Consider the following 144,179-nt stretch of genomic DNA (forward strand, 5'->3'; position numbering starts at 1 on the left):
GCAGCTCTGCTCAGAGAGATTCATCACTTCATTTAAACTAAAGCACAGTGGGTTCGACATCTTCCCCTCAGGTACCAGCACGGCCCCAGGCCTTATGGGAGCCACAGTGAAATCAGAACCAGTGTTGGTAGATTCTGTCTCACGGGCCAATTTGCTCAACTTCAAATTTGGTCCTCAAGACAGTTTTTGTTTTGACGTTTAAAAAATTGCCTTGCCTGTCTGTGGGCCCTGATTTTTGTGATGCTTCTGAATGTATTCTGACAAATTAGGGTGTCTTTCTGGATCTTGATAGAGATGTAGGAAGATCAATTGCATCTGTCTTCTATGAGAGTTACAAATTCAGCAGGATGCCAGCCTGGGAAGGCAGAAAGGGAAGCGTTCCTGACAGCAGCTCCACGGAACAGACAGCGCATGTGAAAGACCCCAGGGCTCTATGAGAAGGTGGACAGAACACAGCTGAAAGGTATAAATGAACCTCGCACTCCGGAGGCCTGGGAAACAACTAGTGACACCTGGGAAGGACTAGCCATCATCTTGGCTAAAAGACATCTCATTTATCTGGCAGTCATTTAGACGGCCATCTCAAGTATCTGTGGCGCCACCAAGATCTAGGAAGGAAGTTAGAGCGTCTCTGAAAAGTTAAAAGAGATGTCACACAACTTGTGACAAAAATCCATGAATTTTTAGATAGAATTCCAACGGACTTGGTCATCTGGTGTTCAACTCGCAGCCAGTGAGAAGCACCCTTAAGAAGAACGCAGAAGGCTTCTAGAGGCAATAACATGAAAAATGGAAGGAAATCACAGCCTGACAGAGGAGGAGGAGAAAAAGACAAAACCAAACCAAACCCTAAAAGCAGATGAAAGTCTCAACAGGCACAGCATCCTGGGACCAGCTGAGGGAAAGGCAGAGAGCCCGGTATTCTCAAGTCTGTGAGAGCCTGGCCGTGCTCCATTCCAACCTGATATAAAACAAAGGTGGGCAGGGCCTGATGGAATCAACAAGGGGATAAAGTACACTCATTATACTGCATTTATACATACAGCTTAGAAACATATTCCGCCAAAATGACTAGACATTTTGAAAGTTTTGATGCTTAACGGAATAGATACCTAAAAAAATGTACTCACGAAGCCTATTAGTCTTGTAGGACCGTCATAGCTGACTGACTTCAACCTGACATCTTAGCATAATTCATACAAGTTGCACACATGTTGCTGCGTGTAGCAGGAGTGGCTTCTTTTTACTGCGGAAGAGTATTCTGTTTCACAGATGCCCTACGCTTTGTTTATCCATTCCCCAGTTAAGAGACATTTGGGTTGTTTCAGGTTCTTGGAATCATGACTGAGCCCACTCTAAACATTTTTATACAGGTGTTTGTGTGAATGTAGGTTTTAATGTTTCTGGGGTAACTATCTAGGTGTGGGGATTGCTGGCTCATATGGTAAGTGTATGTTTAGTTTGTAAGAAACTCCCAAACTGTCTTCCCAAAGTGGCTCGCCATCCTGCTTTCCTGCCAGCCATGTATGAGAGTTCCAGTGGCTCTAGGTCCTCACCAGCGCTTGACATCCTTGGTTTGGTTGCCTGCCTTTTAAACCATGCTGGAGGGTTTGGACTGAATCCTGGAAGTAAACGGGAGCACGGCTGAAGGGATGTGAGCAGAAGGGTGGCAAGGTGGGGTGGGTGTTTCAGGGAAATCACGTCCTCGTCAGGGAGACTGGTGAGGGTGCTGTTACTCAGGGAAGAAATGATGAAGGTCTGAGTGAAAGCGTCGGCAGAAGGGGGGGATGTTCCAAAGATGCTTAAGGAGGACCATAAGCCAGACTTGATCTCCTGGATGTGTGTGTACGAGGGGGTGGGGAAGAGCAGGAGCCGGATGAAGGCAATGGTTTTCTCAACATGTCAGCAGCTTCAGAGTAACTAGAAAAGAGGATTTCCTGGTAGTTCTACTAATTTTTTTTTTTTGAGGCTGAGTGAGTTGTGTTGATGCACAATGCAGCACAAATACAGGAATAAAGTTTTATTAGTGTTATAGGCTGAATTGTGTCCCCCAAATTCATACGTTGAAGTCCTAACTCCCGGGACCTCAGAATGTGACTGTGTTTGGAGAGAGAGGTGATTAAAATGAGGCCATCGGGTGGGCCTTAATCCGTTATGACTGGTGTCCTTATAAGAAGAGGAAGGGACACCAGACACACACGTGCACAGAGAAAAGGCCACGTGAGGACACAGGGAGGAGGTGGCTGTCTACACCCCAATGAGAGAGGCCTCAGGAGAAAGAACCCCCTACCGTCTATCGGTTTGTATCTCGGAGTTTGAGAAACACTGGTATTCTCACCTCCCCCCCCGCCCTCACTGGATCACGGGCTCCCTGGATGTAGTGTGGTCTCGTTAGTGTTCACTCCCCATCACCCAGTGCCGCGCTTGACTTCAATATTTGTAGAATGAATGAAGGAACAGCAAAGTCTTTATTTCATTTGGCCTCCTGAGAAACTGTAGCTGCCGGTGCCACTGGAGGCTCAAATGAGAGACACAAATTTTATGAAAAATATATTCAGGAACGCAGCTTCCTTCCATAAGATGTGTACAGTGCAGGGGACACAGAGCCAGCAGAGGGAAGCGATGGCTTCCCATTAGCTACAGATGGCTTCTGTCTGTATTCCAGATGTAAGTCCTATTACTCGTTGCATGGATCATCATGCTGTAACAGGGATAAACATTTCGCTGCTCCTTCTACCTGCCTCTGCCCCCAGGCGCCCCTGCCCATCACACACACACACAGCACGCTGCTCTCCTGGCCTGGCATGCCTCTCCCCACTTCACCCTGATAGCTCTTATTCATCTCATAAGACTTTGCCCAGATCTCAGCTCCTCTAGGAATTCTCCCATGACTGATTCAAACGAGATCCAATACTTCTTCTATATGCTGGCTTTACACGCTGTGAGTACAACCAACATATCATTCGCTACAGGACCTCACAGTTACCCATTCCCGAGGTGTCTTCCTGATATGCCATACATGCCTTGAAAGCAAGGGCCTGTCTCTTCCATTAAAAAAAAAAACTTTACCCTTGGTGCCTGACACATGCCTGGTATACAAGTCATGCCATGCAGGATAGCTGTTATCATTTTAAATCAAACAGTAGTAAATCATGGGAAGGAAGTTTAGGTATTATACAAGTTAGTATGAGTTACTTATAAACTAAATAATTTTTCTTTTCCATTTCACTTCTTTTTCTTCTGCTGATTTCTTCCTAACATAACTTGTTTTCAAACTGCTGAGCTCTAAGATTGGCGACAAAATAAATGGGTAAAAGAGAAAAGAAATAAAGTTAGAGCGAGGGAGGGCATACTTAGACACGCACACACACACACACACACACACACTGAGGATAAGGATTTTAAACGCTGAGATAAGCACATTCCATCACTAATTCCCTTAGCGCTTTGTGGTGAAGTGTACGGAGTCCTGAGCCTCTAAAAATAGGGCTACAAAGCACATCTCTTTCAACAAGGGGCTGAATGTATCAATTAATGCTTACAGAGTACTTTGAGGATGAAACTTTACACACAAATCCTTATTGGTATTAGCTACGCTCTGTACAATAAGCCTGAGATGTGAAATTTACACAACAAATCAAGTAACATGGTTCAAAAATAGAAAAGCATGTACAAAGTACATATTCATCATTCACATTAATCATATAAAATCAAAAACTCCCAAACGCTCACTCCAGACTGGACTGCCAATTATCTGAATTTTAATCCTTTGTGTGCATTCCAATATGATTGTTGGCCCAGGGTAGGGCTTTGTGATGTATATTTTAATGTACTTCTAGAAGATTTTCCTTTTTTTGTTAGATACATTAGAAAGACCCCATTCTGATGTTTTTTTCCAGTGAAGGAAAAAGTTGACAGCGCTAAAAAAAAATTCATATATTTCATTTTATGAGATTTGAAATGCTGGGTTTTGCCATATGCGTCCATTGTAGACATGACAACTATTATAACGTAGAGGTGACTTCTTCCGTCACTTTTCTTCAGTTTGGATGAGAGTCCTGTATAAGAAAGAGCTATTGGGTTGGCCAAAAAGTTCATTTGGGTTTTTCCATACAATGGTATAGAAAAATCCAAACGAACTTCTCGGCCAAACCCAATATTTTCACTTCTTTGAAACAGGGAGACACTTACAGGTGATAACACTGCTGCTTTATGGTAACAGCCTATTGAATGTTGGTCTTCTGCCTCGGATGGTTGCTTCATGAAGCCAGGAGCTCTGCCTGCCTTCTCACTTGGTACTTGGCACACAGCGGGTGCTCAGCAAACACCCCACTCAAAGGATATGGATGGAGGAGGTGGGTGCAGACAAAGTGAGGACGGATATTAATGGTGTTAGTGCCGTGTAAGCAAGCAGGAGAAACTGACGGGGAGCACACGGTACCGAAGGCGATAGCACAGGTTTTCGAGATTCAACAGAAGGTCCCAGTTTGCTAAGGCTGATAAATCCGGCTGCAAACTACTCAGTTATGTACATATGTTTTTGTTATTACTTAAACCTATGACCTGAGGAAAAAAGAGGAAGTGTGGTCTTCTTTGAAACTCTTTGCCTTAAAGGACAAGCATACGACTTAGGATAAGTCAGGTAGAAATCTGGGCTCTCTGGAATCCAGTCTTACTCATTTTGGGGTGCCAACCGCACCTTGGATGGCATCTTGCACTTCTTCGTTTCTCAGTGTGGTATGTGGGTTGTGTTGATTTTATCCCTGGCTATTGTTTATGGAGCCCTTACTTTTTGTCACGTTGAGCTCAGCATGTTACAGGCGTCACCTCTGATTCTCACTACACTGCACGGAAGGCATCCTTACACCCATTTTACAGAATGAAGAAACTGAAGCCCAAATTCCACAGAATGTGGATTTAAACCCACTTCCCTAAATTATGCTATGTCGGGGGAGAGACTGCATTTTGGATTTAAACATGTGACTTGAACACGTCATTTAACTTTTATGAGCATCCGTTTTGGCATCTGTACAGTGAGGTGTGAAAATAGTTAACCTTTCAGGTCTATTTTCCTCTAAAATTCTACCAGGAGAAGGAGGCAGTGATGAGGCTCCCTGCTGTGATGGAGCTGTCCATGGTCCTGACGAGACTGGCACCAATAATGCAATAATCAGCTATTAAAGGAAGGAGCACAAGAAGTCAAAAACGCCTCCATTAATAAAGATTTGCTGTTATTCTCTGGGTCTTTTAAGTAATTAAGCATGCCATCTCCTACTGCTGGGTGTCTGGATTATGCCGGGAACCAAGCTTCTGCAAATCAAAGATGCAGGTAGATGTGCACACACACTCCTTTCCCCCCCAAACCTGAAATGGCTGTGTGTTCCAGCCAAATGAGCTGTAGAACATTTTGTCTCCTTTTTGTATTCTTTTGCCTTGATTTACAGATTCTTTTTCTATGAAGCAGATGTTCTTGGATCTGATTTTCCAAGCTTAGCCATCCTAAGAACAAAGTGAGATTAATTTAATGAGTTCTCTAAGAAATCAAATAAGTTCCTTTATTTTAGAATATTTTCATTGCTTCTCTCATTTATGCACATAGATATGTTTCTATAAAGGGATATATATTTACTGTATAAGCAGTAATATCCATGTCATTAAAAAAAAAAGAGGTAGTGGATACAGGAATGTTGGAAACATGAGATGAGCACCCACCCATACTTTTCTCTGTAAATCATGGCTAGTTACTGAATTTTGTACCATCATTTCTTTTCTTTTTTCTTTTTTTTTTTTTTTTGCGGTACGTGGGCCTCTCACTGTCGTGGCCTCTCCTGTTGCAGAGCACAGGCTCCGGACGCGCAGGCTCAGCGGCCATGGCTCACGGGCCCAGCCGCTCCGCGGCATGTGGGATCTTCCCGGACCGGGGCACGAACCCGTGTCCCCTGCATCGGCAGGCGGACTCTCAACCACTGCACCACCAGGGAAGCCCGGTTGTTTGTTTTTCTGATATTGAGCTGCATGAGCTGTTTGTATATTTTGGAGATTAATCCTTTGTCTGTTGTTTCATTTGCAAATATTTTCTCCCATTCTAAGGGTTGTCTTTGTGTCTTGTTTATGGTTTCCTTTGCTGTGCAAAAGCTTTTAAGCTTAATTAAGTCCCATTTGTCTGTTTTTGTTTTTATTTCCATTACTCTAAGATGTGGGTCCAAAAAGATCTTGCTGTGGTTTATGTCAAAGAGTATTTTTCCTATGTTTTCCTCTAAGAATCTTGAGAAAGAAACAAGAAGTTGGAGGAATCAGGTTTCCCGACCTCAAGCTACACCACAAAGCTACAGTAATCAAGACAGTATGCTACTGGCACAAAAACAGAAATATAGATCAGTGGTACAGGATAGAAAGCCCAGAGATAAACCCACGCACATATGGGCACCTAATTTACGACAAAGGAGGCAAGGATATACAATGGAGAAAAGACAGCCTCTCCAATAAGTGGTGCTGGGAAAACTGGACAGCTACATGTAAAAGAATGAAGTTAGAACACTTCCTAACACCATACACAAAAATAAACTCCAAATGGATTAAAGACCTAAATGTAACACATTATTGTTTATATTTACTTAAATTTTAATTTGTAACTATGTTGGTAGTGCATGAGTATATACTTCTTTAGAAAGCATTCAACAGTTAGAAAAAGAGTAGAATCCCATTTGTTATCACCCCTAAACCTGGTTCCCTTTTCCTTTCTCCAGAAATAACCACAAGTTATTCCTGCCATATTATGGAACATTTTTCCAGAAGAAAAATTACTGACTGAAACTCAGTGAGAATACAAGTTTTAATATTGTCTTTTTTTTTTAAAGAAACACCTGAAATATCTAGAGTTTAGACAATACAAAATGGCAAAAAAGAAAAAGAAAAAGAGGGGCTTCCCTGGTGGTGCAGTGGTTGAGAGTCTGCCTGCCGATGCAGGGGACACGGGTTCGTGCCCCGGTCCGGGAAGATCCCACATGCCGCAGAGCGGCTGGGCCCGTGAGCCATGGTCGCTGAGCCTGCGCGTCCAGAGCCTGTGCTCCGCAACGGGAGAAGCCGCAGCAGTGAGAGGCCCGCGTACCGCAAAAAAAAAAAAAAAAGAGCTTCCCATGAGATGTTGGAAACATTTACTCTGTAAGCCCAGCCTCATAAATTCAACATGTCTCAATGGAAGGAAAATGGCGTGAAAGCTTTGGGCTTAAATGATTAATTGATGTGCCCTCCGTAGTGTTTCCTGGAAGAAAGAAAGAAAGTGAGGGAGGGAGAGAGAGAGAGAGGAAGGAAGGAAGAAAGAAAGAAGAAGGAAGGAAAGAAAGAAAGAAAAAGAAAGAATGAATCTCAGTCCTGATGTTGTATCTACATAAGGAGGCTTCTGCCAACGTCTAAGCACTTTTTCCCAAAGGCTGTTTAGTGTTCCACACCGATGACTCAAGTTAGGCGAGAGGTAGACAGGTGGCACCTACCACGGGTGACCTGTAAACAGTGTATCAGGAGACTGGATTTTCATGAAATATGATAAAATCCCCTGGTTTGCAGTGTTTCGCAAAGCAGACATGATTCCCCAGGCACAGAATAAACAGCCAAGGCTTCTGTGTGCTGGTTAATTCGTTTCTCACATGTTTTAGTGGAACCACTGACTACCGGGATGTAATTCCACAACTCAGGTGCTCTGAACGTTCTCTAATCTGGTAAATGGTACTTTCATGGCCCAAAAGAGTTCACGCAGCTTCCGTCTGGCTACCATCCAGGGCAGAATCCTTGGCACCGGGCATCTCGTTCCTTTGACCAGATGGACAAGATGGGTGACCTGGCCGCTCTCCGGAGGTCAGGAGAGGAGACTGGATCCCTTCACGGACCTGGGAGTGAGTCAACAGTGAATGGGCGGGTGCCCGTGGCGGATAAACCTGCTCTTACAGCCGGCACCTTGAGCGCCCTGGCAGGACTCGAGGCCAAGCCAGTCACCACGTGTCCTGTGCTTTCCTGGCGCCGATGGCCTCCGGAGGAGAGAGCACCTGGCTGTCTCTCCTTGTCACCCATGCTCAGGCAATCGGTTCATGGCAAGTTCAAGCAGAATATTTCTTAGAAGTCGTCTAGCAGCCAGATTGTTTTGGGACTGATATAATTTTGAAAGGATCTATTAAAGGAAATGATTAGTTGGGGATTATGATGACCACACACCTTGGGGGCGGGGGAAATGGGTCCATGACCTGCTGCCCTGAGCCTAATCCTGAACAGCCCTGTTGTGTGTGTGTGTGGGGGGGGGCGGGGTCCCGAAGGATTTGGAGAGAAGAAGAACCCCCCTGAGTAAACTTACAAAGCTGGTTTACTCCATGAGTAAAATACTCTTAGCCACTGGCCTCCAGGCTGACAATCAGGTCGATCTATTCAACAACCGGGGAACTGTGCAAAATGAGGGCAAGCAACAAAACACAGCCCAGGCCCTGCCCCCGAGGGACTGACACTTACGTACGGCTGTCCCGCACACCACGCAGGCCCTGGCCCATGGCAGGCGCTCAGTACACAGGCGTTAACCAGGAAGGCAGGAAGGATCCGTCACAGAATGCGCCTGCAGGCGGGGCGGGCAGGGATTCAAGGAGGGTTTGGAGAAGGATTTGTAGCATTTTGAGAAGCACACTTGGCCGTGTAGACAGATTGTGTTTGAGAGCACTGGCTTTGGAGTCAGGCAGGCCTGTTTCAAATTCTTTTTTTAAAAAAATATTTATTTATTTATGTATTTTGGCTGCACCGGGTCTTAGTTGTGGGATCCTTGTTGAGGCATGCAAACTCTTAGTTGCAGCATTCATGTGAGAAGCTAGTTCCCCGACCAGGGATAGAACCCAGGCCCCCTGCATTGGGAGCACAGAGTCTTACCCACTGGACCACCAGGGAAGTCCCCTGTTTCAAGTTCTTACTGCCGCTTACAAACTCTGTGATCATGGGCAAACTCCTGAATATTTCTGAGCCCCAGTTTCCTCATCTGTAAAACGGGGTCAATAATACTGACCTTGCAGCATTTCTCTACAAATGAAAGGAGATAACATATGTGAAGGCTTTAACACACTCGATAAGTAGAGACAATTATTACCATGTAAAAGATATGACAAAGTGATGTGTTCAGGGAACTACAAGCAACTTAACAAGCGTGGATCTGGCCACGTGTGCGTCAGCCAAGAGCAAGAAGGCTGGAAGGGGGCGGGGCCCCCTCGAAAGAGCCTCGTAGGGCAGCGTTTGGGCTCTGACCTAAGTCCAGAGAGAACCAGTGAAAGGTCTGGCTGGGATAGGAGTGAAAGCAGGATGGAGGGGAGGGGGGGAGAGGGGAGGAGCCATCTCTACCCGCGGGTGTTGAAGTGTAAACACAAGGAAACACGGCTGTTTGCTGAAGGCTCTTCACGAGATTGGAAGAGGGAAGACCACCAGCTCAGAAGTCCTTGGCTCCCAGCCTGCAGGCTATGTCACAAGATCTCAAGGATGTTTGCTAACTTTGCAGGTACGCGTCTCCACATTGAGGGGCGTTTGCCTGTTCTGCGCTTTGACTGGATGCACGGTGTGGCCGTGCAGCCATAGGATGCAGGCTGGGAGGTGTGCTCACAGTGGGCTGTCACTGAACTGCACTCCTCCGCTCACGCTGCGTCTCCCACTTGTTTTCAAGGAGATCTATGAAGGCTCTTATTTTCCCCTTCCAGGTTTTCTGTAATCTTCAGAGGTGAATAAAGAAGATGTGGGGAATACAAACACTGATTAGGGCCAAGAAAACAAAGACAAAAACCTCTCCAAAATGAGTTCTGCACACCAGCTCTTGGATTCTGGAGGATTAGGGACCTCAGTTTCTCCAGCTGTACAGTAGTGGTCCCTACCTTCTTAGGACTGTCGTGAGGACTCACAAGAGAGAAGCTGCCTGGGGCACGGACGCTGTAGGAGGTATCCAGTCTGTAGGAACTGAACTTGACAACGATGGTGAAACAGACCCTAACACCTGCCAACAAGGCTTCCGAGGTGGGAGCTCCAGGCAGAAAAGCAGTAAGGAGGACAATGCATCTCTCCCTTCTGTTGCTTAAAAAAAGAACAAACCCAAAAATAAACCCAAATAAAACCAAGAAATTTCCATTCAGGGCCTGCTCTGTGCAGAATTTCAAAATAGGCAAAATTTATTTTTGTCTTTCACTACCCTGAATTTAAAAAAAAACAAAACCATAACATAAAATTTCCCTTCTTAGCCATTTAAAAGTGAATAGTTCCGTAGTGTTAAGCATATTCACGTTGGTGTGAAACCAATTTCCAGAACTTTTTCCATCTTGCAAAACTGAAACTCCATATCCATGGAACACTGGCCTCCCCCTCCCCCCTCCCCCAGCCCCTGGCAACCACCATCCTACTTTCTGTCTCTATGAATTTGATTGCTCTTGGTATCTCATATAAGTGGCATCACGCAGTATGTGTCTTTCTGTGACTGGCTTATTTCACTTAGCATGATGTCTTCAGGGTTTATCCATGATGTAGCGTGTGTGTCGGGATATCCTTCCTTTTCAAGGCTGCCTAATATTCCACGGTATGGAGACACCACATTTTGTTTATCTATCATCATCCCCCAAAGGAAATGTGGGTTCCTTCCACCTTTTGGCTGCTGTGAAACATGCTGCTCTGAACATCTATACAAAGAACTCTCTCTCCTCTCCCTCCCTCCCTCTCCTGCTTTCTGATTTGTATTCCAAGTTTCTGGTGATTTCACCCTTTACTCAACATCCTGTCCTCAGGAAAGGAGATCTGAGAACTCATTAACACCTGGGTGCAAATGTGATGAACGTGTTTTCTCTAAATGAGAGTGAATTTTAAAAAGAGAACCCAAGGGGGAGGCACATAAGGAAATGAATATCAAACTGTTGGGTTTCAGGCTGAGGTCTGTGGACGGGGGCCGTGTGGGCCTGTGGACTCCCTGGAACACCTCAGAGCGGACTAGGGGTTCTCCACCCATGGGTGCCCAGCTCTGTTCCCATCAGACCAGAACTTCCTTGTCTGATGTGCCAATTCCAAACTGAGCCCATCTGAAGCATCAAGCTCACAGAGGAAATCTAAACATTAAGGCTCCACTCCTCTTAATCATTTCATTTTATACCAGGAGGGAACATCCTCATCAGATACTCATTCTACTCAAATCATGGCTCGAGTCAGAGCCCGGACCCTCCTTCCCGCCGCCGAGCCTTGGCCTTGCTCTGGCTTCTCGGGAGCCGGACCTCCTGCGTGTTTCTAATCCACCCACCGTGGGTTTACTAATCTCTTACCTTCCCTTCTGATGGGCTCCTGCTGTGCTCTCCACACCTGTCAATTCACCCCCCTCCCATCGTTAACCACCAGCACCGTGTCGTTGCCAGAAACGCAAACCCTCCTACAGCCCAGGACGCGCAAGCGAGGAGACATTTTCCTTCCTACACACTTCGCACTCTGTGTTCTCAGGAAATGCTAATAAGCTGCCGGAATTCATGGCTGTTCAATGAAACCTCGCTCTTCTTTCTTCAGTGGTAGCCTGTCAGCGTCAGTCAGCTGCGAGACCTGTGTGCTTCAAGCCTCTCACATCCCTCCCCCGCCATCCGCTCCACACAGGCTGCGGGTGTGGGCTTGCCGGGAACACAACGGCAGACGTCAAATCAACTCTGGAGGCAAAGGCAGAGTCTGGAAGCGTAGCCAGGGCTAATTACCGAGCGGTGGGGTGACCGACCGGGAGTCAGGTGAGCGGGGACTGTCGAGGAGGGGTGAAGGTGGCAGAGGACGAGGGTGGGTGCCAGGCTCAGGAACAAACGCAGAAAAGAGGGCAGGAACCAGAAACCCAAGGAGGAACTTGATCCTGGAAACAGCTTTCTGCTGACGGCTTTTTAAAACAAATGAGTAGACCGCTCAGCTGTGTTTTGGGGATATGGCCTTTCTCGAAGACTCCCCACTCCCAGTGAAAACCCTCATGGTATTTAAAAAATATCTTTCTAGGCCACAGCAGTGAGAGGCCCGCGTACCGCCAAAAAAAAAAAAAAAAAATCTTTCTTAGACCAGTTACACTAGAGTCTCTGAAGATGGGCAAACCAGGAACTTCCCAGGGGACATCAGAGAAGCCAGAATTAAGCGCTACTTGATCCTCTGGCCCTACATCCGTCCTCCATACTGCTTCCAGATGCACCTTTGTAGTGACGCTTTAGAACCTCCTATGGCTCCCCATTGGCTTCTGAGTTGGCCGGGTTCCTCGTCCTGTCCTTTGAGACCCTGGACGTCCTGGCTGAGCCCACCTCCACCCTGGCGCCAGTGGCCTGCCTGCCTTCCTCTCACTGCCCGTCTTGCTGTTTTTCCCGCAGTGTCCTTGGACGCGATGGGGGGAGCCTGCTTGACTCCTGCCGTGCGGAGGCCCTGGGTGGGACAGGCCCAGGTAAGGTACAGGTGTGGGGAGGACAGCCCATCTGGCAGGCAGAACACGGTGTCTGAAGCCATGTGAGCAAACACACTGAAACCCAGAGCAAGGTTCGGAGGGGTCCCGTGATGGGGAATGTGTGGAAATGTTCAGGTTCCAATAGACAGGAAGTCCACAGGTCAGAGCCGGCTCCCAGCCAGGGATCTGTGGTCCTGCAGCCCTAGAGGGACTGCTTGTCAAGCCTCGCTGGGTAATGAGAACAAGGTGGAATGTCGTGCCGTTCTGCGCCTTGCTTTTCTGATAAGAAAAATGGGATAATATTATTTTATGGATAACCTCAGAGGGATATTTTGAGGATTAAATGGATCATATTATGTAATAAATACTTCAAATGGTGTCTGGTATACAATAAGTATGCAATCAATGTTAGCTCCTAGGGAGAGAAGGCAGGCAGGGCTGGGTCGAGGACCCACCTGGCCCTCTAACACCCTTCAGGTTCCTCCTTTTTATATCTCCGAAGTCCCACCTAGCCTTTCTTTTCTTTTCTTTTTTTTTTTAAAGCAATTTATTTTATTTCATTTTTGGCCGCTCCACGCAGCATGCAGGATCTTAGTTCCCTGACCAGGGACTGAACCCTCGCCCCCTGCAGTGGAAGCGCGGAGTCCTAACCACTGGACCACCAGGGAAGTCCCCCATCTAGCCTTTCAACTCCATCTCAAACGCCACATCCTTTACTCAAGATTTCCTCTTCCGAGCCTCTGACCAGGAGTGGCCGAACCTTTCCCTGCATCCGTCTGTCACGCTACACCAGGTACTCTGAATGTGCCTGCCTTCTGCCAGTCATTTGGGCACTTGTTTTATTCCTTTTTGGAACCATATGCCGGGAAACTGTGCATGCCTGCCAGGCTGTAGTACACATGAATTGTCTGAGTTGAATCTCACGTTTTGAAGACAACCAGTTGGCCCTACAAAAATGCTACCTGAATCTCCCAGCTGGGCACCTGTGAAACGCTGACGTTTGCTGCTTTGAGGCAACTGTCCTTCCCTTGTTGCTGCACACCTGTAAGGAAGATTAATTGCACGTTCAAAATATGATCGTTGGTCACATGTAAAGCCTAGCCGTTTCAAAGAGTTCCACCCTTAAGATCTTTGCTATCTGCGAGGCCGGTTGCAGATAAGATTGCAGGTTGTCTGAGTAAACCAGTATCTGGCCACAAACTTGCAAATGTTTGGGATGGCATGTCGGTGCTGAGCAGTGGTGGCCTGTCATTCTCGGCCCATGTTAGCGCGAGGAAGTGGGCTGTTTAGGTGGGGCTGCGCAGTCAGCTGCATTATATCTGGAGAAGAAAAACGCTAGACTTGCTAAGAGTTGTGTTTGACACTTAACCTCCTGCACTTCTCGGCAAATAAACTATAAGTCGTTTGTTGTTCTCCATCTATACCATACTTCCTTCTCAAATGTTTTTGTGTCCCATCTGCCGGGGAGCCGCAGGATCTTAATTGTAGGACGGCATCAAAACCTGCCAGTGAGTTGGTGGGAATGTAAATGGGTGCAGCCACTATGGAGAATAGTATGGAGGTTCCTCAAAAAATTAGAGCTACCCTATGACCCAGCAAGCCCACTCCTGGGCATATACCCAGACAAAACTATAATTTGAAAAGATACATGCACCCCTATGTTCATAGCAGCACTATTCACAATAGCCAAGACATGGAAGCAACCTAAATGTCCATCAGCAGATGAGTGGATAAAGATGTGGTAAATATATACAAAGGAATACTACTCAGCCATAAAAAGAATGAAATCATGCCATTTGCATGATCTAGAGATCATGGGTGGATCATAGGGTGGATCTAGAGATTATCATACTAAGTGAAGTCAGAGAAAGACAAATATATGATATCACTTATATGTGGAATCTAAAATATGACACAAATGAACTTATCTAAGAAACAGAAACAGGCTCACAGACATAGAGAACAGAACTGTGGTTGCCATGGGGGAGGGTGGGGAGGGGAGGGATGGAGTAGGAGGTTGGGATTAGCAGATGCAGACTATTATATAGAGAATGGATAAACAACAAGGTCCTACTGTAGAGCACAGGGAACTACATTCAATATCCTGTGATAAACCATGTTGGAAAAGAATATGAAAAAGAATGTATGACTGAATCACTTTGCTGCACAGCGAAAACTAACACAACATTGTAAATCAACTGTACCTTAATAAAATAAACTTCAAAAAAAACCAAAAGCAAAACCTGCCAGTGAGAAGTGGTCGGCAAGGTGGGCACCTCTTTGCCCAAGGCTGTGTGTTAACCACACACTGACGTGAGCATGAGGGTTCGAGGCCACACAATGAGCACGTTTCGTCTGGGTTAATTGGCCCTCGGCACCACCTCCTGCCCAAAGCCCACTGAAAACTGACCAGCAAGGGCTGTTGTTGCCCTGGGCATAGAATAGGTGCTCAACAAATGCTAATAGATTGGTTGCCTTGCGACATGTATTGAATGTCTGGAGGGTACAGAAACGGTGTCTATGCATGAGGAGCGTATGGGTTTAACAGGACAAATAATTTCTGAGTTGGGCTAGAAGGTGTGAGCCTGTAAAGCAGGTAAAGAAAATGAAGACGTGAAGGAAGGTAGCACAGGGCTTTGGGGCGTCATGGCCCATGGATTCCTGTGTTGAAGCCTGAGCCCCACCTCTCTGAGTCACGTCTGGGCAGCAGGATGCTGGGGTGATGTGGAGGTGATGGGAAGGTGTCTGTCCTGGCTTTGACCCAGGGTCTTTGTTTTTCTGGAAGCATTCCTGCCTTTCCCCTGGGCTCTTGGGGCTCCTCTGCATGTGTGGGAGGGGTTAAATCATGGATGGATGGATGGATGGGTGGGTGGATGGATGGCTGTCTGCTTAGTTTGAAAACAAACATGGGAAACTGGGAAACTATGTAGGTCAAATGGACAAAGTTATTGGGAATGAAGATGGATCACTTACTGATTCAGAAAGCCTTTAGCGGGCTTCCCTGATGGCGCAGTGGTTGAACGTCTGCCTGCCGATGCAGGGGACACGGGTTCGTGCCCCGGTCCGGGAGGATCCCACATGCCGCGGAGCGGCTGGGCCCGTGAGTCATGGCCACTGAGCATGCGCGTCCGGAGCCTGTGTTCCGCAACGGGAGAGGCCCCAACAGTGAGAGGCCCGCATACCGCAAAAAAAAAAAAAAAAAAAAAAAAGAAAGCCTTTAGCTTTCAGTTATAGTTGAAGAAATACAATAGGGATCATTCAAAGAGATGATGACTTCATTCTGAATCATATGAAGAGAAGTATCACTATTGCATGGGGGCGCTGAGATGGGGAGAGGAATAGATTCATGCTGTTTTAAATTTCAGCTCTAAAGACCCAACCCTAGGGCAAGGAAGAGAGGCAGTGTGTGGACTCGAGGTAAGAAGCCAGGGCAGCACTAAACAAACAGAGCTGCCAGGTCCCAGAGGCTTGATGGTTTCAAGTCCTCAGTCCTGGTGTCTGGAGCCATGTTTTATGGCACCTGCCTGAAGCTTCTCTCTCTTTCAAATAAAAAAAAATGGAATTTCAGAAAGATCATAGGGCACTGTTGGTTTCCCCAGCCTGGCTGAGCCTGACCTCTTCTCCTGGTTTCCACTGGCAAGCGAGTGGGAAGTGTTTTTTTTTTTTTTTTTTTTTTTTTTTTTTTTTGCGGTACGCAGGCCTCTCACTGCTGTGGCCTCTCCCGTTGCGGAGCACAGGCTCCGGACGCGCAGGCTCAGCGGCCATGGCTCACGGGCCCAGCCGCTCCGTGGCATGTGGGATCTTTCCGGACCGGGGCACGAACCCGTGTCCCCTGCATCGGCAGGCGGACTCTCAACCACTGCGCCACCAGGGAAGCCCGGTACAACCACTTTTATGCTCATTTTATCTGAGGCAACTGGGGGCTCAGAGACACTAAGTTACTGTCCTAAGTGAACAGGGGTGTGGAGTGCAGATCCTGAGGGGTCCATTCAAGAGCTCACGCTGTCTGCAGCCCATCCCCCTGCCTCCCAAAGTTCTGGGGCCCAGAGTGAGCAGACAATAAATGGCATCTAATTATGGCCCGTGCTTGCTGTAACGCATTTGGCAGCCAGATAACTTCAGATCCAGATGCTTTCCCCACAGCAAGGTCAGACTGTGAGGCTATTGGATGAGGGTCAGGAGAAGCTGACCAGTGTCGCGGGCTGGGGCAGTGTGGAGGAGGCAGGACACACAGGCCCACGCTGCCAGGCTGCCCACCACCCAGACACCTTCCCTCTTCCTGTTGCTGCTGTGATCAGCTTCATGGCCTTTGCGGGGGATGGAAGCCTGTTTCCCACGCGCTCACCATGGAAATTTGTAAGACTGATGCCTTGGAGCCCTCTGTCTTTAAGTGCTATTTGGATGGCTCGGACATTAGTTATTCCTCTGCTATCAGGAAATCCATTCAACAAATATTAGTTATGTGCCTAGCATGCCGTAGGGGCTGGGAATTCAAGATGGATAAGAAATAGCCTCTGCCCTATAGGGACTCCCTGTTTGGTGGGGGACAGTGAAATAATTGTGGGAGGAAAGGCAGGTGGAGAGGTACAATGTGAGCGCAGAGGCAGACGTGAATAAATGCAAGAAGGCTCCGGAGCGGGTGACATTTGAGCTGCCTTGTGAAAGGTGAGCTTCCCGGGTGCTGAAGGGAAGGGCACCACAGGTGTTCAGACAGCCCAGGCACCTGGGGAGAATGCTAGTAGTTCAGGATGCTTTAGGGAAACTGGTTGGAGCTGGAAAATGATTTGACTTATCTTGTAGACAGTAGGAGCCTCTGAAGGTTTTTGAGCAGCAGAGAGGCGCAATCAGATCTATATGAATTTTAAAAATCACCCATAAAATAGTGTGGAGACAGGCTGAAGAGGAATAAAGCCAGGGTACACGTGTTAGAAATATTCTACAGCACAGAAGGCAGTGGCAGTGACCTCAGCTTGGGTAGTGGCACTAGGAAAGGGGGGCAGGGAACAAACAAGGGACATACCAGCTGTGGTCGCAGAAGAGTGTGTACACGTGGCCGTTTTCACAGATGTCCTGGTTCATTGGAAAAATAGCTTTCCCTCGAAAATGTCACCGACTCGAGTGACCCTGGTTAAATAATGTAATTCCTCTGTGCCCTATCTGTAAAATGGGCGCAATTCCATGTACTGAACAGATGTTATGAATGTTAAGTATAGCAAGTACATCATACTGCAAATTATGAATTGTCAATATGTGTGAATTATTTTCACCTTCCCATAATCTTCCTCACTTGAAACCAAGGTTAATATCAATATACTGCCCTGCTCTCATGAGATAATTGGGCTAATATTCCGATTGAAGATAAAGCTCCTCATTTTTCTGGGGTAGATTTTATTCTTGTGAGATGTGGGTCTGTAGATATGTGTATTTATCTCGCTCTAGTGTCAAGATAAAAATAGATACTATCCTTCAAAAGAAAGCTAAATAAGTGAAGTGTGTTTATAAAGATTTATGTACGGGGCTAAATTAACTCTTGAGAACTGAGGTATTTATAGTCATTATTTCACTTCATTCTAAGAACAAGTACAGATGAACATGTCAAAAATGCCGACAATTATTGTGCTCTTATAATTTGATTTCTTACATATTCTAATTATGTTCTTTTAATTAGTAACCACTCTTGTTCTTTTGCTTCCCCTGAAGTGAGACTGAACTCACTTCCTAATGCAAAACAGTTTGTAATTTTTATGTAAGATGACATGCTATTAAGTAAAAAGAATGACAATTGTTTTTCCACTGAAGACTTTTCCACTAAAGAGAACTTAAGTAAATCACTGAGTATGTATCTCATTTTATAAAGCATCTTGAAAAAGTCACAGTGTCATCACTCCCAGATTCATCTGATTCGAAGTAAAGATGACACTAAAGCTGCCTACATTTTAACTTTGGGAATTTATCCAAGATTTTGACCAGGCAAGGGTGAAGTGGAACAAAGATGGCACATTTCAAAAGGTTTTAAAAAATATAGCTGTGAGGATCTCATTAGGAATGTGCTTGAGAGCTTGTTCAGTTGTTATAATAACACCAGACAGCATGCATTCAGCTCACTGGCGTGTCAGGAGCAGCTGCACCACGTGCTTCACACACATCATTTCACGGAACACGAAATGACTGATCGCTTCACATCACCAGAATTCTCTTTAGCGCGATGCTTTATCATCACCTCCCATGCTCCCAAATTTAATTTTCCTGCTTCAACATGATATCAGTTCCTGGGGATAAAGGCACTATATATCAGGTTGGACAAATATTTAGAGGGGGAAAAAAAGGGAGTAATGAAGTCTTGAGAAGTTAGAGATACCTAGTCTCTGTGATCCCATTTCGTAGGCTCTGCTTGTCTCTTATTATAGAATAAGACATTTTTGTTCTTGCAGATACATGCTGAAATATTTAGGGTACAGTGTCTGGGTGTCTGCAATTCACCTTCAGTGGTTGAGTAACAAAAAAATTCTTGTGTGCAGAGAGGTAGAGAGACAGGGATAGATAAAGTAGCAGCGGGAGATGGGGGGAGATAGAGACTGAAAAAGATTGAGGAAAAAAAAAGTGGCAATGTGCAGACAATTGGTGAATCTTTTACCCAGAGCTAAAACTGAAAAAAAAGTATATGTGAAGAATTTTTTAAGATTTAGCAATAGTGGAAGGGCAATAGAATTTGTCTGTGAATGCATTCAAGGTCCATAAATAAAACAAAGGTGACTCCTCCAAAGCAAATTTTTTCTCTTTATTATGGTAACCTCAGTATGTTGACATCATTACGGTAACTATGATTCCCATTTTTAAAACAATGATTAACAGACTTTATTTTTTAGTACAGTTTTGGATTTACAGAATCATTGGGCAGATGGAACATAGAGTTCCTACCCACCCCCTACCCCTCTAGCCCCGCACACAGTTTCTACTGTCATTAACATCTTCCTTTGGTGTGGTTACAATGAATGAACCAATACTGATGCATTTTTATTAATTAAAGTCCATAGTTTACATGAAGGTCCCATTTTGTGTTATACATTGGGTTGTACAGTCTGTGGATTTTGACATATGTATAATGACGAGTCCACCACTATAACAGCATACAGAGCAGTCTCACTGCCCTAAAAATCCTCTGTGTTCTGGGCTTCTCTGGTGGCGCAGTGGTTGAGAGTCCGCCTGCCGATGCAGGGGACACGGGTTCGTGCCTTGGTCCAGGAAGATCCCACATGCCGCCGAGCGGCTGGGCCTATGAGCCATGGCCACTGAGCCTGCGCGTCCAGAGCCTGTGCTCCGCAACGGGAGAGGCCACAACAGTGAGAGGCCCGCGTACCGCAAAAAAAACCAAAAAACAAAAAAACTCTGTGTTCTGCCTGTACATTCCTCCCTCCTCCTAACCCCTGGCAACCACTGATCTTTTTCTTACTGTCTCCGTAGTTTTGCCTTTTCCAGAATGTCATATAGTTGGAGTCACATAGTATGTAGCCTGGCTTCTCTCATTTAGTAATATATAGTTCAGATTCCTCTATGTCTTTTCATGCCTTGATAGCTCATTTCTTTTTATCATTGAATAACATCCCATTGTCTGGATGTACCAGTTTGTTTATCCATTAACCTATTGGAGGACATCTTGGTTGCTTCCAGTATTTGGCAATTATAAACAAACATTTGTATGCAGGTTTTCATGTGGACCTACGTTTTCAACTCTTTTGGGTAAATACCAAGGAGCTCGATTACTAGATTGTATGGTAAGACTACGCTTAGCTTTGTGGAAAACTGCCATGCTGTCTTCCAAAGCAGCTGTACCATTCTGCATTCCCACCAGCCATGAATGAGCATTCCAGTTGCTCCCCACCCTTGTCAGCATTTGGTATTATCAGCTTTTTGGATTTTAGCCATTCTAGAAGATATGTTGTGGCATTTCATTTTTTTAACTTGCAGTTCTCTGACATATAATGCTTATTTGACATCTGAATATTGCCATCTCTATTTTGATGAGGCATCTCTTCAGATCTCTTGCTCATTTTTATACTGGGTTGTTTTCTTACTGCGATTTGAATGGCTTAAAAAAAAAGTGGGTCATTTCATGAATAAATAAACAGGAGAGAGTAGGGAATGTCATTTATTCAGCAACTGTGGCAGAAACTGCATTCCCCCTTTCCCTTACTAATGGAACCCTCACATTGGTGCAGACAAGGTGTCTGGCTTATATTACTTAGTATTTCAGACTCTTTGGCACTCAGGGGTATGTCACAGTGTGACACAGGTCTGGCCAATAAGAAGCAAACAGAAGGTGCTGGTTAGGGCCTCCCAGAAAGGTTGTTAAGGGGAAGATTCAGTTGGCGGGCATCTCTTTGATCTTACGTCCTTTACCCATCCCCCTACCATTTTCCAGAATATGATACAATGTCCAGAAGGGGAGCAGCCATCTTGTGAGAGGAAGACAAAGTCACATGTCAAGGACAGCAGAGCCAACGGGGAGAAGGAGCCTGAGATATACTGACACCCTGGAGATATTGCAGACCCTCCAGGCTGTCTCCAGACTTCCTGTCACGTGGTAAGAAGCAACCCCTGTTGGTATGCACTTTACTCAAGTTTCTGTTACAGGCAACCAATTTACTCCCTGATTTGGCAACATTTTTCCAGCTAAGTATGTGGCATTAGCCCCTCAATGCAACTGCTCTGAGCAATTTTATTTAAAGGGCTGGTTCACAGAAGTACTATATTTGAAGAAAATTCTCTACATTATGGACACAATACTAAGGGTAGGGTTATATTTACTACATATTCAGCACTGCACCAGACAGCACAGGGGAAGGAAACAGTAGTATAAAATAAGGACCTTACCCTTATGGAACTTACCATCTAATTAGAGATAAAACCGACTTATATGAAACAATCCTGAACACTTCAGGACAGTACAATTAAGGGCTAATAGTGGGTGTGAATTAAGTGTTGCAGCAGTTCATATAAAGTTGGGGGAGGGGGTCACTGAAGACAGGAAAAGCAAGGGAAATGTGATCAGCAACCCCGAAAACAGACTCTGGGTATCTTACACCTTCACATTTTTGAATTCTAAATCAATGACCTAAATATAGACCTGGAAGCTATTCCCCTGGGTAAATGAAGATTAAAAAGAAGGAAAGCCGTTTCAACTTGAATAACAAGTCAGCTTTGCATGCAACAGAAATTTATCACCCTAGTATCAATACTACAAATACAGAGTACTGTAATATTTCACTAAAATCCTGTTTACCTTATTAATGACCAGAATATTTCATGTTGACATGATATGGAAACTAAATATGTCACCTTAAAATAGAGCTTTAAAGACGCTTCCTTTGGAAGTAATGTAGGTTAATAGATTACACATGAAGAGTGATGCATGAGTTTTCTTCTGCATTTCTGGTGCTGCAAACTTTGCTAAAATTGTTATCAGCTGCTATGCATTTTTCCTAGCATTTAGTTGCTGTTACGAGCCGGATCAGATGTGGGTAGTTATCACATGTCTATAAAGACAACCTGAGTTAGTTTTTCTAGGACTCTTTATTGGGATTTGAACTTATTTCCTAAAAGCTTTTCAATTTAGTGACCTTATTGGTAAACCAAAAAGCATAAAGGCAAGTAAAATAAAGTGAAATAAAGATAACACTTCTGTTTGATGTTTTTAAACCCCTTTCCTTCAGGACCTAGGAGAACATAATTGGCTTCTCCTTTTTTTCTTGTCTTCCTTTCCTTCCTTTTCCTCCTCCCTTTTCTTTCCTTAAGCTTACCCCCGAGTCATCAATCAAGTCCCACTGCCAGGGGGCTTGGCTGGGTAGTTTAAGGGATACCCTGTATTTAATAGGTATTGTGGATTCTCTCACATCTGGGCGGAGGGAGACTGAAGTCGGAGGCGGGGGGAAAAGAAGAGAGGAAATCTGCAGAGGGAATGAGAAGATTCTGCAGGCAGAATGCTGACGGATTTGAGAAGGGCATAAGACCAACCGAGGGCATGGCTGTAATCCTCTCTCAGGGTTGTGAACCCTCAACTCTGCAGCACACAGGTAGATGGACCTCTGTCTCCCAAGAGCCCTCAAACCCAGGGAAGGTTAGGGTATGGGTGGAAACCCAAAGGGACTGCAGTGGTACATCGTAAGCGGAGGTGTGGCACGGCCCCCAGGCTAAACTCTGCCCAAAGAGTCCCTACCTGTCTACTCCGGGAGGGACTCCGGCCAAAGCCTCAGCCCGACCCGGGGCGGAGGACGAAGGGCTAGAGCCGCCTCCTCCGCAATACCCCGCCCCCCGGCGCCGACGCGCCGCGCTCCTGCTACGCCTCCATTGGCCGAGGCGCTCGCCAATCCGGGAGCAGCGGCCGGCTCTCCGGCCCTGGTTGGTGGAGCCGACGCTGGGCCCCCCTCTCGCTCCGGCCTGGCCCCCCGCCGGGAGGGGGCGTGGCCGCGGCCGTGGCCGGGCTGGAGGCGGCGTCGCTGGCGCCGCTGCGTGCGGGGCGGTGCGGGGTGGGGGCGCCGGGCAGCCGCGGGGCGGCGGGACCATGGAGCTGGGAGCGCGGCGCCGGCGCCGGCGGCGGAACCGCGGACCGGTAAGTCCGGGCTGCGGCCGGCCGGCTCCCTGTGTCCGGCCTTGACCACTGCGCTGCTCGGCTTCGGGTCGGGCGGCTGCCCCGCGGGCAGAGGCGGGCGCGGGCCCCGCAGCCCCGCGGCCAAGTGAACTTGCTGCATCGCCCGGGCGCTCGGGCGGGCGGTGGGGCCCACTGCGGCCGCGCCGCCGCCCGCGCCCGCCCTGCAGCCTGGCGCATCCTCCCCGCCGGCTCCCGCGCCGGCCCGGGCTTCCCGCCGTCGCTGCGCGGCCCGGCGCCGTTCTCGCCCGCGCCGCCCCCCGACCCTCGGCCCCGGTGTGCGCCGCCCGGCTGCGGGGCAGGCGCCCGCCCTCCCGGCCGCAGGTGGCGCCGGGCCTCGGCCCGCGCCGCACGCATGGGCCTGGGGCTGCCCCGCGTCCGGGAGCCTCGCGTCCCTCCGGGCTGCGCGCGACCTCGCCGCACCTGGCCCAGTCCCCGCGTGCCCGCCGCCCGGGTCCGGCCCTCTCCCCTCGGCTAAGCCGTCCCCGCGGCCGGTGCCCCCTCCCCCGGGGCTGCGGGCGCCCGGGGTCCCGGTCCCGGCCTCGGTAGCCGGGCTGGGCTCCGGGTGCCGGGAAGGGGTCGGCAGCCTGCGAGCGGCCCGCTGCGGGGCGCTCCGGGGCCCGCGGGCCGGGATGCGTCCTCCCGGGAGGCTCTCCCGGCGGGGCCCGGCTCTCGCGCCTCTTCCGCGCCGGGGCTTCGGCGAGGGGAAAGCCTTTGCCTCTCCGTGTGTGCTGCTTAACCGGCAATGGCGATTTCTTCTTGGTTCAGCTTCTGTGCAAGGGAGAGTTCCCCACTGGAGAGCAGAGTTCTTAATTATTAAGAAACTCAGCTGTGGGTTTAAGGATGAATGGAGCATCTCGTTTCTTAGCTGCTATTGGGCGGAATAGGAATTCTTTCTCATTTGGGGATGACTTTTAAATTCTCAGTTATTACCAGCAGTAATTATTAAGTTTTTAACAACTGACAATTAAAAAGACCTGTTTTTGCTTTGAGGCTCTTCAAATCAAATGCATCGTGAGGCATGAAAGATTAAGAATCGGAATCCACATTTTTTAAGGGCAGGAGCCAGCCATTAGAAATGTTTTGCATCTTAAAAAAAATTAGGTTTGTCTAAAACTTAAAATGTCTGCTTCTCTATCAAAACTAGGTTCAAAGTGTTATAATTGACTTACTTCTCTATTGCCTCTAGGGCAAATTCTATTGAACGCTGGTTGCTTCTTTTTGTACGTGCCTTACCCAACTTTCCTTTTCTAGCAGTGAAACAATGCAGAGATTCTTTAAAGCTAGTTCTTTTATCTACTTGAGAGGTTAAACGAAAGAAAGCCGGGTTTGGCCTTTCCCATAGGCAGTTCTCATTGTGTGTCTGGTCTCCTTCCTAAGAGCGTAGTCCACGTCATACTCATTTTTCTTCATTTTTTAAAAACCTCCTTAATTGATATTCATGAGAGTTGCGTCTTTTCAGATGTTTCAAGCTCACTAGGTTGGAAAGTTTGGTTGGCTTTATATAGTTACCGTCTGACCTGTAGTCTCTGTTTTCTTAACACAGTGAAAAGAAGCTCGTTCTGGAACTATCTCCTTATAAAAATTGTTCTTGCATTTCTGGTTGCTGTTTTCTGTTTGCCTCAGATTTATGACCTAATAGGCAATGATGTGCTACACCATTTTTACAAAATTCTGAAAATAAAGGTGAAAAAACACACTTTGCCGAGCGGTCCTGCCAACATATTATAGCACCCATCTCTTCTCAGTGTGTCCTTGTAGACGCGCCTTACCCTTCCCATGGAAGGCTTCATGTGGCAAGGAACCTTCTGGTTATTGGAACGTTGTGATTGAAATAGTTGCCTGTTATAAGTATTCAACATATAGCTCATGGGCCACTGCTTATGGTCGTTTAGAGTTCCCAGGCCTTTCTCTGAAGAATATTCGAGATTGTGTTTTCCACTCACAGGCTGCTATAACTCCTTATGTTTTCTTGGGAGCGCCTCCATATGGCTGGACAGACTGCAGATGTTCGACTTCTCTTTTCAGTCCTTTTTTTTTTCTCAGGGCCTGTTTTTCCTTTTGAGGTCAGATGTTCTCAGGAGCTGCTCTTGGCGTTGAGACCCATGCATGCCTCTTCCCAGCTGGTTCTCTACCCCTGACTTCCTTTTAGGCTGGTAATGCAGGAGTATCGTAGACCAGCAATGCGTAAATAACGCATGTTGTAACATACATTTACTATCACTGTAGAGATAAGTGGAGCAGGAAGTCTGAGTTCCTCTTCCTCCTGGTCCTGTCGCCCCCCGTCTGGTCCTGTTTCTTTCTCCAGGGGTGACCGCACTTAATGCCATGGGGTAGTCACCTTTTTTATTCAAAAGCCCTTCAGTGGATGCCAGCTAAGTGCCGGGCGCTGCTATTTCAGTACTGGGATTGCAGAAATAAGAGACGACAGCTCTGAGGATGCTCATGGTGCGCCGCGTTCCCGTGCAACGCGGCGGCTGCTGAAGCAGAGCCCGCGGTGAGGGCCGTGCAGCATCCCGTGACTGGCCGGACCCACTCATGGGCCCGCCTTATTCAGCGAACTCCAGGGTTCACGGGGTGTTCGGGGACACAGGGGAACAAGGCAGGTGCCTCTGTGGGCCCCGGATGAGCTCCCGGTTCGCCGGCGTCTGCGACCGTGGGAGCCGCTGGTCACGGCGCAGTGTGCTCTGAACGGGCCCTCGCGGAGCTCCCGGGATGACCAGAAACCCGAGCCTGGGGACGGTTCGGAGAGACGAGGAAAGCGCCCCCAGAAGTGCCAGGGGGCAAGGAGAGAGTACAGAGGCCTGTCGGGGGCACCAGGCTTTGGAGCAGCTAGAGCCGAGGTTAGGGCGGCGTGGGGGGAGGGGGCCAGGGCGCCGCGTGGGAGGAGGAGGGGTGGGCCGGGCCTCCGGGGCCCTGCGAGGCCCGTTAGGAGGGGCCTGGCCTCCCCGCTGGGTGACCCAAACGGACGCAGTCAGACGTGCCCTTGGAAAACGGATAGCGGGGCAAGGCTGGAGGGAGGGGCGCCTGAGGGGGTAGGACGGCGTTGTCGGCGCGCGTGTGTGCACGTGTGTGTGCGCGCGCGTGTGCTGGGAGAGCGAGGGGACAGGGCAGTGCCGAGTTGTGGCCGGGCGGCTGGTGGGTGGTGAGGCTGTCCTTAGGCACCAGGACAGCGAGCAGCCGCCGTTTGGGGGAAAGATGCTGCCCTTGTCAAGTTCAAGGTGCCTGCGGGACGCAGCGGTCAGTGGCTGCACTGGGATCCGGATATTGGGAGGTGTCTGGACTGGAGGCACGCGTGTGAGAGTTCTCAGCACCGGTTCCCAAACTGCTTGCCACAGTGAACTCGCAGGGAGTATGAGTTCGATGAAGGACGCTCAGCAGTGCAAACAGCTGTCAGCCCTGCGGGACCTGCCTGCTCAGTTTCTCCAGGAGTTTATGTCGCGTTCCTTCTGATGACGTCATCTTCGCAAAGCTGGGGTTTCACTGGTTGCTGTTGTGTGGACCAGGGGAGGGGGGAGGTGCTATCCAGTCTGACTCCAAGGTGTGAGAAATTATGCTGTTTGTGTTTTATTGAAGAGAGAAGTGAAATACCCACTTTCTCTCAGTTGAAGTGTGCTGTTTTCAAATGGGTACTAAGTTGCTAGGACATAGATACTTGTTATTTGCAGTATCTAATGGTTCCATTACTCAGTAGGCATCTGTCCTTGCAATCAGGGCTGAGTGAACGGGTGCAGTGAGAAGAGAAAGTTCTAGAACCTCTGCCTTTGTTAATGGAGTAGGTTCAAGAAGCTTGTGCAGAGCATGCGTGAAGAAAAGGAGTGGGGAGGATGGGATCTGAAGGACTCTTGTGTTTAAAAGATAGGCTCCCACACTGAGGCTGAAAGGATGGGTGTCTGGGAAGCCACGGTCCAGGAAAACCTCAGCAAAGAGGGATGGTAACAGCCAGGTCATTGTAACATAGCTGACCACAGTGATGGGGACAGGAGTGAGACGGCTGGTTTGTAAGAGGGTTTCCTAGTGAGCAGGGCCACAGAGTGTGCTGGTGCTGAAGGGTGACGGAGGAGGGTGGGTGAAGGGGGCCCTTTTCTTCTTTTTTAAGGGAGGGATTTGTGCATATTAAAGTACCAAGAGAGAGAGGTTGCTAGACAGAGGTGGCTAGATGGTGCTTTCAAAATTTCCACTGGTTTTAGCCCTAGGATGTAATTACTGATTTTGGCAAGAGGCATCACAGTGGAGCCTTATTGCCGTGGATTAAGGGGTGACAGTGCTAAGGGGGTGAAGCCAGTCAAGGGAGGCTGGATTTTGAAGAGGAGAGAGGGGCATTCACTAGAGAGGAACGTCTGGCGCAGGGTGGAATTTTTTTAACAGTGACTTTATTTTCTCTTATTAAAAACAACCTTTTTAGGATGCTGTTTTCCTTTTAAGGCATGCTTTTCCTAGGACGGGTGGTCCTTCTAAGGGTGGGTTTGTGTGCGCACAGCCTTGTCTTTTTCCAGGACCTGGTGTCCTCTGCGGTCACGTTATCTGTGACGTCCTCTCCGTTGCTGCCCTGTCCTGGCAGTGCTTTCTCAGCCACTTACCTCAAGGCCAGTCTTGTTTGTTTTGTGTCAGAGCCTATCCTCCTAACTTAGTAGATGTCCCTAGATTAGAATATTTTCCCATACTCGGGTTTCAATCCTGATCTGTAGAGCCACCCTGTTCTGTCTCCTGTCCCCCGACCTGGGCCTGTTCTCTTTGACGTTAGCTCTTTGCTTCTGTTGGCTTTTTTTTTTTTTTTTTTTTTTTTAATTTTAAACATCCCAAACATCCCAGGGTATTCTTCCACCTTTCAGGTCTACTAGAGCCTCTGGGCCTTGACCCTGAGCACAGCATCTGGGATCATCTCTAAACTTTGTACGGGTGACATTGTCCCTTGCTCCTCTTGTTGGGATGCCCTTTGACCTTCTGGAGCAGTGGTCTTGAAACTAATGTAAAGATGTCTTCAGCTATATTATATATTCTTGAACTTTTTCAATGTTTTATTTATTTTAACTTTTTTCTTTCAGTTTTTGCTTTCTGGTTCTTTTCAGGAGGTCCACACGTGTTTGAGTGCCTACTATGTATCGTGCTAGTTACTGCTGATAACAGTGTTGATACAGCCAAGCTCCTGTCGTCAAAAGCTAGAGAGGTGAGGCAAAGGGTCCATTGTCCTGCTCACTTAACTATAAACTCCCTCCTGGTCAACACCCAGACAGCGTGGTGCCTGTTTGGTAGGTGTGTCTGCCTTTGTCAGATAACCTCAGGTAAAGACCTCGTTAGGTCATGGCCTTAGCTCGCAGTGATAACACACATTGTCTTCCCCCAGCTGATGTGGCCTTTGGTCTCTGAGTACTTCTGATTTCTGAAAACCGTACTGGACTGTAAAAGTTGTGCTGCAGCGCAATCCAGAGATTGCGTCGCCTACTGCAAACGTTGCATTTTAGTTCATCTCATAGCATCCTGTCATTGAGTGCTGGTACTTGTTTTTGTGCACATGAACAGTTCAGTGAAATTCTGTTGTGATATAAAAGTATGGATGTGATTGTAAGCCACAACCCATGTAACCATATTTTATCAGCTAAGTGGATGAAATAGTGTATTCTTTGCCATAGAAGAGCTTCAACAGGTACTCTTTCATTGACTGAATATGTCATAAGTTTTGATTCATGACCTAAGCAGAACACTACCCCTACTATGTAATTTAAAAAACTTGATCTGAGTCATTTTGCCCTCAAAATATGTGTATGACACAGGGGGTGTTGGTTTTTGCCTATTACCTTATGTAGTCTTGTGTTAGGGAATTACCTAGGCTGATATCAGCTTTCAGTTGACTTTGTAACTCTTTGCTGGGTGGTGTTCTTTCCTCAGGTTAGAGGAATGCTTAAGGAGAGACCATGGATTTGAATTACTCCCTGTGGTGCATGGAAGGAATAGTGTCTAAACAGGAGGGAGCAAAATATCCAATCCAAAAGGAGGATGACATGAACCAGAAGGTTGCAGGGAGATAGAGCCTGTGCTCATGTTGGTCTCATCCTGTGCGAGGCTGTCCACAGCCTAGAAAGGGGAGGGATAGATTCACTTTCCATGTCTGCAAAGTAAGACCTTACTTTTGGGAGCATGATTGTACTTTTTCAGAATAGGACATTCTTCTGTTTCAGTAGAAATAGAAAAACATTTGTTTTATAACCAACCCTGTAGATTTAAAACATATCTTGGTTCTTAGTTTTCCATAAGATTTGTCTCCCGTTTTTGTACACCTTTAGAGTTAACTACCTTGATTATTGGTTTAAAAACCAGCAGTCTCAGAAACCCCCAAATTCCCCAGTCACCGGCCTTCAGATTTTAATTACACACTGCAAACAACTTTGTTTCCAAAGGCTTGACTGAAGTGGGAATTGCTCTTTGAGATATCCCAGGGAGGAAGATTATTAAAACGTTACTTCTTTTTAAAAATTGGCATTGTAATTTTGAACGGTTACAAGGCTTATCAGCGATGATGAAGTCCCTACCTGAGCTGTAATTAAAAATGCACAGCTTCTGTGCTGTTTGTCCATTGCATCGCATAGGCTAATGAAAGACTTCTTCCATTTCCAATATGCCCAGTTTCTTTCATTCTATCCCTCCAAAAAAAAAATTATGGCCATGACAAAACTTAGGGTATCATTTGAAAGAATTGTGTTAGGGCTTAGGCATTAAAGGGTTTAGGACAATTTTTCTTTTAAACTACATTTATGGCTACTTTTTCTGCTATGCAGTTTAGAAGTTTGTGGCTTTATTTCTTAGGCTATTTGGTTGCTACTGATAGTCAAATTTCATTTGAGACAATATTGCCCTGCATTTTAATATTTACTCAGCATTTTTTCTCTTTTTGGACACTGATATAACTTAGATCAACTGTGTATAAGTAAAAGTTCCATGTACAGTTTTTTTAAATGGAATGTATATTTTATCCAATTTTTTACTGTTTGAGATGCTTATGATTTTATTGGACGTAAGTGGTGGGAGCTTGTCTGTCTTGTCCCCCATTAAATAAAGATTTGAATGAACTTATAGGAAATACTCATCATAATAAAGCTGTATATAAATAATGATAATTAAAACTACATGAGGATCAGGAATGAAAACAACAAAACCTGTACTTTCAGTGATGGTTGAGCCTTCCAAGTTGGTGTTTTAGATGTGGTGGGCTTACTTGAATAATGCAACGTGTCAGTGACTCAGCACGAGAAGCATCTCTAGGCTTGCAGTGGTGTGTGTTGGAAGCTCTGTTGGAATTCAGTTAGTTTATTCCTCCACTTACAGATGATTTGAAGGCTGTTGTATTCTGCCTCCTATATTAATGCTGGAAGGCATGGATCATATGTGGTCACTCTCCTTGTGTATGTTTTGGAGGGAGAATGTATGAGGAGCTTTGGAATCAGGTGGACAAAATCCTCTGAGCCTGAAAATCCTGCCAGGCCAGCATCATCTTTTTTTTTTTTTTTTTTTTTTTTTTGCGGTACGCAGGCCTCTCACTGCTGTGGCCTCTCCCGTTGCGGAGCACAGGCTCCGGACGCGCAGGCTCAGCGGCCATGGCCCACGGGCCCAGCCCCTCCACGGCATGTGTGATCTTCCCGGACCGGGGCATGAACCCGTGTCCGCTGCATCGGCAGGCGGCCTCTCAACCACTGCGCCACCAGGGAAGCCCTAGCATAATCTTAATATCTAATATTGTCAAGGATGTTACAAGAAAAAAACCTTAGGACAGTCTCATTCATGAAATGCTTGCAAAAATCCTAAAAAATAACAATTAGCTCTATCAACATAAAATGATAATATATCATGAACAATTTGTGTTTATTCTAGAATGCAGTGTCGGTTTAGCATTCAACAAATCCAACGCATCTCACCATATCGATGGAGAAAAAACTATACAGTTATCATTAGATGCAGGAAACACTAAAATTTAATATCTATTCATGATGAAAAACTTTTAAGCAAACTAGGAAGAGTATCGGTAAGAAAACTTAGAGCAAATATCATATTAGTGTTGAAATAATGAAAAGTTATCTTCTAAAATTGGAAATGAGATAAGGATGCTTGTAATTACCACATTTATTCAGCATTATATTGTAGGTTCTTGCCCGTGCAGTAAGATAAGAAAAAGAAATAAAAGATACTAGAGTTGGAAAAGAAGAAAAAAATTCAGTATATGCAGGTGAAACTATTGTGTATGCAGAAATATCCAAAAGAATCCGTGTAAGTTATTAGACTTAAGGTGTGTCTTTAGCATGGTTGCTAGATTCTCTATAGCCGTAAACAATTAGAAAATGAAGTTAATAAAGGTACTACTTATAATAGCATTAAAAATCCAAATATATAGGAATAGAACTTGCAAGAAATTTATAATACCTTTACATAGGAAACCATAAAATATTTAGAGAATTTAAGGAACAGGTAAGAAAAGAGGGAATATACCATGTTCATGGTATGAAAGACTAAATATAGACGTTCACCCTAAATTGATATAGATACTGTTCAACCCTAGTCCATAGCATGAAAAAATCTTAGGAGGTGGAACTTGACTATCTGTTTCTAGAATTTATATAAATGTAGAGGGCAAAGAATTTCAAGACACCCTTGAAGAACAACAGGTGGCAGGACTTACCAGATATCAAGAGTTTATAAAGTTGTAATATTCTAGACCATGTGGTATTGTCACAAGTGTGGGCAAACAGATGAATGAAACTGAACAGAAAGCCCTGAAACAGAACCAAACGTGTAGACATTTGATTATGTTAAGTGCAAAATAGTTTGGAAAGGATGGTCTTTTCGGTCATTGGTGTGTGATCCTTGAGATGGATGTCCATAAATGACATTTGACCCCTACTTTATAACATACACAAAAATCAATGCCAGACAGACTGTAGATCTAAAGATGAAAGGTAAAAAATAATATAGGGTAGCTTCATGGCCTAGAGTAGGGAAAAATGTCTTAAATAGAAAGCCCTGACCGTGAATGAATAGATGCTAAATTCTTTGTTGGGAGTTTTTAACCACAGATGGGTGTTGGATTTTTTGAAAGAAAAATCTGTATCTATTGAGACACCCATGTAGTATTGTCGTTTATTAATATGACATATAGTACTAATGGATTTTTGGAGGTTAAACCAACTTTGCATTCTTCGGATAAATCCCATTTGTTCATGGTATGTAATTCTTTTTCTGTGTTTCTAGATTTGATTTGTTAATATTTTGTTGAGTATTTTTGCATCTAATTCATGAGGGATATTGATCTGTAGTTTTCTTGTGTTATTTTTGTCTGGCGTTGGTGTCAGCATAAAACTGGTTTCATAGAATGAGTTAGGAAGTGTTTCCTCTTCTAGAAAAATTTGTGAAAGATTGGTATTTCTTTTTTAGGTATTCACCTGTGAAGTCATTTGGGCCTGAGGTTTTCTCTGTGGGAAGATTTTTAATTACTAATTCAATTTCTTAACTTGCTATACATTTATTCAGCTTATCTCTTTCTTTTTAAGTCAGTTTTGTTAATTTGTATGTTTCCAGGAATTTTCCTTTTCACCTACGTTGTCTAGTTTGGTGGCATAAACTTCTTCAGAGTATTCCCTCGTAATCCTTGTGAAGTTTTTCTGGTTGGTAGTGATCAATGTCTATTCTTCATTCTTGATTTTACCAGCCTGTGATTTCTCTCGGGTTTTTTTTTGTGGGCATTCTAAAGGTTTGTCAGTTCTGTTAATCTCCTACCATCTAGGTAGACCTTAACCTCAAAATTGTCGAAAAATGATCTGTGACTGTGTTTTACTTTTTATTTTTTTAAAGAGAGGTGAAAAGCATTTGTTTTAAAATTAACATTCATCTTTTCAAAGAAACATTTGAGAGCTTATCTGAGGCTAAGATGTTATTCAGTAATAATTTGGTTTGGTAGGTTAAAAGTGAGAGGAAAAACGGAAATGAGTTTAAAGGAAATGATGGAAATCATCTATGTACCTATTTATGTTGACTGTGTTTTAGACTATAGAATTTTAGAATGGTAATTGTGTGGAACTGTCTTTCTATTGTGGAACTGTGAAACAACAAGAAGAGAGAAACTAGATTAAAATACAAAAGTCAATAAAATATCCAAGCTAGGGAGGGGGAAGGCTGGTGATGATTCATTATAAGCAAATTATTTAATTATTGTTTTTTTTGCTTTCCTTTTATTGAGTAATTTGAGATGATAGACAAAATTCAAATATTTTAATGTTCCATGCATTACATAGGTGAGTAGCCTGATTCCAGACAAACATTAAACTGAAGTGCCAAGAATAGGAAATAAGGTTGAACATAACAGTTCTCTTTTGCTGAGGAGACATTGATATTTTGGGTTGTTTTGCAGATATAACTAAATCTCACGTCCATTATCACCGTGCCTGTTTTACCATTATTTTTTTGTCTCTTTGAACTTTTGGGGGAAAAAGAATGAAAGACAAGAAAAACATTATTCTCTTTGTATCTTGCTCCCTCTTTGTCCTCACCTTACGGTGATCTTTAGACATGATACACACCCTTGTGATGACCCTTTTCCACCAGGAGACAGCATTCCTAACGGTTAGCGTGCCCACTGATTGTGCGTGGTCATCAGAAAAGAATGAATGAGCCCAGAAAAAATGAAACTGAATCATGCCGAAAAACACGTGATTTCTAGATTGACTGCATTTCTGGCACCTTAGATGTTGAAAATTAGAGATGCCTGTATTTCCAGTCATTTCTTACTGTGTATTTTTGGCTTTCCAATATGTAAATTTGCATATAAAAATAACCTCTTAAGTTTTTCCATTTAGAAGGGTATTAGGATAGGTTTTTATTAATATGAATATGTTCAAAAGTTGGCTTTCGTGTTGTTTTTCCCTCAGAAGTGCTGTAGCGTAAAGTAGCTTAAAGATTTGTGCAGTTTCTGTTTCTGTCAGGAACATCTCAAAGAACCTCAGTGAATGAAATCCCACTTTCAGTGGGCTTTGTATAAAAGTGGCCAAGCATTAGATGCATATGCGTTTATAGGTCCAGTTAGCATTCAAGTATTATTTCTGAAGTGTTGGATTTCATATAATACATTTTGGTGCTTGTTGACTTTTTTTCCCCCTTTAATTCTACTGTCAGCCTCAAATTATTGCTGGTAATTTTGGAATTTCTTTCTTTCTTTCTTTTTTTTTAAAGATGATGTTTGTTTTGCAGACATTGGTCATTGGTGAAATGAGGAATCCTTCCTTATCTGGATGAATGGAATGTGATTTCTTTTCCTAAATTGAGTGAAATTTGATACATCCTGGTCTTCTCATGAAAGTACTAAAATAAATCATAAGATTCAGCAAATTTCATTTAAATTTAAGTTCCCAGAATTTCTGAAGTGTTAGGGATATGAACAGTAGTTAGTTAAATCACATTTTAGGAAAGCTGAATAAATAGAAACCCAGAGAGGTTTGAGTTGACCAGAGCTTTTTGATGTTTTCCTTCCCTCTCCCCCAGATGTATAAACGGTAAATGCTGTATCCTAATATTATATTTTAATACTCTCACTGTTAAATCTAGCATAGTTTTATAACTTTTTTAGTCACTAATATTTCCTTGCTGCCATATGTAAGTTGTTGCATATTGCTTCAGTTTTCTTAATTTGCTGAGATATCCTGTATGTATGTTTAAGAATGTATGTATTTAATAGACTTACTACCCTGAGTTTTACTTTTGCTGCTAATTGCTCCTTTTGGAAGGAAAACAAGCGATAAACTTTGAAGGAAGCAGTAGGAGATGGGTTAGCTGTGTCTGTGAGGACAGGGGTCAGTCTTGAGTGACTTGCCAAGTTTCAGAGAAGTTATGATGAAGATATCAGTTGGAAGCTTTCACTCTGGTTCCAACCAGAGTTACTCCCTTCTGGCTGCTTGGCATTCTGATGAAAATTTTGTTAAAAAAAAAAAGTTACAAAACCACTGCTCTGTGGGCAAGGGGTCCCAAGTTATATTATCAATGGAAGACAATCAGAGTTTCTTGGCTTTTTTTTTTATTTATTATTATTATTTTTTTTTTTTTTTTCTTTGTGGTACGTGGGCCTCTCACTGTTGTGGCCTCTCCCGTTGCGGAGCACAGGCTCCGGACGCGCAGGCTCAGCGGCCATGGCTCACGGGCCCAGCCGCTCCGCGGCATGTGGGATCTTCCCAGACTGGGGCACGAACCCGTGTCCCCTGCATCGGCAGGAGGACTCTCAACCACTGCGCCACCAGGAAGCCCTTGGCTTTTTATTTTTAATGACCATTTACTAGAGATTCTTTCCTTGACAGTCATTTGCTATGATGCTATGCCAGCTAGGCTCTGGAATCAGAACAGAGGGGCCATCTGGAACATTGAAGAAAGAGGAATATGCCTTGGTGATTATTCAGCCCCTGCTTTGGGATAGGATGTCAGTAGGTGTGGACTCTATGTTTGCTGGAATTGCTTCCAGGTCTTAGAATCAGGAGTAAAGTCACTTTCGTTTAGTAGCTGGTAGATGTGTGGCTTGTGGACACTATTCTGTAAAACCTTAGATTCCCCTTTACGGGTTCTTGAACCAAATTTGTGGTTCACCTGAAGCAGATGTACAGGATCTAGGGGATGCCTTCTGTATGTGTCTCATTTGTAGCTCATTTAATGCTTCTATTCTTATTTTTCTTTTCTCTTTTTCACCTACTTCCAATAAATGCTGTCTTGTTTCTGGAACACAGTGGGATGTGCACAGGGCTGGATGATTGAGTGCCTCTCAGACCCGATGAGAGACAGAATTGCAACCCAGTCAAGAGCAGGTGTTTGGGGCCAGACTGATTTGGGGTCACATCTTGGCTTTGCCGTTTATTAGCTGTGTGGTTTGGGGGCCATTTCTTTTCTTTTTTTTTTTTTAAGAATTAGTTCCTCAAAGTTGTTTATTAATTAATTTATTTATTTTTGGCTGTGTTGGGTCTTCGTTTCTGTGCGAGGGCTTTCTCTCGTTGCGGCGAGCGGAGGCCACTCTTCATTGCGGTGCGCGGGCCTCTCACTATCGCGGCCTCTCTTGTTGCGGAGCACAGGCTCCAGACACGCAGGCTCAGTAGTTGTGGCTCACGGGCCTAGTTGCTCTGCGGCATGTGGGATCCTCCTAGACCAGGGCTCGAACCCATGTCCCCTGCATTAGCAGGCAGATTCTCAACCACTGCGCCACCAGGGAAGCCCCCTGGGGGCCATTTCTTAACATCCGTGAGCCTTGACTTCCTTGTCTAAGAAAACAATGTCTGCGCCGCAGAGCTGATGTAAGGAGTAAAGGAAGCCATGTGAGTACTGAACGCAGGGTTGATTTCTGTACTGAGAGTAAAAAATCACCCAGGAATCGGCAGAATAAAGAGCAATAGCAACAGCAAGAAAATTCCTAAGAAGCCTCAGGCCTGTGCGCGTGTCCTGGGACCACACCTTGGAAGCGAGATGTCCTTCTCAGCTGTCAACAGATCTCCTAAGAGGGTCCGTACCTTGAGGGCATATTAGTCACTAAGAAAGATGTCGAAGGGCACCTCTATGGACGTTTAAAAACGGGGCAGAAAGAAGTGAATGCTAAGTGATAATCTGCAGCCTGGGGTCTTAGTGAGAAGAGGGTGACAGCTAAGGTGCTGTGGCTTGGACAGAGTTCGGGTGGGCACCGTATGTCAGCTCTCCTAAGGGTGCACGTCTGATGACTTACGTGTCAGGTGTCTTCATTATGTGATCAAGTTCGATGTCTACAGCAGTCCTCTGTGGCAGCCCTCAGGTGGTCCCGGTTCATGTGAGGGCAAGTTCCAGAGGCAACAGAGACCAGCAAGGATGGGGAAAAGTAGGGTGACTTTCCTTAATGGATGAGACACAGAAAAGCACTCCCGGGCCTCAGGCAGCGGGTGAATGGGTAACGCCGGCTGAGGGCCTGATGCAGCGGGGGCCCTTTCTCCTGTACACCTGTTGTTATTGTGTCTGTGCCCAAAACGGTCACACAGAAGATGCGGAGAGGGTCATGGTCATAGTCAGAGTCGGCACAGGTGAGGGGGAAGCAGGGCCCAGGGGTCCTCAAACCCAGGCACAGTTCTTTTATGTTCTTTTATGTTAGGTGGTGTTTTCATTAAAAAAGCCTTATTCTGTTAAAAAGCATTTATTTTTTAAATTATGAATTTGATGCTGTTTCCTGTTTTTGTTGCTTCTTTGAGCAGTTTTTCAGACAAGTGGCCCTAAACACACTGTGCTGGGGCTTGGGAGCTGTCTGTAAATCACCCTTCTGTACTCTGTCGAGTGTCCCTTCTTCTTAAAGCTGTGACACTCTTGTGAAGCCACTCCGGCTTTCTTGAAGTTGGCCTTTGCGGTCGCGAGGCTGTGTCAGGCCCGTGTCCTTCCCCTCAGATGGTAGGAGCGGGTGGTAACGGGCCTCAGGAGAGTGGTGCCACCTCAGCAGCCCGAAGAGGCTTGGGGGGCAGAAGCCACGGCTCACCAGGAGGTGATCCGCTCGGAAACATCCTGAGAGCTCAGTTCAGTGAAGTTCATTGTGGGCTCAGGGCAGTGAATCTCTGACCTCCTGGAAGATGCTGCATTTTTGCCTAATGTTGACTTAAATCTCTAACTTTTAAGTGGCACCTCTGGTGCTCTCCTACCATCCCCCTCCCTTGCAGAAAAAAGAAAAAAAAGACACCCTTGGTTTTGCAGGATTATGGAGATCTAGCAAGCATTATAACAAAGGCACTTCATCATGGCTTAGTCACAGGGGACCAGTAAATTAACCGAATGGGGAGCCTTTCTATTGCTTTTTCTTGCGGGCTGATGGTTTCTGCTGGAATACAAATGAAACATCTCAGGATTTTAAAGATCTTACTATGAAAATCCTTGACTGTGGCAAATGAGGGTGTCTTATTATAATTCAAGGGAAATACTTGCTAAGAGTGCTTCTCTAGAGCGCTTATTTTTAGAGTAAAAGTGTGACTTTAATTTCCAGTACTAGGCAGTGAACATAATTTTTATGAAACAGTATTCATAGGATCTAGAATTAAGACTGTATGGCCTCTGTTAACCTAACCTATATTTGATATATTCACTGTGGAATACTGAGAGTCTGGTTGTTAACCAAAGAATTATTTATTACAGAAATTATTAAGGACGGCTTATTGGGATTGACTTATAATTTCATTCATTTCTTTATAATTACCAGATAAAAGGATGATTTGTCTTGAGTTCAGTCATTCCTCAAATTAAAATAAGGAACTTATAAAATATTTTTCAGTTTTATGTTATCTGGGAAGCATTCATGGGCGGCAAAGAAACACGTGAGATAATTATTCAGGAACTTTACTTGCTAGTGTCTGTGTGTTGAAGGTACATATAGGACAAGAGGTTTTGGAATCTCTTGCAAAGTCAGAATTGCCCTGTAGATGATCCTACCGAGAGTCAGAACTGTTTCAAAGTCTTTGTAAATGGAACGAAATGAAAACAGTTCCTCCTTTGATAGTCCTGGTGGCTGGTGCCGTTTGGCCAAGGTTATGGAGGAGAAGTAGCACCCAGCCTCTGGGAAGGACGGGGGGCTGGGCAGGTCCCTTCTGAATCAGAGCTTTCATCATGAAATACATAACGTCCTCCCAAGTGACAGTGTGGCAAGCAAAAGAGGAAGAAAAACTCTGAAAAAATTGACAGAAGTGAGTGAGTACATAATTGTAACAGGTAATATTTTCATGTCAAAGAGAAAGAATGAATGGATGAGAACTTGGCGAAATACCAGATAGGGATAAAGGGGAAAAGTCCACAAGAAGTAAAAATTGCCTGGTTTCTGGACCAGTATGATACTGAATAATGATTGAGTTTAAATAGCAGCTGTTTACATTACCCTCCAAATAGAGCGCCCACTCAGCTGATGGGCTGTTACGTGGTGCCTTCTGGTTTGGGGCCGAGTCACTTAGGTATACCCATGAACTAAGTTTTTAAAAATCCCATGGTTAGAAGGGATTTGCTTATAAGTAATACATTAGATAACTGTAATTTTGCTTTATTCAGTCATGTGGGGAAATACGAAGATTGAAACATAGGTTGCTGCTGTTGATAAGGACATCCGTTCCTCACGGTTTGTTTCACTGATAAATTAGATGGTAAGCTTCTGGAAGGCAGAAGGCTGGTTCTTCTTCAGCTTAGAGTTTGGCTGACATGCGGCAGGCGCCCAGTAGTGTCTGTTGACGTTGTAAACTAGGTGAGCATTCACTGCTGAGTCTGCATGCTGACTGTCAGACCATACATCCCAGAGCAGACTTATTCTGAAAAAATGCCTGTTGCTTTGCCATGTGTATGTTTTGCTAAAGTTAAACTGTGGCCCCCAACGCCTAATGAAAGACTTACTGCGTTGCTGATGGTTTCTGGTGTGAGTAGAGGTCACAGCTGAGGGTGGTGCTGTAGAAATCTCACTCCACAGGCCTAGGCGAGAAAGAAAGGTTTGAGGTCGTTTCCATGGATTCTGTGAGGTTTAATTTTTTATTGTTTTAAAACTGTCTTCTGAGTAATCTGGGATTGTATGGCAAACAGAAGGAGTACTGTGCTTGGGTGGCAGAGAATCTGGGTTTGTCTGATGGTCAGAATTGTAACGCTCTGAAGGGGCTTCATTCGGTGAGTGATTTTGGCTTTGTTTTGTAGAATTTTCAGTAATGAAGTAATATTTGATTTTTTTCAAGTAGTTTAACATTTGGCTTCTGTTGTACAATCATGTTTCACAAGACCTTCTCCACTGCAAGATTATTAAAAAAAAATCTGTGTTTCTTCTGGTCCTTTGTTGGTTCCATTTGGAACTTCTTTTGGCATGGGTGGTAAGTAAGGACTGCGTTTGATTGCGCCCCCCCATGGATTGTTACAGTAGCATTTAATGAATAATCTTTACTCCAGTGATATGAAATGCCACATCCATTTTATACTGAGTTCCTAGGTATTGTGAGTCATTTCTGCATGTCAGCAGCACACTGATTAATCCCTGTAGCTTTACAGCGCCTCCGTATCCGATAGGGATGCTCTCTACTCTTTAGTCTTCTTTTTCAGAATTCTGTATCTTTGCTTGTTTTTCCGTAAGAACTTTAAGATCGCTGTGTCTAGTTCCTAAGAGGATTGTTGGGGCTACTTAGAGAAAACCTTCCTCTGTGCTGAATGACGCTCTGGAATCTTAGAACCCCATCTGTGTCATAAGTCTGGAGACTTGTTTTTAGACTTAGTTCTGACGTTAACTGGCCCTGTAATAAGAAAAAAAAATTAGATTCATGTTTTACTATTTTACAGGTGTTTGCAGGTGGCTTTTAAAGAATTACTGTGTACTCATGGTTTTTTTCTTTACTTTCTCAATCACTAGACACAACTATTGTAAGAATCCTTAACATTTTTTAGCATCACAGAGGGGTCCTCGCCCTTGCAAAAGTTGGAAACAACTGAATTAGAGTACTCTAAGCTCTTTTTTGTTCTAAAATTCAATTCTAAGTAAATGAAAGGTGGTATATCATCAATCCAATCAAGGATTGAATTTAAATCATTGTAGCCACTGAAAGGGCTACTCTACCAAGAGAAACTGCAGAAATGGTTCTTGGCAAGATCATTTGTCTGTTTCTTTCTTTTTCTCTGGAAGCAGTTGGTGTTTTGAAAGGAAGCATATTGTCTAGATTTTCAAAGTTCTCTAAAAACAGGATGGGGGAGTGCGTTATTTTCAAAGCATGTAACATGATTGCATCTTCACAGAATTAAGTGCTTTGAGAGCTTGAATTCTTTGTGTTGTCATACTTGACTATTATGATTGAAATAAGTATGTATATATCTTCTTCCCTTTCTGAGTGTTCATTGTTAGGTCGGGGGAGAGCCTTGGACAGAAGGATTATGGGAGAAGACAATCAAGGCTGTGTTAATTTTCTAAAGTCAGACTTTACATTTTGAAGGGCACATCACATCTATAGTCTGTAGAATTCTGTAACAGACTGGAAAATAATGGAACAAATGATGAGAGAAAATTGGCCTTCATCTGTTGGCAAATAGCAGTTACCATTAAATTAAAGTGAGTTTTAAAAATGAGGAGACGATAATTCTTTTTTTGCCCCCTTTGGAAAATTACTTTCAGGATTCGTTGATTTTAAAATTGTTATAGGACTTAAAAAAAAAAAACCTAAAAAAATTTACCAGAAATCCTATAATCCTATCAGAATAATATTCTGAAGTGGAGGGCGAGTTTTGGGATTTGTTGAATCTAGCTACACCGGACTCAGTCTATTTAAGAAACGTAGATCATCGTGCTCTTAAACAGGAAGTCAATATGGTCGTCAAACTGGTTGAAATCAGCACTATGAAATTAGAAAGATTAGAGAAGGGAGTTTAGGAAAAACAAGAACATAAGCAGAAAATAATCCTAGAGTATAAATGTGAAAAATTCAAAGTGAAAGTCAGTTCACTGAATCCAGATGCCGTTTGCGTGCTAAGCAGGAAGAGAATATGCCAGGAACTCGAGACTTCTTTAGATGAAGCTCTTGATGTGAGTTTAGTTTCCTTCGTTCGAGCTCACGTGATGGGAGTCCACCAGAATCAGGCTCTCAGATCCCTGTTCCTGGGAGGGAAGCCGACCGGCCCATTTTGGGTTGTGTCCGTCCTGGTCACCGTGTGGCCAGGAAGTGTGGGGAGTTGGGGGGTGTCACACTAACCCTTCCGGTTTCCGCCAGTGTTAAACAGCATCCCAAACTGACTTCTGTGTCAGCTGTCAATCACAGACTACCTTTTGGGAAATACATATTTTTTTCCTTAGATTCTAATTTGATCTTGGGCACCCTTTGCAGTCTAAAAACAAAGCTTCATTTATAGCTTCTGCTGGTGCCAGTGAAGTGTCAGAGTGCCTGAGGAACCCCATCCTGGCCAACACGGGGGTTTTCATGTTTCAGTCCTTGCTGATATGGTAAGTGAAGAGTATATGGCATTGCGGCTTTCATTCGCATATATGGATGTCACACGAGGTCGGGCGTTTCTTCACGCCTGCTTTTCTGTTAATCGCTGGATGGAGTGTGACTTGGTTCTCTTCTGTTTCTGTTCAGCTGAATCGCTGGGCTGCAGGGAGTCTTCTGTTTTGTTACAGGAATCGTTTGGGAAAAGTTTCAGCTTTTTCCATCAGGCATCAAATATAGCACTAGGAATGGTTCATCTCGAGACTGCGTTGGGCAGAGGGAGTGGGCAGGTGCCAGCAAAGCACAGAAGGAAGTGATCGGGGAGCAGGCTGTCTGGTGGGAACCGCTGTGAGGGGTGGATCGGTAGACCACACACTGAGCCCAGTGGGCCTCAGGAACTGTATGGTCTAGACCAGGGGCCCCCAACGCCCGGGCCACGGACCCGTAGTGGTGTGTGGCCTGTTAGGAGCCAGGCCGCACAGCAGGAGATGAGCAGCGGGCGAGTGAGCAAAGCTTCGTCTGTATCCACAGCCGCTCCCCGTCGCTCACATCACCGCCTGAGCTCCGCCTCCTGTCAGCATTACGGTGACTTGTATAATTATTTCATTGTATATTACAATGTAATAATAATAGAAATAAAGTGCACAATAAATGTAATGTGCTTGAATGGTCCAGAAACCATACCCCAGCCCCTGTCCGTGGAAAAATTGTCTTCCACGAAACCGGTCCCTGGTGCCAGAAAGGTTGGGGACCGCTGGTCTAGATAGACACTTGCTGATGTCTCAAGTGACAACATTCCGTGAAGGTCAGAGATTCCAGCCTGGTGCAGCGTTGTCAGTAGACGGATGTGTGGGAGGGGTGTGGCTGCTTCAGCGTTAATGGAATTCTACGAGGCAGCGCGGTACCATGATCATGCTTTGGGAATGACTTTGCTGTATCTGGTATTTAAATCTTCCCTTTTGTTATTTCTCCAGAGCACCACAGAGCTGGGCAAATTTATGTGTGTACTTCTCTTGAAATTAAATTAAAAACAGCCCCGTTGGTGGAGGTCGGGTTGGAGTGGACCTTCTCCCTCCGAGAGAATGTTAGCCCTCGTGCTTTGGATGGTCTTGAACACAGAATCTCATGGCCAGACGTTTCTTTAGATTTTTGCATCAGCGAGCACTGTTGTCGTGCCTCTTATACTGAATTAGAGCAAAGCAGTGTCCTGTCCCGTTTCTGCATTAGTTCCTTGACGGCCCCCGCCTACCCCCAGTGCAAGCGAATGCGACCGTATCAGCTCGGGTTACAGGAGTGACTGGAAAACGTAAGCATGTCTTTGCTCTTGTGTGTGTAACTTTCCCTCCCCCTGTGAATGAAACCAGTTCCTTTGGGGAGACTGATGCTGAAGGCCCATATCTGAGTAGCGTAACAACAGGATTTCTCATTAATATGCTTTGTCTGTCCACAGCTTGCAAGACGCTGTCAGGGTATTCTTGGCTGGAGGCCGGAATGCTTGGGTTTCCATCCTGTTCCTTTCTTATCTGTGATCCTCTGCTGAGAAGGTCTCCCCTCCCCATTTAATCATATTCAGAAAAAAAAGGGTAAACCATCTGATACCTGTTTTTAATTGTTTCTGTACTGATAAGATTGCCATCTCTCACTCTGTGTATAAAGATGTAATGTGGTATTTACTTTTGCTTCGGTAATTTTTTTTGAATGTTGACCTTTTTCATTTGAGGAAAAAACTAAAAGGAGGCATAAGGTGGAGAATTGATGATTCTTTTAAAATGTCCTTCTCCTTAAAATGTCCTTTAAAATGTTCTTCCTACAGATCTCATCTTTAAATGTAGATCTTAAACCAGAAATATCCCCTAAAAATCTACTCGTGGAAGGTAATCTGGCTGAGATTTAAGTACAGGCAGATATAGATGAGATTACTAGATGAGATCACCAAAGAAAAGTTCCAAATAAGTGTATCTGAAGTCTGATAATCTCACAATTCCCTAGTTTCTTCTGTATAAAAAGTAGGAATGAAATGCCACACAAACTTCCAGCCGCTAGCTACTGACTCCCTGTTACGTGCCGTGTACTAGCTGAGTGAGGTGACCAGCCCTTAGAGAGTTTCAAATCCAGGAGACACAGGATCCGACTTCCCTGTTGACAGAATTGCTCTGGCTTCCGAGTGGAGAACAGGCTATTGGGAGCCAAGGGTGTAGAGGTGGGAGGTCGGGTCGGGGCCAGCAGAGTTAAGGTGAGAGTGGAGACCAGGTTGGGGGGCTTGGCGGAGCTATAGGTGAGAGCAGAGTGAGTGTACTGCTTTGAAATTCAGGGCAGTGGTCTGGTCTGGTGATGGGAGCTTGGGCGTTGTCTGGACTGGATGCGATCTGGGAGGAGGGGCTGTGATGGAGGGGAGCAAAGGTCCCGGGACCGAGCTGTGGGCCCTTCTGCTCTGCGTGAACCCCAGTGTGCTCAGCTGCGTCTTCAGGGGGGGTGGCTGCCTGGCTGATGGAAGGAAATATTTACCAGGGAGTAGCTTAGAAGGACCTAGAAGGGAAGAGGAAGTTGTTTTTCTCTTTTGCTTCCTACATCAGAGTGATTCTAGGTTGCTCCGGGCTTTGCCTGACCTCCATAGGATAAGCTTTGCTGTATTATGGTTTCAATGAAGTTGATGATGTCACCTACCTCTGCAGAATGCTTTATTTAACCAATCTCCATAATATAATACCTCATTCTGAAACTTGACTTTCTAAAAACATAAGTAATTAGTATGCATTTAAATCTTACTTTTCAGGAAATATTCCAGAATACGGGGAATATTTTTGTGGCTTTTTGCAGAGTGAATCCCAGTAGTTTTCCTCATGGAATTATATAGTATTCTTACTTTACAAGGTTTTCTCAATTTCTCCGTATCTAATATGAGGACATTCTTACCAGTTATCTGCTGAAGGGTAATTCTTTGGAGGGTAAATGTCATTCGATTTGTGCATGTGTTTTAAGTATAGACGCATTATTTTTCAAAGAAGTGTCTGTGTAATATGTTGTACAACTCGTGTCAGTATTCTCAGTGCTTTCCTTCAGTTTAGGCTTTTCACAAATGCTTAAGGAATGTAACATTTTCATTTGGGGAACTGGTCCTTAGGTTTCTATGGGGGATGTTGTCATTTTGAGGGAGTCCCTGCCCTATAATATGGGTTCAATGAATGAATGAACAAACTTAGGTGAGTGAGAGAGAGAGAGAGAGAGAGAGAGAGAGTGAGTGTGTGTGTGTGTGTGTGTGTGTGTGTGTGTGTGTGGGTGGGTGGGTGGGTGGGAGGGGGGCGTTGATCTGTCATGAAAATGGAAAGGTGCCAAATACCATCTTAGCTTGTGTTTGGAAGGATCACTTCTCTTGTGAAATTACGGAGGAGATCGTTTTGGTCCAGAGCAGCCCAGCAGGAGCACAGGCCTCCACAGGCGGGTTGCTTTCGTGCACTTCCTGAGTTTTATGTTTGAGGTTGAGAAAGGTGAGAGCTTGTAAGTAAGTTCTGCCTCCTGGGGATGCTGAAGGGTAAACCATAAAGGGCCCAGACACTTTCCGGTTGTAATAACACCACCTTTGTTTTTCTAGACCATTTATTAAGCCACCTGAAATTTGCTTTTGGTTTTCAGTTTACATTATTTTTTACTATTAATCTTGCAGTTTATTTATTTTAAGTCAATTTCAGGTACTTTTTATAGTTGATAGTATTCTTTTTACATCACCTGTTATGTTTGCCTTGTTAGCATTTATTTCCTATGAGGTTCTCTTGCAGATTTATTTATTTACCTTTTCTGGGACACTTAGCAGTAGAATCCATGCTCCACAAAAACAAGGACTTATTTCTTTTATTGCATTTTCTTCCCAGTACCTAGGTACTAGTGCATAGAAGGTATTCAATAAATAACTGTTTCATAAGTAAATACTGTATATACTATTTTATATGCTTTCGCATGTAATCTCATGTCATAAGACTTTTATCACATAATTTAAAAGTCTTCTAAAATGCAATGTAGGTATTGCATAATAATTTATTTTATAGATCTAGCATAATTTACTTTAAATTAATTCTTTTGTTTGGCATACTTAGTTTCTCTTGTGTTTTCTTATTACAAGTAACACTAAGGGGAACATCTTTATGTATAAATCTTTGCCCATATTTGTGTTTATTCCTTTAGGATATATTGCTAAAGAATTAGTAGTTTAAATAATTTAAATAATTTAAGGCTCTTAACATATACTGACAACAAAAGTGTCACAATGTATGCCCCACTGACATTTCAGGAGAGCCCCTTTTCCCTGGAATTTGGTCTCTGATGCCATTTTCTTCCCATCTCGTGTTCATTCCCCTTGGCCTTGCCATCTGTCGTGTCTCTGTTCCATTCCCTCAATTACAGCAGTGCTGGAGGCTTGTGACTTCTTACTCCAGCCTCAGCTCTGTGTTCACTGGTAATCTGGAGGCCCCTGCACGTCAGGTCTCCACCTCCAAGCGTGTAATTATTGTCTTTCCATTCGGACCTGTTCTCCCCTTCTCTGTTTCCTTTGGAGACAGATGAAGGTTGGAGGTGGGGGAGTGATTCTCAGTCCTTCCCTTTTCCTGTTTATTCAGTGGTGATGAGTTACTCTCCAGGCACTGAAATCTTGCCTTCCTTTCTGGACGGTAATCATTCCCCCTTGTTCTATCTCCTCTCGTGGGCTGTGTTCTTCCTTGTCACCGTGTGCGCTGAGCCATTCAGCTCCCACACCCCAGACGCAGCTATGGCAAGGTGTGACTGGGGGCTCGGGAGCCTTGAATGTGACAGCTGCGTGTGTCAGTCTTGTTTGAACGCACAGGTCCCCTGCGGGGGGAAGTTGATGGACCCATTTGTTACAGCGGCTGCTACTATACTTTCCTCAGGGAGAAAAATAACTGAGGTTACTTGTTGAATTGCTTGTGTAATCTTTATGTCAGGTTTAATATTACACAGAAAGCTTTGAAATAGATTTTGATTCTGGAATATGTAAAAATTGTCATGGTGATCGAAAAAAAACCCAACCGTCTGCTAGGCAGCATCTACATCTGCTATTTCCATCTGATAATGTGCAGATTTCCTGAGTATTTTTGTATATTTATGTAATAATTTTTTGGTCCAAATTTAAGATTCAGCATATTTAATGAAACTAAGCAGTAATCCTGATTTGGTTATGATCTATTTGGTATCTGACAGCATGTTGATTGCTGACTGTATGGTATTTTAGGAGGCTGTTATATTGTTTAGTCTGAGGTTGAGGAGAGAAGGATAGTGTGTCACCGGGGGGGGTCAGAATGACTGCTCTGGCACCTGTGTTACGTCTGTCCTTCTCTTGAAGGAGATGTGGACATGCAGAACTCCAGGTATAAGCTGAAGATAAAAAAGAAGGCCGGACCCCTCTCTTGGTCAGTTGTAGAAGCTCCGCAGGTCCCTGTAGGGGCCGACTGTGGTTGATGTGAGGGTGGGCTGGGAAGTCAGGGTCGAGAGAACCAAGTGGGGCCTGGAAGTTCAAGCTGTGGGTCCTGGCAGGAACAGAAGCCAGGTGAATATGGGAGTCAAGGCAGGGCACATCAAGGGGATAGACACCATGGAGACACCCAGTGGGTCCAGTTCCCGGGGGCTCAGGAACCAACACACAGTCAGAATCCAGGGACCGTTTATGGATGTGGGGAATCAGCAAAGACTCAAACCAGTTGAAGATGTAAAGCAACTTTAGTCATTGCTAAGGAAACCTCTTTTATATTTATTTACGATGGCCTGGGACAGACTTCCAGGATTTTCTAACCTAGTTGCAGCGAGCAAGGTGGGCCAAAGCCAAGAGTCATGCCATAGTTGGGGTGCTGAAGTTAGACCTTGGTCTCCTTGATGACTCTTTGATCGGTGGCATCATGACAGTGATTCAGTGTATCCCCGTGATGCGTGTGGTATCATTCTAGACAGTACGAAATGTAAGATTCCGTTTTTACCCTCCAGGGCTTCTAGTTGAGTGGAGAAGACAGAGCCTGTGCATTGAAGGTAAACCTCAGTGGAAAGGAGAGGTGTTGGGTGTCACCTGGGTTCTGCTCATCCTGAGTTCCTTTGGAGCTGGAGGATGGGAATTGTGTGAGTCTTAGAAGGGGCTGAGTTTGGAACACAAGGTGGGACTTAGCGTGAGGAGGATGTAGGTGAGGGCTTCTCCCCCCCTTTACAAGCTGTTTCACTCTCGGAGGCTGCTTCCTCGGTTGTAAGCTGGTTAAAGTAATTTCTGCCTTGCTTGTTTGTGGCAGGGCTGTTGTAGAGATTAAACGAGATGATTTACGTGAAAACCCTTTGTAAACGGCACCATGGATTCAGATGTAAGGTGTTATTAATAATTTGCCATTTGCAGTGGGAGCCTGTTGGATCACAGCTCTGTTCATTCATCATATGTGAATGAGACTGTATTTTTGCAATCAAAGGTGTTTAATGAAGGTCATGATCAGATGTTGAGGAAAAGAGTCAAAGAGACTGTTCTTAAGTAAGGTTGTTGTATGTCTGAGATTTTACTTATAAACTTATAAATACATAATTAGTGTTGAAAATTAATGTTTAATGTGCATCTGAAGTGCTTTACGTTTTTGGTTAATAAAAAGAGGAAATATATTTGAAGAGTAAGTTACTGAGCTGTGAAAAAAAACAGGAGTCCATTTAGTAGCAAAATTACACGATGCTTCTCATTCCTCATTCTAGAACAGACTATTTTTAGCATCTCTTTGAATCAGTGATGAATTCCAGTTACAGGATTCAGTAATTAAAGCAGAGAAAAATATAACATGGTTTAGGCAAGAAAATCTTTTTACTTGAGTTGGATCTGTTTCAGGGTTTAGACTATTATCCTCAGCCACCCCCCGCCCCCTCCGGAATCATTGGTTTGTCATCCCTGTGGGGTCACAAGCAACAGGAAGGGTGCCAGAACCTCGGCCAAGGACACAGTGTCCCATTTCTAAGAAGGGAATTCTAAAAACTCTGGGCTGTCTTAACGGGTAAGCTTGTTGTACCTGTCGTCTGCAGGACTCTGGAGCAGTGTTCAGGGATCCCTAGGCCTCCCCCGTTTTCCTGCCCCCCATCCCTTCCCGATGGTCGGTTCTGGCCCTCCCTCTCCTGCATCTGTCCTGCCGCTCCTTTGTTCTTTCCGTTCTCCGGCTGCCTGTGAATCTTGCGAAAGCAAACGGCGTGCTGCTGCCGGTTGGTCCCACTCCACATTTGTGTTCAGTGGCTGTGGATTGTTCCATAATGTGGCTAAACAGCTTTCTGAAAACTTGCTCCCAGTCAGCAATCTTTCTTCAAGCTGGAAGCCTTATTTTATCCTGTGCAAGTTATTATTATTTTATCTTTTTATGCCCATTCCGCAAAAGCTCATTAACTGTTTGGTTGCACTGCAAGTGGTGTTCTGTTGACCCCAATTCTCCTGCTGTTCCCCTGGGCGGAGCCCAGCCCTTGAAATGGTGACCACAGGGCCAGCACCAGGTCACAGGACACTACTGGTTGAAGTAGGTCATGAAGATGCATGATGATTTTTTTTTTTTTTTTTTTTTTTTTTTTTGCGGTACGCGGGCCTCTCACTGCTGTGGCCTCTCCCGTTGCGGAGCACAGGCCCCGGACGCGCAGGCTCAGCGGCCATGGCTCACGGGCCCAGCCGCTCCGCGGCACGTGGGATCCTCCCAGACTGGGGCACGAACCCGTGTCCCCTGCATCCGCAGGCGGACTCTCAACCACTGCGCCACCAGGGAAGCCCACATGATGATTTTTTTAACCGAGTCATTTGAGAAAGTTCACTTATTTGACAGATGTTTTTTGAGTTGTTGCTTGTGTACCGAGCATTGAGCCAGGAATTAAAAAAAAGAAAATGAGAAAGGTCTCTGATAGTGAAGAGTGCAGTTTTTTAGGACTCAGGTGGTGGCCCAGGGCCAGACCTCTCTGCAACGAGTGTTAAAATATATATATATTTTTATAAAAGCTTAACAGTCATAGGGAGGCAGAAGCAACACATAACTAGAAAATGCACTTTTGCTTTGAAAACTGATTGTTTACCATGAATTTCCGAACTTTTTCAGCCTCTGAGTTCTTTGATCTCTCAGCAGCTCGGTACTTTGTGTTGCAGTAATGAATAACCAGGCAAACGGGTAAGACCAGAACTAAATCTGGGCTTCTGCAGGCATCTTGGTTTTAGGCTTTTGTGTGCTCGTTTATTGATTCACTGTTTGTTTTGTTCTGGACTCAACACTGTGCAGGAGGCTTCAGAGCTCCTTTCTGTGTGAAGCCCTGCGGGTATAAGGACGTGGGTGACCCTCTTCCCACGCTGGGGGCTGTCACAGTGCCCGGGCAACAGGCAGGAGTGGTGCCGGGTCAGTGATGGATGTTCTCAGGGGCTTGTTATCACGTGTGAGGCCAGCCTTGTCCCAGGGATCACTCCTTTGATTCTCGCTCTCATTGTTGTATTTCGGGGAATTTAAGCTTAAATAACCTGCCTTAGAGGGTGTAAGTGGGAGGCCAGTTTGAGCTGAATCCTGGCTTGAGAGCCCACTGCACCATGGCATCCTGTGTCGCTTGGCTGATTTGGCGGGCACAGAGGAGGGGGTGGACTCTGCCGGCAGCTGAGCAGAGCTTTGCGGTAGAAGTGACCCCTCGCTGGTCAGAAGGTAGAGGGCAGGAGGGCAGGTGTGGGGAGGGGAGGTGCACGTGTGGGGAGATGCAGGTGTGGGGAGATGCAGGTGTGGAGGGTGTGTGCATGAGGGCAGTGTGGGGAGGAGTGATGGGAGGGAAGCCTGCAGACCCTGCCCAGGAATTGGCCTGTCCCTGTGGGGCAGGGTGGCGGTGTCAGGGACCCCAAGGTGAAGCCGATGGAACAGGCCGACTGGCCGTGTTAACGGAGGGCGTGCTGCTTCCCTCGGCTCCCCTGCTGTCCCTGTGTCTGTGAAGGGCGGACTGGGGCACCTGGGAAAGGCCCGAGGGACTGGGACGCCTCGCCCGCCTTCAGAGCCTTGGAAGCTTGCAGAGTTGAAGGCTTTGGTAGATTCTCTGGTTTCAGAGGGCAGAACAGAGGGCATTGGTTTGAAGTGTTAAGGACGCAGGCTTTAACCGAATACAGAGCCAGGGTTCTAACGAGAGGTTACACATGCCTCTCCCTGACAGCGTTCACGAGAAACATCCAGGGACGGGGCAGACGGGAGTCCGCGCTGAATGGCGGGTGGGTCTCTGGGCCCTTCCGACTCTGGCCTGTGCACGTCCTGTCGCTGCCCAGGCCCAGGCAGGCAGTCCACACTCTTTATTTTATGAGCAAGCTCTGGACCTGGGAGCTTTTGGACCCCCTCGAGAGGTCTTCATGTTTAGGTGGTGAGGTAGCACGTGTCTTTATATTAACCTCGCATCCTCTGTGCATTTCAGAGGACAGGATTCAGTCTCTCGGTGTCGCTTTGCTCCGCACGCACGTTTTAAGTCTTGTTTATTGAAGCCGGCACTGGTCCTTTCCTCCCACGACACTGTGCACGGATCTCTCTTGCCACTTGGCACTTTCGGACCTCGGTGTGCTGTCTTTCTATACGTAGTGTCCCTCCTGCCTGATTCATGGCTGTGTTGCTCCTGTATTGTAGAAAGGTACTGAGTGTCTGAATGGATCATGAGCGGTTGATGTGGCCCAGATCTTGATCTGCGTCATTCGATTCTCTGGCCGGGGACTGTTAGCCCAGAGGTATGGGCCAGCTGCGGCTCTCTGCACAGCCACATTATATCAAGAATTGATCATTTTGTCTTCCTATTTTACTAGGTAGTTATTGTTCATCAAGTTAAGGGGAAGAAACTATTGTTTTATGATGCTAGTATTTAGGTCTGTGGTACATACTTTTTAAATGAACAAATTACTTAAAACTGGGAGAATTTGGGCTTCCCTGGTGGCGCAGTGGTTGAGAGTCCGCCTGCCGATGCAGGGGACACGGGTTCCTGCCCCGGTCCGGGAAGATCCCACATGCCGCGGAGCGGCTGGGCCCGTGAGCCATGGCCGCTGAGCCTGCGCGTCCGGAGCCTGTGCTCCGCAATGGGAGAGGCCACAGCAGTGAGAGGCCTGCGTACCGCAAAAAAAAACAAACTGGGAGAATTTTTCATTTGCACCCTCATAGAATAATTAATGTGGTTTTATTAATTGTTAACTGAATGTGTCCCTGGCTGGGATGGGCTTATATGTAGGTATTGAGTCACTGTCAGCTGACACTGTTTCTGTGTTGTGTACAGCAGTATTCCTCCTGCTGCTTGTTTTATGGACACACACACACACACACACACACACACACGCACACACACACACACCCTTCCTCACCAGGTGAAGCTCTCTGGGCACCAAGACCGTGTCGTATTCCTCATCCCTCCTACGTAAGAGCTCACTTACGCGCTGAGGTGAACTGCGGGGCCAGCTAAGTGTGTTCCTTGTGGCTCTGATCTAAGTGCTGCAGGGCAATTCTAGCCGCGGGAATTGAAGCTCAGGTAACCGACCTGAGAGGCCAAGCAAGGCAGCACAGAAGCTGCTGTTTTGTCGTGTTGTTAGACACGCTTCTAGCTATAAACATTCCTGTTAGATGTGCTGATGAGATGTTTCTCTGAAGATGATGGAGTCTGCGTGTTGCAGAGTGTCCAACAGTCTTGTAAGTAGAGCTTGCTGTGTGCATAGTGAAGGCATTGATGACACGACCTCCTGGATGGAGAGGAACTTAGGATCTGAGCCTGGTGAAGCAGGTGGCCCTGGAACGCAGGGCAGAAACTGCTGTCCTGGACCACGTGTGTGTGTTGTATGTACGTGGCTTCCCGTTTCTGGAAAACTGGAATTCAGAAGCTTAGGTGAGATGGCAAGGACCAAAATAGTAAACAAATCCTAATACAATCAGATTAGGATAATATTGGCAGATTACCAGTGAGTTACTTAGACACAACCTGTTCTCAGGTTAAATGTTTTCACGTGTTTTCACGTCACAGAGTTCTTTCTTTCATGTTGACTTTGGAGGTTGTAGGTAACTAAGAGGAAAGGGCATATTCCTGGGAAACACTTTACCATCATTGACCTTTTAAAATGCTCTCTAGGACAAAATAAGGTATTTCATGAGTGAATTCAGTCTCTTCTCTCATCAGAGTACAGGAGAGTGTAGACCAGATGTCAGCTGAACTGCTTAGGAGCTGAAGGGGCTGTAATGTATCTGAAATTACCTGACCTCGTGGTAAAGCTGCCGCTCCTCTCCCCTCCCTGCTTTCTTTCATTTTTTTTTAGAAAATAACATATTTTACTAGACAGCAATTTATCCTGGCTTCATTGATTATCTTTAATCTATGATGATTTTCTAAACTATGGTTTCAAAAATATAGTTTTTCCTTTTTCCCCCTTTTCTCTCTCTCTCTTTTGTTTTCTTCAGAGTACAAGGAATTCATAGTATAGGGAATTTTAAGTTAGTAGTAGTATTTTAAGGATTAGGCTGCGATCTGGAGCCAGCGTGAGTACATTTGGATGCCACCATGTTGAGGGCATTACTCAAGACCCGAATGGCGAGGACAGGCACCTCTTGATGGGGTTTTAAAGGGAGGAATCCTTAAGATCACCCAGTGTGTCACTCTGTCCGTTGGCCTGTTCGTCCATCTATTCAACAGGTACTTGTGTGTCCGCGTGCCTTCCTCTTGGTGATCCTTTCCCAGGTCTGATGACAGCCCCTCAGCTCAGAATCTTGAGTCTGCAATGTTAAGAGCTGCACTGTTCAGTCCCGTAGCCACTAGCCACGTATTGCTCTTCAAGTCAATATTAATTAAAAAGAAATAAAATGGAAAACTCAGTTCCTCAGTCACACTTGGCACAGGTAAAGTGGTCAGTCGAGTGCTGTCTGTGACTGGGCCCACGACGTGGGCCGGCGTCCATGTGTGGAACACGCCCATCCCTGCGGGGGGCTGAGCCTGGCATTCCTGCCTCTGCTCCTGGGCTCCACCCCCGAGACCCCTCGGTGCCCATCCGCTCTAGCACTCAGTGCCTACCGCTCTCAAGTTCATTCCCATTAAAAAATTCTCCCATCTTATTGTAGGTCTGGGTCATCTGTCATCTGAATTAAGGCCACAGTGTTACCAGGACTGTGAAGCCTCCCTGCCCTGCCCCCCGGCTGCCCCCCACCCCCCCACCCCCTCTCGATACCAGGCACACACAGTTGTCACATTGAATACCAATTCCTTGTTGATACAGCCTTTCTTCTGGGGGATCAAGAGGTTCTTGGGGGTGCAGGATTGGGTTTTGGCTTTCCAGGGCCAGGGCACACGAAGCCTGACACATCACCACAGCAGGCAAGTGTTTATTGAACCGACAGAGGGAGGAACGGTGGGTGGAGGAGGCTTCACAGGTTGCGCTGTAAAGACTGGAGCCAGTTTGGATGCACAGAAGCCACACGACGAGAGGCGTTCGTGGCATGGGAGCATCACAGATGCAAGCCAGTCGGCAGGAAGTTAAGGGTGGCTGTGCTCCCAGGTGCAGCCCGAGTGGCATGTTCAGCACCATGGCCAGAGCTTAACCAGTGACAGAAACCATGTAAATCCTGGTGCTTCATATAAACGTGTTTCCCTGTGCTAATGCAACACCTCTTAGTAGAGGTGCTGCGTTTCACACTTAACAACCTTAACCTGTACCTTCAAAGGAGTTCAACAGACGCTTTTCCCCTGTAAAGTGAAGCAGCACGTTCACAGAGTCTAGTTAACTCTTCAAGACCTTGGTGGTTCCTGACTTAGGTTAGACGGGTTATCAGCTCAGCAGGAAAGAAACACACGCGCGCGCGTATGCACGTCCAGAGGAGGCCATCTGATAACAGTCACTGAGAGCAGTGACGGTGGCCGGACAGCCCTGTCCTGGCTCCGCCTCTTCCAAGCTGTGTCGGCCTGGGCAAGTCACCTTCCCATCCTCGATTGCCTCATTTTTAAAATTTATTTATTTATTTTTGCTGTGTTGGGTCTTTGTTTCTGTGCGAGGGCTTTCTCCAGTTGTGGCAAGCGGGGGCCACTCTTCATCGCGGCCTCTTGTTGCGGAGCACAGGCTTCAGACGCGCAGGCTCAGTAGTTGTGGCTCACGGGCTTAGTTGCTCCGCGGCATGTGGGATCCTCCCAGACCACGGCTCGAACCCGTGTCCCCTGCATTAGCAGGCAGATTCTCAACCACTGCACCACCAGGGAAGCCCAATTTCCTCATTTTTTTTTTTTTTTTTTTCTTTTTGCGGTATGCGGGCCTCTCACTGTTGTGGCCTCTCCCGTTGCGGAGCACAGGCTCCGGATGCGCAGGCCCAGCGGCCATGGCTCACGGGCCCAGCCGCTCCGCGGCATATGGGATCCTCCCAGACCGGGGCACGAACCCGTATCCCGTGCATCGGCAGGCGGACTCTCAACCACTGCGCCACCAGGGAGGCCCTTTCCTCATTTTTTAATGGAGATGTTACCTGTGTTGACTGAAGAAAATCACACAAGCTAAATGCTTCGAGTTATGTTTTATTTGGGAATTTACCGAGGACTGTAGCCCAGGAGACAGCCTGTCAGATACTCTGAGGAAGTATCCCAGAGAGGTGAGGAGGGAGCCAGGATAGGAGTGTTTGCTGGGGGTGGGGGTGGGGGGGGAGGGGCATGTAGAGGAACATCCAAAGATGACTACCAATCACAAAACCCAAACATCTCAAGGTAATGATTTTAGTGTTTTTCTATGTATGGGAAGATGCAAGGGTCTGGGCTCTTTGACATTCTTCCTTAGACGTGCATCTTAACCATCTAGGACCAGTATCCTATTTTTCTCCATCCTGAATCCCCTCAGGGCGCACCGTCAGGGCAGCTGCAGTGGCTGCTAGCTTGATGGCGGGCAACATTTTTCAGTCCTGCCTTGTGAAGATTAAGTTGATCCTAGGTGACTCGGCACTCTGCTTAGTCCTCAGTAAGGCATTCACCAAGGGATAACTAGTAACAGAATTCTACTTCCATAGCCTTTCACACAAATGGGAACATTCATAGCTGTGTTTCCCAAAGGAAGAGTTAACACATGATTGCGAATGTAGAGGGTCATCCAGGACACACACATTTGGATTGCCCTTAGGTACAGTTAGTTGCATGGTTACAAAGTGCTGGTTACTTTCAAAATCATGCACATAAGGTGCTCTGGCTCAGGTGAAATTTGGCCTGGATAGTCTAAAACCCAGGGATGCTTCTCTGCATTTGGAGATCGGATGATCACTTATGCAAACGACAGGAAAAAGTCACTTTCGCAATCATCAGGTGCTGTCCAGCCGCTCCGAAGGAAGTGGGAGAAAGTTACGTGCTGCTTTTAGTTCTAACTGAGCAAACCGGGAGGACATGTGTGGTATTATCGAACGACCTTTCTATTTTTTTTTTTCACACTTTCAAAAGGATGGTGACCGTCTTAACTGTGGACGTTCTCATTATCCACTGGCCCACATACAATTCACGCACAGCCAGACAGTCCCTTCTAGACTTCAGGTTGCTTTCCTTCCCTACGGAGATCACACCCCCTCCCTTCCAGGGCCTGCACGGCCTTTTCCCTCCCCGCTCTTCCTTGACCTCCCACGAGGCTTTTGCTGTACCCCAGCCCGCTTCTGGGCTGCCCGGCTCTTTCCTGCATCTACTGTATTATAATTATCTACGTGCATCAGTCACCCTTGCAGGACCCAGTTCTTTCATGAGCAGGCGTTTTCTCAGTCATTTTTGTGTCTGCAGGGTTTAAAGGCGGGCCAACTTACGCAAGATGCTTGGAAATGTTTTGCTGAATGAACGAATGCATGTTCTCTACGTGTTTCTTAAATGTATTCTCCTAAGTGAGTGGTAACTCTATTTGGGTAGGAAACTGTACTATATTTTTGGTACTGCAAACAGTGTTTATCTTCAGATAACTCTGTAGGTTGCTGTTAATACCAGTTATCCTGGAAACAGTTTCTAGGGTCAGTTCAGCAGGTATTGAGTCGTTGTTACTGTTTTATCCCCACCTGTACTATTAAAATATTTGTGAAGTGATCACCAAGATTTTTATTGACTTGAGTTCTTATGCGAATGATCTGTATTCAGTTAATCGTGGGCGGTCACAAACCTAAAATGTTTGTAAGCAGTTCAGTTGAATAGGCCTGTGGTATACTGGGCTTTTTTGTTTTTTTTCCCTTTGGCTGTTATTTACTATGCCTTAAAGTTAATTTCAGAGCTTATTCCAGGATAGAGATTGGGAATTATACCGGAATTCACATTCCTTATTAGCTCCCTGCTTAAACTAACTTAAAAAGAACTAGTTCTGGGACTAGAGCTCCCTTGACGAAATTATTGGAATGTGAAATTTGAATTTAAGACTTTCTTGGAGACGTGAATGCATTTTGCTTGCTGGTATTTAATTACTTTTCTTTTTCTTTCTTCTTAGTTTTAATTTTGATTGCTGTTACTACTGATATCTGAGCCAAAGTGGTGATGCTACCTGAGGGACATTTCTGCAACCCATAAGTCAACAGTTACACGGTAAGACTGTGTGCCTTTTACCCTTAAAGCCATTTAATTTCTATAACATTATAGTTTAGAATTTTAATTTGAAATGGAGTAGGATAAAATATGTTAGTGTTTCAAAATATTAAAATATCAATATATTTTAATATATAAATATTAACAGCAGATAATATTTTAGAGCTTTTGGTCCTAATCAACAGTGAGAGGTTGAAAGAGAAAAACTATAATTTGATATATTTATTTCCTATTAATTTTTACGTGAACAAGTATGGATATGCAGTTTTTGACTCATTAAACTGGGGTCTCATTTCCCTCCCTATATATCTTGCCCATTTACTTTCTGTTTCCTGAGGTTTAACCAGTTCGTTATTTTTTTGGATCTTGTTAATGACGAGTGGGTATGAGAAGCCGAGATGATAAAACTTAAACCTCCTCAGGTGTTACTGTAACTCACTCTGAAGTGGAGTGGTGATTCCAACAGTGGCTCAAATGAGGTTTTGAATTATTTACGGGTTTGAATGACCTGTATTTCTCTACCTTTGAGGAATGCCTCAAGAGTAACGAGGATGGTGGACTGGGAAGGCAGGTCCTGCTTGGAACCTCACTTTCCTTCTGTACAGAATTCTGCCGTCTGTCTCGCCTGCTTTACAGAGTGAAAAAGTCACGTGATGTTTGTGGAATTGTCCTTTTTTGCATTAAGGGCAGAGGGAGAATGACAAGCCTTGGTTCTGAGATGGTATTGAGAGAGAGCGCATTACTCTCGATATCTGTGTGGGGGGCGTGCCAGGAGCCTTGACCTCTAATCCTGCCTCCCCTTGACCTTGGCCATGGTGCTCCAGTAACTTCCTATCAAAAAATTGATGTTGATTCCCATACTTCCATGTTACAGGTAATTTTCCAGGAATATGTCTGAATTCTTTGACCACAGCAGAATTAAGCTAGAAATCAGTATCAGATGTTTGGGAAATCACCAAATATTTTGAAATTAAATATCACATTATAAAGATCCCATGGGTCAAAGAGGAAGTCACAAGGGAAATTAGAAAATATCTTGAATTGAATGAAAATGAAAATACAATAAGATTTATGGGATGTTCCTAAAGCAGTACTGCAAAGGGAAATTTATAGTGTTAAAGGCTTATATTAGAAAACAGAAGTTTTGAAACAATAATGTAAACTTTTACTTTATCAGCTCAGTGCTTTCTGTCCACCTAGAGGGTGGGATAGGGAGGGTTAGAGGGAGACGCAAGAGGGAAGAGATATGGGGATATATGTATATGTATAGCTGATTCACTTTGTTATAAAGCAGAAACCAACACACCATTGTAAAGCAATTATACTCCAATAAAGATGTTAAAAAAAAAGAAATTAGAAGGCATTGAACTATATTCAATATTCTGTAATAAACCATAATGGAAAAGAATATGAAAAAGAATATATATGTGTATAACTGAATCACTTTGCTGTACAGCAGAAATTAACACAGCACTGTAAATCAACTGTACTTCAATAAAATAAATTAAAAAAAAAGAAACTAGAAGGCAAAGAGCAAATTAAACCCAGAACAAGCAGAGGAAGAAAATAATAAAGATAAGAGCAGAAAACAATGAAATAAAAAACAGGAAAAAAAAAAAAAAGGAAAAAAATCAGTGAAACCAAAAGCTGTTTCTTTGATGAGATCAATAAAAGTGACAAACCTGTAGTCATACTGATTAGGAAAAAGAGAGAGAAGAGGCAAAAATTTCTATTATCAGAAAAGAGAGACCATCAATATAGATCCTACAGATATTAATAGGAAGATAAGGAAATACTATGAGCCACTTAATACATATGATAACTTAGATAAATGGACAAATTCCATCAAAGATACAACCTACCAAACCTCACTCAAGAAGAAATGGATAGGGACTTCCCTGGCGGTCCAGTGGTTAAGAACTTCGCCTTCCAATGTAGGGGGTGTGGGTTTGATCCTGGTTGGAGAGCTAAGATCCCATATGCCTTGCAAGCCAAAAGGCCAAGACATAAAACAGAAGCAATATTGTAACAAATTCAATGAAGACTTTAAAAATGGTCCGCATCAAAAAATATTAAAAAAAAGAGAAATGGGTAACTTGTATAGCTCTTTATTAAAGAAATTGAATTTGTAGTTAAAAATTGTCCCCAGAAGAAAGCTCTAGGCCCGCATGGTCTCATTGGCGAATTCTGCCAACCTAGTAAGAAAGAAATAATACCAATTATATACAAACCCTTCAGAAAACTATTTTATGAGGTCAGTATTACTCTGATACAAAAAACAGATATTTCTCCACAAAATATTAACAAATTAAATACAGTTTATACAGAAAGGGTAATATATCATGCCAAAGGATCATTTATTCCAGAAATGCAGAATAATTCACAATATCAACAAACTAAACAACAGAATTTGTAAAACCCCTATGATCAACTCAATAGATGTAGAAAAAGCATTTAACAATATTCATCATCCAGTCATGATTAAAAACTCAGAAAACTAAGAATAGAAGGAAACTCAAAAAAGTTGGAGTAGAAGGGAGCTTCCTGAACTTGATAAAAGCTATCTATGAAGAACCTACAGCTGATCTTAAAATTACTGGTGAAAGACTGAATGCTTTTGCCTAGCATTAGGAGCAAGGCAAGGATAGTCACTCAACGTTGCTATTCAGAATTGTCCTAGTCAGTGCAATAAAGCAGGAAAAAGAAATAAAAGGCATATGGATAGGGAAAGGAGCAAAAGCAAATTTAGAACTCCCCTAGCAAGGGGCCTGAGAAACGTTGGTTTAGCCTGCCAGCCTCTGTGATATAGAAGGGAGAACAGGAGTTGGGAATAGCTGTTGAATGCCAGCACATAAAATCTACTACATTTTGGTTTCTGTGGTCATGATCTGAAAATCATAAAAGCAAGGCAACATTTATATCACTTGTGGGTTTAAATTACTGTTCTTTAACGTTTAAAGTTAAAAGTCAAAATAATCTATTGTGAGAGTCTTATTTCAGCATTTTCTTTCCGTTAATATAACTGGAAAGCCACGTGTAGTATTTAAAAGTTACGCATTGGTTTAAACTTCATTAAATAGCCTTTGTTTTTTAATTTAAAGAAAAAGGCTATCTGAAACAATATTAAGATGTCCTCTAAAACTTTGTGAGGGCAAACAACATTATTTGTTAAATCTATTACAACTCTCACTTAACTTTGGAGAAGTTAACAGTTCTTAGAATATACTGACGTGTTTTGTATAATAATACAAGACACATATTGTGCCTTTTAATTGCTGCTATGTAATTTCCAAGTACTTGCTTCTTTTTATGGTGGTTGGCAGTGTGGAACTGAGGAAATCTTGAGTCCTGGTCCCAGTTGTCTGGGAGAATTATATGACAGGACAGTGTCTCTGGGTGGTTTTACTGGAATCATTTCTAAGTCTCTTGCAATGAAATTGTCTTTCAGCCTAAGTCGAATACTTACAAATATTAAACAAATTTAATAATTGTGTGCATTTCATTACATGTTACCGGCCCTGTCACTTGGTGCTAAGTACTTGGTATGGCACAGAGGAGGAGTGTACATTTAGAAGTTATGGAAGATCTTGGGTTCAAATGCTAAAAACATAGAGGCTTAATTAAGCTTTTGAGCAAAATCCACGTAAATCCGTGATCCTCCTTTCCCTTATCTGTAAAAGGAGGATAATAATCTTGATAAGCTGCTGAAAACATTGAAAATATTCCTCAGAGCATCTGAGAGACCATGGACCCTCAGATGGTGATGCTGGTAGAGGGTCTTAGTTGCAGAAACATCATAAGACTTTGGCACCCATTAGAACTGGTTTTGAGTTTTAAGTTCTTATACTTATGAGTCATGTCACTTTGGATAAGTTAATTTTTTTTTTAAATTTATGATCTAGTAAGCACTGTTGCATTTATTAATTTATCTATTTTTGGCTGTGTTGGGTCTTCGTTTCTGTGCGAGGGCTCTCTCTAGTTGTGGCAAGTGGGGGCCACTCTTCATCGCGGTGCGCGGGCCTCTCACCATCGCAGCCTCTCTTGTTGTGGAGCACAGGCTCCAGACGTGCAGGCTCAGTAGTTGTGGCTCATGGGCCTAACCGCACCGCGGCATGTGGGATCTTCCCAGACCAGGGCTCGAACCCGCGTCCCCTGCACTAGCAGGCAGACTCCCAACCACTGTGCCACCAGGGAAGCCCTGGATAAGTTAATTTTTGAGCCCTGAGTTCTTTATCTGTTAAGCGAGGGCAGTGCCAGCCCATAAGGTTGTAGTGGGGTGTGAATGACATAACGTATATAGTAAAATGCTTAGGTAAGTAAAATGTTCCCATTTATCACCTTTAACGGGTTTACCATCGTTAGCTTTATGATTTTGTTCCATTGGTTGATTTTCTATAAAGTGAACTAGAAACCCCGAATGATCACAGTTCACCTGTTGGACTATGTTGAGAAGAATGAAGCTGATAGGATGCCAGGCTTGATGTTTTGAAACCAAGTGTTGCAAATTTTAGACATTTTACTAGTATTTCTCTGGTACTTTCATAGTGCAAACAGTTGGGAGTGGTTAACTAAAATAACCATTCAGTTTATCTTAACTATCTTTCATGAACACAGCTTCTAGTTGCCAGAAATATTGCCATCAGGATGCTTTTGGTTTCTAAAAATACAGACTCAAGATTTGTAGCATGTCTGCTAGGGAACAGTTGGTAGGTTCTACAGCTTTACTGCTATTTTGACCTTATTTTAGGATGTCATTCGTATGAATTGCCAACGTTTGGCTATTTTTGACCAACAAAAGTGGTAATTCCATATGGTTCAAGTGGATATTTCAGGCTATGCTGGTAGTGTTTTCTTTACACACTTGGTAAATGATCTAATTTTATATCTTATAGTTTGTTGTTTCCCCTAGGAGCTTAAATTTATTTTTAATGCGTTTTGGATTTTCTTCGTTAATTTGTTTGGTGAATGTTATTCTCAAGTAATTGGTGCAGAAGAGTAGGGCAAAGAAAAATAAGTGCTACATCTTTCTTAACAAAAAGAGGAGATGCTGCCTAATCTTTGAGAAGACTTTCAGTTTATGGTCAAGTAAATAATTGGACACAAAAACTAGAGGCTTTTGAGAATTAAACCTTGAGGTCATAGGTCATACAGGTAGAGTCTGAGTCCCTGAAAATTCTTTGAGAGCAGTTCACCCTCACAAGTGCTAAAGCACTCTGGATGGTTTTAGCTTCTGAGGGTTTATTCATGTGTTTCATGTTACGAAAATACTGCAGTGTTCACTCAGTTTAATGTTGTGTTTTATAAAGTGTCCATAGGTCATATGTTTATTGTACTTTGAATAAGAAGCTAACAATTTTAGTTTTATTTAAAAGGGCATTCGTGGAACAGACACTTAGTGTGGATCATAAACAGTGATAATAATATTGGGGTGAGCAGCTTAGGAGCCTTTCCTACGCATCACAGTGTGATCAAAGCCTGACTGTGGTGCTGGTAAACCATTCTTCCCCTTCTTGTCCAACTAAAGGGAAAAGGGAGGTACAGAGTTAGTTTTTTAATGTGTCAGGTAAGCACTGATTCCTTCACAGGGGTAGTATCTGGGGTTTGGGATCCACTTTACGCTGTTCGTGGCCTTGGTGTACCATCTCATCGGAGGTCTCATCGGAGCCCTCGGAGGGGAGCAGGCAGGCGTTGCTTCAGTCTTGTAGGTGAGGACTGGGGTGTAGCGGGATTGAGATCCTGAAGAACTTGGGTTCTGCTCGCTGGTCTGGCTTGTTCGGCTGCTGTGCCAGGGCCAGGCCCCTTTCAGGATGGCTGTCTGTGCTCACTGTTTGCACTGCCCGCTCCCTGATCGTGGAGCGGGGACACATCCACTTTGGAGGATGGAACTCTGTAGGAGGAAAACTTTTCCTAGGAAGTGAGTTAGCATTTCTGTTTGCTGTATTCATCGAGCCATTAACTGGCGCTTGACGAGTTGCTAAATTTATCTTTTTCTGTTTTTTTCTGTCGTGGTCTTTCGTCCCATGTCTGTGGCTCACAGTAATTCTTTCTACCTGACCATCGTGTCAAAATCTAAATAGGAAATACATTTCCAGGCATCTCCCAATTTGTATTCTGCTCTTATCTCTTATCCAACCCCACGGATCCAGTTTTTAAAGCTTTATTGAGGCGTAATTGACCAACAGTAAATGATGCATATTTGAAAGGTACAGTCTGGTGAGTTCTGACCTGTGCACACAGCCGTGAGCACGCACGCTGTTGCCCATGGAAGGTTCCTCCGGCCTTTGTCACCCTCCCGCATCTCCAGGCAACCACAGATCTGCTCTCTGTCGTGAGATTGGTTTGCGTTTCTAGAATGTTACTGTAAAGGAAAAGTAGTCCTCTGTGTGTCTCCTGCTTCTTCACTCTGACAACAGACGTGTGGTGTCCCCACAGCAGGCAGTTTGGTGACACTGGCCAGGTGGCTTGCAGTTCAACTCAGTTCTGACATTTATCTGGTGGAGAGGGCACCCATCCCATAGGTGAAGGGTCTGTCCCACAAGATCCCCCCACCCCAGCTCAAGCCACCCAGCTTCCTTTGTTACCTGCACTTCTGGCCAACTGGCTGTAAATCCAAGGTTCCCATGACCCCTGTCTGAGCTTGACGGTGCACAGAACTCAGGAAACCAGTTTACCCACTAGGTGGATGATCAGGCTGTTACGAGGACCTTCAAGGATGTGAATGAGCAGCTCTATGATGAGATGCAGAGGGTGAGGTCTGGCAGGCCCCGAACCCCATGAGTTTGGGGTGCACCACCCTTCTGCCATGTGGATGCATCTGGTTCACCAGCCTAGGAGCTCTTGAACCCCATCCTTTTGGGGGGTTATGGAGGCTTCGTGACAGGCACGATTCGTTAGGTCATTGGCCGTGGGTGACTGAACTTGGTCTCCAGCCCCTCTCCTTTCCCCAGAGGTCTGGGGGCGGGACTGAAAAGTCCAACCTTCTAATCACTGGGTTGGTTCCCCTGGCAACCAGCCCCCATCCTTAGGGAAGGTCCAGAAGTCACTTCATTAATATACGCAGGTGTGGTTCAAAGCGGTTGGTTTGTGTCAAAAGACTCCTTTATAGCTCTTATCACTTAGGAAATTCCAAGAGTTTTAAGAGTTCTGTGCCATTAATGGTGATGAAGACCAAATACGTATTAGTTATCATAAATCATAGTATCATAGTTACATAGAAGGACCCCTACAGTGTGCACTCTTTTATTGTCTGGCCTTTGTTCAGCATAACCATCTGAGATTCATCCTTGTTGTTTCCCATATCAGTAATTCATTCCATGTTGTTGCTAAGAAGTGCAGTTTGTTGGGCTTCCCTGGTGGTGCAGTGGTTGAGAGTCCGCCTGCCGATGCAGGGGACACGGATTCGTGACCCGGTCTGGGAGGATCCCACATGCCACAGAGCGGCTGGGCCCGTGAGCCACGGCCGCTGAGCCTGCGCGTCCGGAGCCTGTGCTCCGCAACGGGGGAGGACCGTGTACCGCAAAAAAAAAAAAAAAAAAAAAAAAAAAGAAGTGCAGTTTGTTTATCCACTCACCTGTTGATGGGTTTTGGGGTCATTTCTATTTTGGGGGTTGTTTTTGGCTTTTGCAGATCAAACTGTATGAACATTCATGTACAGGTCTTTGTGTGGGCATGTGCTTTTTTTTCTTTTTTAATTAATTTATTTATTTGGTCATGCTGGGTCTTAGTTGTGGCAGGCGGGCTCCTTAGTTGCAGCATGCCTGTGGGATCTAGTTCCCTGACCAGGGATCAAACCCAGGCCCCCTGCATTGGGAGCTCCGAGTCTTAACCACTGTACCACCAGGGAAGTCCCTGGGCATATGCTTTTATTTCTTCTGCATAAATTCCCAGGAGTGGAATGGTTCCTAGGGTCGTTCTGATAAGTGTGCATTTAACTTTTTAAGAAACTGCCAAACTGTTTTCCAAAGTGATTGGGTTGTTTTACATTCCCTTCAGCAGAGAGTTCCGGTTTCTCTACATTCTTATCGATGTTTGGTGTGGTCAGTGGTTTTGCCTTCAGCCATTCTAATAGGTGTGCAGTGCTATCTCCTTGTGGTTTTAATTTGCATCTCCTTCATGGGTAATGACTGATGCTGTGAATTGTCCTTGAGGTGCTTATTTGCCATCTGTCTGTCTTCTGTGGAGTGTCTGTTCATATATTTTGCTCATGTTTTTAATTGGATAGTTTTATTATTGAGTTTTGAGAGTTCTTTGTATGTTTTGCATGTAAGACTTTCATTCAGTAAGTGATTTGCGCTTTCATCCATTTGATTAGCAATTTTCCCCCCTTTACTCTAGAATGAAGCTTTTGGGAGTGACTGGGATTATTTTACAGTCTAGATCTCCTAGGTTCCATTTATCTTTAAAAAAGTTTATTTAAGTAGCTGGTTTTGTCTGGCTGGTCAAAACAGGGAAGGAAAGCAGTTCCTGGTAAAAGCATCTCTGAGGTTCCTGGATTAGTAACATGAATCAGAATAAACTTTTATGTGCAACAGAGAAATAGAAAACAGGTGTAAGCTCAAATATAAAGTATATTCTACAGTCCCAAATGTACTGAGTGTCTGATTATATGGATACCAAGACACTATAAAATGACTTAGAAATAAAATATGAATATATTTTTAAAGCGTTTTACATCTAAATGGAATTTAGTAATTTGTTGATGAAAAATTAATCAATAGTCAATCTAAGAAAGAAAGAGAAAATTTTATTCAGGCCATCCTGAAGATTATAACCCAGGAGGCAGTCTTTTAGAAATCTCTGAAGACTCTGCTCATTGGAGGTCAAAGCACACGTTATATAAGTTTTTGAGACAAAGAGTCATACATCAAAGGAACATATTGACAGTTTGTGAGCCCAACAAGGCAAGTAGTGGGTCATGGTGACCCCTTGCAGGATTGAGAAAGGAATGTTATTCCTAAGCCATTGCCTCACTGGCACCAGTAGGAAGTTGCTTTTTTTGGGTGAGCAGGCATTCCTGTGTCTTTAAGGGGATCCAGTTAATATAATGTGTGATACAGATGCAAAGTGCACACTAAAGGGGGAGGGTAGTGGCCAAATGGCAGAGAAAATTTTGTTTAAAAATTTTCTTGTTCTGCCTTAAAAATAATTGTTTCATCACTTTAAATTAAAAAAAAAAACAATCCAAACTAAAGAAGGACATAACAGAGCTTAAAAGTCAATTTAAATATAGATACCCAGATAACTGGTGGAAGGTTCTAGAAGAGAAGCTTCCTTGAGCCCCATGGCCACCCCCGTGATGCCCAGGAGAGGAGGGCGGGGCAGAGACCATGGATTGTTCTTCACTTACTGGATGCTGTTCACCACTTGCTTCTCCATATCCCACTCGTGGTAGGTTATTTTCTTCACTTTTTCTGGCCTTGAGGTTTCTTTCGACAGCAGACAGACGACAAGACAGGAGCCAGTGGTGAACACGCTGGTGCAGAGGAAGCTCAGCCTCAACCTCTACTCTCTGCCTTTTCAGTTAGAACCAGATGTTAGCGTCCACCTGAAAAAATGTCCAGGGGATGTTTTGTAGCCCATAAAAGACAAGCGACCATTTCTTATCTCTGAGCGTCCTCCAAAAATAAGCACTTGACAGGGGTTTCATATCACTATGTTATTCCATAGACATAAATCTGCTTTTTTCCCCTGGGGTACTTATTATTTACTTGTTGAGGCTGTTGAGCAAAACCGAGATGATACTTTCCAACCCTTGGGAACGAACTGCATTCCTCCACCACCTGATGTTTCCAGAGTAGCCTCCGTGCACCGAGCCTGCGCTGCAGGGCCGGTGAAGCGGTGTGAGCTCCCCACCCCCCAGTGAAGTCTTTCCAGTTGTGTTTTAATTTCCCAGGTATGAGAAATACCTTAAACTAGTGCTTGTCACCCTGGATTGTAACTTTATTGATATGCCTGCCTCTCTCACTGAACCATTACTCCTCGAGGAAAGGGATTTTGTCTTTTTTTTTTTTTTTTTTTTTGCGGTACGCGGGCCCCTCACTGTTGTGGCCTCTCCCGTTGCGGAGCACAGGCTCCAGATGCGCAGGCCCAGCGGCCATGGCTCACGGGCCCAGCCGCTCCGCGGCATGTGGGATCTTCCCGGGCCGGGGCACAAACCCGTGTCCCCTGCATCGGCAGGCGGACTCTCAACCACTGCGCCACCAGGGAAGCCCTGTCTTATTTTTGATGTTTATTCTTTGTGTTTCCGTTGGCTAAAGTATAATAAAAATCCACGAGGTGTTTGGAGCACAGGCGAATCCAATATGGATATTTCTGGAAGCCAGCTGAATATCTAACTGGAAGGAAGGAAAGCACACCAGAGCTTGGGGGCCCTGTGAGCGCAAATCTGTTTTTTCGGAGGAGGAAACTGAGGCCCACCTTGGTTAAGAAACCTGCACGGGGTCACGCAGAGCCAGTGGCAGAGCTGGGCCTGGAGCCCACGTCCTCCAGTTCCTCTGTGCCTTTCTGTCCCTCATCACGCAGAAGCCTACAGACCGTGTTCCAGTAACAAAGCCTAGACATTTATCCCAGTGAAACACGACTGTTACACTTATGCAGTCTTTTCCCCCACTTCGCCCCCCGACTTCATCACGACTTTCCCCTGAAGCTTACGTAAAAGAGGTGAGGCAGTGTCGTTCTAGAAGATCACAGAACAGGGTGGGCGTGGAGGAAGCCCAGGCTCTTCCTCTGGCTGCGGGAATGTGACGGCCTTGGGGGTATCTTCCGGGGAACGTCGGCAGGCAAGCGGGGTCCCGTAAAGCCAGGGAGGAGCAGACACGGTGCTTGCCCCTCACAGTCAGAGGGGCGCAGCGGGAAGCATGGTGGGCATCAGAGGCCCGGCTCTGTGCGGGCGCAGGGATGGGGCCACATGTGCTGGGATCACGTTTTTTCTGAGGACACAGCTCCTACATACAAGTCAGTGTGATTAAAAATCCGGACATGTGCAGTAGGCACACGTGTAGTCTGCTGTGTGCAGGAGAGTCTGGGCCTGTAATTTCCTCTGCTACGTGCTGCGCTGTAACTGCCAGGCATGTGGCCGTCAGAGCAGAGGTTACCAGCACACCCGGAGCAGAAAAGAAAGGATCATTAACGCTGTCAGGTTCTCTGAGCTGTGCGTGTTCTCCAGACTCAGGAAGTCCTTATGGCTGCAGGGTGGAGACAGAAATGCATCACAGTTTTGTCAGTTTTGTACACTCAACCAGGGCCATCAGTAATATAGTATTAAATATGTAATAAGGACTTAGTGCAGTTTCTTTAAGTTAACACTCTGCATCCAATCAACCCTTTCTACAATCGCAATATAAACTGGGGAATGATCACAGTCGTGCGTTTCTGGGCCATAAAACAAATCTCAGCAAATTTAAGGGAGTTAAAGTCAGACAAAGCATGTCCTCTGAACACAATGAAAACCACCAGCAGTAGGATATCTGGAAAAATCCACTCATTGTGTTTGTATTACGAAGTCGACTGCTTGCCCGAAAGAGATCTTCCAGATGGTTCACGTGGACAGGAATGGCCGTGGAAAGGGACATTCTGAGAACTTCATACTATTTTAAACATCTGTGGAATTGCTTCTATAATTTTTTTAAGAAAAAATAAGCATCCCAATTAATCATGCTGTAGGAGAACTGAAGAGTTTCAGTATATGGAATTTTAAAAAGGGGGTAAATAAGTTATTGGAAGATAGGGAAGTTTGAGTGAAAGTAGAAAGCACATTGACATGATTCTAAAATTCTTTAATCCTTTGACTTTAATTACAAGAGTACTACTTGGTGAAGTTAAATGCCAGTTTGCAGACATATAGTTGCATAATGAGTAAAAGTACAGGAAAAATTCAGGTTTAGGTTAATTGTACAATAAGTAGAATTAGATGGGAAATATTAAGTATCTTATTTTAGTAATGAATGTGATATTAATATTAAAGTAATAAGATCATTAGTATCTTACATTTTGTTGCCCAGCACACATTTTCACGTGAGCCTCCATACAGCCTGTAAGGAAGCCACGGAAGGTGTAATTAGTACACACTGACTCGGGGTTATTTTGAAAAGGTGACGCAAAAATCAACGTCTAATGTCCACTTGTATTATTCTGTGTCCTTATGGGATCCCACCTGCAGAAGTTTGATGGGGGATGTGCCTGTGTGAAAAGAGGAGAGGAGGCTGGATGAGCCATCCTGCATGATGCACGTCCAACCCCGGGGTGGGGGCGTAGGAGAAGATTCCGTCCTGGTGGGCTGAGGTCTGCAGGAGCCCCGTCGCCGTCTGGTCTTTGCTGATTCCTCTCAGCGGCCCCATTCTCATTCCTTGCTGCTGACTGACCGTCAGCCTCCCTCTCAAGTGGTGAAGAGTTCTCCATCTCTGCTGCTCCAAAGAGCAGCGACTAATCTGGACATGGTGGTCCCACTTCCTGGTTCCGGGGGAGGGGCCCTGGCCTGGTTTCCATCGTGCCTGGAATCTAGTTGACAGTTGCGTGAACCAGGGTGTGTCTGTAAACGGAGACACTTCCTAGAAAAGTTGGACAAACTGCAGGCTTAACAGTAAACCTTATGCTACCTCGAATAGTCCTTAAGCATTTGATTAGCAGTGTTAGGTTTTTTTTCTTAGCACGTAGGGCGGCTTTGAAGAATGGTTGGGACGTTCCAGGGATGGGATGGTGAAGCACATGGAAGTTGTTTGCTGGTGACTGGTTGGATTCGCTCATTACATGTCTGTTTCTGTAATTGCAAAGCGTTTTCAAGAGAATCCATTGACTCAGCATTTTCTCCTTTACCTCTTCTTTGCTCTTCCATTTATTCAAAACTGGATTCGTGTCAGATAACGGCTGTCTGGGAAAAAATACATCTGTTAGAGTACTTCACACTGACAGGAAAGCCATAAAAGTCATTGCTGGGTGATTAGAACTTTCAAAAGGAGCTGTGAAATGCAACTCTTCTGAAATTATACAGACGGCAGCATGTCCTCTCTCTGTCGTCTTGTGTATTTAGACCGGTGTGGGGACCCCACATCTAGGTGTGATGACAGTGAGAAGTGAAGGCTGGGATTAATTAGAGCTGAAATACTGAACAACAATAGGTCAGGTGCCCAGGGAGGGGCAGATAGACATACATGTGTGTGTGTGTGTGTGTATATGGGCATCATTGGGATGCTCGAGCCATGGTGTGGGCTGTGAAGGGCTTCGTGGGGAACAGTCGATAGACTCAGCCCTGAAATCTGGGCAGTGTACGGTCTGCCCTGGGGGGAGAGCCGCCCTCTGCGCTGGCCCAGTGCAGGCACACCGGCTCTGTGGGGTGCTTGGGGTAGTAAGTGGGGAGCTGTGTGAGCGTCTGACACGCAGCCTTTTCTGACTCCTTCTCAGACCTCTCACTGTTTAGAACATGGTGTATTAATAGGAGACACAAGGTACAGTGAAGCCAGTGGATCCAGAGACAACTGCCACTGACAAGAGAGTGAGTCCCTCCCAGCTCCCAGGGGAGGGGGCCACACGGGGAAGCACCAGGGCCGTGGGGAGGCAGAGGCAGGGGGTATCTGGGGGAAGGAGCCTGTCTTGTGGATTTTCACGGAGGCACCGGTGAGGCAGGGTGAGCGGGCTTAGGAGCAGCTCATTTGAATAATCTCAGGGGCTCCAGGGGTGTGAGGTCACCCCTGGTGTCTGGCGCCTGGGTGATGAGGGCAGGTGGAAGGTGGCCTGCTGAGAGCAGCGGAGGTAGTGGCGAGGGCCCTGCACTGGTGGGTTTGATGGGAAAGGCGAGTTCAGGATTTGGCCAGTCCCGGGGCGGTGGGGGGGCAGCCCCTGCAGGCTGAGCGTGGGCTCCGGTGTCGGTGTCGGTGTCGAAGCATCAGAAGCCAGAAAGGACAAGATGTGGTTAACGCCCCTGTAGAGACTTAAGCTTTTCTCTTTTGTGCCCTGATATAGCATCACAGGCGGGGCACCTTCAGCGAGTCTGTCAGGGACACACAGAGCCTCCAGGCAGCTCACCGATGCCAGAGGCGGTGTCTCAAGTGTAAACGTGAAGGACTTCAGCGGGGGCGGGGCGGGGCGGGGCGGGGCGCTCCGAAGAGGCTGGTGTGGTTTTCAGGGCGGCTTGTGGGAAACGGCGTGTTAGCCCCAGATACGCCAGGACGACGACGCGATGGCACATCTGATGTCGGAGAGTCAGGGAAGGAGGGGGAGGTGTGGACCGCTTGGCCTGCTTTGGACGTGCAGGTGGGACGTCTGCGGGGTGCGTGTATAGTTAGGATTTTGTGTATCTGAACGACGGTGGACCCAAAGAAATATGGGTGGTGGGCCGGGGGGTGTCAGACTGGCAAGTTTTGGGGCTGTCAGAGGTCGAAAAATACGGGGAAAGAGGGACATTCCATCTTGAATAAATACAAATGGACGTGGAAGAGAATGTTACATACACAGCACGGGCTCCGAGCTCATGTTTACCGCAAGCCCCTGTACAGCCCTCTCGTGAGAACTTATTCGAGAGCTCGTTCACGTGCGGGCCGTCCTCACCGAGCGGCGTTCTGAGCAGGTGGGTACAGAGCCTCGCGGGCCCCTCCGCATCCCTTGCTCACCTGCGTCTGTAGAAGCGGTGCCCCCGCCCCGCCCCGCCGCGCCCCCCGCCCCGCCCCGCCGCGCTCTCTGCCTCTCTTTGTGCTTTGTAGTTGCTGTTGCCTAATTTCCTTCTAGTTCTCCAGTCTCTGCTGATTGGTTTTCAGTATTTTTCTTTCCTATACTTTATGCTTTTATTAAGTTTGTTAATGATTTTTCTTTTTTGCCTTATGAGATTTTCTAGTTTATTATGACTAGTTACCAGCCTCTTGCTCTAATTGATTCTCCCAGGAAGAAATGGCACCTCATAGTAAATCATAGTTACACTTTTGACTAGAGACTAGTATATCTAGAATTTTCATAGTTTAACACGCTTTCCTTGGATGTGTACCTCTTCTTTGACATCATTTCTTTTTTCTGGCACCCTGGGAAATTTTTAGTTTATTTTTATGCATATAAAGATTCTCTCGTCACCACCTGGTCCCTTTCTTATTCTTTTTTTAATTAATTTTTTTTTTTTTTGTGGTATGCGAGCCTCTCACTGTTGTGGCCTCTCCCGTTGCGGAGCACAGGCTCTGGACGCGCAGACTCAGCGGACATGCCTCACGGGCCCAGCCGCTCCGCGGCATGTGGGATCCTCCCGGACCGGAGCACGAACCCGTGTCCCCTGCATCGGCAGGTGGACTCTCAACCACTGCGCCACCAGGGACGCCCCCCTTTCTTATTCTTAATAATCACGAGATGTTTAAGGATGGGGTGGGAGACAGTGCCTATGTCTTCCTAATGTCAGCATATGTATACTTTAAGAAAAACAGTTTTAGGAACGGATGTAGAAGTATGGCTAACATCACTGAGATGAACCAGACTTTAACAGTTCCTTTGGCTGCCCGACTTCCCCAAAGTAGTCCCCTAAATAGGACTCAGATATTCTCCCATCAGTGATGTGGCTTTGGGACATCCCAGTCTGATGTTCTGGATGTGGGTGGGTTACGGGATGGCCTTGGAAGGCCAGTGAGAGCATCCTGAGGCCTGTTAAACCCACCCTGCCCAGTGGACACCGCAATGTCTGCACGGAAGGAGGCCCAGCAGGTTTTCAGTTGAAAGGGTCAGGGGCTCCTCCTCACTTCTTCCCGTTTCTAGATAATTCCAGTCTCTTCTCCTTTGGTACCTCTCAGTCTCCCACTTGAACTTGTGAAGGTGTTAGACATCAGCATCGGGCCGGTACGCAGTTGGTGCTCAGTGTTTGATGGATCCATGGCTACTGCGGTTACGTGCAGTTCTACCTTCCTTTCTTTGTTTTTTTTCAGTTGAGGCATGGTTGCTTTACAGTGTTGTGTTCGTTCCTGCTGGACAGCAAAGTGAAGCAGAGTTCCCTGTGCTATGCAGCAGGTTCTTATTAGTTATCTGTTTTATACATAATAGTGTATATATGTTCTTAGACATGATTTTAATGTAGATGTTGTTATCCGTCTTCTGTGGTTCAGCCTTATTTTCAGCCAGTGAACTGTTCCTTTTTTATTGTTAGAATCAGAGTAAGAATTAACATCATAACAACGTATGAGATATAATAAAATTAATATAATCTGTCACATTGTTTGAGTGTCCCTACATGCCAGGCCCTGTTCTAAGTGGTTTCTTGTGTAATAACACATGAAGTCCTCACTCCGTGAGGTAGGTCCCGTTGTGATCCCCGTGTTGTGGGGAGGAAAGGAAGGCATGGAGGGGTGAAGTGATGTACCACAGGCTGTGCACCTAGGTTGGTGGATGAAGTAGTATTTGGGTTGGAAGGTGTGGTCGGTGAGCTCAGCCAGCACCTTAATGGGCAAGAGGCGGAAATAGTCAATAAAAACACTGGCCAGTTGAGCAGAGCTTTTCCTCTACAGCTGCCCCCGACTTTCGCCCTCTGCTAGAGCCCTTGTGAGATAGACCCTGTCCACCCTTCTGATTTCAGGTCAGCAGTCACGTCCACAGAGAGGCTGCCTAGGGCCCCCCAGGGGGTTTCATAACCTGAGTCCACTGACCTGGGCGGTTGGACCGGTGTCTCACTTCCACAGGGGAGTGGGGCCTTGTCTGTTTCACTCACCACTGGGTCCTCGTCACCTTGCACACTGCCCGGTGTTGGGTCAGTGCTCAGCAGGTGTTTATGGGATGCGTGAACCGAGGTAATGGAGAAGGGAGGAAGGAAAGAAAGATTTACCGTGTGCCTCGCTAGTTCCGGGTTCTTGAGGTGAGCCGTGGTGCCAGTTGGGGATAAATTTAATTCAGTAACAGAACACCCAGCAACAGTGACTTAAACAAGGTATTATTTGTCTCCTGTAACGAGAATTCCAGATTGCGGCTGCGGGGCCGGTTTCATTGCTCAGACGCCACCAGGCTCCTTGGCTCTTCTCGGTTGCTGCTCCTGTGAATTGGGCCTTGTGGTCACCCTGTCAGGGTGGCAGTGTGTCCCAGTCATTGGGTTTTCTCCTGCTGTAGGGGGCAGTAGATTTGCTGCATACGTGGTAGGCTTGAAATTCTATATACCTCCTTCCACGAAAAGCTGAGATGTCCTTGGCTGTATAATGTACTTTTTGAGGAGAGAAGTGGCTTGAACTCCCAGGGTGATGGCGAAGGCTTTCCCGAGTGTCCGGTGACCCTTTGCAGCCCAGGTTCGGCCTTTCCCGTGTCCTAGTCTGTAAGCTCTGCCTATGGTTCTGGGCTGTTGTGTCCTTTCCTCTCTTAGTACGCGTGGGCTTGTGCCTTTCCTCTCTCTTGTCATTTTAGCGGAGTGGGGGAAAGGTAAAAATGCACGTATTCAGTCGCTAATGCTTAACTGGAAATCTTGCGTACATCCTTTTTCTACAAAAGTAGGATTGTGCTGTCCATATATCTTTGAAATCTATGGCATTCATGTAAGTAATTCAACATCTGTTGCATATTGAGCCGATTCTCTCACATAGAAATGATAGGATAATACAGATTCCTGGAAAAGAGTCCGTTTTCCCGGGAGTTGAAACTCTAGGCTTGTTAAAATGTGAATATGAGCTTTTAAAACTGTCTTTTTAAATTTTCAGATTGTGAGCCATGCCTTTAGTGAAGAGGAACATCGAACCCCGGCACTTGTGCCGGGGAGCCCTGCCCGAGGGCATCCCCAGTGAACTCGAGTGTGTGACCAACAGCACCCTGGCCGCCATCATACGCCAGCTGAGCAGTCTGAGTGAGCGCTCTTGTCTCGGGTCTCCTTTCTTCTGATTACCAGTGACATATTAATTTTAACAAATTTAGCAAATTGATTTCGATTCAATAGTTATGTGATTGTCCAGAGAAGAGGCTGCAGCTTTGAAGGAGAGAGCCTCCCTCCCGCCCACCCTCCCTCTTGAATTTCCCAGCGTGCAGTCAGCTGTGGCCCCCTCACTGGTCTGGTGATACCAGCTTCGTGTGATGAAGTTAGCATTGACCAGTTCACAAGTTACTAGGTACCACCAAATGTGTAGATTTAAAGTAGTGTTCATTTTTAAAAGCTAATTAAAAACGAGGGTAAAATAATTGGCATTTTAAAAAACGTGAATTATGCATTAAACTTGGACAGGACTAATTTTTTTTCAGTGTAATGAATTGAAAACTAGGTCACACCGATGATATGCCCGGCTTTAGAAGAGAGGCTCAGTACATGTTCATTGATTGAATAATGTTCCAAATGAATCAAAGAATCAAGCCCCAAGCTAGTGAGACTTGCTGATTTTAACCTACTAAAGGTTAAAATGCAGGTATTGACTTCCAAATTGAGGTCAGCAGATGAGTTGATGGTTACGCATATGCAGTGCCATGTACACATTACATACACAGATTATAGAAATATAAGCAAACGCAAGCGTAAGGGAGGACTTCCTGTTACTCTAATTTTGAACATTAATATGAAATACCCAAGAAATATTCCATATCTTAAGACTCACATATGCATGAAAATGCTTTTCCTTCAAAGCTTTTTGAAGTTGCAGTCTTTCTCCCTAACTTTTACATTTACGTCGTGATCTTATTTTCTCACTTCGTCCCACTCCTTTTCGGTTTAGATGGTTCACACTGCATTTTGGATGACAGGTTTTCACAGTTAAATTTTCAGAACCTCTGTTAATAATGAGAAAATCCTCCATGAAATTTCACATCCTGGCTTCATCAAGCAGGAGAGAGTGGTTTGAAAAAAAACTCAAGTGCTTTTATTTGTTTTGAAGAAGAAACACTATGGATGAGTATTTTTTTTTCTTTAAAAGAATTGTAGCACATCATTATTGATATATTTTTGATATGTCTATAATCATTGGCTAAACAAAAGTAATTTGGAAATTGCTTAAAATGTGCTTCAAAATAGATTTCTTCTGGAATCTGAACTAATTATAATTGATTTTTGGTAATAGTTGGTAAAATGTATAAATTCATATAATTACAGGAGGATACCTTGTAAATTATTGAAGGGTGAAAGTATTTCTGTGTGCATTCATGTATCTCCGTAAGAATGTTTTTTTAGTCTCTTGTTTTCTTATGGCTGAAACGTCTATTGGCATAAGGTCTAAGTGATGAAAACCAACGTGAACCGTTAAGGTTTTAATAATCACACCGTGTCTCGTGCACAGTGTTACATCAGAGGTGCCTGCTTGGCCATAGTCTCTTCTAAGTGCAACTACCCGCAGGGTACATTTTGTTCTGTAGAGTCCGTGTGTAGGCAGAATGATCACAGCCCCTCGGAGGATGTCTGCATCCTCACCCTGGGAACCCGCAGATGTGCTGTGTGACTGGGCAAGGGGAGGATTAAGGCTGCTCGTCAGCTCACCTCACGAGAAGGAGGTTATCCTGGGCTGTCTGGTGAGCCCCGTGTAATCCCGGGGGCTTACAGTGGGAGGAAGGAGTGTCAGAGTGATAGGATGGGAGGAGGATCCATCAACCGTCGCTGGCTCCGAAGACAGGAGAAGAGGCCACGAGCCAAGGAGTGCAGGTGGCCTCTGTACATTGCAAAAGGCCGGGAACTGGACTTTCCCCTGGGGCCTCCAGAGGGAACAGAGCTCTGCCAGCGCCTGGATTTCAGCCCCGTGGTAACATTTCACACGTCTGATCTCTAGAGCTATAAGATAGTAATTTTGTGTTGTTTTAATCCACTAAAGTTGTGAAAATTTGTTACAGCAGCAGTAGGAAACAGTGCACCACTGGGGCCGTGGTGATGTTTTTTTTTAAATTCATGCTCATGCCTAATTCAAAATTTTCTGCTATTTCTTTTTTTTGAAGATGTTGGGGGTAAGAGTTTATTTATTTATTTTATTTTTGCTGTGTTGGGTCTTCATTTCTGTGCGAGGGCTTTCTCTAGTTGTGGCAAGCGGGGGCCACTCTTCATCGCGGTGCGTGGGCCTCTCACTATTGCGGCCTCTCTTGTTGTGGAGCACAGGCTCCAGACGCGCAGGCTCAGCAGTTGTGGCTCACGGGCCTAGTTGCTCCACGGCATGTGGGATCCTCCCAGACCAGGGCTCGAACCCGTGTCCCCTGTATTAGCAGGCAGATTCTCAACCACTGTGCCACCAAGGAAGCCCTGTGGTGGTGTTTTGTACACATATCCCGCTCTAGCCTCATGAGTGGACCAGGCATGGGTCCTGGCCTCAAGCACGGTCCACCCCAGTCAGCCTGCTTCAGCCCTGATTCTCTGCTAGAATCACTGGGGGAGCTTGAACAGAAGATGCTAGGAATCACTGCAGGGATTGTGATCGGGGTGACCTACGAAGTCAGATGCTGCGTGTCTGGATCGAAAAGCCTGTCTGGGCCAGTCGTGTTCTGTCGGGAAGTTTGAACTAAGACACAGCGCGTGTGCTCGTTTATCGTGGGATCTACCGCTGGGGTGTGGCCCAGGACCGAGAGGTCCCGGTGGCCATCGCAGGCCTGCATGGTTATTGTGGGGGATGGAGGGAGGCCACAAGGAGCTAGAGGAAGCCAGCGGGCGAAGAAAGGCAGGAGGGCGCAGGGAGAGAAACAGGCGCTGGGCACGAGCGAGGCCCCGGGCCGGCGAGGCAGGAGGGTTGCACTGATGGCCCTGCGCCCGGTCAAGGAGCCACGTGGCCGGTTCACGGCAGACCCTCACAGGTGCCCAGGTGCCCTGTGCTCGCCGCCCAGGGAGGACGGGGGCGCGAGAGCCAAGGGTGCAACTTCAGAAAACGAGGATGGTTGTTAATTGGTGGTGGAGCAGCAGATTACTGATAACCAGTGATTTATTTATTCCTGTTTATTCACTCGGTGCCCCTGTAGGTGCAGCATACAGTAAATAAAGTCAGCTGGGTCCCTACTTGGAAGTTACAAAAGCATATATAATTGACGTCAATATGGTCATACGATAGGCAACATGCACTTATGACCTGCCATAAACTCCCGTACATGATGAGCGACATCTACATTTTGGGTGAATCTTTAGTTTTTGTAGGTTTTTTTCCCACTGAGTGGAAATATAGGAGATGAGAAAAGGTATATGCAAAAAAATTTTTATCATCTAAAATTGTTAAGGAAAATAAGAATTTAAAAGAATGTTTATAAGTCAATAAAACAATGTTTTTTTCTTTTTTTTTCCTGGGCATAAATAGATTTTTTAAATTTTTATTGGTGTATAATTGCTTTACAATGCTGTGTTACTTTCTGCTGTACAGCAAAGTAAATCAGCCATACATATACATATATCCCCTCCTTTTGGATTTCCTTCCCACTTAGGTCACCACAGAGCACTGAGTAGAGTTTTTGTGTTGTTTTCTAATTTTCTAATCATTCATCAGTTATTTTTAAAGTGAAGTTTTAGGGAAAGTATGAGTCTGTAATATTAAAATTCGTCTGTTACTGAGGATTAATTTTCAAGATAAAGTCAAAACAGAGGCTATTTTTTTATTCCTTTGAGTTTCTGACCATCATTCATAGGGTCCTGCCCACCCTGCCCCCAGCGCCTCCACCCCCAGATTAGGACAGGTGATGTACAGTCATCTGAACTTGCTGTAAGTGATACAGCAAGTGAGGGAGGCTAGACTTTGTCTACAAATGCCATCTTGGGGGAATCCCAAGGGGAACTTTAGGGATTTGCCTTGACCCTAGAGTGGTCATACCTGCCTGAGCAGCAGACTTGTCCTGGGAGACTTGTCCTCCTGCAGTAATCCAGAGTAACTAATTCTCTAGTGGGTCTAAGGAAGGAAGAACAGACCAAGGGGCCAGAAGGAATTTCTTTGGTCTTTACCAAAAAGGAAGACTAGCAATTGAGGGCCCGATTCACCAGATCATTCTGACTCTCATCACATCTATGGGGGAACAGTTCAGGGTCATGAGGGTTTAAATAACTTTACATCAAACAAGAGAACCTGGTCCTGGTACCAGATAGGCCTTTGAAGCCCCAGTGACTCTATGTAACTTTGGGGAAATCTTTAGGTTTTTACCAGTTACGGTGCTCCCACTACATCCAAACTAGACCCTTGACTTTAAAGGGCCAGAAATTTTTGTCAGAATTAGATATTTCCCAGGCTTTTCAGGGAATTGTTTCTTTTCAATGAAAAAATATTGCTTATTGGTATTGAGTATAAGAACAGTCACAGACATGAAGAAGAGGAAATTTGTAACTTGAACAGCCTTATAATTAGAGAATAAGTATCAAAAACTTTCAGAGCTTTGTCCAATAAAATAAAAAATTAGTGTTTAGTAGTTTTCAGATTTTTTTCCTTTGAGTGTTGCTAACTTCTAATATGAGTGACGGTGTGGGGAGGGGAGTGGGAGGGAGAAGGAAAGCCACTTTTTAAAGTGGTTTTGGTTAATAGTGTGTTACTTGGCCTGTTGGCCATCTGTATGTCTTTTATGGAAAAATGTCTGTTCAGGTCTTCTGCCCATTTTTTGATTGGGTTGGTTGTTTGTTTTGATATTGAGTGTATGAGCTGTCTGTATATTTTGGATAATAATTCCTTGTCAGTCATATCATTTGTAAATATTTTCTCTCACTCCATAGATTCTCTTCATTTTGTCAGTGGTTTCTTTTGCTGTGCAAAGGCTTTTAAGTTTAATTAGGGCCCATTTGTTTATTTTTGGTTTTGTTTCTTTCGCCTTAGGAGACAGATTAAAAAAAATTGCTGTGATTTATGTCAGAGTGTTCTGCCTATGTTCTCTTCTAGGAGTTTTATGGTTTCACATCTTACAATTAGGTTTTTAATCCATTTTTGAGTTTATTTTTGTATATGGTGTGAGGAAATGTTCTAATCTCATTCTTTTACATGTAGCTGTCCAGTTTTCCCAGCACCACTTGTTGAAGAGACTGTCTTCTCTGCATTGTATATTCTTGCCTCCTTTGTTGTAGATTAACTGACCATAAGTGTGTGGGTTTATTTCTGGGCTGTTTATTCTGTTCCATTGATCTATGTGTTTATTTTTGTGCTGGTACCATGCAGTTTTGATTACTGTAGCTTTGTAGTATAGTCTGAAGTCTGGGAGGGTGATATATCCAGTTTTGCTAATTATTAGAGAAATGCAAATCAAAACAATGGGATATCACCTCACACTTATCAGAATAGCCATCATCAAAAAGTCTACAAATAGGGCTTCCCTGGTGGCGCAGTGGTTGGGAGTCCGCCTGCCGATGCAGGGGACACGGGTTCATGCCCCGGTCTGGGAAGATCCCACGTGCCGCAGAGCGGCTGGGCCCGTGAGCCATGGCTGATGAGCCTGCGCGTCCGGAGCCTGTGCTCCAGAATGGGAGAGGCCACAACAGTGAGAGGCCCACATACCGCAAAAAAAAAAAAAGACTACAAATAACAAATGTCAGCGAGGATATGTACACTGTTGGTGGGGATGTATCAATAAATTGGTGAATTCACTATGGAAAACACTATGGAGGTTCCTCAAAAAACTAAAAATAGAACTACCATATGACCCAGCGCTTCCACTCCTGGGTTTATATCCAGGAAAAATGAAAACATACATGCACCCCAGTGTTCATAGCAGCACTATTTACTACAGCCAAGACATGGAAGCAACCTAAATGTCCATTGACAGAGAAATGGATAAAGAAGATGTGGTACATATATACAGTGGAATATTACTCAGCCATAAAAAAGAATGAAATTCTGCTATTTGCAGCAATATGGATGGACCTAGAGAACATTATACTTAGTGAAATAAGTCAGTCAGAAAAAGATACTGTATATCACTTATATGTGGAATCGAAAAAATAAATGAATGTATCTAGCAAAACAGAAACTCACAGATATAGAAAACAAGCCAGTGGGTAACCACTGGGAGGGGCAAGATAGGGGTATGGGATTAAGAGATACAAACTGCTAGGTATAAAATAGATAAGCAACAAGGATATATTGTACAGCACAGGGAATTGCAGCCGTTATCTTATAATAGCTTTTAATGGAGTATATAATCTGTAAAAATATTGAATCACTATACTGTATACCTGAAGCTAAAATAATATTGTAAATCAACTCTACTTCATTGAAAAAAAATTAGTGTGTCACTTGGTTTTCCAGTAATGGAATATTGATATATTTTTCTTCAAATAATGACAGTTTAGTGTAGCAATTAACATTAAATCAGGGGTGCTTTTTCATCATTTTCCTTGATTAATTATCTGAGTGCTCTTGTTCTTATCAGCTAGTTGCTCAATTAAAATTACAGTGTCTTGCAATCAAATTCCTACTGATATTATAATGTAATTTTAATATAATTTGCTTTAAAAAGGAAATAGGGCATTTGTGCCAAGGATGACGCAAATCCATTTCAATACCTCCCAGGCTGGTTTCCACTTCTTTCACCTCGTTCTTGTGATTATAGCTGTCTTCCTTTTCCTTTCTTAAGAGTATGTCACAAGGAAAGGAGTTAGACCTTAGGTGCCTCCCCTGCCCCAAAGTTTTTGGTTATATTTGATGGTACTAATAAGGTCATATAGAGAACTTAGCACAGGACAACACAAAGGAAAAAAATTACAAATTTTTTTATTAATCAGGGGAAATCAGTGAAAATGCTTTGTATATATCATTATAAAAGTGATACCTCATACATACGGTTTTGTAGCCTATACTCAGTTGTATATAGTAAACATGTTTGTTGATTCTTCTAAGACATTTTTAATAGCTAGAGATTACTGTGTTATATTGATACAGTATCATTAACCATTATCTTGCTGTTGGACATAACCGTATGTTTCTTTGTCAGGGAGTCACTGTCATAATTCTTGCATAAAACTGGTACATACCTTGCTCGTCTTTTTTGGCACCTTTTTTTTTTTTAAAGATTTCTTACTCTTATAGGTTATTAGACTTTCTCACAAAGAGCTAAGATCGTTCTTACAAATGGTATAAAATTTTGAGACTCCATTAATTTTAAACGTGAGTCTCTGGAAAAAAGTTATTACAAAATCTATTTTCTGTTAATTTCTACATTGAGTACTTGTATAAATGAGAAAGAAGTTCTGTTTTCTTCTCAGATTTTAATTAGTGATTATTATTTTTATTGCTACTCCTTACGGTATGTATTATGTCTCGTATCAAACCAAATGCCAAATCGTCATAAAAATGCTTCCTTGAGGGCTTGCAGTGTAATACATCTGCTCTATGTAATTGGATCTGAAATTCAGGGTTGTATTAATTGATTATACCAAGTGCAGTTCTAGTCAGAATAGAGATTTAAGTATTTTGAAGGCATGCACTGAATAGATTTCTTGGATGTTTTTAGCCAAATGGGATCTTTGAAGTGAAAGGGAAGATGTAGACACAGTATATGCAAGAAATAGATCATAAGTTCAGTTCCATGCAGGTTAAGGCTGGGTTGAGGTACTTTAAGAGAAAACGTATGGATGTAGTGGACAGAGTTGACTGGAAGAAACAGTCAAAGTTTAAACAACTTTAAACTTCTTAAAGTTTACTGCTTCAATCTGAGGTAAGTATTTGCATGACTTGTGGATAAAAATAGGAAGCCAGTGAAGAGAGGTAAGAGAAATGTGTACTTAGGAAAGTATAAGGCACAACTCCGTCAGCCGTAGAACTGGAGGTGAGTGTAATAAGAGTCCCCCACAAAGGCAGGACTGTTGGGAATCCGAGCACTTACCGCCCCACCTGGAACATCGGAAACACTTCCTTAACAGAAGAAATGACGAGGGGGCCGTTTCTCACTTCTCCTTGCCCTGGACGGGCTGCGACCTGGCAGGGTTTAAGTGTAGACTAATTGTCCAGAGCACAGGTGGAGCGCGGGCCCGCCGTCAAACCTCCCTGCTTTTGTCATCGGTGTTCTTCCCACTTCATGAGTTCGTAGGCTTATGGTAACGTGTCTTCGGTGACTTACAGGTGTCTTTCTGATGGTTGTGATTTGCACTGTTATTATCATCTAAAAACTTAGAGGGAAGATTTTCAAGGATTTTAATGTTGTTTTCTAAAGTTGTCCTAACCATGATCACTCTCCTCTCGGGTCCACGATTGTGATTACCAGCGTCCTGAGTTCAGTCGTGTTCCTCCTTGACGTCGCACCTTTCATAGGAGTAAACATTGTCTACTTCATTCTTTTTTTTTTTTTTTTTTGCGGTATGCGGGCCTCTCACCGCTGTGGCCTCTCCCGTTGCGGAGCACAGGCTCCAGACGCGCAGGCACAGTGGCCGTGGCTCACGGGCCCAGCCGCTCCACAGCATGTGGGATCTTCCCGGACCGGGGCACGAACCCGCGTCCCCTGCATCGGCAGGCGGACTCTCAACCAGTGCGCCACCAGGGAAGCCCTGTCTACTTCATTCTTGACTAGTCTTTTACACACGTTGTCCAGCAAAAAATTAAAATAGGAGACACATGGGGAAGGAGAAAAGCATGACTCATAATTAAGAGAAAGAGAAGTTAGTAGAAACAGGATCCACAGATGACTCCAGCCCGACGTTTCAGGAACTTAGAAACCACTCCCGCCTGCATAACAGGAAAAGAGCTCAACAGACCGAAATCCACCAGCTTCTCTTAGATCCATCAGAGAACTGAGGTCACAGGACAAACCGCGGCCCCATAATTTGGGAAGACAGACAGATTCTGAGAATCACAACTTACCAGGATATAGAAGTTTTGAACAACACTCCCAGCCAATCTGACCTAATTGACCTTTACAGCACACTAAACTCCCACCTGCAGAATACACATTCTTCTAATGTTCAGTTCACATGGAATGTTCCTCAAGATGGGACATACGCTTAGCCAGAAAATAATACATTTGAAAAGATTGATACCATAAAGAGTATGGTGTTAATGAGAAAATAATTATAATAACCTTTTTAGATAATTCTCACATATTGGAAAATCAAGCAATAGCTTCTAAAATAACTCCTTGGGTTAAAGAAGAAATCAAAAAGGAAATTGCAAACTGTCTCTAACTGTGTGGGTAATGAACACACAAAATCACCAATGTCTTTGTGGGATTAACGTAAAGAGGTGCTTAGGGGGAAATTTGTACCTTTAAATGCTTATATCAGAAAAGAAGAGAGGTGTAAAATCACGAGCATTCCTCAGGTGGGCACTCGGGGTTGCTCAGCAGTCCTGCTGTAATTCCTTCGCTAATTAGTTTTCCCCGCCCAGATATGCCTGTTTCACATCTTCTCTTTGCACCCCAAACTCTGAGCTGGTGGTTTGCTTATTTCACTGGGAAAATAAGCGCATTCAGGGGAGAACCAAACACCCGCCTCCTGCCAGGTCAGGACTCTGATCTGCCTGTGCACCAGCGCCCTGCCCACCCTGCTCTACAGTGCTGGCCCCAGGACTCACTCCAGGACTGGGTTAAGCCCGTCTTTCCCGTGTCCTCCACCCCACCCGGTCCGCATCATGCCTACGGGATGTTAACATACTGAGACATCACCCTCAGGTCATCCTCTCCCCGTCGCCCCACTTCTTGCTCCCTTCGCAGCAAGCTTCCTTGGAAGAACCACTCCTGCCTTTACCCGCCTCCTTGTCTCTTGTCCTCAGTGAAGTTCTGTTGCATCTTTTCCCGAGACTGTGCTTGTCAGTGTCACCCACAGTGACGCCCACGTTGCTAAGTCCAGTGCTCCGTCTCAGGCGTGTGGCCTGATGCCTGAGCACCGTTCGACCCCTGATAACTCCCTCCCGGTCCTGGAGGGCTTCCTTACCTGTCTCAGGCCAGCACCCTCAGGGTGTCTCTCGCCTCACGAGCTCTTCTGTGTTTGTCTCCTTCCATGCGGCCCCAAGATGTGGCCCCAAGCCCTCCCCTGCTCCCCGTCCCCAGGCCACCGCATCCGCCGTGGCCCGAATACCACCTTCACGCTGACGGCTTCCAAACGTACGACCTCTCCCCAGACCTCAAACTTGTGTGTACAGCTGCTTACGGAAGCATCTCACGTGCAGCGTGATGAAACCGAAATAAGGATTTTCTTCTCTCTTCCCCCCCATGTATCCTAGCAGGTGGGGGCGCTGCTCTTCCAGCTGCCGTGGTCTTTCCCTTCTCTCCTCCTGCATCTTCACAATGTGTGCTGAATCCGCACACACGCTCCCACCTCTGCTGCCGCAGTTCTGGTCCCAGCTGCCCCAGCCCTGCTGTACGGGGGCCCTGTGGGACCTGCCCGCCCAACTCGGGTCCCCCCACCGCAAGGCAAGGACATCCCTGTCTCCGTCCTCCTCCGCCGCTCGCCCCCTCCCTGACGCTGTCCTCACCTGCAGCCTGTCTCTGCCTGGAAGGTGCCCCCTCACCTCCAGCCACCGTCCGCTCAAAGGTTACCTTCTCAGAGAGGCCTTTTGTGACCACCTGAGTGTCACCCATTTCCTACCATATTCTCTTGCAGCTTTGTTTTCTTCATACCACTTGTCATGCGATGGACTGTCTGTTTATTTATGGCCTGTGTGGTATTGTCTGTATATAATAAAAGCTGTGTTCATTGCTGTATTTCTTCAAGCGACTAGTATAGCGCCCGGTACACAGTGGGTGTTTGATACATATTTGCTGAATAAGCTGAAAATGCATAACAATCAACATCTGTTATCTTAGTTCTTATAAAATGCTTAGAAAGAGTATTGTAAACAAGTATACAAAAAAGTTCACTGTAGTTAACTATGCGTGACATTTTTTACTTTTTATTGTTCTAAGTTTTGCAAATTTTCTACCATGAGCTTGTGTTGCTTTTATATACCCACAAAGACATTTCAAAGAATCACGCTGTATACTATGTTTTTTTTTTTTAACTTTTATACATACTTATAAATACAACAAAGACAAAAGAAATGAGTGTTAGCTGTTGTTGTCTTAGATTGGACTTTGGGCCGTTTTTCCTATTGTTTACATTTCCATATTCTACATTTCTTGTAAGCATGGATTACTTTCGTAGTGGGAAAAAAGTGAAACTTTAAAAAGGAAAAAAAATAACTTAGGGCCCAATAATTATGACATTATTTTATGGAATTCAGAAGCAGTTGGACTTTATTACAGACACTGTAATAAATTTATTTTTTAATTTTTAAGTTTGAAATGATTTCAGACTTACAAAAAGGTCAAAAAGAGTACGAAGAATTCTCAAACTTTCACCCATGTATTATTTTACCTCATCTTTTCTTTTTCTCAGAAATTCCTCTCTTTTCCTCCTGCCCTGCTTTCTCCTCCTGTGTCCCCTCCTGTGTCTCTGTGTGTACATACATGCATACACATACGTACATCGTTCTTATATATACAAACACATATCTATTTCTATCTTTCTCCTTTAATCTGGAGCAGTTCCTGAGTCTGTCTTGACTTTTATGACTTGACATCTTGACATTTTAAGGGGAACCAGCCATGGTTTTATGGACCATTCCTTGGTCTGTATCTTCTGATGCTCCCTCATGACTAGATTTAAGATGTTCTCAGGACTGTCACAGAGGGTTGACACCTCCTACTCAGGGCATTTTGTCTGGAAGCACACGTTACTGGCTTGTCCCGTAACTGCCCCTGTGAACTCTGATTGCTTGGTTAACGTTTTGTCTGTGGGTTTCTCTACTGTAAAGTTTTATCTCCTGTGTAATTAGTAAGTATCTTATGGGGAGACGCTTTGAGACTATGCTCTATCCCAGTTCTACCCAGCAGTCTTAGCATCCATGGATGATTCTTGGCCAAAGCACTTCTTATTGGGGTGGTTACAGAATGGTGATTTGTGTCATTCCCTACTTTCTTCTGCGTTTATTAGTTGGAATTCGGATGTAAGTGCTTCCACTTCTTTCCCTGTTATTCATTCATTCAATTGTTTATGTACAACAGTATGGACTCATGGACTCTTACTCCATGGATTGTAAACCATCATCTTGATTATTTGTCTTAGTGCTCACATTTCCCCAGACTTGGCCAGTGGGACCCTTTCATGCTGGCTGCTGTGTCCTTTTGACATGTCCCCACCACTCTCTGAATACTTCTTTAATTTTTTTGAAAAGCACACCAAGATATTGTAAGCGTATCTTGTACTTTTTCACCCTCATCCCTAGAACCAGTCATTTTTTCAAGGAGCCTCGTTCCTTTTAGTGGAAAATGGAAAGCCAAAATCGTGACGAACCCAAGATCGAGGTGCTAGGTGTACGGATTAAAATTTCTGAAGGACCTCGTTATGACTGGTTCCTTGTTCCGCCGAAAGGACTCTCACAGACACACTGATTGTTTCCCGAAAATCCTAAATACAACGGAAAATCTGCACATAATTTTGATGCTTTGGCAGTTGGGAGGCGTACTTCATGACCTGACACACTTGGACATAAGCTCATGGTGGTGCTAATAAGTCTGTAAATGGATTCTTTGTCAGTAAAGAATGAATAGATGGTGCTTACCTCTGTGTGGTCTTCAATTCAGAATTATTTTAGTTTAGCTATTATTGGACTTGCCACTGGAAGAGTGAGTACAATTAAGCTTTTCGAATAAGTTGCCGTTTGCAAAACTGAACGCTGTAATTGCAACACTTTATTCTTGTTCATTGGAAAATATAGTTCTTCCATTTCCTTCTCTTTAGTCGCTTGTCAGCTTCCAGCAGCTGGAAAAGATTAAGTATGCAAGTCTTTAATTTCTGTTTCTTTTTATAAATTGAGAACTTCCAATGGGAGTATAGTAGCAGTTGCATGTTTTTTTCAAGTAGGGTTAAGCATCGAAGGTAAGGGGCCCGTGTTATTGACCCTTTTCAACTTATTTAGCGTCTAGCAGAGTGTGCTTCTCGGCAGTGCTTGCTGTGCTTTGAGAACGCTGATGTCTCTTCTGCAAGAGGTTGTGCTGTATATGCCTGTACTCCTGCTGGTATATGCTGTCCCTATTAATTAGATTTCTGCAGAGTTGAAGGGAAAAGGGTTCTTCTGGAGTTGCACTGGAATCTTTCGTTTTCTAACCATGAATGGGCAAGTAGAAAAACAAAAATTAGTTGGTTCCATTTGGACTGTGTCTGACGTTCTAAATAAACAGCCACTAGACCTGGATCTAAAGCATTCGGAACACAGTGCTTTGTCTACAGGTCATCCCGGTGAACGGGCAGGCATTTTCCCAAATGGGCTTCAGAAAACAGTATTTCTGAAAGGTGTTACTGGTGTTTCCAGGCCCAGTCAGTTTGAAAACGAGGTGTGCTAGGGGCTTCTGCAGAATCCCAACACACACGAGTGTATTAAAGATTTTAAGATGCCCTGAGGCATAGATACATGTTTAATCCTTCTAGTCCAGCATTTCCCAAACTTACATGAGCAGGGAGCCTTTGTTTGCTGTGTCCTTGTTAACAAGAAAACACTGGTACAGGTTATGTGTTTTTATTCAAGAGATGCTGAGCACGGGCTCAGCACAGACAGTGCAGAGAAGCAATGCAGATAAGGCATGGCTCACACCGTTAAAGAGCTTCCGTCAATAAAGACAAGAATAGGGGCATGTGATGCGTCCTGTGACTGAGGCGTCCTTTGGGTACAGTAAGTCCCTGACATATGAACAAGTCCTGTTCTGAGAGTGTGTTCGTAAGTCCAATTTGTTCATAAGGCCAACAAAGCCTAGGTACCCAGCTAACACAGTTGGCTATAGTGCTGTACTGTAATAGGTTTATAATACTTTTTTTTTTTTGCGGTACGCGGGCCTCTCACTGCTGTGGCCTCTCCCGTTGCGGAGCACAGGCTCCGGACGCGCAGGCCCAGTGGCCATGGCTCACAGGCCCAGCCGCTCTGTGGCATGTGGGATCCTCCCGGACTGGGGCACAAACCCACGTCCCCTGCATTAGCAGGCAGACTCTCAACCACTGCGTCACCAGGGAAGCCCTATAATGCTTTTCACACAAATAATGCATAAAAAACAAACACAAAAAATAAAACATTTTTAATCTTACAGTACAGTACCTTGAAAAGTACAGTAGAACCAGCCACATCATTGCTGCTTTTACACTTGGTTCTGGACATCCTGGGCTTGAAATAAAGATACTATACTACTGTACTCTATACAGTACTGCACAGTAAAGTACACAGAAGCACAACCACTTGTAGAGGACGCACGCATGTGACAGTGTACGCCAGACACATGAACTAACTTACATGACTGGACCTGGGAACGCGTGTTCGGATCTTTGAAAGTTCGCAACTTGAAGGTTCGTATGTAGCGGACTTACTGTATTTGAGAACACAGAGAGGGGCCTCTGATCTCACAGACCCCAGTCTGCATCTTGAAGGATTGATTTTAAGTGTATGCATTTATATTCGTTTATTCAAAACGCTTTTTGAGCACCTGTGATGAGCCAGGTACACCCTAGGCCTTGGCGACTGAAACAGCAGCACACAGACCGAGGAGAGACCTCCTCTCCTGGATCGTATGTCCTAGTGGCAGGAGCCAGGCAGGAAACAGGATGAATAAGTATGGGTGTGTAACTTATTACGTGGTGGTAAGTGCTCGGGAGAAAAATATAGCACGGCAGGGACGGGCTGCGTGTGTGTTTGTTTACGTCTGTGAGTGTGGGCAGGAGGCGATGGCCGTTTAGCTGTAGTCGCTGGAGAAGGCCTCCCTTGGAAGGTGACCTTGGGTCGAGACCTGGATGGCAGCAGTGGCCCAGGCAGGAGGGACAGGAGGTGTGAGCCTGAGAAGGAGCGGGCGTGGCCGGCGCAGCTGAGCATCAGCAGGGGCCGGTGTGGTCCTCGTGGGACGTGGGAGGGAGAGGGAAGCAGGGGATGGGCCAGCGAGGCAGGTGAGCCGGGCCACGTAGAACCTTCTGAGCCGTAAGCGGCCTTCAGCGTCTCCTGAGCGAGGTGACTGCGCGGATTCGAACCTGAGGAGGACTGGCAGGGCCTGTGAGCCCGTGGGGCGGGTTTCGGCAGTGCGTCCGTCTGGAGCCCAGAAGCGGGGCAGAGCTGAGGTGCACAGGGCCCCCGCGTCCTGCTGAGAGCCTCAGGGGTGGCGCTAGGCTGCTGGGAGCCGTGCAGGGTCGGCGCAGCCGCAGCGTGCTGCAGGGATTTGAGGGTGGAAGGTCCGTCTGGAGGCAGAGGAACAAAGCTGTTGATGTAATTCGGGCGAGAGACAAGGAGGGCCAGAGCTGAGGGGTTGGGGGGCCCCCGAGGGGTTGGGGGGCGTAAGGGGCCGAGGTTTGGTGTCAGTGGCCCTGCAGGGAGGGAGCCGTCACGGGGGACTCTGTTCTCGCTTGGGCTTCTTTTGGGGTGGTCGGTGCCTTTCCACGTGGGGATGCACGTTTGAGTTAAGGTGAACATGAGTTCCTATGAGAACTTGTACTGGCTTTGAGATTCTTACAGGACATCCATGTGGAGATGTTTATGAGGTAATGACATGCACAAGTCTCGCTCAGGAAAGAGTTGACAAGGCAGCAAACAAACATTAACTCTGGATGCCACGTCTAGTTACAGTATTTAAAAACATATATAATTGTGTGCAGACTGTTTATTGAACAGACCCCTCACCAGAGAAGATGTACAGATGGCAAACAAGCACATGAAAAGATGCTCCACATCATATGTCATCGGGGAAGTGCAAATTAAAACGAGATATCACTACACACCTATTAGAATGGCAAAAATGCAAAACACTGACAACACCAAGTGCTGACAAGGGTGTGGAGCAACAGGAACTCGTGTTCATTGCCAGTGGGAGTGCAGAATGGTGCAGCCACTTTGAAAGACTGTTTAGCTGTTTCTTTTTGTTGTTGTTGTTGTTCAAAGGTAAAAGCTTTATTCAAATATGTTTTACTAAAAGGAACCGTATTTTAGAGATTGATCTATAGATAGGTTTGTTAGCTGTTTCTTAAAGAGCTAAACATCCTCGTACCGTAGAATCTAGTAGCCATGCTCCTTGGTATTTACCCGAGTTGAAAACTTAGATCCACACAAAAAGCTGCACCCAAATGCTTATTCATAATCACCAAACACTGGAAGCAGCCAGGATGTCCTTCAGTAGGTGAACGGATAAATAAAACTGTGTTACATTTAGACAATGGGATGTTATTCAGGGACAAAAAGAAATGAGTTATCAGGCCATGAAAAGGCACGGAGGAACCTCAAGTGCATATTACTAGGTGATAGAAGCCAATCTGAAAAGGCTCCATACTATATGATTTCAGTCCTATGACATTCTGGAAAAGGCAAAACTATGGAGACAGTAAAAGCAAGATCAGTGGTTGCCAAGATGGGGTGGGGTAAATAGCTGGGGCACAAAGGATTTTTAGGGCAATGAAACTACTCTGTAGGAGAACTATAATGGTGGATCCCGTCATCATATATATATGTCAAAGTCCATAGAATGTACTACACCAAGAGTGAACCCTAATGTAGACTGTGGACTTGGGGTGATAATGACATGTCAGTGTAGGTTCATCAGTTATAACACACGTGCCATCTGGTGCAGGATGCTGATAGCAGGGAGGCTATGTGTGTGGGGGGCAGGTGTTACATGAGAACTCTCTGCTTTCTGCCCAGTTTTTCAGTGAACCTAAAACTGTCTAAAAAATGAAGTCTAGTTAAAAAAAAAAAAAAAAGGTATCTCTGTCCAGGGAGAGAGGATGCAGGCGTGCCTTGTACACTCAGTAGGCAGTTACTAAATGTTTGTTGAGTGAATAAAGGAATAGCGTTTGGATTTGGAAATTCATCGTAAGAAGATACTGATTCCTATCTTGCTTGTTAAACTTTCAGAAATGTTATTAATTACACTTTAAGAAAAATTGGGAAGTATGTCTAGCACTCACAAGCATGAAGAGGTGATCCATAGAGAAAAATTTAACTCAGAATTCAACATGTCAATTTTTAGGGAGGGCCAGAGTCAGCACTGTATACCGAGATTTTGAAATATGAATTAGAAGAAGTTAATGCCATTGGAAAGTTGTCGGCACCATATAAGATGCTAACATTTCCAATTGTGAATGAGGTAAAATCCTAAGTTTAGAAAGCAACATGATTTATTGAATTACCTTGGGAAGTAAAAAGAAACCGTAGGTCCTGAGATGTTTATACATAAAGCATGCAAAATGAGAGAGTAGTTTTTCCTAAAGAAGTTTAATGGAAAGCAACTTGTGGGATAGCTCATGTAACAATCAAGTAAAAATTCTATACTATTTTGGGGCATTTTAAAATTCTACAACTTTGGGTCAGTCTCAGATATGTGTGAATATTCCTAATAAATTTTGAAAAATTCTACAGGCCTTTGACTGTGATACTTTATTTTTGTGATCATTTGCACAAAACCCCATGTGTTGAGATTAGAGTTTGGCTTGGGTGAGAATGTGGGTTCTGACCAGGTGGCCTTCCCCATGCATTCCTTCTCCAGGCAAACATGCTGAAGACATATTTGGTGAGTTGTTTAATGAGGCCAACAACTTCTACATCCGAGCAAATTCTCTTCAAGACAGAATTGATCGCCTTGCTGTCAAAGTCACCCAGCTGGATTCAACAGTGGAAGAGGGTAAGTAATTGCATGAGAGCCGTGAGCTGGAAGTGATGCGGACGGGACGGGAGTGGTTAATCGCAGGGTAATTCCTGCTGCTTCCTTGGGGTCCTATGCTGTTACTTCATGTTGTCTTTTCCTAGAAGAACAGTGAGGGGGAAAACCCACAACATGGGGTTAATTAGTAATTAAAAGAGTCCTATCTTGTCTGCCTTGTGTGCCACACTCTCTTTTTAAATAAACTGCACATGTAGTATTTGTTTTAAAGGACTCTTTGAATGCATTCAGTATTAGAAGTCCTCATGGAGGTTATTGGTAGTTATTGTAAAGATAATTTCTTACCTAAAAATCCAGACTCTGTCCAGCTAAGGGGGAGGGTGAGCTGTCACCTGATGCTCTCCTTAGGGCCGACGCTTCTCAGTCATGTGGCTGATCCTGCTGGTTTAACTGCCCAGAAATAGTGTTTACTGAAGGCCTCTAGGCTTCAGGGTTTTAGAACAAAGTTAATATTGACAGGCGCTGTGTAGTTAATTGATGGTCATACCCTGAAATTGGGGTACTTTCAACAAAATGAATATTCAACAATTCCTTAAAAAATTTTTCCACTTGCTGTCTCTTTTGAACAAAAGACTGAAATTAGACTGGAAAAAATCTGTCCCCCCAAATCAAGATGTGCCATTTTCTATTTACTCTGAAGAAAACGTTCAGATTAAAAGTTATTTTTGCCTGTATAGAAGGGTACTTACAATTTCTCTTGTTGCATTAAAACAATCCTAGCATCTGATTTTTCTACTATGCCTTTAATAGTAGTATTAATAAGAAGTGAAGGTTTTCTTTTTTTTAATATAGTTATTTATGGAATTCATCGCTCATCATTTAAGAAAAACATGTTTTCTCGTGTTCAGATCTTTTTCAAAGGTCAAAATTAAATTAGCAAACTAAAAATTTAACAGAAATGTAAAACACTGATATTTTAATATCTGTTATGAACATTCTTACTGACTTTTCCAACAATAAGTAGCAAGCTGAATCTGTGCTCTTTTTAATCTGATTTTTTAAATTTATCTCTTATTTTAAAAAATAAAAATTTGAATAGCTACTTGGTCTATTCAGATAAGACATTTTTACCATTTTAAATCAATCATTCACTTTTCAAATGGTATCACAAGTGATTTTTTAAAAAATACTTGTCTTCAGTTTTTTGTTCTTGCAGTTGTAATGCTTGTGGTAAACCTTATGCTGGAGAAGGTTAGTCTGAAGGTTAAATCTCATGAGAGTCTACAGCATATCTCATATCCTTAAAATTTCTTTCCAATCAAGATTTTACCTTATTACTTTCCTTGCCATGGATGTAATTGTAGAAAATTGCCTCGGCCGAGTTAGGAAATCTGTGCTCTACTTGGGCCTGCCACTGTTCTGCTGGGTGACCTTGGAAAGGTCATTTAACACCCCTGACCGTCAGCTTCATTGGTCCAGTGGGTTAATGAAACAGTTTACCCACCTCAAAAAGTCTGTGTCGAGGTCAGATGAGTTGATACCTGAGATGTAACCTGTTGTACAAACTCAAGAAATGAGTATAATTAGCCTGGTTCTCTCGTTCCTTAGTGTAGATTTGTATCATGCTGCTTAATTTCTAGGACTACAGGTATGTTGAAAAGCTTTGCCCTCTCTCTTTAATGTTAGTGTCAGAAAAATTTAATGCACTTTTTACATTTGTGTGTTTTTTGCAGAAGTATTTCCCACATGTAATTAAACTGGTATTAACTGTTTGAGTGATTTTCCCCCCTAAGATACCCAGGGGTATTGTGTTTACATTCCTGTTATACTCACAACTCTATTCCTGTGTGTTTTCTGAGAAATGCTATTTAAGTAAAGAATGATGCTCTAATACTAGGTTCAATGAAATCATTATATCGCTACAAAAGAAGGAAAGGCGTGACTTACAGAGATAACTGTAGTTTAGCAGAGGGAGGGAATGCATGTACTATTCAAGCATGGTTTTAAGTGAACAATAAAAGATATTATTTGGCTATTGTAGGAGAGGTTTAGGATTGTGAGTCAACTTATACGTGTTCCTAAAATATTTCCATATAACCCGACTTGGGGGACTTTTCTCTAAATAGTGTCACTACAGGATATCAACATGAAAAAAGCTTTCAAAAGTTCCACAGTCCAAGACCAGCAGGTGGTTTCAAAGAACAGCATTCCTAATCCTGTTGCCGACATTTACAACCAGAGTGATAAACCACCTCCTCTGAATATCCTTACACCATACAGGTACGGCTTTGTGTATCCCCAGAGCCTTTTCAGTGTAAAGAAGTTGAGAGAGGCGAGCAGTGCGGTGAAAGTATCTTTTCCGACTTGGAGAATGATAATTGCGGTGTTAGCCACAGTGAAACTAGTTATTTACAGAATTGCTAAAGTTTGAGCGTTTCAAAATATAACTAAGTTTACCAAGAGACGTGGGAGCTCTCATGTTAGCTTTAAATGCAGATATAAGTGGGCACATCACGTAATAACCCTGTGTGATTGTGGTGTTCCTCGTGTTCAAAATCAAGTTTTTTGTTTTTTTTTTTTTTTTTTTTCTTTTTGCGGTACGCGGGCCTCTCACTGTTGTGGCCTCTCCCGTTGCGGAGCACAGGCTCCGGATGCGCAGGCCCAGCGGCCATGGCTCACGGGCCCAGCCGCTCCGCGGCATATGGGATCCTCCCAGACCGGGGCACGAACCCGTATCCCCTGCATCGGCAGGCGGACTCTCAACCACTGCGCCACCAGGGAGGCCCTCAAAATCAAGTTTAAAGGAACTGCATAATTCACTTCTAATGCAGCAGAACACGTGTCTCAGCATTTCAGCCCTGCAGACATTTGTTACTGACTTCAGAAAAACATGTTCTGCAGCGTTAGAGGTTTCTAAGGGTGAATATATATATGGTCAAGAAATGAACCTTCTGTGTGAAGTGGTAGGACACACTATTAGGACCAAACTTCCAGGAAAAAGAATAGAAAATGTGCAAAAAATGAATCTTAAGAAACTAACTAAAAATGCTCTTTAGAACTCCTCTCCTACCGCCTGCCACATCAGTGTGTTCTTTCCCGTTTCATGTACTTCCCTGTTCTTCCCTGTCTTTTCACCCCACTGTCAAGCTCACTGTTCCAGCTTCTGATGAGCTCAGGCTGGTGGTGGGGTCCGCACGGCCCCCAGGACTAGCTCTGCTGGGTAGTGCCCCTGCAGAGGCCTTCCTGAAGTCACTGCGTCCTTCACGTCCATTATTGCCCTCCTGGGCCCAGTGGCCCTTCTCAGGGAGTGCCCAGAGGTTTTTTGGGTCTGAATTACTATCCTTTCACAGGGTCCCAAAGGAGATGTTTGGAGCTGCCCTTTGTTGCGGCTCTACTAGTAAAGCAGTAATTCAGACTGCGTCCCTTTCTTTCAGCATGGACAGAAAGATTCTCCAAAAAACGTAATGGAGATTCCATGGAAACCATGATGGGAGAGGACCAGGGTACCACATTTTTATATGAAACAAGCATACTTTTCTGGAGGTTTTAGCACACTCACTTAAAGATATAGATGAATAGTGGTATTGTAAGTCTAACGTTTTAACTTGTGACTTTGCTTTTATTCCATAGGCATTTTTCTGGGGCAATTTCAGTTTTACCTATTAGCCCAGAGCCATGAGAACTCAGTAAAATTTTCCTAAGAAACCTCACTAAATATTTTGTTCTAAAGGAGAAAAGAAACCCAGAAAACTCAATGAACCATGTGTATTTGATTATTCAAGATCACGATTAAATATTTGTGGTGATTTAAAATGTTTAATTGCATAAAAAATGAATCGACCTTTATATATTATATATTGTGTATTTACTCAGTTTTATGGAAAAGAAAAATGTCTTTGACTTTTTAATAGTGTTTAAGAATAGTAGTGCCAGCTCAAATCTACTTTTTATTAATACAGAAATGTTTGGGGTAAGAAAACACATAAACTTTTGCATTTGGACTTAAATATGACACAGTCACAACGCAGTCTTAAATATGAGATGTACAATGTGACTGAAAAATCGAATGTTTAGTTGTGATAAACAGGATATTTCTGCTTATATTCTGATGCCAAGGTTAACATTTGCTTAAGTTATTAAACATATTTATTCCATTAAGTATTAGCTCCTCATCAAAGTATTAGCTCCAATTTTGAAAAAAAGAAGATGCATTTTATACATCTTAAAATTGCAGGAAGTTCCTGCTCAGTTTTTCTGTCTTCACCTGTATTGAAGGCCTAGTATCTTAGGGAAATAATTTATATTTTTCACAATAATGTTATTAATAAAATCTCAATAGTGCAGGTTGCTTCTCACTTAGGAAATTCAGAAAAGAAAGGATTTTAAGTAATTAAAGTTTAAAGTACAGAGTGAATTGTGCTGATTTGTTAGTGACTTTAAGACAGAGCTACCAGATGACCCTCATCAAAGCCTGGGTCTCTTTATTTGATGTTGAGAAGCTTACAGAACACGGCATAGCAGGAACTTCAAGACCAGGTTCCCTTGAGTAATTCATGTCACTTTCTTTGACTGTGTGGCCACAAACTCTTTTCTATACTCATTTCTCTGATTTTTTTTCGTTCTCTGTATGCCTTAAATGACTAATTGAAATGCTAATTTTTAAAAATAAATTTATCTTTATTTTTGGCTGCATTGGGTCTTTGTTGTGGCGAGCAGGGGCTGCTCTTCATTGCGGTGCACGGGCTTCTCATTGCGGTGGCTTCTCTTGTTGTGGAGCATGGGCTCTAGGCACATGGGCTTCAATAGTTGCAGTACGCGGGCTCAGTAGTTGTGACTCTTGGGCTCTAGAGCGCAGACTCAGTAGTTGTGTCTCGCGGGCTTTAGAGCACAGCCTCAGTAGTTGTGGCGCATGGGCTTAGGTGCTCCATGGCATGTGGGATCCTCCCAGACCAGGGATCGAACCTGTGTCCCCTGCGTTGGCAGGCGGATCTCAACCACTGCGCCACCAGGGGAGTCCCTGACATGCTAATTTTAAATGTAAATATTTTGCCTCCTCTTGAAGGTAATATACAGGCCAGATACTTTTTAAAGCATTAGTAGAATAAATAGAGTGTTCACTTCTTATCATGATTATTTTGAGCTTTGCTATCTATTGATTTATATTACAACTTTGGATTCATATTGGCTGCATTTTTATTGGCTTATGATAAATGAATAACTTATATAAAGACTTGGGGCTTCCCTGGTGGCACAGTGGTTAAGAATCCACCTGCCAATGCAGGGGACACGGGTTCAATCCCTGGTCCGGGAAGATCGCACATGCCGTGGAGCAACTGAGTCCGTGAGCCACAACTACTGAAGCCCGTGTGCCTAGATCTGGTACTCTGCAACAAAGAGAAGCCACCGCAATGAGAAGCCTGCGCACAGCAACAAAGACCCAATGCAGCCCAAAATAAAAAAAAATAAAAAATAAAAAAGACTTGAAGTATTCTTTAGAATATAGTCATTGTAGCAGTTCTTGACAATGCAATGGCTACAAGTGAATTTTCTTTGCCGGTTACTTCCATTTAAAAAAATATCTAGGTCATCACTTTTTATCCTAGTTACATTTATACACCATGAACTTTTTGCTTCTTTCCTAATTGAATTGTAGACATTGGGCAAACCTGATGAAGAAAAACGCACAGAGTACTTGCTAATTTTTATCCTAATAACATTGTCGCTCCAGAGTAGAAGTGAATGTATATATATATACTAAGAATCCATCCATCTCTGTGTGTAGCCCCCATTGGAATAAACAAAACATACCTTGAAATAACTGTGGAACTAAATATTGCTGTTTATGAGCCATATTGTGATTTGGGGCAGCACTTTGCTATACCGAAATCTAAATTTGCAAGAGTAGGTTTTACTTCATTATTCTAGAAAAAAAGTGCTGTTCTTGCATGTTCACACGTTTTTCCAAATAAAGAAAATTGGGAGACTTAACAGTGTATAAGGACAGTTCAAATTCCTCACGTAGATGTTATCATCTCATGAGTTAGAATTAACATTAATGGTTACCCCATATGAAACTATCTAACGACCTTTTCTCCCCCCCTACTTGTAATACATTGGTTTATAGAGATGATAAAAAGGATGGGCTGAAGTTCTATACGGATCCTTCCTATTTCTTTGACCTCTGGAAAGAAAAAATGCTACAGGACACAGAAGACAAAAGGAAAGAGAAAAGACGTCAAAAGGTAAATAATTCTAGTATGGGAAACGTGCATATAAACGTGTAAATGGGATTCTCCCTTAGAAATTAGAAGTTTAAAATCAGTAAATTCTTTAAATGGTTGAGATGTTGAATTTCGTGCTGAAGTTTTTTTAGAGGTTGCATTTGTCACATGAAGATACCATTCAGTCTAACACAGTAATACTATTTTCAATAAATACTGTTGATTTGTTCTCTAATACTTGCTTTGCTTTAATAAATACAGTGGCTGAAATTTCAGTTTTGTTCGTAACTGTAGTTTATAACTTTTCTCTTGCTCTTCAAATTTCGCAAAGCAGTCAACATTCCATATCAGAATTTTCTGCTTTGGTCTTTTTAACATTGTTAATTGTTGGGTTGTCACCTAACTGTAATTAAGACCGTGGTGAGAGGTTCATATTGGATTGAAAAGCGTGTGTGATCTGCACATCTGGAGGAGGGTAGTATTTACTAAAAATGAGATTCCTTTTGGTGGGGTGGTCGTAGGCAGGAGAACTGTAAGTTGGAAGGTTGAGAGAAGTCTGTACTGCAAACGCTCTTGGGAGGACAAACCCACTCTCAGATTAAGGAACTTCTGTTTTGAAAATTATCCCTTTGGGGCCCAGAAATTAGGCTTAAACCATTGAAAATGAGAGTTAACACTCCAAAGGCAGATATTTGCCAAGCATTTTATATGTGAGCTGTGTTTTAAAAAATGACCACCTGCTTTGTTTGACAAATATTAGGGTGTGTGAATTAAGAGCTTAGCATTTTGTGGGCTGGCTGCCTGAAGGTTCTGAGACATCTAGTAGGTGTATTGGCCCAGTAGGAGTGACAGTTCGAGATGGAAGAGGACTTGAGATTTGAAAACAGGATTTAGGAAAGGGAACATGGAAATAGGTTGCAGACTGCAAGTGTGAGAGGTTACCACGAATTCTGGGAGAGAATTCCACAGACTTGGTTATCTGTGTGCTCTTCTCGTGCTGATGGGTTGGGGAGATTTAATGGGAAATCTTCGAAGAGTTGCTGGGTATTCAAGTGGAGAAATATTCAAGCAAAGAAGCTGCAAAGTGTTCAGGTGAAGAAAAGAAAGATACTAATCTCTCCAAAGGAAAAGGAACAGAGATTTAAAGGCCTGTTGGTCTTAATCCCTGCACTTTTTTGTGGTAACAGGGCAAACCCCCAAGTACTTGTAAGAGTACCCTCCTTTAAAAATCGCCTGCTTTTAAAATGGCCTCGCAGGATTTCCTGGAAGCATCAGTGATACTTTTGACAAAAATATTTAACTTTTCTGCCACTGTTCTTTAGTCTTAATCTGCTCTGTGTGGTTACTGTGTCTTCAAAATTGTGTGTCATTTCCTTGGCAGTTTTGTCTCATTCCATATTCGTCAAAGACATAAAATTCTGATGAGAATTTCTTATTCGTTCATTTATATAATGGTTCTTCTTTGAATGGCTTGTAAATGCTGTGCTGAAAAAGAAAGGATTATCACCCTCATGGAGATGAAAATATAGCGGGGGAAACAAACATTAGATAATCATGCCGTCCTTTGGAACTCATAAAGAGGGAAAGAAATTTGAAAATTTTAATACAAATCTGCTTTATATAGGAACAGAAAATGAGGCAAGATATCCTTAATTTCCCAGGATTTTAGAAACCCAAAAGTCACTTTCACTTTGGAACAGACAGTTCTATCTGAAGGAAGAATTAGTTCAGAAAATTTGGGGATAAGACATCCATTGTTTCTGAACATTAAATTTCCTTAGTTTGATGGTCGAAAAACATTTTTTTTAAAGTTGTGCAAATAATTATGTCGTTGTAGGGCTGTAGTTACAGTGCTGGGAAGGAGAAGCCTTGGGGGGGGTGGCAGCCGCAGGTGGGGTGACAGTGCAGAAGGTGAGGTGGTGAGTTGAGGAAGGCCTCTCGGTGTTGCTCACTGAGATGCAAGGACTGATAGCAGAAGTTAGCTAAACAGAGTGAGTGTGTGTGCGACTGTGTGTGCATGTACGTGAGAGGGGGTGCCGGAGGCGTGCTGGGCAGATGGAGGGGCTTTCAGGTATTGATAGGGGCAGCTAAGATCATCCTGGGGCAGGAAACAGCTTGCAGTAGTCTCAGGATTTTAACATAGGCAGTGTAGTTGAGATACAGGTGCATCATGGTTAACATTTTATTATAGTTGGTTTGTGTGTGTGTGTCGGGTGCGTGTTGATGGGTAGATTGGAGGCTAAACCATTGTAAAGAAAGTGGCAGATACAACACTTATCCCTAAATATGTCAGCATACATCTCTTAAAAGTAAAGGTGGGGCTTCCCTGGTGGCGCAGTGATTGAGAGTCTGCCTGCCGATGCAGGGGACGCGGGTTCGTGCCCCGGTCCGGGAAGATCCCACATGCCGCAGAGCGGCTGGGCCCGTGAGCCATGGCCGCTGAGCCTGCGCATCTGGAGCCTGTGCTCCGCAACGGGAGAGCCCACAACAGTGAGAGGCCCACGTACCGCAAAAAAAAAAAAAAAAAGTAAGGGTGATAGTTATTAATTAGTGTAATACAGTGACACTTGAGTGAGATGTATATTGGAATCCATTGAGGTCTCCCCTCTTTTTTCTCTCTTTTGGTTTTAAAAGTGTTCAGACAATACATGCCAGTTGTAAAATGCCGCACCTACCCTGAAGTAAACACATTCGTTTAGAAAATTTGGGGGTGAGTTTCTCCCTTGTCCAGGCATAACCACCCTCTGGTAACAGATGTGCATACTTTTCGACCTTGTAGGGCATTCATAAATACATGTGTACACATTTCACAGAGTATTTTTTATTCCTAGAATTGACCTGTATACACACACACACAGACATATACATACAGTGATGTAAGAAAGATGTACTTCATTCTTTTTAATAGTTGTGTCATATTCCAAAGTTTGGATGCTTCATAAACTATTTACCCATTACCGAATTAATGAATATTTAGGTTGCTTCTAAATTGTTGCTGTTACAGCACTGTAGGGGGTACCTGTACTCATGTGCACATATTTCGTCAGAGTAAGTTCCCAGAAGTGCAGTGTGAACTTGAAAATTTGAAAGATACCATCCTATTGCTCCTGACCCTTTAAGGACTGAACCAGTTTATACTCCTAACAGGCCTCCTCCAGTCCTGAAGGTTATTATTATTATTTGGCATTATCTTCATTTATTTAAAAATTTAAAAACAATTTATACAGTTTTTAAAGGTTACTTTCCATCTATAGTTATTACAGAATATTGGCTCTGCTCCCCGTGTTGTACAACACGTCCTTGAGCCTGCCCTACACCCACTAGTTTGCACCTCCCCTCCCCCGTCCCTGCGTGCCCCCCACCACTGGTAGCCACTAGTTTGTTCTCTGTATCTGTGAGTCTGCTGCTTTTTTGTTATATCCATTAGTTTGTTGTAGTTTTTAGATTCCACATATAAGTGTATCATACAGTACTTGTCTTTCTCTGTCTGACTTATTTCACTGAGCATAATGCCCTCCAAGTCATCCATGTTGCTGCAAATGGCATGATTTCGTTCTTTTTTATGGCTGAGTAGTATTCCATTGTATATATGTACCACATCTTCTTTATCCATTCATCTGCTGATGAACTATTATTATTTTTTGATGAGCTTCCCCACCCCCCCCCAAAACCTAATACGAATTGCACATCTTCCCGTGTCTTCATTAACCCTCGGCCTGTGTTCTGTGAACGTCACGTTCACGTCGTCTGCCAGCACGTCGCCTGAGCCTCCTGGGTACCTGGGCTAACAGCTCACCTTCTCCCCCGTGGGCCTGCTCGCACCTGGACACCTGAGCAGCTTTCTGCCCGGCATCCCTGCGTTTCCCCGTGGACTCTGTCCCCAGCACAGGGGCTCCTCTCACGCGCCAGCCCCTCCCCCTCAGTCTTCATGGTTCCCGTTGCTCTTGGGATAAAGAACAACATTTCTACGCAGCCTTCAAGGTCTTACCCGCCGTTCGCCCGAATTCACACTCACCTCTGTCGCTTCTGGCGAGATGCTGTCCCGTTGCCTCTTGTGTGCGTCTGCCCCCCTCACCCTGCAGAGCTTGTCCCAGCCTCTCGGGCACCCTCCCTGACTTCCAGACCGGACGGCATTCCCTGTGTAATACATTCGTGTTGTTGCACATTTCATAATTGCACATTTATCTGTGTGGCTTTGTGGGCTTCCCCCCTGGACCGCAAGCTCCATGAGGGCAGATCCTTGTCTTTTTTTGTTTGCCATTTGTACCGTCCGGGCCTGGCAGCTGCTGGGACGTAGTGAGCACCATTGTTCACCTGGATGTGATCATTCAGTCCGCGTTTACTGAGCGTGGACCCTCTGGAGAGCCATGCGTGGAGGTGCTGTGAGGGGATCGTAGGACTTACAGGCGCAAAACTCACCTCCCTAAAGGTCAGCACATCTCACGGGGGAAGCAGGAGGGATGTAAACACACGTAGAGGTAACTGTCCTCACCTTTAAAGAAGCACCTGCGTAGGACCCAAGTTATTTATTGAAGACAGTTTTGCTGGCAAAGTAGGGCTGGAGCAGGAATGATTCTTTGTACGGGAGGGAAGGTAAGTTCTTGTTTTTGTTTTTGTTAAGCTAGTTGCAGGGTTCGCTTAAATATTCTGGAATAACCTTTTCAAACTGAAATGGAGCATTTAAAATTATGTTTTGAAAGATGATTGCACGTTAACAAGTCAGAATGGTGTAGGGGTGGGAAACGATTTCTCTGTCTGGTGCGGGCAGGTATTTCATGTGTATAATAGAGATCTAAAAGGTGCCGTACATTGAAAACAAGCTAAATCCTGGTGAAGTGAGAATTCTTGACCAGAAATGATGGTGAGCGACTCTTGAAGTTGCAGCACAGTAACTTTGATGTGTCGATGTTAAATCGTTGGGTATCTGTTATTTTGGTTGGGTCTGAGTTGGGTAAGCGTGTTAGAACGTTCTGGACCCGGGAGTGCTGGAGACGGGCCTGCCTTGTCTGCGCCCCGGGCTCGGGGCTGCCGGGGCCACTGCACTAACCTACTCTTTTCCTTCCCTCTGTCTCGGCACGCCTGCCTTCCTTCCTGGACGTCAGGAGCAAAAGCGTATAGATGGCACAACCCGAGAGGTGAAAAAGGTTAGAAAAGCCAGAAACAGGCGCCAGGAGTGGAATATGATGGCGTATGACAAAGAGCTTAGACCCGACACCAGGTTGTCACAGAGCGTACACCACGGAGCATCTTCCGAGGGATCCCTGTCCCCAGACACTAGGTGTGTGTGCGTGTGCGCGTTGTGTGCACGTGCGTGTGCAGGCCGGGCTTGGCTTCCCTGCAAATGGAAATGCACGGTAGCATTGTGCTTCTGTGGCCCACAGTGTATTTCCAAACTTTCCTTAAAAATGAACGGGATATGTTTTGACTTCGAAATAATAGTTTAAAGCAGTTTTCTATGACGTTGGGTTACTTTGTGTGATTTTCTCTCTCTCTGACTTGATCATTCCATTAACCTAGATGTACTGTTTTAACATTGATTCTGAATTTGGGCGTAGTAGCTGCCTGTGACTGACCATTTTAATTTTAATAATCATTTAATTCTCTCTCTGCCTCTTTTGCTTAGAATGTTGCCTTTCCTTTGCCACTTGGTATCTGAAACGATTGGTAGGTGGTAGCTGATGTGATCAAGGAATAACTGTTGTTCTTTTTGATAACCTTTTCTAAAAGTGATGAACAAAGATTTTTTTTCTTCAGTTCGCTAATCTTATGTATTCTAATTGCAGGAGGAGGATTCTGTTGAAGCTTATTTTAAAAATTTGTTAGCAATTAAGTAAAAATCTCTCTTGCAGATGTGAAAGATGTGGTCAGTAAGCAGCATTTATCCCAGAAGGGCTTCACTGAAGGAGAAGAACTGACCAGTCAATTGTAACTTACGGTTAATTTCCTATTTCTGCTTCTGTAAGGTTGGAGTCTTCCATCAGTGTTTAAAAATGTGAATAGAGAATTCTTAATGATTCAAGGATGTTTCACAAACAGCAACAACCTGGACCTTGCGTTAGATCTGTTTTTTTTTTTTTTTTTTAATGTTTATCTTCATTAACCTTAGTGTTTAGCACAGACTGACAGATGGAAGATGCTTTTACTGTTTGGTGGTTACGGCCCCCGTCAAAACTCCTGCCCCACAGGGGCCGTCAGCCGTTGTCCGTGAGGCAGGTCTCGGTCATTTTTCTGTACAAGCTGTGATCGGTAGCTATTGGAGAATTACTGGATCTCTAAGTGAGCTCTGGCCTCAAGTTTTAACCTTTATGTCAGTTTATTTCTGTGGAAAGTAAGAATGATGATACACTTGTGCTCAGAGTTCTTTGGGTGGGGAGAAGTGCTTGAACTTGATAGCTCCCAGGAGGTCCATTTGGTTTTTGTTTTTTTCCAGCTAACTTAATTGTGACTGTTTACTCATGCAAAACATATACTTTGTCATTCTCCATAAATTCTCTTTCATTTCAGTAGTTAGATGGAAAATGACTTTTTTTAATCCCTCAGTTGAATAATTGATATTTATTCTAGAATCTGAGATTAGATTGCGCCATACTGGATGTACAATTGATGGATGATATCCCTTGAATTATTTTGGAAATTTTTATTTTTTATTTGACTAAAGTATGTCACTATTTTTCTTATTATGAAATAAGATAAACTTTCTATATTTGGAAATTATAGAAAAAATTAAAGTATTCATAAACCTGTTATCCAGAGAAACCACTTTTTTTGCATTTTAGTGTATTTCTTTCTTTGGTCTTTCTTCTGTAAATGTGTATATTTTTCTTTTACAAAAGTGAAATATTGCTCTGTGTTTTCTGTCTTTTGATTTTTTAACTTCTTGTATTCATGTTTTAAGTATTATTTAGAAACATGGTTTTTAATGGATGTATTCAGGATAACTGAGGGAAATTTGAGTATCAAGTATCATGGTATGTGTATAAGTTGTTCATATAACTTATCTATTTTAAGCTGATCACATAAACTGATGATAAGTTTTTACTCCCTTTGTAGATGGTCAGGAATGGTTTGATTCTAAGCGTACATTTAGGATGAGACTTGATGCGGTGCCTGCCCACTGCTCTCCCCGGCGATCCGGAAGCAGGATGTCTCCTTGCCCACCGTCCTCGCCCCTTTCCTCCTCCTGTCCTGGGTGTTGCAGATGCCCGGCTCTGCCCACCCTCCCACCCACAGAACCCTGAGGGATTCGTTTGATTCTCCCACTGGGTCTCCACTGCTTACACCTACTTCTCCCTGTTTCCATCTTGTCTTCACTCCTCCACGTTCTCTTTCCCGTAACAGATAATTCCTGATGCTCATGCAGCTTCAGGACCACCCGCTCGTGCCCACACCAGTGCCGTGTCTTCTGTGGCTGATTTCTGCCTTCCTGTAGGGGTCCTTGTCTCTCAGAGGTCACCCCCCCTCCTCACCTCTCCTCCAGCCCACCGGTGTCCCCTGTACTTGGGCAGTGACCCCTCGAGTGACCGGTCCCATCTCCCACCCACCCTTCATCAGAGCCCTGTCCTCCCCTCTCTCCTGCTGTAATTCTTGATGTCGGACATTCACTGCCCGTTGCTTTCCTCCATCCAATTATGCCGTTTGTATTGGCTCCTTTCGGCCCTTTATCACCAAGCTACTTTACAGGACAGCTTTCCAAATTGTGCCAGAATATTCCCAGTTCCTGGCTTCTCATCCCATCAGAAGCACTCCACGTTTTGTAGATAAGTCTGTTTCCCTTAGAAAGTTATGCCCAGTCTATGACGTAGCCCCCCCGACAGAGCCAAGCACCCATCATCAAGGACTCCAGAGTTTTAGGTATTTACATTTTTAAAATAAGATAAATCTAAATACAGGTCAGAGTCTTCCCCCGTTAAAAATATTTTTAACTCTCTGACCAGCAAGCAGTTGCCATAGTTCAAAAGACAGTCATACGTGCACTGTAATCTAGAGTTTATAGTGCACTTAGGGGAGAAGAAAGTGAGTTACAAGTTATTATTATATTGCAATTAGGGAAGGAAAAAGAAAAAAGCCAGCAATCTTTTGCCATTTAAAGAACTTTTCTGTGTGGTGTGATACTCCAGGGACGCTACTGTCTGAATTCCAAAGACCCAAAGTGTGTTTGCCTCTTTCCTTCAGAGAGAGAGACACAAGCTGAATCCTAACAGAAACCAGCAAATAAGTGTGAGAAAAGTAAGAACGAGAAGAGAAGAGTGGGAGAGAAGGAAGATGGGCATTGAGTTTATGAGTGACGCCAGGAAACTGCAGCAGGCAGGGAGCTCGGGAGACGACAGGACGCCCAGAGGGTTTGTCGCTCCGCTTGTTCTTGGGTCGCAGCCTCAGCAGCCCCCTGCTTCGGCGTCACGAGAGGATGTGCCCCCTGTACTGACCACGCGTCCCGTAACCCGGGTGACTAACACCCTGTGACGTTGCCGAGCCCTCCCCTCCCCCAGCGGCCTTCCGAACCCTCTGCTGACTAAAACCAGACGCGCGTTCCTTTCAGAGTTTCCCTCCCACCCGTGCGTTCGGAGACAGCAAGAGGGCCTCTGCGCATGGCACCGCACTCCTCCTCCTTTTTGGGCTAAATATGTTTCTTCTGTTGAAGAAAACTGCGACTCACCGTATTGCATCCTTGATTTCTTTTGCTGTTCTTACTGTTACTATGTATCCGGTTCGTCTGCCATTTGATAAGGTCTCATCACGTGCTGTCCGTTTCATTGCACTGAAATCTTAGGTCTCCGATGCCATTTTCACGTTAGGCACAGTGTGTCTTGCAGCCTCCCCTCTTAGTAAAGGGTCGGCTGCGATGTTGAGGAGGGGGCTCTGCTGTCTGCCGCTTGCCCGTCCGTCTGACGCACTCACTTCAAAGCTGCGGCTCTGAATCCACGTAACCCTGGTGCTTGCCGCTAAAGTCGTGATGACATTGTCGCTTGTGGGCCTAGACCTAGTTGATGGGAAAGGGAATAAGCGTGTGGTTTCTGTGCCTTGGCCGCGTTATTATTCAAATACATGCTGATGCCTGGGAGGAGAAATCTTTTTCACTTACGTCGTTTTCTCCCACCCCTGGTTCTGGCCGTCAGGTCCCACGCATCGGACATCACGGATTACTCGTATCCTGCCACCCCCAACCATTCTCTGCACCCGCAGCCCGGGACGCCTTCCCACGGAGCCGCTGACGCACCGCCACGCGGGCCGGCAGTCCAGGCCCCCGAGCACGAGTACCGGCCCCCGTCGGCCTCAGCCAGGCACCTGGCCCTGAACCGGCCCCAGAAGCCGCCTCCGCCCCCGCCGCAGGCCGCAGAGGCGTCGCAGGCCCCTGCGCCCCTGGCTCCCGCCGACTACGGGTAATTCCCCACTCTCGGGCTCTGACCATGGCTTGCCGTTGCACTGGGGTCTTGCTGTGCGTGGTGGAAGAATTTTCACTGAATAATCACACTGTGGAGGCCAGGATGCAGCCAAGAGTGACCGGATACGGATACTGTCAGTCATGAGAAATCCTGTGTGAAAAAATGCAGTGTCATGCTGCTCCCCCTTTTTATTACAGATGAGCCTCAGGTTGGTGTCTGTATTCGTGAACACACGTTCCCTTTATGTCTGAATGGCTGAGCCAAGGCATTGACAGAGGATCAGCTGCCAGTTTTGTGAACCTGTCCCAGATGCTCCAGGGCTTCTCTGTATATGCCGGGCAAACCGCAGAGAACTCGTAGCTCAAAGGAGAGAACTATACAGTGCAGCGCTTGTCACACTTGTACATGTAACCCGGACCTCTTGGTACCCAAATACTCTTCTGCCACCAGGTCCTCTTGATTTCTGTCGTTGGGGAAAAACTCGAACACCACCTAAACAAAGACCCTCCTGTTGAGCGTTTATTAATTGAAGCCCCCGCCTGTGTTTAGATAGGCTGTAGTTTTCACACAACCTCAGTCTTTAAAGAGTTAGCCCCTCCAAGTCAGCGCCCAGGGAAGTTGAAAATGTGTTTCCATCAGCAGTGTTTCTCTTCACTCCAGAGCAGCGTGGGTCACATTCTGAATGTGTGTCCCTCAGCTCCCCGAGGTTTTCTCCCTCGGTGGTTGGTTCTTTTTAAGTCAGGATCCCCAGAGTGTGTTCTGTGGCTCTTACCAAGTATCAGGCAGAGAGGGTTTGCGGTCCAGTTGGTTTAGAAAGCTCCTGGCTAAATAGAACTCAGCAGGTTTCTTGGCTGGAGGGGTTTTCAAAGCTTTGGATATTCTGATGGGCGTCACGGGCTTGGGGAATTTCCATGGAGACGCGATATGAAACACAGAATTTCCCAGTCTGACTGGCCACAGAACCCTTGTTAGATGGGTTTTCAAGCCACCACTTTTTTTTTTTTTTTTTCCTGTACGCGGGCCTCTCACCGTTGTGGCCTCTCCCGTTGCGGAGCACAGGCTCCGGACGCGCAGGCTCAGCGGCCATGGCTCATGGGCCCAGCCGCTCCGCGGCATGTGGGATCCTCCCGGACCGGGGCACGAACCCGTGTCCCCTGCATCGGCAGGCGGACTCTCAACCACTGCGCCACCAGGGGAGCCCCCTCAAGCCACCACTTGCGAGATGCCTCGTGCAGAGGATGCGTTCGTGCTGCCTCCGCACCTCTGCAGTCAGCTCTTGCAGTGTTCCACAGAAGGTTACTGTTTCGGGGGTTAACTTTCTGGTGCACGTCAGTAGATCCTGAATTCCGGCCTAGGGATTTATGTGCACCTGTGATCCGAAGCGTGGATGTTCGTGGCCTGCAGTGTTGTAAATCCAGCGGCCAGCGCGCGTCTTGTCTGGGGAGGCCTCTCTCCGCGGCGTGTGGGAACCGCCGAGGTCGGGACCCGGGGTTGCTCTCTGGTGACTTTTGTTTCGTGTCTCCGCCAGGATGCTCCCGGCACAGATCATGGAGTATTACAACCCCTCAGGACCCCCGCCGCCGCCGCCCCCGCCCATGATCCCCTCCGCACAGACTGCCTTCGTCAGCCCCCTCCAGATGCCCGCGCAGCCCCCCTTCCCGGCGTCTGCCGGCCCCTCCTACGCGGGCCCTCCCCACCCTCCCTCCGGTGGGCTGGTGGTCACGGCCCCGCCCCCCCCGGGCCCCCCGCCGCCGCCGCCGGGCCCTCCGGGTGCCGGCTCTTCGCTCTCCTCCTCCCCGATGCACGGCCCGCCGGGAGCCGAGGCAAAGAGGCCGGAGGCCGCGCAGCCGCCCGTGAGCGACGCCCGGAGCGACCTCCTCGCTGCCATTCGGATGGGTGAGTGCGCGTCCCGGGACGCTGCCCCCTGTCCCGGCAGCTGCAGCCTCGTCTGCTTCCAGGGACCCCCTCTGCCCCAGAGGGCCGGTAGAAGAGGGTTCAAGGAGCCTTGTTTGGTTTTCTTTCTTCTTAATAGTGGATACATTTTTTTTCAGTGCAAAGTAAGCTCAGTGATAAAGCACTGAATTCAGGAAAGCTTTACTTGAGCAGAAACATGATAAAAATGATCATTAATTAATTGGATCTTTTTTCTCTGTGTTCTGCTCTAAGGGCCAAAGTATAAATGAAAGAAAATGAGCTCATGTCACTGATTTAGTTTTTTTAGAAACCTAGGATGTAACTTACTTAGCCTTTTCATATTTTTAGTTTGATGTGCTAAGCCAGTAGATTTTCAACATTTATTTGAGTAGCAAAACCCTTGTCGGGTGAAGGTCCTACACCAAACCCCAGAACATGAAACCTTTAAAAAGTGGAGCGTCTCTGGTCAGATCTGGGCGGAGGAGCCCAGATCCTCCCCCGTGTGCCCCTCCGGGTCAGAACCCACGTTAAACGTCTATTCCACGTCATTTATTCTTAACCCCAGGTCCCGGCCCACATTGGCTGGGGGTCTGACAGGATGTGGAACTCTGCCGGGAGCTTCCCATACAGTGAGGGCTGCTGCATCTCCCGGGCGCAGTTTGGTGGCTTTGGTCTGCAGGTGGCTGGGGGAGGGGCTGGCTGCATGTCCTCGACGCCCCTCACAGGACACGGGGACAGCACTGCCTCTGCCCCTTGTGCAGGCACCGCGGCCAGGCCTGGGTGTGGCGTCTGCCCTCCTGCGGGTCCTGGAGCTCTTGTATGCGTTGACGTTACTGACGCACGATGATTTTGTCAAGAAAAAAGTCCCAGCGTCAGAATACCTCGCTGATCACGTGTTCGGGGTCCTGGTAGGACAGTGGTTTGCTTTTTGACACCTGTGAGCCTTGTCCAATGAGAGGGATCCATAACCTGGATCTGTCAGACCACATCGAGGGACATCCTACAAAAACATGGAGGTCGTAGAACACAGAGATTAAGGGAGGTTAATGAAACGTGCAAGTAATGTAACAGGTGAGATCCCAGGGCGGATCCCAAACCTGGTGGAAAACCTTTTTCGTTTGTTATATTAGGTCTATTTGCAAAATTTAAATAAAATTCATAGAATAGATGGTACTATTGTATCTCTGCTGATAGTCTGATTTTGATCAATTTTTTTTTTTAGGAAAGACACATGAAGTATTTTAGGGGCAAAGGGACATTATATGCCACTTAACTCTCAGATGGTCCAGAAAAAAAGTATGTGTGTGTGTGTAAATGAGAGTGATAGAGGATAAATCTGGTCAGATGTTATCAGCTGGGGAACCTGAGTAGGTTATATGGGAACGTTTTTCTTCTAGTCTTACAGCTACTTTATAGGTCTGAAATTATTCTGAAAGAAAAGATTAAAGAAATAACACAGTACATTGTTAGATATCCCATTTTGTTACTTACAAAAGTAAGAGAGCAAGATGATTGTGATCTCATAGCCATTTTCAAGGGTAATTGTTGAAGTTAAGTTTCTCACGTAGCTCGCCCGCTTCGCCAGAAGCTCTTGGCTCTGTTTCCCAAGCCTTTGGGTTCCAGGCTGTCCAGGAACACGGTCCACTATGGGGGCCACCGGCCACCGTCAATCTACCTTGAAACAGCCTTTCGTGCCCGGTGGCTGCCGGGTCAGGCTGTGCTGTCCTGGAGTTTTCTTTCACGGTGCTCGTGTGCACTGACATTGTAACTGACTTTCTTTCATTTCAACGCATCGCTGCAAAGAATGTTATGACTTTACACATTCCTTTTTTCTTGGTCATGAAACTCTGTTTCCCAAGCTTCTCCCCTCAGATTTCTCAAGCTTTTTCTTAGAGTGTCAGTAGGGAGAACAGCAGCCGGGTAGACTTCCCTGTCCGTGTCTGTACGATTGGAGCAGTAAGCTGGGGGGGTGTCATTCTAAGCCGTGTCCCGTGTGTCCAGGAATTCAGCTGAAGAAAGTGCAGGAGCTGCAGGAGCAGGAGGCCAAGCGCGAGCCCGTGGGCAACGACGTGGCCACCATCCTGTCCCGGCGCATCGCCGTCGAGTACAGCGACTCGGACGATGACTCGGAGCTGGACGAGAACGACTGGTCCGACTGAGGCTGGCGCCCAGGGCACCGGGCTGGGGCGTGAGCCGACGATCCCTGTGGTCCCGGCACCCACATAGCGGTATTATAATCCCGTAGCTTAGCGACTTTTGTATCGATAATGTGAGATTGCTCTTGCACATGCAAACATTCTGGGTCTTTCAGTATCTACTGTGGAATACTTAAGTGCCACGAAACATAGCAAACCGTGCTGCACATGAGGAGATAAGCTGTAGCTATTGCATTGTCCTGAAAACAGCCTTCTGCTTCCTTTCTCTTGGCCATGAAAGTACTTAGTGCAGTCTGGGTTCACTCTCCTTGATCATTAAAATCCTGCAGACTCGCTGTGTGTTTGTGAAGCTGCCTGATGTCTTTGCAAGATTAATGACTGTGCGTCAGACTGATGTCTTCCCATCAGTAAGTAATATTGTTTCCACTTTTTTTTTTTTTTAATGTGTTTCAGAAGAAGTTGGTTCTAGAGAGAAAGATTTGACAAGTAGGAGAATTAGATGTTTCTGTTTTCAGTCTCTCGGCCTGGTAGCCTCTGTGGGTTGGAATGTTCTGTTGAAGGATTGCGTTTCCTTTGCTCACTCTTGTGAAATGTGAACTTGGCCCTTTGTAGGCAGGAGCCCCTGTGGGCACCCGTGGAGTCGGTGCTTGTTGAGGAGTGTTGTAAGAGGTTTCAGCAGCGCAGTAGCAATGAAAGCGGGGAACAGCCCCTCTTCCTCAGGGCCATTGCCATCTGCGATGGCACGCAGAACCCTCGGCAGTCCCTGCAGCTCGGGTGCCAGCCTGCCCGGACCCGGGTGGCCCCGGGTTCAGAGCCCTGCACAACCTCTCTTCCGGAGCCATGTGCCAAGTGAGGCCACGTGGAGGCCTCGGTGCTTCAGAGAAGGCGCCAGGTGGCACCTCACCCCACCTGGTCTGAATCCTGACAGCTTCAGTGTAGGTGAAAGGAGACTTGGGCAGCTTTTCACCTTGCCTGGTGCTATGGCCGGTTAGGGACCCAGCACGAGTAGGGCCTTTGCTCTGTCCTAGAAGCACATCGGTCCCTTTCCCACACGGTCGTCAGCACACGAGGCTGGACCAGGTACCTCAGAGGAGAGTCGCCCCTTCACTGGAGCAGGTCACGTCCCTTCCTCGTCCCCTCCCACGTGGTGACACGCGAGCCCAGGCAGATTTTCCTGCCCAAGGCAAACCCCTGGGAAACTCATGAATGAGAGCTTACATTCTGTAATGCTGGGTGAAGGGTAACTGCTTGTTTGGAAGGAATAAACACCCCAGGCTTTGATCTCAGATAAAACTTCACAGATGTACGAGACACTTTACCCACTGATGAGTTCTTTCTTCTGTACCGTGTGTCAAACGGACTGTGGGTCCTGGTGACTCTCCGTTGTGACCCAGGAATCTGTGGCTGAGACAGGTGTTTGGGTGGACGGTAGAATGCCAGCAGGACCCTGGCTGCCGGGTTTTGTTAGTGAGTTCTCCTCGGGACGTCACCGGCCCCCCATCACGTCTGTGTCCCCAAGGGACACTTGTGGCCTGTGGAAGGTCGTGGTCATCCTGTAAGGCCAGCCTGACGGGCTTCTAGTCACCTAGGTTGGAACTCTGAAAAGCCTCAGGTCTGTATTACCTTTCCCAGTGCCCGGGCCAGGTTATCTGAGTTTTTTCAGCTAAAGCCAGCTGTCTGGGCACGTGGTTCTTGATTGAGTTGCTGTGGCTCAGAGCTCGTCACCATACATTTATTGCCTGTAAGTAGTAGTTATTAATGAACTTTTCAGTTTCTCTCTTTAATTTCTCTCCTTTTTTTCCCCAATGTGGAGGCCAACTGTGTTGGCATTTTCCTTGGGACTTTTACCAATTTTTATCGTATTTTGTCTTTCTTATAATATTTTGTCTTTAGCTTTACTTTGGATAAGGAATCACCTGTGTCATTCTAGAACTTGTATTTGGTTATGCTTCTTTGTTTTTTTTAATGTCCCTTCTGTCCTCAGGATGGAGAGAATGCATAAAGCTACTATCCATGTCAGGATTTCTTCTATTTATATCTTATTACAGTAAAATTAGTGGCACTTTATTCGTAAATATTCATGAGCCTGTTAAGTATTGGTTGTCTTCCTGTAGTTTAATTAGCAAGTTATTTTCAACTTGATATTCTGACTAGTAAAAAAGCTTTTGCCCTGACATGTTATGTAGCCTTTAAAAGAAGGGGAGAGGACTAAAATCCAGTTTAGATTATTTTTTGCAGTACTTTTCTCAGCGCATTTGATTTATTCTAAAAATGAAATCCAGACTTTTTCTAATATGATAGTACACGAAAAGGAAAAAGTGACTATTTTGAATTGTCCGTTCTCATTTTCAAAAAGTATTTACAAAACAAATGGAGAAAAACATGTAAATGCATCCTTCATATCCATGGATTTTACATTTTAAAGTAGTTGTATGTTGTAAGGTTATTTTAAATTGTCCCGTTTCCCCCTGTGTGTATTTAGTCTAATTTCTTACAAGCTTTTCCTCATGTCATAGATCAGGCAGAGGGGTGAGAAGATTCCTCAGAACCACCCATGATGTGGTTGATTTTCTGTTGTTGGCCCCAAACCATAAGATTTGGTCACTTATGTTTTTCTTCAGTAAAAGTATACTGTTGCAGAATTAGCATTTTCATTTCAGTAAATTTTTAGAGTATCGAAATCTTTTCTGAGCACCAAGTGGCTAGGTTATGAAAGTTTTGTAATAATTTGCAGCTGAAATTCATGATACATTTTCATCCATTGAACACTCATGGGAATGTGTCAGCGACAGTAGCAAGTAATTTTTGTTTTCTAAACCAGAGTCTGTCATCTTGCAGTATTACCAATGCTGTTGTACATGGAATTTAAAGTGGTATAAAAAAAAACCTCCTAGTAAACAATTTTTATCTGTTTGTATATCTTACTATAGATTATGTACAAGTAACATCTAAATAAAATTACACTTTTAACCCTAAACACTTTTGCTTATTTATAACAGTGTTGTATGTTTAATCTTTGGCGGGGAAGCGGGGGAAGTTGGGGGTTGGGTGGGGCTTTTTTTTTTTTTTTTGCAGTTCGCCGGCCTCTCACTGCTGTGGCCTCTCCCGTTGCGAAGCACAGGCTCCGGACGCGCAGGCTCAGCGGCCATGGCTCACGGGCCCAGCCGCTCCGCGGCATGTGGGATCTTCCCGGACCACGGCACGAACCCGTGTCCCCTGCATCGGCAGGCGGACTCTCAGCCACTGCGCCACCAAGGAAGCCCGAGGGTGGGGCTTTTAATTAGCATTTTCATTATTAGGTAACAGAAGATTCTGCTCTGATTTCCATTTAAATTTCTGCACAATTCTTATGTAGCCAAGAGTTCAGGTTGAAAAAAAAAAAAAAAAGTTCAGGTTGGATTCTCGAGTGAGTCGGGAAAGCACTGGTATGGTTAGAAAGAAGAAGCCGTTCCCAGAGCAGGAAGCAACCTGCCCAGAAGACAGAGGCGTCTCGACCACATCCAGTCTCGGTTATCACAGCGACTGATATTCTGGAACACTGATTGCTTCTGAGATGCTTCCATTTAACCTTTGAAAGGGGCATTCTCTCTGCTTCCTATGGGAGAGAACAGAGTGAAGATCAGCTGCTGGCCCGGGGAAGGTTCTCGGGGGATCTGCACTGCAGCATTGCAGGGGGTCGGGGGGTAAGAGGGGCGCCTTAGGGGGAACAGGCTGGCATCGAGGCTGCTGTGGCCGCTGACCCGAGCTGCCCGTGCGCACGGTGTGCTCCGCGTGTGCTACGTTCATCTGCGTGTCCTGAGGCCCTCCCGGCACGGCCCGACCCCTCGATGGTGAGCAGCTGCTTGTGCAGTGATTGGATGAATGACAGATTTTCCAGTTACTTTTTTTCACCAAAGGTTAATTGTGTGCAATTTTTAAAACATGAAGCATTTTGCCAGGTACCCCGTATTTCCTCATTAGTCCTGGTCCCTGGATGCATGGCTCCCACTCTATCTGGGTGTGTTCCCAACATCCTGGGCTCCGCAGCACAGACGTGGGGCCTCGTGTTTACTGTTACAGCCTGTTTGTTGAGCACGGCACCTGGCACTTCATAGGGGTCTACACATCTTTACTGACGGATGGTCTTTTGCAGAGCAGAAGAGAAGCCTTCGTCAACACACACTCGAAGGCTTAAGAAGAGTGTAAATGCAATAACCCACATAAAGTGCACAGGACTGTGTCGGACACCTTGTCGACAGATGGGCATGTTGGCCATAGGCCTCTGCAGGCCACTTGCTGAAGATGAGGCACAGGTCGGTCTTCACCCTCATGGAGCATCTCGTCTAAAGAGAAAGACGTCGTATGTTGTCGAATAAGTAATTTCAATCATTGTCCGTGTACTTTTAGTCAGGGGTGAGGTGAGGTCTGCTCAGTCTAGACTGGACCAAGGGAAGCTGAGGTCTAGGAATGGACAGAAATTAGCTGGGGGCCAAGGGCAGGGAGGGTATTTCTCAGTAGCGGGGACAGCATTGGTGTTTGCTGAGTGGGAAAGACCATGACAGGTGACCACGGAACCCAAGTATCAGTGAAATGGAGTGAGAAGAAGCGGGGTGTCATGAGATGGGGTACAAACAGGGTGGAGACCTTCCTGGGCCCAGTACTCAGGACCGAGGGGTTTTTTTTTTTTTTTTTTTTTTTTTTGGCTGCATCAGGTCTTCGTTGCTGTGTGTGAGCTTTCTCTAGTTGCGGCAAGCGGGGGCTACTCTTCGTTGCAGTGCGCGGGCTTCTCATTGCGGTGGCCTCTCGTTGCGGAGCATGGGCTCTAGGCATGCGGGCTTCAGTAGTTGTGGCGCATGGGCTTAGTTGCTCCGCAGCATGTGGGATCTTCCCAGACCAGGGCTCGAACCCATGTCCCCTGTATTGGCAGGCGGGGTCTTAACCACTGCGCCACCAGGGAAGCCCCTGAGGGGGCTTTTTATGCCACCACAGCTGCAGCTTCAAACGTATAGAAAATCTCTCCATACTTGCAGCTTGTTGGTTATTCATTGATCTTGACAGCCTCATGCCTTAGTACTAATGCTCTATGTAGCGTATTAGTTTTACTTAGGTCAGTTTTACTTATTTATTTATATTATATTTAGAAAGCTTCTTAGTGCTAGGCTAGTCCAGCTCCCTAGCCTTAAAGATGGGGAATCTGGCCATTGCTTGGGTTGCAGAACTTGGTCTCTTAAGTCTTATTTTCAAATTGTGGCACCCCTGTTCCACAGCAGACCTGTTCAGTAAATGCCCATGCACCCGTATCTATCCATCCACCCATCCATCAATCCACCTTATTTTATGCATTTCAAAGTTCCAGTATACTTCACCCCTGAGCACTTCAGTATATCATAAATTAGAGTTTAATATTTGTATTTAATACTTTAAGGTAAAAGATATTTAGAGTGAAATGCACACATCTTAGGTAGACCATTCAATGAGTTTTAAAATGTGTGCCCTCGTGTAATGCAAATCCCATCAAGATAGAAACATTATTCTCACCTCAGAAAGTTCTCTCGGGCCCTTTCAGATTCAGTTCTCTCCTATTCCAGTCCCTAGAGCAACCACTGTTCTAGCTTTTTGTCTGTTTTCCATGGGTTAATTTAGCCTGTTTAGAACTTCATCTATATAGAATAAAACAGTAAATGCCCTTTTGCATCTGGCTTCTTTGAGCATAATGTTCTTGAAATTCACTCACGTTATTGCATGTGTCAATTGTTAGTTCCTTTTTATTGCTGCGTACTGTTCCTTTGTGTGAATATACCACAGTGGGTTTATCCATTTTCTTGGATAAGACTTACACAAGTCCTTTCTGGACATACGTGTTCATCTATCTTTGGATAAATATCTAGGAGTGCAATTTCTGTATTGTAGGTAGGTGCCTGTTTAGTTTTATAAGAAACTGCCAGACTTTTGCAAAGTGGATATACTGTTTTATCATCAGCAGCAATGTTGCTCCACATCCTTAGATGTGATTTTCTTTGTATTTATCCTACTTGGGGTTCACTGATATTGAATCTGTAAATTTATGTCTTTCATGAAATCTGGGAAATATTTGGACATTATTTTTTCAAATATATTTTCTGCCCCTTTCCATACTTGCCTTCTTATACTGCTGTTACAGGCAGACCTCGTTTTGTGCTTTGCTTTATTGCACTTCGCAGATACTGAATTTTCTTCAAATCAAAGCTTTGTGGCAACCCTGCCTCAAGCAAGTCTTTCGGCGCCGTTTTTCCAACAGCATTTGCTCACTTCATGTTCTGCATCACATTTTGGTAACTGTCTCAATATTTTAGGCTTTTTCATTATTATATTTGTTGTGGTGGTTTGTAATCAGTGATCTTTGATGTTACTATTGTTAATTGTTTTGGCATTTTTTAGCAATAAAGTATTTTTAAATTAAGGTATTTACATTAATTTTTAGATATATTGCTATTGCACACTTAATAGACTACAGTATAGTGTAAACATAAATTTATATTCACTGAGAAACCAAAAAGTTCATGTGACTCACTTTATTGCAGTGTTCTGGAACCAAACCTGCAGTATCTCTGAGGTCTGCCTGTATACATATGTTAGACCTTTTGATGTTGGCCCACAATTGCTTGGGACTCTTTCAATTTAAAAATTCTTTTTCTCCCTGTTTTGTGGATTGGATAACTTTTATGTCTCCATCTTCAGGTTCACTGGATCTTCATCTGTCATCTATAATTTGCTCTTAAGCCCATCTAGTAAATCTTTTATTCATTGTTCTTTTTTTTCCATTCTAGAATTTGCTGTTGGTTCTTTTTTTATAGTTTCCCTGCTGAGATTTCCTACTTGTTCATTTATTAAAAGCTTATTTTCCGGGACTTCCCTGTTGGTCTGGTGGTTAAGACTCTGAGCTTCCACTGCAGGGGGCGCGGGTTCGATCCCTGGTCAGGGAACTAAGATCCTGCATGCCTCGCGGCACGGCAAGAAAATAAAAATTATTTTCCTTTACATCTTTGAACATAGTTACACTAGCTCTTTAAAAATTTTTGCCTGCTAATTCCAACATCTGGATCTTTTCAGGATGAATCTCTATTGATGGCCTCTTCTCTTGAGTGCATGATGCCTAGTATTTTGGGTTTGTATCCTACACTTGGTGAGTAACACATTTTAGAGACTCTGGATTCCATTATGTTCCTCTGAAAAGTGCCAATTTTTTTTTTTTTAAGAGAGACAGTTAACATGGCTAGAATTAAGCTCCCAATGCTTCCCCACTCCCCTTGCAATGTACAACAGCAGAAATCTTTTAAGTTCTCTTAGCTTAGTCAGGCTGCCTGGAGTTTGCCTTGCTCATGCCTAGTTGCAGGGTCAACAGGAGGTGGGCAGTTCTGCACAGAATGTTTGGGTCCCTTCTCTGGCTCTCCTTTCTTGGATCCTCCTTCACTTTCTATCTACTCTGGTCACTCTGAACTTGGTCCTCTTATTCTTTAAGCCAGTGGACTTTGCGATACGCTAGCTAGGCTTCAGGGTTTCTATTCAAGTTTAGCTGCCCCGCTTGGCAGGATGGAGCCTGTCCTCAGGCAAAAAAGCCATTAAAAAACAGGAAATGCACCAAACTTCTTTCCTTCCAAGCATCAATTTCCTCTCCTGTCTTTTTGATTTCTCTCCAGTGCCTTAAATAGTTGTGAGGTCTATTTTGACCAGTTTATAATTGTTTTCTGTAAAGAACTGGTCTGGAATGGGTTAGTCCTTCATTCCCAGGAGCCCTCAGTCTGTAAATATTTGATGCAATGTTTACTTTTAAAATATTTTTAAATGTGATTTTTAAAAATGCAGACTGTGGTTGAATACCAAAATATAACAGACCACCAACGGTTCAGATTTTCTACCAGGCAAACTTGTTTTTGCAAGGACTCTGCAATAGAACTTGCAATATCTTTATTCATATGGTATAGAAGGATTGCACGCATGGTGTGCTCGGAAACACTTGCTGTATGCATCTCCTTACGTCTATGAATCAGGATATTCTCTAAACTGCAAGCAAAACACAGTACATAAATAATGTGGAGATTGAAACTACTTTTGCAAATTGCCAGCCTTAACCCCAGTCTCAAATTTTTATGTTCCCCAAAGAACCTTAATGTTTTCATTGAGTGTTAGAAATGTAAATTCTATTATTGGGGGTTCATTTGAAAATACGATTTCACTGCTTAACAGTTTGAGAACCACTGCTTGACATCATCACTCTCTGATTTTCTTATCTTTAGACCAAGAAGCATTCACACTGTTAACAGCGCGTTGTACTGTGCACCAGTTTTGTATTCAGCAGAGGCAGTGCTAATGCAGAGGTATGTCAAAGCTTGAGAAGACTTACATATTGAATTTGCAGGTGTGAGTAACTTGTAGAAGTATCTTGACAGGGACTTAGATGAGAAAGAGATTTGCTTTCAAAGTACACTTTCTTCACAGAGCTGACACCTGCTGGACATGTATTTGCCAAAACACAATAGCTCTGTTGTGAATATTTGCTTCTGTCGTCTTTCCAAACCCCCCACTGCATTCATCCCGCACATTTGTGATTTGAGTAATTAGCTTCCAACACAGCACCATGATTAGCTAGAGGTGGTGAATTGGTAGCTGATTCACAGTGAAGATAAATGAAGAAAATATGCCCTTTGAGAGTAATTTAAAGCCTACCAAGCCTTCCCATGAAGTGACATTTAAACGCGTTTAATATTCTAGGATTGCTTCGGCCGTTCTGGCCTAAAACCAGTTTACACTGGAGTCAAGCAGTGGAAGAGTCTGCAGCCTTCACATCCTGCAGACTGAGTGTAGCTCAGTGTTCGCGTGCATCGGACGTTGCCTTCTGCGTGCGCGCGTGCCGGTGGCTCGAAATGGACCCTCTCGAAATCGAGACTTTACGACGTTGGTCATTAAGGTAGGGTGTTGTCACCTTTGAGCTCCTTTGAAATATTTCAAGGATCCAGGCATTCGTGTGATTTGTAAGTTAGAGAGTTTCAACGGCCTGTGCATGGCGGCAGAGCTGAGTGGGTCACCGCGGGAATTCTCCTGATCCCCTCCAGGGCGCTCCCACCCCTCCACTCCCACCCCCGCCCCCCCCCCGGGCCCCAGCGGCCAGCTGGCGGCCACAGCGGGTTCTGAGGGGCCCAAGGCAGTTAACAGAGGACTCAGCCGGGCGTGGGAGCCGAGGTGCTCCTGAATGCGGGGGGAGGAGCCAGGCCAGACGCCCCTTCCCTGTCTTACCAGCAGAGCCGGGGTTTTCTCCCAGGGCGGTCCTCACCCTACCCACCTCAGAGTTACCTGGGATGCGTGTTAAAATGCAGATTTCCAGGCCCTCTCCCCAACCTTGAGCACGAGACTCTGGAATCCACAGTTTATCCCGTCATGCAGTGATTCTTAGGGACACCAAAGTTCAAGAAACACCAGGTCAGCACCTGCCCTTACACGGTGGATAGGAGCCCAGAGATGCCACCTGCAGTGACCTAGGCTGTTGCTCAGCCGGCCGAGGCACCGAATGGACTGGACGTTGGGCCCCCGACCACAGGAAGGGAGGCTCTGTGCAGCCCTGGTGCACACGGGTGAGCTGAGTCCCTCCTGGTCATCTTCGTCTTTGGACCCCAGGTGCGGGGATGCAGAGTCGCCATCCCTAATTTCACATCCGGTGGCCCAGCTCCATGTTCCTTTCAGGGCGGTTGTCCTTTTCGTTTCCAAACCTGCCTGTGGCTCGGCACCTCCACCAGGCTTCTCACTTGTTTATATCGATGGGTCTTGGCTGCCCAAAGCACCTGGGAGATGTTATGGTCCTGGGGCAGGTAATTTAGGAGCCCCTTTGAGCTCTTGGCCTCAGTACCTTGGAAGACAAATGCTGGGGCCTGATCCTTGCCTGGGGGCTGTCCCCATTGATGTCACTCACTGGACAGGGCTTCGTCCTCCTGTGGCTGGACTGGGAGATGTTAATCTGATTCTCTGTTTGTACCACCGTGGGGTCCTTGGGGTGGGAACAAGGTGGCGTGATGCATGCAGGTGTGTGAATTGGCCCCAAGCTCCCGGGACTTCTCTCCTGGGGTTATGAGCACCCCACTCTTAAAGGTTCCCTTATGGGAAGGTTCCCTTATAAGGTTCCCTATGGAAACCTTCATGGCCCATAAAACCAGCTTGTGGGGCAGGTGATGATGGCGGGGAGTGCCCTACCCCTCGGCCCTGCGGGGATGGACAGCGTCAAAGGCGGCGTGAAAGAGAGCCAAGCACTTCCTTGATTTTCTTTGGGTCGCGTGTCTTACAAAGATGCTGCTGTGGGGTCTTGGCCCGTCACGTGGGGCGGGGAAGGGGGAAAGGGGGCTTCCTCGCCCCAGGTGCAGTTGGTCTGAAGAGCTGCCCCAGGCAGGTGGGTCCCTAACCACCAGTCGGGGGATGGGGAACACCCTAGGTTGTCCTTTCGCATTTGGTAACTGCCTTTAAATGGGAAACGGAATAAACATCCTCCAGTCAGCCCCACACCTAGTAACATGGTTATGTGCCCTCTGCTAAGACAAGCAGTCAAAGAGACTGATTAATGCCCCGGCGGACCCTCCACCTCTGCATGAAAAAGACGTGCCTGTGCTCAGCCTGGGGGCCCAGGGAGCCTGCTGGAGCCTGCCCACCCGCCTCTGCCCCCCGTGGCAGGCCTCACGCTCGGATGGCGGCATGTGCTTTCTGACGGAGCACAGCGATTCTGTGCGGTGGGGACCGTGATCCATCTCGTAAGTGAGAAAAGTGAGGCCACGTGACCCGCCCAGGGTCCCAGGATTGAGGTTCAAACCAGGCCTTCCTGATGGGACTCCGCTCCCCAGCCTTCCCAGGCGTTGGAGGAATTTGCAGGAGGACTCGCTGGGCAGCCTTCACCGCTGCTGGACTGAGGCTGGACTGCAAGGTGGGAAGCGAGGGGCTGGGGCACAAATGGACCCCAGAACTAGACGAGTCCGTGCAAGTGGCAACATGGCCTCTTCACGGTAGGCGGCAGGGCTCAGGTGAAGAGGGCTGCTGGTCCCCTGCTTTGGACTAAAAGCAAATCGTTGGAGGTCCCGAGGCGCTGTGCTGCCTCCCGGAACCCTCTCTGACTCCAGCAGGTCCCGAGCCCCGCCCGGGTCTCAGTGGTGGGCGTGGACATCCCCACGGGATGGGGGTGCACGCACCCATCTCCTCAAGTTTTTGGAAAGTTTACTCGCAATAGAATCGTCCTGACCTCAAAGCTGCCGCGTTGTCAAGACGGCCTGCTTCGTGCCCTGCCAGCGTCTGAGGAGCGGTTTCTAGGGAGGTGGGGAGCTGGCCGTGGACCTGCCTGGGGAGCGGATCCGGCCACCCGGCCTGGCCTCGCCCGCGGGTGGGTTGCGCCCGTGGGAAATGCTCACAGCTCGTGCACAGGCCCGCTCCGTGCTCTGGGCCGGGCAGGAAGACGGGAAGGTGGGTGTTTTGGAGGGCAGACTCGGCAGGCCTGGAGGGCAGGAGTGGGTCTGTCAGGAATAGGCATCTTGTATGATGATGACACCAGGGTGGGCCTGCATCTCAGGATGTAAGGTTCCGCAAATATACCGCGCAGGCAGATGTTTGCAGAGTGGGTGTTGCTGCCCGTAGGATGCCACGCCCGGAGCCCACAACGCCCGTGGTCTCGGGGTCTCTGGTCTGGGGTCCCTGGAAGCGACTGAGGATTCTGCACGCGGGAGGACGGGGCGAGAAGCGGCGCCCCTGGAACCACCTGGGCAACAGCCGGAGGGCGGGGCTCGGCATCCGCACGGGGCGGAGCGACCCCCGGCTTAACACGGAGGCCGTTTGGAAACCTGCCTTTAAAGGAATTGCATCACCCCCTGAGGCCCCTGCAGAAAACAGGTGGGTTCTGAGTCCCGGTCCTGCGGTTTTGGGAGGATTCTCCACGGGGAACAGACGCCCCCTGTACAGATGAGCTAGAGAAACGGCTCCCCTCTTCCGTCCACCGAGGCATCCGTGCGGTGTGACCCCGAAGTACGGACCGGATGCAGGGAGCTTCCGGCCTCCCTCTGCTAGGGCGCGTGTCACCAAGTGCTAGGGAGCCTCCCGAGGGCGCCGCCCTGCGCTTCGCCGGGGAAGCTGCGCCCCCCAGTGGCCACATGGCGCACCAGCTTCACTCCTGCGGCTCATCCACTCACCCGTTCTTTCCCTCAGTCCGTCCTGCGGGTGTTTCTCGCGCCCTGCTGTTAGGAGTGAATTGGGACACATTCTCCAGAGGGCAGTTAGCAAACATCTGTCAACACTGACTGTACCTAGAGATTGTCATACTGAGCGAAGTAAGTCAGACAGACAAAGACAAATATCATGTGATATCGCTTATATGTGGAATCTAAAATATGACACAAATGAACTTATTTACAAAACAGAAATAGAGTCACGGATGTAGAAAACAAACATGGTTACCCGGGGGAGGAGGAGGGATAGACTGGCAGATTGGGATTGACGTATACACACTACTGTATATACAGTAGATAACTAATAAGGACCTACTGTATAGCACAGGGAACCCTACTCAATTCTCTGCAATGACCTGTATGGGAAAAGAATCTAAAAAAGAGTGGACATATGTATATGTATAACTGATTCACTTTGCTGTACATCAGAAACTAACACTACACTGTGTTGATAAGTCAACTATACACCAATAAAATTTATTTTTAAATAATGGTAGGGGATTTCCCTGGTGGTGCAGTGGTTAAGAACCTGCCTGCCAATGCAGGGGACACGGGTTCGATCCCTGGTCCGGGAAGATCCCACATGCCGCCGAGCAACTAAGCCCATGTGCCACAACTACTGAGTCCGCGCTCTAGAGCCCACGAGCCACAACTACTGAGCCAGCGTGCCGCAATTACTGAAGCCCACGCACCTAGAGCCCGTGCTCCGCAACAGAAGGCACCACGACAAGAAGCTCACGCGCTGCAACAAAGAGTAGCCCCCGCTCGCCACAACTACAGAAAGCCCACGCACAGCAATTAAGACCCAACACAGCCAAGATGATAATAATAGTAATAATAATAATAATAATGGTTAATAATAATAATAGTGGTAGGCAATGCCAACAAAGAAGGACAAAAAAGACGGTACATCCGCGTGATCAAGCAAATCCACATTGAATGGATTTTCCACAAGTGTGAGGACAGTATTTTCAGCCCCACGTTCTCCTCCAGCACTTGGCCCCTCCACTGTCAAGAGGTGGATTCTATTTCCCTCCCCTTGGAGCCGATGGGACTTGGGGGCTGCCTCACTGCAGGCCTGACTTCCAAGGCAGGGTCACAAAGGCAAGAAGCCTGGCTCTCCCTCAGGACCCACCTCTGGGCTTAGCCACCATGTTGTCAGGAAGCCCAGGCCACCTGAGGGGCCACATGCAAAGTCTGGTTCCAGCCATGGTCCCAGCCAGCAGCCAATATCACCTGCCAGCCCCGTGGGTGGGCAAGACCTCTTCAGAGTCCCTGCCATGAACTGCCACAGTTGACACCTGCTGAGGCAGGGACATCCATCCCGACTGAGCTCGTCAGGGCAGAACTGCAGATCTGTGAGCAAAAATAAATATCATCATTTTAGGTTACTCAGATCTGGTGTAACTGGTTATACATCTTTAGGAACTGAGACAGATTCCAGTAACTGGGACAGATAGGTATTTCAGACTTAACTGAACACGTGCAAAATGACATATTCCCCACAGCATGGTTTAAAGTAACAAAAGATTGGAGACAACCTACTGTTCTAGCAACAGAATATGGATTACATTATAGTATATACACAATGGAATACTCTGCAACTGTACAAAGAACAAGGATGCTTCAAATGCATCAGTGTGATTTTCAAGATATATCATTAAAGTGAAGAAACAAAGAGCAGAAAAATGTGCATATATGCTATTCATTAGATTTAAAAAAATGTCTTTGCTTATATGTGCATAAAATATTTCTGAAAGGACCCATAAGATTGTGACAGCGTTACCTCTGGAGGGCGCCCGGCTGTCCGGGGGTGGGGAGGGGAATCTCCGCGACGTTCCCCTTTCAGTACCTGTCAATTCTGTAACCAAGTAAATGTTCACCTACCTAAAAAAAACTGATCAATTATTTTTAAATGTATAAAGGCCTTTTGATATGCTGGACATGGTGACATAGAGATGAAAGTCTGCCGCTGACCATCATAACATTCACCTTATTTTTCTACAATTAACGGAAACAGTAAATTACGGCAGTAAAGAGTGAGGCTCTAGAATCAGGCTTCTGGGGCTCAAATCCTGCCTCTGCTCTGTGACCTTGGGCAAGTTACTCAAATGACCGATTCTTTACTTTCCTCCTCTGTACAGTGGGGAGTGATGGTGCACTCAGTTCAAGATATTTTCCAATTTGTGTGAATTATTTAGAAATGTTAATTTCCGGGCTTCCCTGATGGCGCAGTGGTTGAGAGTCCGTCCGCCTGCCGATGCAGGGGACCACGGGTTCGTGCCCCGGTCCAGGAAGATCCCACATGCCGCGGAGCAGCTGGGCCTGTGAGCCATGGCCGCTGAGCCTGCGCGTCCGGAGCCTGTGCTCCGCAGCGGGAGAGGCCACAACAGTGAGAGGCCCGCGTACTGCAAAAAAAAAAAAAAAAAAAAAGTTAATTTCCAAATGAGGATTTTCTAGGTTTTTTGGCTTGTTTTTGATTTCTAGCTTTACTGCATGTAGTTCTAGAACATGTTTCTCATGATTTCATGCATGCTTTGTATGAAATTTGATGAGATTCACTTTACGACCCAGTATACGGCAAATTTTGGAAAGTAACGTATAGGTTATTGGATGCAGTGTTTTATGTGTCCATTGACTTTTGGTATTGTCACCTCTTCCATATTGCTACTGAATTTCTAATCACTCAGAGGATGTGTTTAAAATAGCCCATTGAGAATTTGGACTGGTATCTATTCATTTTTGTAGTTCTGTTAAACTTTTCTTCACATATATATATATATATATTTTTGCGTTACACGGGCCTCCCACTGCTGTGGCCCCTCCCGCTGCGGAGCACAGGCTCCGGACGTGCGGGCTCAGCGGCCATGGCTCACGGGCCCAGCCGCTCCGCGGCATGTGGGATCTTCCCAGACCGGGGCACGAACCCGTATCCCCTGCATCGGCAGGCAGACTCTCAACCACCGCGCCACCAGGGAAGCCCTCTTCACATATTTTGATGCATGTTATTAGGGTTTGTAATTTCATGCCCTATGTGTGTAATGCCTACTATGTACATCCATGGCGGGCATTGTTCTAAGTGCTTTAAATATATACTAACTCTGTTATCCTCTTAACCATCCTACAAGGTAGTTACCATGAGTATCCCATTTACGTGTGGAAACTGAAAAATACAGAGACTAAGCAATTTGCTGAAGATTACACGTAATAGTAAGTAGCCGAGCTGGAATTTGAACAGACTGACTCTGGAACCTGTTCTTTTAACCAAACTGACGTTGTTCTACTGAAAGAGCTTCTATCATTATGACACGAGCTTCGTTCTGGTGATTATCTTTGCCTTAAATCTATTTTGTCTAATATTTATAATGCTCCAGTGGCTTTTTTTTTTAACATCTTTCTGTTGCATCTTTTACTGTCCTTTTACTTTCAACATCTGTATTCTTATGTTTTAGATATGCCTCTTGTTAGCAAATATTTGGATTTCTTTCCTCATTCTGACAGCTTCTGTGTTTTAAATGGAAAAATTTTAATGGGTCATTACTCTAAGAATTACAATATGAAAGCTTAATTTATCAAAGTCTAAAGTTAGTCAATAATATTCTGCAGAGGTAATAAAAATATTTGTTTTATGACACACACGGACCAATCAGAACCCTAGTGGCCAATTCACTTGGGATGATGTACAGGTTCACGCTGCCTGGGTGCCAGCCCTGTCTGCTCACTCCTTCAGGACGATACAAGGGTCTCTGCAGCATTTATCCCCGTTTTAGCTCAGCTGCTGTAATGAAGTACCACAGCCTGCGTGGCTTAAACAGCAGAAATGTATTTTCTCACAGTTCTAAAGGCTGGAAGTCCAAGATCAGGGTGCCAGTGTGGCTGGATTCTGGTGGGGCCCCCCTTCCTGGTTTGCAGACGGCTGCCTTCCCACTGTGTCCTCACACGGCAGGGTGGTGGGGGGGAGAGCTATTTGGGGTCTCTTCTTTTTCTGTTTAAGATTTACTCTTGGATGTGGACCATTTTTAAAGTCTTTATTGAATTTGTTACAATATTGCTTCTGTTCTGTGTCTTGGTTTTTTGGCCACGAGGCATGTGGACCTTAGCTCCCCGACCAGGGATCGAACCCGTACCCCCTGCACTGGAAGGCGGAATCTTAACCACTGGATGGCCAGGTAAGTCCCTGGGGTCTCTTCTTATAAGAGCACCGATCCTGTCCGGAGGGCCCCTCTCATCACTTAATCACCTCCCAAAGGCCCTGCCTCCAAATGGTGTCACAGCGGGAGTAGGGCTCCAACGTGTGCATTTTGGGGAAATACAACTCTGTCCATAGCTCCCCCCCCATCTGACTTGCATGTTCCTTTTTTTTAACCTCGTAAGATAGCATTGTTTCATGTCCTTTTAGATTTATCCCAATATTTATCATCATTTTTGCTCGTCCTTTCTTTGCGTATCTCAGACTTCCACCTGGGATCATTTCCTTCTGTCCTGAAGTATGTTATTTTAGAATTTGCTTTAGTGAGGAGGATCTGCTGATGGAACAAAACTCATTCTTTTCATCTGAAAATCTCTTTATTTCACCCTCAGTTCGTTGTTGAGTGATTGTCCCTCATCTCCACAGGCACACCCCATCCCCCAATCCCCACGCTGCTTTGTGCCCTGGGGCGGGGAGTCCACCAGAGACATTCCCCCCCTTGCCAGCCTTGAGCTCTGCCGGGGGCCTGTCAGTGTCCAACTGGGAGGACAGAAAGTGTACTGGTTATATGAACAGGGGTATTTTAATATAAAGATTTTTTTTTTTTGGCCCTGCAGCTTACGGGATCTTAGCTCCCCGACCAGAGATTGAACCTGTGCCCCCGCAGTGGAAATGTGGCATCCTCACCGCTGGACCACCAGGGAATTCTATGAAGAATTATTAAGTAGAACAAGACAAGGTGGTTAATTCCTAACAGGTAAAGTCCTACCAGGTGGTTCATTCCTTAAGAGGCCCCCGAGGAGCGCAGAGGTAAGAGGTATGAAAGAACAGCTGCTGCTTCTCGGCTGGGCAAGAGGGGGGAACGGAGGACTAGGACAGGGACCCCCCCACATGGCGGTCCCGCAGGAACCCACAATCTGCTGGGGGGAAGCCAGAGACTGAGACAAAACGACCTTTGCCAGGCTGTGGGCTGGCACCGGTCTATACAGCGGCCACTATTCCTGGAGGATGGGCAGGCAGGCGCCTGGCCTGGCCAGAGGGTGCGGTGCAGGGGGGCTGGGCTCAGGAGAGGGTGGGGCTGGGCCAGGGCTGGTCTGAGAAGAGGCAAAACACAGAGCGGCCAGCAGGATGTTGAAGGAGGAAACGAAGTCAGAGGGCTGACGACACTCCCACTTAAGGCTCACTGTGACGCTGCAGTCATCAGGAGAGGGTGGGATTAGGGGAGGGGCCATCACGGAGGTGGAGCGGGGAGCAGGGCCCTGCCTATGGCCGGAGCTCTGGTCACCCATCGGTCCTCCGCTGGCTGCATGGCCCTGGGCAGGTCACGTACGGTTTCTGAGCCTCAGTTTCCTCGCCTGTAACAAGGTGAGAATGATGCCTACTCCATACCGGGCGCGTCGGTGGACCTAAATCCAGCGATAAATGGATTTTAGCGCTGCTACACGTGCTGTCGGGAACCAGCTGGCTGGGAAGCTAGTTCACGGAGAAGTGCAGGGACCTTCCACAGGGGGTCAGCACTGCCTTGAGCACCTTGGAAGCTTCCTGCCTGGGCGTGTCTGAAAGGAGCAGGATGAGGTGTCCCTCAGCACCCCTGCGGGGCCTCCCACCTGCCTTGTCATCCCCTGCCCTCAGGTGACCAGCTGCCCAGTGCAGGTGGACATTGCTGCTGGGCCCATCCTCCACCCCGGGGTCTGGAGCCCACCAGCTTCCCGGCCCTCCAGCTGAGCCTTCTGAGTGTAGGGTATGCAATCAGAGTGTTCTAACCCAAAACGTCTGCTTCCCAAGGCTATTTCTGCCTGGAAATAGGCATTTCCTACCGCACGGAACGTGCCCCTGATGGAGCCTGGGAGAGGGGGGTGGTGTCGGTGCCCGGCCTGGGTCCTCACGCCTGCCTGGAAGGAGCAGGTATTAAATCACCCTCCTCCAACTGCAGGCCGTCAGTTCTGCATCCAGACGTGGGTCTGAGTGGGTGGGTCCTCTCAGGCAGGATGCTGTGTCACGTCGCCCTCGTCTGCTCTCTACCCGCTGCCTGGTGGGCCTGAAGGACACTTTAAGAGACCTCGATGGGGGGTTGGGGGCTGTGTGGACGGAGCTCGTGTTCAGTGAAGGCGGCTGTCACTCCAGACCGAGCAGCCGGCGGGTGAGCGCCTTCCCTGACCTGGAAGCTTTTCCCCACAGCATCCTTCTGCTCCATGGAGCCGCGGACTCAAACACAGACGTCACAAAAGCATAGTAAGTTCCACGTTCGGAGCCGCCAGGCTGTTGTGAAAGAGAAACTGAGGCCAGAGCAAGCTGGAAGGGCCAGCTGAGGCTGCCGTGGCCCATGGACAGGCTGGGATGGGGGCTGGGTGGAGGAGGAAAGCCACAGACTTACCTGCACCTGTGCTTTGGGACCCTGAAGGCCCTCTTGGGGGCTGGAGAGAGAGGGAGGGAGGGCCGGCCTCTGAGGACGGAGAGGGAGGATTCTGGCCGTGCTTCATCGTGTGCATCCCCGTCCCCTTTCCCTCCCCTCCCTGGCCCCCGCATCCCGTCCCCGTCCCTGGGCCGATGGGAGGAGGACCACTTACACTGTGGGAGAGAGGGGACCCTGAGTCTCCTGGACTCAGCAGCTGAATGGGCAAAGGCACCTCAAGTGAAAGAATGAATTGGTCTTCACCTCTGCTAGTTACCGACTCGGGTCTGAGAAACCCCTTTATCCACTGTAATCTTTCTGCCAGCAGGTTCATTACGGCTCTCTGGTTTTGTGCTTCACCTTGCTGAAGACTTTTCAGTACTTTTCTTTTCTCCCAGAAGTAGAGGGAAACGCACACATACCAACTGGCCCTCTGGTGTTGGAGGTTAGGGTACCTGTGCAAAGGAACGGAGCAGGCGGGCTTGTTCCATGTAAGGTTTCGGAGGATTTCTTCTGAATCAGTGGCTTTGATTCTAAACACATCACAGTGTGGAAATCTCAACTGAGCTGCCTCAGTGACAACAGCTCTGTGGAGGGCACGGTGGGTGAGATGAGATTATCATCTCTAAGTCCTAGTCTCTTTTGTTTGTTTGTTTTTTTTGCGGTACGCGGGCCTCTCACTGTTGTGGCCTCTCCCACTGCAGAGCACAGGCTCCGGACGCGCAGGCTCAGCGGCCATGGCTCACGGGCCCAGCCGCTCCGCGGCATGTGGGATCTTCCCGGACCGGGGCACGAACCCATGTCCCCTGCATCGGCAGGCGGACTCTCAACCACTGCGCCACCAGGGAAGCCCCTCTAGTCTCTTTTGAAGCCAAGACCCACCTGTGGAGGTCGTCCTGACCTGGACAGGCATCGGCAGGAAGTCGCCCTGCATCCACCAGTCCCACGGGTTCTCAGCGCCGGGTTCTACGAGGTGGACACCTCAGTTCTGCCCTCGACCCTGATCTACTCCCCACGCAAACCCTCCGCGTGGCTGGGCTCCCAGCGAGCGCACTCCCCGTCTCCCTGCCCCGTCAGCTCTGCATCTTGGGGGCCTGGCCTCGTTCACCCTGTGCAGTAAAGTCTTCCAACCGAGGTGCGCTAAGGGCCGAAGCTTCTGGGCAGGCTGGTGTTGTGAGAAGGATTATGTTGCCGCGTGTGCTTGGTGAGAAGCCTCAGCGGACAAAGGCAGGCGCAGAGGCAACAGGGCCTGTCCCTGTGTCACCTGACCTTGCCTGGCCTGGGAACGCGCAAGTGGAGGGGGAGCCCCATTTCCGAGAGCCTGGCTATGGCCGACCTGCTCCCTCCTCCTGCCATTCAGCCCTGACCTATGGGACAGAGCTGAAGCCGAGGGTCCTGGCGAACGTCCTACTGTGAGAGGGAGGGTCCCCTGGGGCCAGGTCTCCCGAGTCCTGTGGCTACTCAGGCTTGATGCACGCTTCCCACCATCCAGAGAAATAGGGATGAAACAGGGTGAGCCTGCCCGGATACAGAACCGTTGCTGTCTTCATGTCCCCGTACTGGTCAGCATTCCCTGGAGAAACAGAACCAATGGAGCCATGGTTTCGTGTTGGAACCTGGGAGCAGTCAGCGTGGAGCTTGTGAGAAGAGATTGACCTTCTGATAAAACAATGGACTTGCTTGCGGACCAGTATCAGTAATTCACCTGTATTTTCTTCACTCAAGACCATGTCAGTTCTCCAGCTCTGGATTTCAGTTTAGCCTGAAGAGACCTTGGTTGTCTCCCTTCTCATCCTGAGATCTTGTTGTGTGAAGTCAGGAGCCGTGGCAGCCAGTGTTCATGAAGCAGTGACTCTGCAAGTAGATAAAACATCAGACCCTTCCCAGGTCTGGACAAGAGCCTGGGATTCACTGAGCCTCTGAATTCCTTCACCCTGCAACTCCCTCCCTCCACAGCAAAGTCCTTATAATCTCAGCCACTGTTCTTTGAGTAATTTAAGCCTCTTTCCTTGCAGCCAAACGCATCTGTGGAAGACAGAGTGGATTGGGTCTATCAACTCCAATTCCCCTCCCAGCCAGAGTCCCAGCCAGCAGCCAGCATCACCTGCCAGCCCCGTGAGTGGGTAACATCCCTTCAGAGGACTCGAGTCCCCACCATGAACTGCCACAGCTGACACCTGCTGGGGAAGGAACATCCACCCTCTGAGATCTGCCGGCCAAAACTGCAGATTTGTAAGCAAAATTAATGTTTTGAAGTACTTTTTCTCGATTTTTCTTGTTTTGAAGTCCACTTTGTCTAACATTAAGATAGTCACTCTAGGGGCTTCCCTGGTGGTGCAGTGGAACCCATGTCCCCAACCCCAATGCAAGGGACACGGGTTTGAGCCCTGGTCCGGGAAGATCCCACCTGCCACGGAGCAACTAAGCCCGTGCGCCACAACTACTGAGCCCACGTGCCACAACTACTGAAGCCCGTGCGCCTAAAGCCCATGCTCTGCAATGAGGAGTAGCCCCCGCTTGCGGTAAATAGAGAAAGCCCGCACACAGCAACGAAGACCCAACGCAGCCAAAAAAAATTAATTAATTAATTTTAAAAAATAGTCACTCTAGTTTTCTTAGGACTAGATTTGCATCATGTATCTTTTCCATCCTTTTACTTTTAACCTGTATGCGTTCTTATACTTCTTCAGCCACGCAGGGACTTATGACTGTATCTTCATATCCCCAGAGTGTGACTAAGACCAGGCTGGACTTCAGAGAAGCCTTTCTCTAAGCCTCAGGAAGATCGAAAGAAAAAAGAGAGAGCAACATGAAACTGGATTTTCTGGATTATAAGGTATGGCCTATTGACCTTCACCTCAGGTGACCCTCGGCCCAGCTCCTGTAATCCCTGATGTGGCCTCAGGTGACGGCCCTTCGACACCCTGTCCATCATAGTGTGAGCAGGGGTGCAACCCTAGATGCTTCAGGATCCCCTTCCAAGAGAACGAGGGCCAGCAAGTCCCAAACACACAAGTCTCACCAGCCTAAGTCCTGCCTTGAGAATTTTAATATTCTGCTGGAAGACACTGAAAGTGACCCCCCTCTGCTTCCAGATCCAGTAGATCAGGGGTGAAGGGTGAGGTCCCAATAGGACAATCGACAGCACACAGCATCGGCCGCTGACGGTGTGCCCACCAGGGACGCACCTGCTGCTCACACGGGACTGTGTGAGGGGCTTCTCGCTGTCAGTGTGGCTCAGGGTCTGATAACAAGAGCGCGTGGCCTTGGGAAGAACGGTCTGTGACTTTGACCCCCAGCGTTGCGGCTGTTGCCCCGTCCCTCGGCCCCCTGCGATCTGGGTGCTGTGCGACTTCACTGGGCTTCACTCCGCTGCGCTTCTTACACTGCTCGGCGCCTCCTCTACAAGGTCCCACTTTTCCTTCCCTCATCTGCCCCGTTCTGAGGACAGACCCTGGTCTCCCTGGCTTTTCAGGACGGTCACCAGTGTTACGAGGTCCGTCTCTGTCTTGAACCGCTGACCACATTGTCCTGGCCACTCTGGCAACGTTTGCCACTGTCACCAAGACTGTCCACACTGAGTCTACATTTGTCACGACAGCCTCCCGTCTCCCTGTTTCGAACGTTTTCTAAAAGCTCTTCTGGCGATTCCGTGAGTACACAGGTGACTGTTTCCCTCATGGGGAGTGAGACACGCGGCTGGTCCTCAAACACCAGCATCCATCAGACTCACCTGGGGGGCATGTTAAAGCCCAGATGGCCGGGGTCCCTCCCTGGGTTTCTGATTCAGTAGGTCCGGGGTGGGGCCGTTGCTGAGTCAGGCCCCCAGTGGATGAACCCCTGCAGGATGCGGTAGAGCACGTCTGCCCCTGGCCACTGGATCGTCCTCCCCCTGGGGTGAGGGGGTAAGCCTGAAGCAAAGCCGCGTCTCACTGCATCTCATGGCAACTGATGCCATTGGCTTCCTGGTGGGGTTTGGAAAGGTTACTGAGGAGCTGTCCCAGGTCACCAGGCACCTGACAGCAGGAGCTCTGGGTGTCCTCTCCCTCCTGCCTTGGAGGATGAATCCCTGGTCTCAGCCTTCGGTGGGAGGAGCCAGCTGCTGGGCTGGCAGTCATGGGCTTAGGCATTCCACTGCTTTTCATGCCCTAAAGTGGGTCTCAATCCCTCTATTTGCTCATTTCTCGGCACCTGTTTTTTTCTTAAATATATTTTATCTTTTTTTATTGTGGTGAAATACTCATAACATAAAATTTACCATCCTAGCCACCTTTAAGTGGACAGTGGAGCAGCATCGTGTACGTCCGCATCCCTGGGCCTCTGTCTCCAGAAGTGTCTCATCCCCCAAACGGAAACTGTCCCTGTTAAACACTAACTTCCCTTCTCGCCACGCCCGGTCTCAGCACCCACCATCCTACCTTCTGTCTCTGTGCTTTGACTGCTCTCGGCACCTTATGTCAGCAGAGTCACCCAGCATTTGTCCTTTTATGTCTGGTTTATTTCACTTGGCATGGTGTCTTCAGGTCTGAACTGGTTTTTTATGTCAGTTGGACTTGCTAAGCCAGAGTGATGTAGACAGAAAGGTTTTGCACTCAGAGGTACCCAGCTTTGAGTCCTGTCTCTGCCTTCCCTGGTTGTGTGATTTTGGACGATTTACTTCATGTGCCTGGGCCTCCATTTCGCCTGAGTTAAAGCAAATCTTATAATTTATCTCATTAAGTTGTAAACACAGGCGCCTGGCCCAGCACCTGCCCCACACAGGTAGTGAAAGCTGGTTTCTTCTCTTTCCTGACCTGAGGAAACAGGGGCTCAAAGAGGTTAGGTGGCCTCGGCAGGGGTGTGTCTCCAGCTGGGCAGGTCGTGAGCCCTGAGTCACGCTGCTTCCTGGGCTGCTGTTTTCCGTTTCCTGCAAAAAGAAGTCTTGTTTCTACAACAAGAGCTGGGACTAAATCCACGTCTGCCACGCTGGCGTGTGTGAAAGGCTGCTTTTGCCTTTTGGAGTATTTTAAAATGAGCTATCTGTTCTGTTCTTTTTTCTTTTCCCTCTCTCTCTCATGTTTAAAATGCAGTGTGAACAAAATATTTCTGGCCTAGTAAGCATAATATATTGAGAGATTTTTATAAAGAATTAATGTAACCTGGAATCCAATTAAGACTAAGAAAGTAGTTCTCATTAAGTTTCCAAATTATGCCATGCAGTACAATGGTATGACGATTAGGATAGCAAAATAGCAAGATAGCGGACTTTTCTTAACATAATGCAAACCTGATATTATGATCATTTAAAGCCACCTGTTCATCAGGCCTCGGTTGGTGGGTCAGGGGTGCCTTAATGCCCTGGAGCCAGGGTTCCCAACGTTGGCTGTATATAAGAATCAACTGGGGCGATTTTGAAAGTCCCAATGCCCAGGTTGTGCTGGTAAATAGGAAAGTGGTTGACTTTTGTGTATTAACCTTGTATCCCGCAACCTTGCTACTGTTGCTGATAGTTTAGGAGATGAACCCTGTTCATCTCGTGCATAGCCCTTAGCCAACTGCCAGTTTTCGAATAACTACCATTTATATTGGACTCACCACGTGTTGAGCCATCTTCTAAGTTCTCTGCATATGTTAACTTCTCCGTGCCTCAGTTTCCCCATCTGGAACACAGAGAAGGGGGAGCTGTTTCGAGGATGGAGTTCGCGTGCCTGTGTCACAGAGGTAGAATGAGGATTTGAAACCCCAGCATCGTGACTCCTGGGACCACGTTGGGAGGTGATCCCATCACTAGCACTTTCAACCGAACAAGCCTCTTATTTGGGGAGCCCTTGGCCCTTCCTGTCCCAAACCCTAGTGTTCTTTTGGGTCACTTATTACTTTCCTGTCTTTCTTCTTTGCAAAGATTGGTTATATTGAGATCTTACTCTCTCCCAAAAGCTGAGTTTGGGTCGTTTTTCAAAACATCATCCATGCGTTTGTCCCAATCAAGTGCAGTTTTACAAAGAGAAGAATGTACCTGCAGAAGAAGGGAATCCATCACTACCACAGAGTGACCAGCATCACAGGCTCCCGGGGCTCCGGTGTCACTGAATTCCATGGCAGGAGAGGGCAAATCATTGTTTTTAAAGAAGCAGACTTTAATAACTGATGAAGTTATATTAAATATTGATCACGTGCAATGAATGAACTCTTGAAGGAATGACCGAGATGTTGGATATTAGCTCCCTTGCCCTCTGGCTCAAAACAGAAAGGCTCCCATTATTGACATAAATGCTAAAATGAGGGATCTGCCCGTATCTCACAGGTAATAGTGGGTGGCTCTAGCGGGCACATGTACCAAAACAGGCTAAGGGACATGGCAATATTTCTGCTAGTAATGCCACTAAGGGACATGGGCAAGATTTATGTGCCACACACATAAGACTAAGGAGATGGCCACAGGCTCCTTTCCCGACGCTCAGGGTAGGTGCTGGGTTCCGCGAACACGCCCTCCAAGACATCTGGACGCTCTCCCCTCCCTCCGTCCTCACGGCCCCCCTTACCCAGGTCAGCGCTCTCCTCCCTCTCCCTCTGTTGGGTGGGGCATCCCCATCCCACTAGTCTCTGTGTCACTCTGCTTCCTGAAATCTGCCTCTCGAAGAGTGGCCGGGTCATTTCATAACCTCCCTGATTAAACCTCTGTTATCTGCAGCACCTTGCAGAGAGTTCTAACGCAAACCACAAAGGCCAACCGCATGTATAATTTTCTATTTCTAGAAGCCACATTGCAAAGTTTTTAAAAAATGAATTTCAATAATATATTTAACCCAATACAGTATATCCAAAATAATATCATTTCAACACGAAATCAATATAAAAAGTCGCTGAGATAGCTGACATTGTTTTTTCCCTAAGTCTTGGAAATCCTGGTATATTTTCCAGGAACGACACATCTCAACACACGTTCCAACACTCAGCGGCGCCCGTGACCGCCGCTCCCTCACTGGGTGGGGCAGCTCTGCAGCCTCTGGCTGCCGCCCACCTGCAGTGTCCACCAGGCTCACTGCGCTCAGCACCACTGGCTTTTGGTTTTCATCCTTGAACTTGTCGAGTTCCCTCCTTAGTCCATGGCACACGGAGTTCCGTCTGCCTGGAGAGCCGCTTTCACCGATCACATCAGCCTAACTGTCCCTTTCTCCTGCTCTTTCCTCCCAAGCCCTTCATACAACTCACGGTTACAAATGTACTTGTTTACTGAACGCCCATCTTCCTGTAAAACGTATCCTTCCCGAGGCCGGGGATTATTTCCTCTTAGCTCAGCACTATGTATTAGGTGTCCAGCCGGCATGGTGTGTGGGAGGGACTCACAATTTCTCGCTGACTTAACAGATTCCCGAGGTATGAATTCCTTAGTCTAGTATTTTTCTAAATGCGAGTTGCAATCTATTAGAAGGTGTGAAATCAACTTGCTGGGTCATAAACAGCATCGTCAAAAAGAAATAGAACAATTAGTGTACGTGTGTAGAGGGTTGTGAGGTGTCATGTTTCTTACCGTGATTTGTGTTCAGAAGCCTGTGGAAGCCTTGCTCTAGTCAGTGCTGAAGTGCAGGAGGAGGGTTCCAGTTCGTCTGGGGGCCAGGAGGCCCCGAGTTCCTAGGCGTGTGGGGCCAGAGCTGGGATTCTGCTGCACGGTTCCCTAAAGCCATGGCCAAACTCAGTAGAGAAGCCTCCAGACAGGGCGTGGGCAGCTTCCTCAGGAGGCCACTCGGCCAGGGGAGGGTGCTGGCCGGTCCACTCTGCGTGCTGGAGCCCCTGTAGCTGGGCTGAGCAGAGGGGTGTCAGGGGCAGACCTTCCCGTCGGACCTCCTCAGAGACCAGGATGGGCGCCCTCCTCACGCCTGTCCAGGGATGCCGCCTTGTAGAACACAGGGTGACCTGGAGCTGGAGGTGGCAAGGAACGGTCCCCCCGAGCCTTCAGAGGGACCCCAGCCCTGCCAACACCTTGCCCTGGGACTATCAGCTCCAGCACCGCAAGGGAAAGATGTCTGTCGCTGTGAGCCCCCCAGCATGGGGGACTTTGCTACGGCAGCCCTAGCAGACTGACTGATCACCACAGGACGCAAGGCCTTGCGGGGGGGTTAGGATGGGCTCCCCTAAAGGTTTGCAGCAGCGTTTCTTGTGAAATGACCTTATCAGCCAGCGAATTTAATTAAAAGCTTTACGCAAATGTCTTCTGAGGCACGCTTGGCCCCCGATCCTAGCTGCGTGCACAGTTCAGTGGGGAGAGGGGCCCACCTGCATCCCCACTCACAGTTGAATTTCATTTAGTTAACAATCCAGAGCCCAAGGCCATGCTCCCTGTGGCCACGCTGGGGGCACCTGTGGAACCAGGGTGGGTCTCATCTGAAGCTGGCCCCAGGCGTTTAAACGATGAACCCCACACACGCCAAGCAGGTGTAGAAGGTTCTCTACTCACCCAAGGAGGCTTCCTGGGGAGAGCGGGCAGGCTTCCCAAGCAGGTCCCCAAATGTCTTGAGACTGCAGGGGAAGACAGGCATGGGGTTTTTCTGGTATTTAGGGATTGGGGCCAGGGCGAGGGTCCTGCACAGGCTGGGAGGAAATCCTGTGGTTCGAATGTCTCACAGGCATCGCGTACCACAGGGGGCTCCTGACCAGCCGTGAACAGATGCAGGGGGGCAGCTTCAAAGCTATTAGCCTGCGTCTGTCACACCTGCAGTCTGTTCACCCCTCTCCTCTGGGGCAAAGGCTCTGCCCCCCCACAGCACCTGGGCTCAGACCCACAGGCTTCCTGCCTCCTGTGGCTGGTGTGATCCCACGGAGGGGCTGGCACTTCTGGGCACCATGATGTGTGCCCCAGGTCCCCACGTCCCTCAGTGAGATTCCGGGGACAGCTGTGAGGGTCTGGGAGCTGATGACTTCGCAGCGGCTTTGAGGGACCTTCTTCTCCAGAAACGAGCTTCACCAGGGCGGCTGTGACACAGGTGCGTTGAGAGATGTCACAGCCGAGCAAGACGTTGTCTTTAAGGGGCAGACATTTACAGAAAAATGACTGACGGGCACTCAGTGTGATTCTGCTTAGATTCCTGGAAGCTTTCCCTAGAACGTCCGCTTCAAGTCGAGAAGCTTGCGGCCTGGCGATTTCCAAGCCCCTATCTTACAATCTCTAGGACAAACATTCCCTACTTGGGTGGTGGTGGTTGTTGTTTTTCCACAAACCACCCAAGGATCTGGCTTCTCCGCTGGTCTGAAAGCAATCATTTGAACACTGACATCAGGCCTCACGCAGCGGTCCTGGGTGATTCTGGGCACCCTGCACAGGAGGCCAGGTGCCACCCACCCTCCGTGGAGGACTGGCAGGGCCACCCGTGTTCCACCTGGTAGGCCAGATCTTCCTCTGCCTGCATGTCAGGCCCTGCAGTTTTCTCCCAGTCAGTGACACCCGGAAACACAAGAGAGCCTACCACCCTGATGGCACCTCGGGGAGGGGCCCCCGCACATCCCAGAGTCCGCTGCTCCTGCTCCTCAGGCCACACCCTGAGTGTGGCCGGGTGTCTTGGTGAGGGTGGGTCTAAGTACCACACCCTCTGGAAACTTGACCTGGAGGGGGGCTGTGTGTTTTGCCCAGTCTCCCCGTCCCGTGGTGCACTCTTTCTTGGGAGGCTTGACAGCGCTCACGGAAAACTGATCGGTCTTCCACCCGTCATGTGTGTCACATGGGCCTGTAGACGTCTGGGTGTCAGTTGTAGACAAAGGTCGGGTGTTTGCCCCCAGCTGCAAATTAGGGCCATAAAGAGATTCCTGAAGAAGCACAGACTCTACTTGCTGGACAGTTTGAGCCTCAGCTCTGGCCCAGCCAGGACACCTGGTTAAATACATTCAACAGTCCAGGGCAGAGGACAAAGACGGGACAGAAAGCAGAAGCAGACCAACCAATTACTACTGGACTTTGACACATCTGGACTGTTGTTGCAGTCTCCACGGTAACCACTAGAGGAGTATGAAAAACTGTATAAGGAGATGATAAAAATGAGATAATAAAATGACATAATAACAGTAATCTATAGGGCTTCCCTGGTGGCGAGGGGTCCGCCTGCCGATGCAGGGGGCACGGGTTCGTGCCCCAGTCTGGGAAGATCCCACATGCCATGGAGCGGCTGGGCCCGTGAGCCATGGCCGCTGAGCCTGCGTGTCCGGAGCCTGTGCTCCGCAATGGGAGAGGCCACAACAGTGAGAGGCCTGCGTACCGCCAAAAAAAAAAAAAAAAAAAAAAAGTAATCTATAATATACAGCATCATTAATTGTAAACATGATAAATGTTCTAATTAATACAAAGTTTCCCAGACTGGATAAAAACATAACCCAGCTACAGGCTGTTTACAGGAGACACACCTAAAATATAAGGAAGATACAGCAAATTCAAAAGAAAAGGGTTCAAAAAGAGCATGCAAACACTAACTAAAAGAAAGCTAATATCGCTCTATTAATATTAGACATAATATGTCCTAGGATGAAAAAGCATTATCAGTATTGTCATAGATAAAGAGGGATAGTTCATAATAATGAAAAGTTTTAACATTCCAGAAAGATACAATAATTCTTAATTTATGTGCACAGAATAATATAGCTTTAAAATATATAAAGCAAAATTCACAATTATTGTGGGAGATTAGAACATCCTTTTCTCAGACAATAACAAAAGAAATATATTTAAAAGTTAGTAGTGATATAGAATAATGTATAATACGGTATGAACAATGCCTTATTAGCAAACATAACCTAATGAACAAATGCAGAATACTGCCCTCAACAGCTGCAAAATACATAGTCTTTCAGGACATAGTGACATATGGACCATATGCTGAACTGTTTACAGCTCAACATTTTCAAAGGATTAAAATCTAATAGAGGATCTTTTTTCACTTCAATGCAATTAGGCTAAAAATCAATAACAAAAAGATAAGCGTATTTGATTGGAAATTAAACAGTACTTTTTCTAAAGAACCTATGGGACAAAGAAGAAATAATAAAAATTAGAAAATATTTTTAAGTTAAATTATTTTTAAATAGTATATATCAAAACTTTTGGGATGCAGCTAAAGCCATGCTTGAAGAAAAATTTATAGCCTTAAATGCTTCTATTAGACAAGAATAAATGTTAAACATCAATGCACTAAGAGTCTATCTCAAGAAGTTTGAAAAAGAACAGGAAAATAAAGCCAAAAAAAGTAAAGTGGCTTTTATAATAAGGATAAAAGCCAAAATTTATGACTCAGAACAATAAACATGCAAAAGAGCATCTAGAAAGCCAAAGATTAAAGCACAACCCCTTGTAAAAACAAAAAGGAAAAAACAAAATGTCAGGAATTATAAAGGGGATTTATGCTAAAGATACCACCATCATTAAAAAGATAATAAGCAATTATGCCAATACTTTTGAAAATGTAGGTGAAATGGACAAAGTCCTGGAACCACAGCATGAGTCCTGCAGCTTTTATTAAGCCTGAGACCATGACATGCTACCTATGAGTGTCACTTGTCTGCTGCTACACTGCCAGACCGATGTGCTTTAGAGAGATCAGTCTTGGTACCAAATTCAGCCTGCAGGAGGGATGTGGTCACCTGTGACAGAGTCCTCGGGAGCCTGAGAGGCAGAAGCATCCTCCACTCCCTGGGTGGAAAGGGGGCTCCAGGAGCACGAGCTCTCCTCATGCCCCTCCCACATCAATATCCACATCAGTTTACCCAGCCAGGCAAACTGCCTCTAATGAGCCAGCTCCCCTCTGGGAGGCCTGCCCAGGAGACACATGCTGGCTTTAGGCCCCTTCAGCTATTTCAGGGCCCTGTGTAGCATGCGGCCCCTGCACGGGCCTCTTGCAGTGTCTTCAGACGGTTCCAGGAACTGGCTGTTGGTCCCCACGCAAAGCTGGCTGGCAGAGCGAATACACTGCAGTGTTTCTCCAGAGGGCGTGTGCGGGGCAGTGACTTTTCCCTGTTCTGCAAAAAACTAACCCTCAAAGCAGTCCCTGCAGGCTCCACGGGACAATGAGTGTCACGTTTGTGCCTGGGCGGTCCCACCCGACTCCTTGTGGTGGAGGAGCACAGCAGGAGGGCGGAGGAGGACCAGGTGGCACCCTGCAGAGCTGCCCTGAGCTCCCGCAATTAGCCTCTGATCCCTATCCTTACTGGGTGTGTTCAGAGACCCGGCAGACCCGTGTCTAACGGTGGTAACGAGTCTTTCAGCCACGTCTGCCCGAGAACAGCTCTACGGGCAGAGATTACTCCTGAACAATGGACGGCGTGCTTGGGGCTATTGTGAGCTGTCCGTCAAGGAGGGGTGGGTGGGTGGTGGGCTGCGCTGCCAGCAACCTGCTGATGGAGGCGACTATTTTAGACTATGCTTTATTTTCCCCTAAATACAGCATTCAGTCTTGGCTGGAGTTGGTCTGCCTCCACAGCCCTGCATTTTATTTTCATCTCTATAAGAGTCAGGGATATTCACTCTTTCCCAAATGCTCATTCTATGGAATTTTCATCTTTCCCCCAATTCACATAAAACAATAATATATTGAGCCCCTATTACATGCAAGTTCATATCAAAATATCTGATTTTGTACACCTCCTTGCCCGAGCACCTCCCCCATTAACGGAGGGCAGTCTGTCAATAATCAAAGGAATCTATTTAATCCGTATAAGTGGTATGGACTGGAATGGGATGCCACATGTCGGGGACCCAGATCCTTCTGCCTTGATTCTCAGCATAACAGATATCATGTCAAGGCTAAGATAACTGCTGTAGCTCCAGCCATCACATATGCA

The 144,179-nt window shown here is 45.9% G+C and overlaps 1 protein-coding gene across 3 annotated transcripts; it reads left to right on the plus strand.

Moving 5' to 3' along the window:
• The first annotated feature begins 22,950 nt into the window (after positions 1-22,950).
• Positions 22,951-115,543, plus strand: WASF3 (WASP family member 3). Of its 3 annotated transcripts, none has more exons than XM_081214711.1 (10): positions 22,951-23,036; positions 57,426-57,520; positions 75,151-75,293; positions 92,819-92,953; positions 95,059-95,212; positions 99,057-99,174; positions 104,256-104,431; positions 108,267-108,530; positions 110,062-110,429; positions 112,449-115,543. In XM_081214711.1, the coding sequence occupies exons 3-10, from the start codon at positions 75,161-75,163 to the stop codon at positions 112,604-112,606; spliced, it is 1,506 nt and encodes a 501-aa protein (XP_081070837.1). In that variant the 5' UTR covers positions 22,951-23,036; positions 57,426-57,520; positions 75,151-75,160; the 3' UTR covers positions 112,607-115,543. The 3 variants fall into 3 exon arrangements, with proteins under 3 accessions (XP_081070837.1, XP_081070839.1, XP_081070838.1); XM_081214713.1 differs by lacking the exon at positions 104,256-104,431 and adding an exon at positions 107,326-107,492; XM_081214712.1 differs by lacking the exon at positions 22,951-23,036 and adding an exon at positions 41,897-42,015.
• The last annotated feature ends 28,636 nt before the right edge of the window (positions 115,544-144,179 follow it).

Source organism: Mesoplodon bidens (assembly GCF_964165515.1).
Source record: "Mesoplodon bidens genome assembly, chromosome: 17".
NCBI classification, from domain to species: domain Eukaryota; kingdom Metazoa; phylum Chordata; class Mammalia; order Artiodactyla; family Ziphiidae; genus Mesoplodon; species Mesoplodon bidens.

What these genes read in the sequence shown, in the direction of transcription:
- WASF3 (XM_081214711.1), top strand. Translation starts at nt 75,161, where the DNA reads ATGCCTTTAGTGAAGAGGAACATCGAACCCCGGCACTTGTGCCGGGGA. An exon ending in ACGCCAGCTGAGCAGTCTGA is followed by an intron (nt 75,294 to 92,818) that starts GTGAGCGCTCTT and finishes TTCCTTCTCCAG; the next exon opens with GCAAACATGCTGAAGACATA. An exon ending in GGATTCAACAGTGGAAGAGG is followed by an intron (nt 92,954 to 95,058) that starts GTAAGTAATTGC and finishes TTCTCTAAATAG; the next exon opens with TGTCACTACAGGATATCAAC.